At 39.9% G+C, this 126,058-nt stretch overlaps 3 protein-coding genes across 10 annotated transcripts; 1 reads left to right on the top strand and 2 right to left on the bottom strand.

Annotated features, from left to right (window-relative positions):
• Positions 1-10,546: 10,546 nt before the first annotated feature.
• CUNH12orf75 (chromosome unknown C12orf75 homolog) lies at positions 10,547-29,509 on the bottom strand. 4 transcript variants are annotated; one of them, XM_039721593.1, is made up of 7 exons: positions 29,435-29,509; positions 21,908-21,932; positions 16,311-16,346; positions 15,251-15,330; positions 14,428-14,463; positions 12,656-13,057; positions 10,547-11,241 (listed from the first exon to the last, which is right to left on the bottom strand). In XM_039721593.1, the coding sequence occupies exons 1-5, from the start codon at positions 29,463-29,465 to the stop codon at positions 14,429-14,431; spliced, it is 207 nt and encodes a 68-aa protein (XP_039577527.1). In that variant the 5' UTR covers positions 29,466-29,509; the 3' UTR covers positions 10,547-11,241; positions 12,656-13,057; position 14,428. The 4 variants fall into 4 exon arrangements, with proteins under 4 accessions (XP_039577527.1, XP_039577536.1, XP_039577518.1 ...); XM_039721602.1 differs by lacking the exon at positions 10,547-11,241 and adding an exon at positions 14,895-15,057 and having other exon boundaries at positions 11,980-13,057; positions 14,428-14,468; XM_039721584.1 differs by lacking the exon at positions 10,547-11,241 and having other exon boundaries at positions 11,980-13,057.
• A 16,059-nt stretch (positions 29,510-45,568) lies between these two features.
• APPL2 (adaptor protein, phosphotyrosine interacting with PH domain and leucine zipper 2) lies at positions 45,569-80,766 on the top strand. Its single transcript, XM_039720021.1, has 21 exons — positions 45,569-45,814; positions 50,512-50,610; positions 60,793-60,852; positions 61,347-61,418; positions 63,273-63,360; positions 65,475-65,516; positions 65,634-65,692; positions 66,660-66,806; positions 68,939-69,021; positions 71,500-71,658; positions 72,685-72,873; positions 73,189-73,231; positions 73,309-73,365; positions 73,480-73,568; positions 73,998-74,150; positions 74,274-74,326; positions 75,127-75,301; positions 75,947-75,983; positions 76,202-76,342; positions 77,004-77,051; positions 77,831-80,766. Exons 1-21 carry the CDS (start codon positions 45,761-45,763, stop codon positions 77,957-77,959), a joined length of 1,977 nt encoding a protein of 658 aa, XP_039575955.1. The 5' UTR covers positions 45,569-45,760; the 3' UTR covers positions 77,960-80,766.
• WASHC4 (WASH complex subunit 4) lies at positions 60,905-118,403 on the bottom strand. Of its 5 annotated transcripts, XR_005628747.1 has the most exons (35): positions 118,249-118,403; positions 114,213-114,352; positions 113,086-113,139; positions 112,910-112,975; positions 112,699-112,744; positions 110,208-110,275; positions 107,883-107,965; positions 106,856-106,898; positions 106,246-106,349; positions 105,364-105,484; positions 103,775-103,898; positions 103,564-103,691; positions 102,768-102,928; positions 100,429-100,555; positions 98,972-99,097; positions 97,566-97,673; positions 96,164-96,310; positions 95,978-96,057; positions 94,999-95,104; positions 94,146-94,262; positions 92,937-93,105; positions 92,660-92,814; positions 91,052-91,126; positions 90,142-90,246; positions 88,669-88,803; positions 87,834-87,942; positions 87,071-87,137; positions 86,280-86,366; positions 85,624-85,771; positions 85,372-85,468; positions 84,705-84,901; positions 83,670-83,769; positions 82,372-82,447; positions 64,630-64,678; positions 60,905-61,020 (listed from the first exon to the last, which is right to left on the bottom strand). XR_005628747.1 is itself a non-coding variant. In XM_039720004.1 (34 exons), exons 1-33 carry the CDS (start codon positions 118,307-118,309, stop codon positions 82,380-82,382), a joined length of 3,522 nt encoding a protein of 1,173 aa, XP_039575938.1. In that variant the 5' UTR covers positions 118,310-118,403; the 3' UTR covers positions 79,363-79,963; positions 82,372-82,379. The 5 variants fall into 5 exon arrangements, 4 of the variants coding, with proteins under 4 accessions (XP_039575938.1, XP_039575928.1, XP_039575920.1 ...); XM_039720004.1 differs by lacking the exons at positions 60,905-61,020; positions 64,630-64,678 and adding an exon at positions 79,363-79,963; XM_039719994.1 differs by lacking the exons at positions 60,905-61,020; positions 64,630-64,678 and adding an exon at positions 79,363-80,993.
• Positions 118,404-126,058: the final 7,655 nt, after the last annotated feature.

Below are 126,058 nucleotides of genomic sequence, written 5' to 3' on the forward strand. Positions count from 1 at the left end.
TCCCTGACTTCCTCCCAGCTGGATTTCTGCTCCATTGAGCCCACCTCCTCCAACAGTTCCCACTACCTATTTGGGTTTCAATGTTTTGGTACTTCAGAAGTGTCCTGAGGCACGACAGGAGCCCCCAGTCCTTTCCCACTGTGCTGATCATCAGCCCTGAGCCTCAGGGGCTTTCAGGGGATCAACCTCACAGTTATAGCTGGGTCTGGTCACTGAATTACATCTTGTTGCCCTTTCAGGCACCTCAGGCCTTTCATAATTTCTATATATAATGGAAAAACTCTTTCATTCCTCCCTAATTGCTGAGTTAAGGAGATACCCCTGGGATTTCACTGTTTCTCATTGTTCCCAATCATTCCCTGGATGAGATACCACACAAGCCAAGTCCAGGAGAAGATAAGATTTCCATTTCCATGTGGAAAGAGTCTTGTGAGTCTTGCTCTTACCCTCACCTCTGCTGTTGCTGCACAGGGAACCTGCCTGCAGCCAGTCCCTGTGCACTGAGGGGCTTTGCAAGCACCAAGCCCCCACTTCCCTGTGTCTGGTTCCCTTTCCCTGGCCAAAAACTCGATTTGCCACTCTATTCTCAGTCAAGATGTCATTCCTTAAATCCCCTGCTCAATGCACCTGAAATGTGTTCCCTGCAGAAAAACAGTCCAAGATTTTTCTGGTAGTGGTCAATGTCAAAGGAAGGGCAGTGGCAAATTTAACACGAGTCAGAAGAGTCAGAAGAGACTTGTGCTAAGGCACATGAATCACTGGGAAGAGCATCTAATATGGGGGGAAATGACAATTTCAAGTGAGACAAAACCCAGCTGTTTACTCAGTCAGATCTTCAGCGGATGAAAATCTCAATTGGAGTCCTTGTAATGTTGGGATTTTTGCTAAAATCCATACAAAAAACATGCAAGCAGCTTCCAGGGCTTTCTGTACAGGTGCCCTGGCAGCTATTCAGCCCTGAGAGTGGGCACTGTTAGAATTAATGATGTCAAATGAAAAGAAGCACAGACACAGGCATCCCCCTAAAGCCAAAAAAGCACTGACCCACCACCTCAGCACCTCTGCATGTGCAGAGCTTGGGTCACATGGTTTGCTGTGCCTGCTGCTCCGTCACCAATGGAGCCACAAACGTGATTGAGAATTCACAAAAGGACCCATACTGCTTCATTTTAACAGGGAATGAAATCAGGGATTATTTGCTTTTCCTACTTAAAATAAATAAATAAATAAAATTTTCATTTCCAAGCTGTTCCTGGAAACAGTAACAGGTTCTGAGATTTTAAAGAGAAATAAACGACAGAACAAAAAACTGTTTTGCTAACATGAGTATTGTTTTTTGGCATTTGTAGTGAAGTCAAGCTGCTGGTTGCTTTTCCATCTAGAAAAGAGTAATTCCCACTGAAGAAGTGCAGGGACCAGCATTTCAACAATCAGCAACTCACCTACATCATTAACACTCTCTTGCTTTTCTGCTCACCTCCAAACCCCGCTCATTCACCTTTCTTTAGCACACACATAAGAGATGCTGAACTCTTGTTCTCCAGCTGATGTAAAACACATTGGGACTGTGTTTTTCTGACAGAGGAACTTCTTTGGGGCAACAGAAAGGAGGACGAGGGCAGAAAGGGAGACCCAGCCCTTTGCAAGCACTGGGAAAATCCACAAATTCCAGAGGTTTACATCCAAAAGGGAGACAGGAGAGTCCTGCAACTTCAATGGAATAAAGGGAGAGAGTCCACCAGGGCACACCCACAGGGTTTCTTTGCTCTCTCGAGGTTTCGGAGGGCGCAGCCTCCTTTTATCCTGAGCTCCCGGCCGCATGTTGCCTCTCCCTCTCCACACTGGCTGAGGTACAGGGAAGGTACAGCCTTCCAGAACCACCTACCACATATCCCCCCTTGAACCTGCTCTTTTACCCAAAGATCAGAAACTCAGGCTTGTGCAGACCCTTGTCTGTTCCAGGAGCCAAGGTGTCGGGCTCTGCAGCAAACCTGCCCTAAGTCAGGAGGGACATTAGGCCCCATTGCAAAGACGTGAACACCCATCCTTCACCCATCAAATTGTTTGAAAGGACATTAGCTTTCCTCTCCCAAGGCTGGTGATGTTTTTGTCGGTCCCAGGATGAGGAAAAAGATTAATCTGATTCCATATTTCTTAAAAGGCTCATATCATATCATATCATATCATATCATATCATATCATATCATATCATATCATATCATATCATATCATATCATATCATATCATATCATATCATATCATATCATATCATATCATATTTATTATATATTGTGCTATACTAAAGCTATACTAAAAAGACTAGAGAAAGGAATACATCAGAAGGCTAGGAAAGGAATGAATAGTAAAAACTCGTGACAGACTCTGAGAGTCCGACACAGCTAGCTGTGATGGGTCATTAAGTAAAAACAATTCACATGAACCAATCAAAGATGCACCTGTTGCATTCCAAAGCAGCAAAACACAGGCAGAAACTATCAGATAATTTTGTTTTTCTTTTCCTCTGAGGCTTCTCAGGAGAAAAATCCTGGCAAAGGGATTTTTCATAAAAATATCATGGTGACACAAGGCTGCCTGCTGGCCCTGTGTGGACTCCTAGCCTTGATGGTGGTCCCAAGATCCTCACAGACAACATCATGGGTACAAACTCTGCTCAGCTTTCCCTAGAGAAGGAGTATTGAGACATTATTCAAACAAAAGTCCTTTGCTTGAGCATTCAAGTTTAAAAACTGGTTTTGAAGGATTTCACCTAAGTGATTCAGCCAAGACTAACAAGCCTGTGGCATAAGGAAAGCTGGAGTTTCTGATTCCCAGCCCCTCATGTCTATTTTTAGCTCTAAAATCAGATAAACAATAAAAACCAAAATCAAACATGTAACCAACATAGAACCTGCTGGAAAATAGGAGTTGTGCACTTTGGGCTTTCCTCCAGGTAGCTACTTTTAAGTAATAATAGCAACAACAGGAAAAATAAAGACATGGAGAGAATTAATGAGTGATTAACTGTTTTTACAGGCTTGTTATCTGGGTGGTTAGGAAAACTGGACACTTTCACATCACACTGCCCAAGAGTGATTGTCAACCCAAAGGCAGGTGTTGGGCTCTCTTTTCAAATCTCTCTCTTGCTGTACCTACGCTCATTTTCATGAAGCAGAAAGGGTACCATCCTTCTTTTTCTCTTGAAGTTTATTTTAACCCATTCAGCAGCATGATGGAAGCTTTTGAGTTCCCAGTAAATATAGTAATGGCAAAACAAAATAATTTGAGATACAGCAATCTGAAGATTTGACATTTTCATTCTGCATTTTAGACAGCAACTGACAATTATTGTGAGATGTTGCCCTCATTAATTATCCATCTTTAGTTAATAAAGAACCAGCTTTCAGTAGTCCAAAAATAAGAAAGGACAAAAACAATTGCATTTTTATTATTCAACTTGCACACAGGCAAGCAAAGCATAATCCTAGGCAACAAATTGGCCCAAAGCAAGGATAAAACAATTATAAAGTGAATAAACAAGCATTTGCAAAATTTCAAGAGAAAATATACTTTTCCATAGATATCTAATTAGGTTAATCTATTGTAGCATAAAAATAATATTGCTCACATTGTCAAAAAAAGTATCCTAATAGAAATATATCAGGAAGCTTAATTTCAATATTCTTCAAAATTTCTGAGCATGAGAGAGTGAATCTTTTGATCTTAATTATATCTTATCTATAGTTTAGTGCCCAAAGTGCATTGGGGGTCAAAAGAACACAGCAGGATACAAACATTTATTTTAAGCTATCTTGCTTTCAAGATTTTACAGAGTGCCCAGAAATGGTTGCTTGCCTTTTTTCATTGCAGAATAATAGTAACATTTGTAGAGAGACTAGGCCAGAGCTCTAATGAATCACTGGACAACAGCAAGAGTTTTTCTATAGAAAAAATATATAAAGACATATTTTTATGGCTTAGAGGACAATCTGAAATAGCCCATATGCATAATTTTTATACACGCTAGTCTTTGTGACTTAACCTAAATGCTCCTTTAGAGGCAAAGTTATTTAAAATAATTTGATTTTTAAGTTATGTCCACAAACTATAACTTTGTCACAGGCAGTGCCAAAGTGAAAAGTAGTACTGCTAGCATTGTCGTTCCTAAATATTTTGTAAAATTTCATAATCCCTCATTTTAAAACCAGCACTTGAGTCTATGTATTAAAATGAAACTGTAAAGTGAAAAATAAATGAACACAAGCTTTGAAGTGATTGGTTAATTAATGTGAAAAATTTTGGAATTTGGATACATTTGGGAATCGAGATAGTAGACATAGAGCAACTTTTTTTAAAATTTGAAATAAGTGTTTTGAAAAAAGGTACATTTTTAGCTGCTAAAATTACATATATAGATATTATGTAAACAAAACTTCAGATATTGTCTGCTTTTAAGGAACGAGCAGTTGAATGTTACAGAAATGAGAATGCCAGAGGTGTATCAAGGTTCATTACAAAGGATTACTTACACATTTTTAGTTTGTTTTTGTTTAATCATAAATCCCCTGCTTTGGGATTCTCTCTTATCAGAACACCTTTTCTGTAAATGACTGGCAGAGGATCCAAGCTTCAGGGAGCTGTCATTGCCATCCACGTCTCTAAAGCTCTTTCCCATTTGAAAGGAAAGTATCACTTTTGAAGAAAATTCTTAAGAGCAATAGTGAGAAATTTGCTGTCCCTGATCAAAGTCGTTTCTTGAGGCAAGGCATGGTTTGCTGACCTACTTTGGTCAAGGATTTATTCAGCCTACAGCCTGGGATGAGACTCTGAGGCTGCTGGGAGAGCCTGGCAATGCGCAACTGATGATGGGATGATGATTAATTTGATTGTTACCAGCACAGCTCTGAACACGAGGCTTGTCCAGGAGGCACATAAAAGGAAACTCAGTGCAGTTTCTTGGGTTCTGCTGCTAAGAGAGCAAGGGGTGCAGAAAAACAAACCCCAGCATTGGATAAGGCTTTGGCCAGGCAAAGACCAGCCCAGCCTCCCCAGCACAGCAGTGCTTGTGCTGGCCTGCTGTCCCGGGTGGGGACAGCAGCTGGCCTGGGGACAATTGCCAGCGTGTGGTTGCTCCCTTGGTTGGTGTGAAGCTGCCATGCCTCGCTGAGAGCAACAAAGAGACAGTGGGATCAACAGAGAGAGAATGCCATGGATGTGTCCTTCTGTCTCAGCAGTCAACCAGCTCTTTCTGCAGGCCACTGTGGCTGTTCACATGGGCAGACAGCATGGAAGTGCACTGCAGAGCCACGGGACAAAACCAGCAGGCTGCAGAGTGGGGGTTCCAGATTATGAAGAGCTACACCCTGTGTACATCTGCCAGACCCCACGACCTAGGCAAGAAAACTGATCAGCCGCTCTGAGGAATTAATTTTTAGGGTAAAAATTCTGCCGGGAGTAATTTCCTTTACTATCTACAGGGGCATGCAGGTGAAATTTTCACAGGACAGAATACCAGATACTGCTAGCATTTGCAATGTTTCATACGGGTATTTGTGGTACTGATTCCTTGTTGCTCCTTTGTCATCATTTCAAGCCACTCCAAAGAGACTGAAGTGTGGCCAAGTCATCTGTCCAACTAATTTACCAGCAGAGCTTACTCTTGCTCAGCCCATCACTGCACAAACTGAAATGTGATGGAGACACTTTCCCACCATTTTGTGCCTTCCAACTTTGTAACACAAAATTTGAAGGAGATTGCTGCTGTTGACTGGGTTAAGAGTTTATTTTCTTCAGAGTAGCTCAGATGTGGCTGTGTTTTGGTGTTTTTTTGCTGAAAACAGTGTTAGTAGTTCAGAGATGTTTTCACTGTTGCTGAGCGGGGGCTTACACAGAATCAAGGCCATCTCTGCCTCCCACCATCCCACCAGCAAGTGGACTGAAGGCTTACAAGAAGCAGGGTGGGGACACAGCCAGGACAGCTGACCCCCAGTGATCCAAGGGATGTTCCATACCTGCATATAAAGCTGGGGAAAGATGAATGAAGGGGAGGACTTTCAGAGTGATGGGGTTTGTCTTCCCAAGTCAGTGTTAGATGTGTCAGAGCCCTGCTTTCCTTGAGATTTCTGAACATTTCCCTGCCCATGGGAAGTGGTGAATGAATTCCTTATTGGCTTTGGTTGTGTGTGAAGCTTTTGCTTTATCTCAGCCCATGAGTTATCTCACTTTTCCAGTTTTCTCTCCCATCCCACCTGGGAGGAGTGAAAGAGTGGCTGTGTGTGCCTTAGTTGCTGGCTGGGGCTAAACCATGTCAAGGAGGTGTCATGCAGGAGCCAAGATGAGGTTTCAATATCCTCATGGATAATGAGGACTCCTCAAACTGTGCCAGTACAAATCTCAAGATGACACAGTCACACATGCAGTAAATGCTCCTCCTGGAGAGCGATCAGACAACATTGTCCCTGTTTCAACTGAGGCTGAGAAAGACAGCTGAGTGTTCAGGATAAAGTCTCCAGCAGCACCTACTTGGAATGCTCAGCTGAGCACAGGTGTGAGCATAGCCCTTTGGGAAAACATAGTCTGTGACACAGGTTTTTTTATGCCAGAAGTTGTACTCTAGATAAAAATGAGAAATAGTGCAAGAAGTGCTGCAAATTATAAAGAATTACATATTCTTGCAACAAACATGGAAGAAATATTTTTGCTGGGGATTATTTCAACCAAGAAGAAAAAAAAAAAGAAGTATTATGTTTTAATGATAATATTTGAAAGGAAGAGCATGGAATCTAGTCTAATCTACAGCAATTTTTTAAAGATTTGGATTCATTTCAAATGTATGAACACATCTGTTCCTACTACCAGTTATCTTTTTCCTTGTACCTCTGAATGAGAATTATCTGTGATTGTTTGCAGGCAAGGAGAGGTAGATTGTTTATTCACTGGCGCCAATGAGAATTTGGCTTCCTCTTGAAATTCAAGGAGAAAAATATAATGCTGCTCTTGAGAAAATATTATCATAAATCAAAACTTATTTTTTAAGTAGTGATTTTCAGGGTTGTTTTCACTGGAAATCGTGGGTTTCTCAAGAAGCAATGCTTACACAAGCAATGATGTCTTAAACAAAGGCTTTTTAACAGTGCTGTGTAAATTCTCCAACTATTATTCATCCTATTAAAATAATTTGGAATTTATAAGCCCTCTGTCTCTCCTGGCTGGCACAGTTTCCTTATTAGAAATTAATTCCCTGCCAAAAAAGGTTTGTTTCCATCTGATGATCTGAAGCAGTTCCTTGTAAAGCCAAAAGAATTTAATTATATATTTATTCATTTATGTATTTATTTATTAAGGTAACTCATAATTTGGAAGAGGAAAAAGAAGCAGGCAGCTGATTTCATGTGAGACTTCAAATATGAAGTACATTGTTTTAATAACTAGATACTTGGAGTTTGATCAAGTTGATATTATTTATGCATTATGATCTGATTAAATCTTTTAATTTTAGAGAAAGTCTATTGGTTGATTTCCCATAAGCATGTGAGGCTCCTACAAACAAATCAGGTAGCGGGAGTCCTTCCAAGGCTTCCTCACAGCAATATCCTTTGGGGAATGCAAACCTTGCTGTAGGTAAGGTAAATATTCACAGCTCAAGGTTACAGTCAGACTCCAGTAATACATAACCATAAGCATGATATTAGATATAAGCTTGAAAGTGTGTGTTACCTCTCTGATTTTGTTTATTTATGTGTGTGGTTTTGTACTTGCATACTGCCAAGTCAAGTTTGACAGTGATGCAGTGTGGACTCTCCAAAGTTTGTATACCTCCCTAACTGCAGTGAAGTCTTGCATTTTCTAGCAGTCTGGTATCCCCCACAAAACTGGTATCCCCCACATATGTTATCAAATATGACTTGCTTCTAATTAACTGTCATTCTGAATCACAACCTCAGCCTTTATGGAGATGAAGCCATCCTGCAGACAACACTGAGATTCAGACAACACAAGAAGTGGGCAACAAAGGTGAAGTGTGGAATTTAGTTTTCACATTACTGCCATCTCCTGTACATAGGAATCAAAGACCAGAAACAAAATTCTGTGAGTGGACAGATAATTCTAGAGTACCAATAAGGTGCTGTGACCCACACAAATCACTTGCACAGTGATCCATTAGTTATATCAGAAATCTAAAATACATGGCATAACTAAACCAAATCTTAGGTTCTCTCTCTACACTGCTTTACATATGAAACATTGGCTTCCTTTTTGCATGTTCTGTAATCCCTATTCTTAGATTGTTTGTTAATTGTTTTTACATCTTAGGTATTTTCACAGTCTGCATAGAGATATAAACTAAGAATAATAATTAAAGAAATTTTGAAATTTTGAAAGAGACAGCAGGATATTTATATATCCTGGTAACACCCAAAAGGACCTTTAAGGTACATGGGCTTATTACACTGGACTTTAGGCACATAAAAATGAGACAAGTCTTTTCCTTAAAGGTTTGCAGTCTCAGACATCTGAGGGTTGGAATGACCAACTCCCATTTGGAGCTGGAAGCCAACTCCTATTTCTCTTCAGTCTTAAAACAATTTGGCAGCTGTCTACTTCTTGCTCTATTTACTAGAGAGTAGAATCACAGAGAAATGCAATGGATACTTAATTAAGGTATTTCCTTTTTTACATAATTTTCTGTTCCTAACCTCTTTCTACATCTGCTTTCACTGCATAATAATCCCCATTCTCCTGTTCTCCTTTGTGTTTTATCCTTTCTGGCACAAAAATCCCACTTTTACCCAGGCTTCATTCTGTGGTACTTTTCTCAGTACAGTTATGCTAATGAGAGTTTCACTGCACTTCACAGAAGGATCTGGTTCATGAGCTGAGTCCTATCTTCAGCTATAAGTATTTTAATAGTGACCAGATAGTGACCAGTACACAGAAGATCCCACAACAGGGTAACAGATTTCTGCTGTCTGGGAAATTCTTCTGTGTTTGAAAACCCCTGAGTTTCAGCAAAAGTTGTCAGATCAGGTAAAATGAAATAGCTCCTATTATGATAAACCTAAGTTCTGTTCCTGATTGTCTTTAAAGCAAGGGTTGAGTCATTTAGCCCAGCCTCAAAAGATTTCCTGCAATACTGGAACACCATTGCTCTACAGAAAGTTTACAGAGTTTTTATTTTCTTCATCTTGTTCTAAATACATTGCAAAACAAAAATACTCCCCAAATCCCCCTCCTCCAGCCTGTTCTATACAAAGCCAATTCACCTGAAGCATTTAAATTGCTGTCAATAGGAAGCAATGATGATGCACTGCAAAACACCCAGAGACTATAACCAGGTAAGAGCTTCTTTTAGTGGGCACACACAACTGAGAAACTGTAGTAGCAGCCCGTAATAATTGTCACTTCTGATCACCATGGGAACCAAACAGAGGTCTACTTTGCAGAAAACAGATCAGCAGTGACTCACTGACTGCTTGGGAAGCATGATTATTGAGAATTGCTAGACTTGTGTGGGTGACAGGGAATAGGGATGCCATTTCAACCATAGTTCCATACAGCAGAGTCTCCTCTGCCAGACATGCAGGATGAAAACAAGTAAATTAGTACTTTGTGTTATTAGAGACAAATTTCACCACTATGACTTTCTGCAGCTTCAGCCTTGTGTGGACTCTTTGCTAGGAAAGGATTTCATTTCTAGTGAATGAAGTTCTAATTAAGCTTACACTGGCTTTTACCAGGTCTTCTGCAATTCTCTTAGTGACAAGATTTAACCCTTGAGCAACACAGAGGCTTAGAGTTGTCACATCATCTGAAGTACACTAGGATGTGTATGGCACATAAAAGACAGGCAGTATTTGGACTACCCAGAAACTGAAAAGTTGGGCACTTACAACAAAGCACCTGCATTAAGTAGAAAGCAAAATAAATGCACTGTCTCATTAGCATAATTCAAAAGAGAAGCTTTGAGGTGATATAGTTTGTACAAGACCAAAATTTGCAATACAAGATATTTTGAGTGTTTTTCAGCTGGTCACTAACTGTCGTTTCAATCTTGTTTTCCTACTCCAGAATTTTTCAAGATTCATGAATTCGAGCATAATATTTCTGGGCTACCAAAGAATTTCAGATCAGAGATTCTGAGATTATAAAGCCCAAATCAATTCTTTGCTGAATTATTTCCACTGGCTCCTCAGCTCTGGCTGGAGAAAGAGAAACCACTGCAAGGAAAATAGTATTACAGCCCCAACATTTAAATGTTTATTTTTCACAAATGGTAATTCAAGATGTTTTGACAAAACCAAAGTATATTCCTTAATAATAACTCTGTCATTCTATGGCTCCTTGTGATCTGTTCTCATTTCTCCCACTAAACCATCTTTTGAGTGCCTAAATATTCTCCAAGGATGCCGTCACATGCACAGCTGGCAGCTGGCATATAGGGTTTCTTTTCTGTTCCTCCTCCTAACAGAAATATCCATAGATTGTAAGTTTTGAAAGAGCAGATACACTCATTTCTCCATGAAATGACATGTGCTTTATTAACAAAGGCTGCTCACCACAGAGAACTTTTCATGAGCAGAAAATCAGTTCCCTAAGTGGAATTTTGCCAGGACAGAATACAGCATCCTGTAACACAGTTTCTAGGTTCATGGATCTTTGGGAAAACAAAAGACAAGAATCTGCAAATTGAAGACAAGGGCATGGCCCTAGCTCTTTAGTTTGATGGCACAGATCTGCATAGCATAAATTAATGTATGTCCATTTTAGAGGTTCCAGTGTGTGATGCTGCACATTTGTCAGTTGGTCAGTAAACTTTTGAGATTAAATGATGCAGAGCAACAAAAATTTTAAGAAACCACTGTACCTCCCACACATTCAGATGATGAAACATTAAAAGACCAATTCTGAAAAGTGCTCCAAGCTTCTCTGTAGCTCTGCACAGGAAAAACAAGCGATGATGTGAACCAAGGAAAGTACCCTTTGCAACTGTCCCACCACCAGCTGCAAGGAGCTGTTCATCAGCAATCACCTCTTCCTTCCCTCTGCCCACACATGGGCTTCAGAACTCAGTAGCAGAGAACAAGTGATGCTCAAGTTTAGCCCTGTCCACCTTTTTGATGATTCTTCTCAGCAACTGAAGGATAGAAGTGGATAAAAAACCATGTTGATTACTGGCATCTGCTGTTGGCTTTTTGAGCACAAGCTGAACGCTGATGTTTCCTAGGATGACTGGTGCTTTTTCTGCTTTGGGAAAGACAATTGTGATCAGGTCAGGCATTGCTCTGTACTAAATAAACTTGTGTTATGAAAACCATTTTGGCCATTTGTGGAACACGTGAAGTGGAAACTATGGTAAGCAGGTAGGAGAAAAGCCTGCATGCTTATCACCCAGGGCTACTTGAGTCCTCACCAGTCTGGCTTGCAACAAGACACTGCAGCTATAATCTACAGACTTTCATTTATACTGAGAGATATTTTAACACCACATCTTAATCTTCAGGATTATTTCATACCAGTTTGAGGCTGATGGTCAAGAATGAGATGCAAGTTTGTCTTCAGGAGCTGGAAGCCTGAAATTTTTGATAACCCAAGTAGCAGATTTCTAAAGAATAGCAATAAATAATGTCACAAATAATTAAAAGAGGACAAGCAAGGAATAATTTTAAATATCTCTTTTTACAAGCCTCACATCAAGCTACCTCTATATAAAAGTGAAAGCTGAAAGTTACTGGAAATCATAGTCAATGGTAGTTGATTGGTAGTAATGGGTATCAGTGAAAAGGGGAGGAATTTCATGGTTCACAGTGCTTTATTTCTTCATGTCCAAATTTTCTGGTTTGCTGTTTTCTTTTAATTTTAAAAATGGTCATGAATGTACAGTAATATATTAACATGGTGCAGATTGGGTGGGGTTTTTTGTTTATTTGATTATTTAAAGTGTATGGCACATCAAGTCCCATTAAAAAGAGTTTGACTAAAGAATAATGCAAAAAGCTTTAATAGTTGAAATACTTATTCAGCCATTTGTAAATGTACAATCTGTTTTGTGTCCTATGTGAAACTTACAATTGCTATTAACTTAATGAATTTTAAAACCTGAACAATTTGCTATAGTAGTAATAATGCTCATTCTGTTTCAATTTGCCATACTGGAGATGCTTTCAGATGAGACAGGGATACAAAACTCTAACAGTGATCAAAAATCCTCTACAGGTCAGGAGGATGCAGCACTGGAGTTTAATCCCATTATCTCTGAAAATACCATCACTTCAGCCTTATGCAAGGACATATTATTATTACATTGAATGGAACACATAATAGTTTATTTTGCTAGTATTTTTTTACATGTAATGCTTTATAAAAGTAAAGTAAAATATAAACATACATGTAAATAATACAATGAAGTATATCATTCTTATTTGAATCAATTTCCTTGAGCAACATCATTTTACAAGGTGAAGATTAAACACTAATATTTGTCTCATGGTATAAAAGGGACAGTAATAATTATAAAGAACCTTAAGGTCTTAAGCTTGTTTCATCCTATTTTTAATATTTCACAGAAAAAATATTAAAATTTGCAATATTCCCCAAAAGATGCAAACTTGTCAAATATATTACTCTGAAGTAAAATAACAATTAATTTACAGGAACCTACCATAGAAACTATTGAGTGGAGAGTAGTGATGGTTTTCTATATAAAATCTATCAAACTTGTTCGAGGAAATATATGAAGCGTAGCTGATAGCTGATGGAATCTGCAATATGGCCACAGAGAAATAAGTTGCAGATCATCAAAGTTAGCTCTTGTGCAGAAACATCCACCATGAGTTCACTAATTTCATCTTTCAATGGAGAACAGCAGGAGGTTTCCATAATGCAACTATCATTGGAAACGCATTCAGCGCTGTACTTTAAGCTTTACCCGTAGTTGGAACTTGCAACAGTTTGGATTTTTTGGTGCTCTGATCTCTCTTGCTTTCCAGAAGGCTGTGTAAATATCAAAATCTTCAGCACAAAGACAGCTCTCTCCAAAGCACTGGCAACTGGTCTTAATAGCCTGTACTGTTTAAAAAAAAATAAAAGGATCAGATTTAGGTAGAGTGGTAAAGCAGTAGTGGAAAAGCAATACAGGAACGTTCTATACATAAGCCAAAGAACTAGGTCACCACTAGAAGCTGAGAGATTTGTAGTCCATGAACTGCAGACACACACACACACACACAAACTTGTGCAGCTGCTCTTCTGGGTAAGACTTGAGTCAGCAGCTAAGCTCTGATCTTGCATGAATGAAGGCAAAGCACACTTTCAGCTATTTTAAATAGCAAAAAAAAGGTCAAATGATTTGTTCTATGCAGCCTCAAGCATTCCACTAAAGCACCTAGACAAGGACCTAAGTTACTCAGACTCTATTCATAAACCACAGATGGAAAGCTGCAGTCTCAAGACGGTGCTCGAGCCTTGGCCTGGTCAAGGGTGATGGTGTTTCTAGCTTAGACATCTCAGCCAGATTACTGAAATTAGCCATGGAGACCACCTGAAGTTCTCCCTGTTTAGGACTGCTCCTACAAAAGTTCTGGGGTTTTAACCACTCATATAATAAAGGCACTTATGTGTTCTGCTCTACAAGGCCTGCATCCAGCACCAGGACCAGTCAAAACTGTTTCTGGCTTTTCACCTAAATTGGGAAAAGGCTCTGTTTCTTATGGAAATTGTTGGCAGCTTAATAATTTTCAGTTCCCCACTGGCTTGACATCAAAACAGTTCCCTATCAAAATTTGTCAATGTTTATTTAGTTCAAGTACTGAATGGAAACTTGGTTGGTTTTTATTTTTTCTGCAGACATGAACTTATAAAGCTTTTTTTTTTTTTAAACTTAGTTAGTCAAAACTCTTCACTCAGGAATAGAGCCTATAAATCTTCATTGTCCTATTATAGCTGGTGGAAAATTAAGCCCCCAAAGATACTCCCATAGCAAGGGGAAAGCTCGAATACATTACTTAGTGGGTGACACACTATGGTCTTTAAGGTCCTTCCACAAAAGGAGATGTTTTCTAACTGCAAAATCCTCATTCCTGGAAAAATCTTTGTCTCTGCAGATGCTGATCTAAGCACTGCTGATGTCTCTCACCTCTCATGGGAGGTCTGAGTACCACTTAGGACATTTGATTTTTATTTGCTCCCAAATGAAGTAATACAGAGTTTCCTTGCTTCTCAATTCTCACCAAGAAGACAACTTTACTACTGTCTAATTTATATCTGCACCCACTGAGAACTGGTCCCTGGTCCAGCCTTGAGAAGTTATGATGCAGCTGGAGATGTAACTTGGTGGTTCCCAGACCAACTTAGAGCATCACAGGGAGCATTGCTGCCTTGTTCTGTTCAGCAAATGCATGCCAAGCACATAATGTTAATCAAAACATACTGTACCTCAGGCTGTTTGCATGTTGATGTCTTTATTTCCTTCTAATCTTAATTAGAAAATGAAAGACAAAGATAGTTATAAATCTTAAAATAAACAACAAAACATGCATTTTGTTTAGTTAGTACTGTTCCAAAACCAGCTACTTTTATTTTGGTTAAAAGTCTTACTGGTTTTCATTTTCTTGTTTTGCAGCAAATTTTGAAAGCACCAGTCAGTGACTAAACTCTGTGCTGCACATATATGACAGCAGCATTTTTTGTGTTAAATCAAAAAATATTACATTATTTCATAATTACATGTTTATGACTTGTCAATTAAATAGCTATAAATCTAATGCTTTTTCCCACTGCTCAAAAATATAACATGGAAAAGAAACAGTTTCTGCTGGGTTTCATTTAAGAACAGAAATAAACCTGAAAGCAAGCACTTACTAACTGTTATTACTGGAATTCACCACAATGCAAGTAAATACCTTCAAAACTAAAAATAGCGCTGGGGCTCTGCAAGTGCATCTATCACAGCCTTTTAGTCCTAACAGGGTTTTGTTTTCTTTGAATTCACAGAGCAGTCAGAGAGTGGAGAAGATGTTCAGAAGACCATGTACCTACACTGTCAGCATCTGCTTTAGGATCCTTCTGCAAAAGAGTGTTAAATTTTAAATAAAAGGGAACAGTCCCTTTGACGAGTATAAATAGCCCCACAGCCTTAAGAGGATTCAAGGCTAGCCAGTCTGTCTGAAATAATAATTGATTTTTAAAGGACACTTATCCTACTAGATAAAATGATCCCTGGAAAGCAAGGGGAAATAAATCCAGAACGTGGCAGTACCTTTGGGTGCAGCTTTCGTCTGACTGGGAGCCATGGCAGCCGCGTCCGACGGCAGGCCTACGTACACCCCGCCGTAGTTCCTGGTGAGAAACAATTACACCAGAGCTCAGCTGGGACACTTCTCCCTGTGGAAGGAGCTAGCTTTTCACTCAAATTCCTGATGTTTATCATGAGATCCCAGCTGTCTTGCGACAATTAATAAACCCCACCTGCCCAGCTTCTTCTGAGTATATCCAGTTGAGGACAGAGCTAGTCTGACACTGATGCTTGACACTGGGACCACCAAAGCACCACACTTCAAACAATGCACACCAGTTCAATAGCACTTTGACCTCATTAATAAATGCAACCTGCCTGCCCCTGCTTAGGGTCACACTTGGAGAAAACTGTTAGTAAAAAGGAGCACAAGTGTCTTAGGTACTTTCATGGCCCAAACCTCTCCCCTTCATGGACTTGCAGAGGATACTTTTTGGCTCCAAAGAGCCCTGTATGAAAAGCAGGGATTGATGAAGGGAGGTAAAAACGATGAAGGGAGGTAAAAAAATGTGCCTGGAGTTACCTGCAGAGACTCCCTTTACACTGCTCTGCCCTGTTAGGTGCGGAATCAATCACACCTCCTCCAGTTCCTGGCGGTCTGAGCCAATTTCTAATTTGCTTGATAACAGACTCATACTTCCTTCAGCTTCCAGCCCAGCAGAGATCTCCCACAAGCACTAATGGCACCTTCTGTGGCAGTGCTGGTGTGAAGGCAGAGGCCAGCAGCCCTTACAGAGCACACCACCTACAGCTGTGAGATAATGTGCTCTTTTTGCCACAAAGTTCCCACCTCCCCAGCTCAATAACAGGCTGGGTGGACTCATCAATACTCGACTCTGTGTGAGATTTCCTCCTCTTTTTTTGTTTCTCTTCTGCTTTGTTGGTGTTGCTGGGAGTAAAGGAGGGAAGGAAGGATGGGAAGGAAGGATGAAGGAAGGGAAGGAAGGAAGGATGAAGAACTGGTGGCAGAACTCGCTGCAGCCTACTGCAAGTAAAGCCAACCCTGGTTGAGCAAAGCACCTACCTCCTTTTGTCATCATCTGATATGGATTCTTCTGCTCTGCAACATCAAAATATACAAAGCATGTTAGCAGACTGTTTCTTTCATGTCCATCTGGGTAAATTCAGAAGCAAGGGAAGAACTGTTACTGATCCCAGTTTAAATTAGGACGTTCACCATTCAACAAAGTACTCACACAGGTTTAAAAAGGTACAATTTTCTAATATACAGTACAGAAGAAATAAAGGATTGAGAAAAGATGCAGCTTAATTTTTATGACCCCACCAGTGAGATCTCAAAGTAGATTTGGGAGCAGAGCCACATGAATTAACACTACTCCTAAATAAGTCTCCACACTACTCCCCACATGAAAAGAACATTAAGGCTCAGCATATAACAGGAACAAGCCTGGACTGCTATTCCCCTAAAAGAGGAAATTCTCCTGAGAGGGACTGGGTGTCTGTGCTGGCATGTAAGTGAGGATGAGGAGAGAGAAGCATACACAGCAGCTATGACAGAAGCCATAAGCTGTTACAGGGCCTCTATAAATTGAGGCACTGCAATTCCTGTTGTTTGCAGACCAAAATGCTGTTATTAATCCCATATAAATGGGAAATTACTTCTCCTTTAACTTTAGGGCAAAATCACAGGTCAGTCTGCAGATCAATAGAGTCACTGAGTTTTGATTCCTCCCAGTTATGTACTGTTCAGTGTAGATGAAAGGGAGCAGGGATTAAAGTAACGTGAAGGCAAAGGTAATAAAAAAAGTACAAAGAATTTATTCCTGCAATGCCTGTGCTGCAGCCTCAGTCTGTGTCCCAACACCAGTCACCACACAAATCACTCACCCTCCTTTGATTAAAAATTCAGATTCTGAGCTCTACTTCCATGACTGGGTATGGATGGGGCAACAGTTTCACTTTAGCTGGGTCTCTGACCAATTTATTTACTCTAAAAGGTTGATGTGCCTGCTGTTTAATTATTGGGGCTCTATGCCCTTACAGAGCCCTGAGGTCAATGGGATTTTGGCCTGAAGAGCAGAGGGCTCATAGCAAGATGCATTCTTAAGTGCAAGAAAATGCCCTTAAACCTCCTGGGAGGGGAACAAATGCCTGAAAAATCTGCTACATCTTGGAAATTTTCTGATATCTACCTTCTTCCTAAGGGGCAGAACATTATCAACTATCCTTTCTGCATCACCACAGTGAGTAAGGGTACACAGGTCCTTTTAATAGTTGAGGCTTGGAGTAATTCTTATTATTCTGCAATTTTGTTAAATTATATTTATGCAGGACATAGCACTCCTTGTCTGCTGTCTTTGTCTACATCTTACCATTCAAGAAAGACTGATCAATAAACTCCTCATTCCCTGGCCTCCTGCCTCCCTTCCTGGAAGAACCAGAGACATTTCAGAAGGCATTTCCCATTTCCTGTGACCCCGTGTAGTCACCTAAGTCATATTACAGTCTTCACACACACTGACAGAGAATGCAGAGACATTTTTTCATGAGGACTGTGAAGCTGCTCTGTCACAGTGTGGGCCAGTTTCTCCTGAAGAAAATGGAAAGCCTGTGTATATCAGTGGGTGGAAATGAGGATGTATTTTTACGGGGGAAAACAAATTCTACTTAAGGAAAGGGACTTTGGGTCCCAAAAGATCACAAACAATCATTTCTGTTGAACCAACCAAAAGTGTCACAGGATTGATTTTCTCATACAATTGGGAACATTTTCTATAATCCAGATTAACCACTGTCCAGAGAAAAGGGTCCTTTAAAAGCGCCAACAACTTCAGGCACAGCTTGAAGCCTCTGAAATGGCATTGTAAGAATAATAATCAATATTGTCCAACAGGAAATTAATGTCAATGGGTTTTTTTTTAAAAAAAATATCCTGGTAGGAAACAGGGTCATTTTTTTCTGTTCCAGAAATGTTTTGTAATATGGCATCACAGACCATTACTATAATTCTCTCACCAAAACAAATTATCCAGGTCTATGATTAAGCAGACAAGAGGGTTTTAAAACATTGTGCTTTCTTCTTTTCCTCTTACTAGCTATAAATCAAAGTAGTAATTTTGCAATACCTTTTTCTTCAAATGCATGAAAGCAAAAATAATCTGGGATTGCACAGATGACAACTCTTGGGCTGGGCACTGACTGGGGGCAAACTGTTGTAGCCCTGCCAGAAAAGAGGGAGTGAGCAAAGATAGCAGTAACATGGGAGTGTGAGAGGGAAAAGAAAGAAAAATTTGGATGATGGCACTTAAGGAATAAGCCATTTTACACACCTTCCTGGGGGCTCAGGAAGGAATGCTGCCCCAGTTTATTTACTACACACATTCACACATCTCTTGCCTTCACACACGATGGCTCACCCTTTTGCAGGGTGCCCACTAATTTTGCATGTTTAGTGTCTGCTGAGCCACTGAGGCAGGTGCTGCTCCTGTGCCCAGGCTGGCTGAACACGGGTGGCTCCAGGGAGCAAAGCCACAACAGCAACGTTCGACCACGTGGGAGTGAGACTGGAGAGAAGCTCCTTTGGTTTCGGCAGTGCTCCCATTGCCACATCTCCTGGGCTCACATGGACAAAGGAGTCCAGCAGTTCTCCAGGGACAGCAAGCTAGGATAAGCTTTTCTGCATCAGGAATAGACAGCAAAAGGAACTTAAGAGTTCAAGGAGCTTCGTGCTGACTGGCTGCTGTGTCGTTGCCTCAGACGCTGTTGACATCGGCAGAGGAGCCAAGAGCACGGTTTTCAGCAGGTAGCATGGATAGAGTCCTGGAGCTAATGGGCAGATTTAACAGCAAATCCACAAAATGGCATTCTATTTACAGCTGAATAATAAACCTTCTTTTGGTAAGGTTTTGTCTGTCCCAAGAGACTTTCTGTCACCCAAAGTCTGAAAAGCACACTTTGTTCATTGGTCAGCTTTTACATCCATCAGTCCTATGTCTGTTTGATGGTAAAAGAAGCTACCATTCCTCACATATTTTAAATGTCAGATGACAGGCATTCACACCAATTCTTTCCATCCACATTTTTCTTACCTCAGCTTTTATGGCTGTGTTTGTGCTGAGCATTATAGAGACTCTTTCTAGCTGTGCTCAGTAGTCCCACCAGAAATGATTCATTGAACTTTGAACAAGTGACAGACAACTACTCCTCAGATTCTTGGTGTTTCTTGTGAACAAGGGCCTTTAATTTGTATTTGATGCATTTCCTCTCAATATTTTGAAACAGGCTTGAACTGCTGTATCCTTTCCTTCCTACTGTAACGAATCCTCACACAGACTCAGCTACACACTGATACCACAGGCATTGCCTTACTTTCTAGCATATCCTTTACTTTTCCTACAGCTAGGCTTTCCCAATTGGCAGTGATGAATGTTTCTTTATTAGTGGGGCAGGAGCATGGGCTGAAGCTGTCTGGCAGATTCTGGGTTGGAGCAGAGAGGGCACACACGTTCTCAGAGCAGGTGTCCTTGTCACCACACAGCCCTCAGAGAGGAAGAGCCCTTTCAGAGGAAGATCATATTATCACCCCAATCTTATTGGTGGAGAAACTCCAGGCCCAGAGGGCAAAGAAGCTTCTCCACTGTCACCCAGGAAGGCTCAGAGCAGGATCCAGCCCTCTCCCCTTCCATTTGGCTGCTCACTCCAGGAGACATGATGCTTTGGCAATGAGTCACAGTCAAGAAATGAGAAACCTCACATTAGAATAACCAGATTTGGTACCAAAAAGCATGTAAGGATGGACACACCTAAATGTTTTTCTGGATCAAAACTGATATGACTGAAATTTGACAGCAAAAGAAAAAAAAAGGGTTATTTAAAGAGAAGCTTTAACTGATGAAAATTAAAAGGTGTAAAAAGGTTTTGTGGATCTATAATATTAGTTAATATAAATCTGCTTTTTTAATTTCTATGAAATGAAAATAATTTTTCTGATAATTTCCTTCCTTCATAAAAATCTTCTGTTAAGTTTTAGAATGCCTGATTCGGGCTTTTGGGTCATCACTGCCTTTACTTTAGTAGGTGTGTATTTCTAATATCTGATGAGAAGGTTCAACCTTGCTATTACTCATATGGGCTGTTTGGCTGCCTCCACTATCCTTAATCTGAATGAGTAATAGCTCCAGGACTGACCCTTTCACTTTGTTGAAGACTGCACTAGTAATTAATTTTTTTTCTAAGTTATCTTGATACTATTTTGAAGCATGACAGATGAACTCACACTAATAAGTAGGATGTTCCCATTTTAACTCCTGCAGTCAGGCTCTAAAAATGCTTACACACAGTTAAATACAGTTCTATATATACACACAGTTCTACACATTCCCATACCTTTAAGAACAGGAACATGCCTACAACATTCATAATTCAACAGTGCATGAGATTTTGAAATTTAAACCTACTTATGAGCAAAAAGAAAGATGCAGTTCTAAGTCAGTCCTTAAACCATCTAAACTGAACAATAAATAATGTCCTGCTGTAAATTAAACCAGTGGGTTTGTAAATACAGGAGTACTGAGGGCAGTGATGCTGCAGGCTGCATCAAGAAGAGGTTCCTTATAAGATTGCCTTCTGTAATTTATTTCTTGTCTGGCACTGCAAGCCCAGAAAACAGACTACAGAGGTAAGACAGATCTCAAGACTATCTGTGGCAACAGTGTTGATCAGCCAAGTGACACCTGTTGTTAGTTCTCTTGTCCTCGCTCTGTAATAGCAAGCACAAGCCTCTTGTTAAGCTCTTCCCTCCACTTGTTTATCTGACTTGACTGCCCTCATTTCTACACCAGGATTCCTCCATCTAATTAGAGGAGTTATTCTAGGTGAAGTAAATAAAACCAAAAGGTGTTCCTATTGCATAACATAACAATCTTTCCCAGGTCCCTCAGTAGCAAACTCTAGTGACAAATACCAGTTACATGAAATAGGAGAAGACAAGACCTCAGGAGGAGTTCTTTATGGTTTTCTTTGGTAGAAAAATACATTTATGGCTGAATTAAGCTGTTCCTGTACATTCCTGTATCAGCAAGTAAGTATAGCCCTAAAAAAGACCTTGCAGATTTAGAGAAAAACAGGATGGGTAGGGCTGCCCTCTGCTACCCCATGTCAAACAAATAGATACTATCTTTAATGTAGAGAATACCTAGAGAAGGTGGGTACTCTGAAAAGGAAGTTGGATGGGTTAGTGGGTCTCATGCAAAGAGGGGCAGTTTGTTTCAGTGGCTTTCTAAATCTTCAATGGGCCCGATGGAAATTTATGTGCTGGCTTCATACAACTACATGGCCTTTGGAAAAAGGTGCACTGGCATATGATGGGGAAAAGCAGTCTGAAGTAACATAACCAGCTCTTCTAGAAAACAGTCTCAACAGAAGGAGAGAAATTTCTATTAGAGAAATAACAAGCAAATAAATTTCTAGAAAAGTAAACAAGACAAGGAGTTGTTTTGTGGAGATGAAAGCTGTCACTAAGGACAGTAAACATCAGGTTGTGTTGATTATATGTTAGAAGCCAGATGAATCATGTATGACTAAATCCAGTATAAGGCTAGTATGACTGAAAATATGTCCAGGGTTATATATTTTAAGTAGTAGAGGAGAGTAAGTACTTACACGTCTTTAGTAGTCCCTGTAGCACCTAGAGAAAAAAAAAAAAAAAACAAAACACGTTTAGCAGATAATGGCATACCCCTCTAAACCAACCAAGAGTGCAGTAACTGTTTTTCTGTCTTTCTATCCTAAACAACACAGAAATAGCAACAAAAATTTGCTACTGTAAGAGAACACATTTCTCATGATTGTTCAGTTTATCCTTAATGACTATCCACTCAATCTCTTAAATCTACCACATCTGGGCCAGACTCTCATGTGTGAGAATGATGCTGCTGTGGACCAGTGCCCAGGTGCAGTCACTGAAGATGGGAGCAACATAAGAAAAAAATAATCTTTGTGAATTTTATATGGTTCCATTTGCTCAGAACTCTGGTGGTTTTGTCTGTCACAAAGTTGGCACAGCTAACCAAATGCCTGATTATTCTGCCATTTGATGCAGTTGTAGAGCTGGCACCACATGTGTAAAATGCTGCCTCGTTCTTCCTGACAGATAAACAAAGTTTTATAAAATGACTAGACAGAAATAATATAAACATTGGGACACAACACATCCAAAGCCCCAGACACCTAACGAGATCAACCACCCCTTAATTCATCTTGCTATTTAACAAAAAACCAAAGAGACAAAAGCTGCCACCTGGCTGCCTGGTATGAGTGACTGACTTTTTTGTTTTGGTGACTCAAATGTTTCTTGCTGGGAGACAAACATTTACCCAAATACAAACTCTTTCTTGCTCCTCCCAAGTTACTAATGTTATGTTGCTCTTGTTAGTATATAATTCAGCTGAGTAACCAGTAAATTATCCCTTCTCTTAATTACAGAAGTTAGGGCAGACATTAGAAAAACCTTTCACTTCTCCTTTCCTCTTAGTACTTAGCTGGAAAAAGTGATCTGAGCTCACTCTGAAGAAACGGAAGCAGCCAATCCCAGAGATTTTTTGAGTTTGGAGGTAGGTTGTGTTTTTTTTCTCCCATGGTACTTCATTTTTTGGAAAACTTTTATTTCTTCTGCTGGCAAAAAATGTATATAAACAGCAAATACCTTTCATCTCTCTTTGATGTGTAAGAATATGCCTTTTGCATTCTTATGTTAAACAAGAGGAAGAAATAGACCTTCAAGGCTTTCTGGCTGTCTAGCTGAATGGATTGCTTGAATGGCAGAAAACACCACCCTTTACAGCTAATTCCTGAACGCAAAGTTATTCCCATTTCCTACGCTGTGACTATCCCTCCTTTTGCCAGCAACAATACAGACTAGACTTGTATGAGACTGTACATTTTTCTTCTGTTAGTCTTGCTTCCAGAGTCAGCACAATCTCAGTATGGCTACATGTATCAGCAGAAAGCCTTATGGAAGTTGGAGGGAGCATCTCTAGTCACAATAAGCTCAGGCCTTTGTTTTAAAACTTTACTCCACCAGGCAGCCCTCTGAGACATTTTGGCTTTGTGGGCACATCTATAAAGCACTACATGTAAACCTCCCAAATTAATTGTGTCCAGGTGGAAGGCTGGCATTGCTGTGCGAGCTCAGTCTCTGTCAATGTAGGGAGACATCTGCTACCGAGGCCAGTTCATCCATTCAGCTCAGCCATGAGCCTTCAGGGCACCCCCTTGTACCCCTAGAGAGAGCCCAGGCATCAGCAACACTTCAGACAACATGTGTTTTGAAAAGCCTAGCTGGAGCTAGCAGGATTTTTATTTTTTCCAGAAGAAACTATTCCTTTGCCGTGCCTGCATGAGGGCCATAACTTTCTTATTTTTTAGTCTAAATTATCTGCAAACAAAATCAGTTTCTCTAAAAAGGTACATGGCCCATTTAGAGGCCTTTGCCAAGACTCTTCTGAGTCTAAGCACCTTGGATGCCCATCGGAAAAATGCGTCTTGCTTGCAGGAAGTACAGCAAAAGTACAGTGTTTAATACACAAACTGAAACCTCAAGCCAAGGGAAAAGAATTGTGTGCCAACAGCACTTCTACACTCCCCAGAGGTGATAATCAAGTTCCAGTCAGTCACTGGGTGCACCTCAGTGCCATGTTCATGTTCAGTGCCATGCCTGTCTTCAATGCATTATGGTACAAATCCATCTTCACTCTGGAGATGGGAGATGTCACTTAAACCCCTCAGCCTGGGCTCTGTGTAGAGCTATAAAAATCCGTGTTTGGAAATATGCCACTAATGTTCACACATGGCAGCACTTGTTTTCTTGGAATATTAGCAAGGGTACACTACTGAAAAATCACTGCAGTGTTTTGAAATGCATTTTGCACAAAAAACTTTGAGAACTGAGTATGATAAAAACAAATTCACTTTTTAAGAGATCTGTTTTACTTTTACAATAAATTTAAAAATACATATAAAAAGGAATACATTGTTTTCTACTTTTTTATAAGCACAGCAAACTAGTTTATCCTCACTTCCATTGATGGGATTCCATTAATTTCAGTGGGGTTATTTCTCTTTTTCACTAGCAAAAGTGAAACAAGTGTTTGGCTCAAATTCACTCAAGTGTCTCTAAGGTACCTGACAATAGATCTGAGAGTGTTTCCAGTTAACAAAGGAGTTTTCTTCCTTCAAGAGTTGTGAGCTTGCAAATGCACATAATTGTAACTAGGTGTACTATAAAAAAATCTCTGTGTAAAAACTTCTAAGTTTTTGTTCATTAGGGAGCCTGAACATTCCTTACACATAGATGTTATTTCTCAAGGAACCAAAAACATCTCAGTTCATACAGACAAGCTTATTTGTGAAGTCCAATCCATTCACCCTCACCCTGTAACTTCACTGACATATTTGTCTAACTCTTGCATGTTTAGTGAGCAACACAATTTTATTGCTGCTCTAGTTCCTTCTGCTGGAAGTTCAGCCAAAGAATCTTGTTTACTACCAATCCACAAACACTCTGCAGCTCGCTCCACAGCAGCAAGGCCTACTGCTCTCATAGATACGATGGTTTCCATAAATGACTTGAGAAAGGGCTCACATATATAAAGCTTGTCCATTTTTTCCCACTATAAGAGCTTGGCCCAAAAAAAGGCAGCACTTGACCCTACAAGCCTTATCTCGATAGGCTCTTGTTTGCTTGGTTTTTCTAACCTAACCTCAGCAAGACATTGAAGAGTAGCTACAAAGCCACATCCATAAAAAATAGGCAATACTGAACTGTCCTGAATGACCTCTCTGCTCACACCATTACACAATAGGATCACAGCTGCATTTTGGTATTTTGGAGCTGCAGAAGGAGAAGAAAGAGTAGAGCCTGCAAATAAATATGGCCCATTCAGCCACACATTACTCTGAGCCCCAGTGATTACAGAAGAAAAACATTCTGTCTAGAGCAGAATGAGGGATCTGTGATCCCTCAAAAAACCCCACAGCATTTAAACAGTGACAAGTCAAAAAGAAGACAAATTTATCCAGAGCATCTTCCACTAGGTGAGAGGAGGTTTTGCGCTTTCAGAACAACAGCAGCTTCTCTTGGCGACACTGCAGGATTTCAGTAAATGCAGGCCCAGTGCAAAAGATGGTTGAGAGACATTTATAGCCACTGAGGATACTCTTCTGTGCAGAGAAATGCACCATGAGTGAAGGTGAGAGGCAAAAGCTTCAGAAAAATATGAAAAGCATGAGAGGCAACCACTCACATGAATAAAATGGATACAAAAAATGCCAGGACCTGACTTTTGAGTAGATTATGAAACATTTTCCTAATATTTTTAAATGAACAATGCCCTACGACATTTTCTTGCACATCAAATTGTTACAAAAAGCAAATAAAACCCCTCCAAATTACACACACATACATGCAATTGTTAAGAACGACTTTTCTACTGCAGGCTCCTTTCTGATGTTCTCCAACAGTCAGCAGTAAGGAAGCGCATTCTAACATCAATTAATTTATTCTATTTATACCCCCATTGTAACTGAGGACAGAATATCATCAATTTGTTTCACATTGATTATTTCTTCAGCTCATCAGGTGGGAGTTCTGTACACAGATTAGACCCAATCAATAGAAGGGCATGATGGCTTTGTGGGCATTACACCAAACTTGAAGTTAATAAATCTATTAAAACTTGGTATGAAAGTTCTCCTTCATCATAACTTGGCTGTACTTGAAGCTTTTCACAGACTAACAGCTTCTCTATATATTTAAATTAAGGCTAGACTGACAGCCTCCAAAAAGTACTATAATTTAAGGTGCTGTCATTGCTACTATAATAGATACAGAAAGGAGGAGGCAGTTAAAAAATTTTATTGAAGAATCATTAGAATGAAGGGAAATGCCTTAACTCAGGATTTAAAAAAAAAAAATGTTTAAGAGCATATTTTTAAAAGACACAAAAAGGAGCTATTTTTGAGCTTCTAAAACTCTAGGAAATAACATGAAAGAAGTATATGTAAAATGAGACAACAAACCATAAGGAAAACAGCAAGTTGAGAGATAAATAACTATAAGCCATAATATATATATATATATAAAATAGCCAGGTAATTTAAGAAGGATGTATATACATCAGTTTATTGGATAACTGAAGTTGCCATTTCTCAGTTGAAGAGCTTTTTGCCACTGTCTGATACTCTGGAAAGAACATTTGAATGCTGTGAGTTATATTGGTGTTCTGGAGTACTGCACCACAGACTGAAATGTTATTCTAGATCATGTCTATTAGTTTAGACCTCACAGACCATAGAGCTGAAAGCTCTGATGTCATTCTAGCCATGCAACAGAAGATAATATCATTAGCTGAACTATCACCATATATACATCTGCTTAGGAAAAATCAAATTAGGCTACAATAGGAATTTTACTAGAGTAAGAAAATGGGGATTGGTGTAACACATTTAATGTGTTCTGTGAAGTATGCTACAGTATTATACTTAGTCCTGTGATATGACAGAGAGAGTTACAGGTTAATTACATGTTATGTACCTCTAGCTTTGACATTACTAACTACAGAATAGTCATAACTTTAGCATTAAAAATGTAGTCATGCTGTGCATGCCACAAAATTTATTTGTATTTACACAGTCGTCACATCTTTTTGTCAAATTATGAGTTGCATTTTCCTGAAAAGTTTGAGGATTCCAAACCAAAATGGTAAGTCTTCTCCTTCCCCTTTATAAAAGAATTTTATTTTTATTAGACACACTTTGTAAGGAATGTTAAATGAAGTAAATACATAGGAGACATCCAACATGTTGCTTTTATTACCAGCTGTTTGTTATTTTAAGACCATGGCCTGCACAGAGTAATTCCTGACTGACAGTGGTGAAAGTGAGAAGTGAACTGGACCTTTCAGAGCTGCACTGGATTTGGAGAGGTCTATCAGTGCAACAGTAATAATTCCATTACACTAATGATGGGTTTTATGTGGCATTGTTGGTTTTTACCTACACTAAGCCCTTAGAGATCTGTGGAATATTTCAAAAGAGCATGCCAAAGTTTACCAAAAAATGCAAGTTCAAATGTTTTATGTATAACATATAAATAAGTTTAATTATCAAAGAGGTCAGACCGTCAGTGAAAATACTTAATGTATCTATAAGCCAAAACCTGTTCAAGACAACTACCTCTAATGCAAAGGGACACATTTAAACAAACTTTGAGTTCAAAATAATACTGCTGTCAGAGTTAGCTATTTGACATTTACCCATTTGTACCCTGGTACAAGTTCCACAGGGCAGTCAAATCAACATCAACTTAGAAACTACCACAAATGGACTAATAATCGACTCAACATTCTTGTCTGAACTTCTCTGGTGCTTTTATCCGGCAAACAGAAATGGGATGTGAACAAGCATCACCTCAGTGGTATGAACCTAGACTGGTCATATATAGTAGGAACTTCCAGTCACAGCAATGTGGGAATCAAGTGAAGGGAGAGAATTCATGTATGCAAATGGGACAGCTCTAATAAGAGCACTGAATGTTCAAGCAAATTCACACAGTGTGTTCTTTATGGGTGAGAGAAGCCTCTGATGGATAGGCATAGTACCTAAAAGCTAAGTTATAATAATTTAACAGAAACTGAGTAAGGAATGGCAGAATCACATTCCCCTCCGAGTGTTAGTGCAGAGTTGAACAGCATCACCCCCCACAAGCATACACACCCCACAAGCATACACACATACGTACACCCCAGAGAAGGCATCATCACTCACACTCACAGGCAGGACCAAGTCAGGACCAGCACCACCCAAAACACCACTGAAACTCTGGTTAAATCAAAGCAAATCAAAACAGTAAGAGATGGGGACCCAGTAATTCTAGGTTGTCCAACCATTATTCTGCACATTTTCAAGAGCTGAAAGCTCACAAGTGCATCTGAAAGACTTGATAAAGGTACTGGAACAGGTGGCAATGTTTGCCACATGCAGCTAGCATGAAAAATGATTGAGAAATGCTCATATTATAATTACAGGGTGAAGGTCCACTTATCAGTTTCCATGTACTTTCCTGTTCTGCGTGGGCAGAGGGGAGGAAGAGCACAACAGCACCATCTTCCCAGATCTTATCTCTTTTGAAAATAGCAATGAACAAATAAGGGAGCCAGCTGGACACACCAGCCAGCAGTACACATTAACATGCACGAAACCTCAATCATGGAATATCCTCCAACTTCTCCAACAAGCAAAAGGCTAAGATGTGGCACAAATTCATTTCAGAAGTGACATTCGTGGCCTTATAGGGAAGCGAAGAGGAGGGAGCGGACACCCCCGGCGGGATCCTTACGTCCAGCTCCCGGCCTGGGCTCGCCGTGCCTCGGGCAGCTCCTGTCGGAGGTGGCGGTTCTGGCGGCAAGCGGGCACCAGAAAGCCGCCGGTGCCCGCGGCAGGCCACATCGCCCTCTCTGCCCTGAGCAAGCGGATCAGCCTCGGCAAAGGAAGATGCTCTTGCAAGAGGGCGGGCAGCGGTTCCCGCGGCTCGGACGGGCATCCCCCGCCCGGGGGCTGCACCCCCGCCGGCTGCGGTGNCGGCCGTGGAGTTGCCGCAGCCCATGGGCGCTGCCCTGGCCGGCGCTCGCCCGCCGGTGCCGCGCGGTCACGGGAGACAGCCGGCGGCGGGCGGAGCCGGGTGGGAGATAAAGCCGCGGGGACCCCTCCTCCTCCTCTTCCTCCTCCTCCTCCTCCTCCTCCTCTCCCCACCCATCGCCCGGGAAACCGCCGGCCCCGAGCGCCGCCGCCCGGCCCCGGCCCCGGTTCGTCCCCAGGGAGAGCCACAGCCCGGGCTGTCCCCTCGCCGGACGGGCTGGAGCTGCCAAGCCGGAGATATGGCTCCGTCCAGGCTCAAGCCTGCAGGACTACGAACGACCCCCACTCGCAGGCAACAAGCCCAGAGCCTCCCCGGGCAGTAGAGATGCTCCTTGGCTCACGCGTTTCACGGGAGCTTTGGGACACCCCTCATTCCCCAAGGGGAACATCGGCATAACCGCAGGACCAGGCTGCAAACTATATCTGCTATTAATAACATCCTCTTCGCTATTTTAAGCAAATCTTTATAATTGGTTTGGGTATTTCTCTACTTACAAGAAACATGATGGTGAAACTGAAGACCCATTGAGTTGAGAAGAGCTTCAGATTCACTTTCCCCAAGTAATATCAGCAGCACTGAGAAACATGAAAGATAAGTTTACAAATTCTTCAAGCAATCATTTTCATTCAACATTTGTGTCATTTGCCAAAAAGAATTTGACTTTCTGTTAACCCAAACCCGTCTTCCACAACAAAGGAGTAAAATACTCTGAAATCCTGATGGCTTGGTTTCTCTTCCTCCATTCTCAAATGAGCAGGAAGCTGACATCCAATGGATACATCTAGATACAACTGCAAATACGCAAGATAAATGGATAGATACTACTGCTACAACAAATTTGTTTAAGGGCTCAGAAAGAAGTTTTAGGGGTATCACAGAAACATCACATATACATCTGACTAATGAGCATCACATATACAGCTGACTAATAATTGTCTTCTACAAAAGGACCTGATATAAAGTGCTGCTGCCTGATCTTGCAGTGTGTTCAGAGAAGGGGGGGGAAAAAGAAATCACAATTCTCTTCCAGGTTTCCCAAGAAGTACACATTAAAACAAAGCAGCTCCATAAGCAGAAGAAGCAATAACATCCAGTCTGCTGTGGATTTTTCCCCTAGGGAGAAGCACCTACATGGGCTCACTGATGTCCACCTCAGGACAGGGTGTAAGATCTCCCTCCTCTGACTGGCCACCTATTTTCACATCAATTGCAGAAAGTCAGTATTTTCAGGGTCTTTGTCTATACCTTCCCAACAAATTGCCTGAACCTGAACAATCAGCTCAAAATTTAAATAGGACAGGGCTAATGGGCACATAGGTTTGGGCGCACAATTCCTTCACCATCACCGACCCTACAGCAGACAGTTCAAATGTGTGCATTTTTCTTCAGGAGAAAAAAATCTCACAAAGGTTCAAAACCACCTCTTTTTGATGGCCAATTTTCTGAAATTCACACATTGAAAAATGAACCCTCAGGCCAAGCTTTCAGCACCAAGCATCAGTCCAAAGCGAATTTTTAGTGGCAGAGGTAAGGAAGAAAGGGTCCTCTGAAAGCAATGCTGAAAGACACACTCCTTAAGGCCCCACATGGTTTTCTAATGTAAAAACAAACAAACAAAAAAACTCCGAGAAACCCACACTGACCATAGTCTTGGCACGTTTTGAAGTATCTATGAGCGTATTTTTAATATGCAATTTACCTTGGAGGAAGCAGTTGTGATGAGCACAGAAACCAAGTCATGTCCTCACATATTAGAAAATGCAGCTGGGAGGCAAAATTCCCCTGGAGTTGCCTTGACACCAAGCCACTGCCCTGGCCACAAGCAGAAGACATGAGGCTGGTTCGGAAACCTGCAGTGGTATTAAGGATGAGAGAATGGTGATGTAACTTCTAAACGCTCTCACTCCTCCTACAAGTTCAGTGTGTCACACACAAGCCAAGCACCCTGTGTGCACAAACGAAGGGCTGCACTAAGATCAATAAGACAAGAAACTTCCAGCACACCCATCCAAAGCTGGAGATAGTAGCACTTTCAGGGGACTTACGACAGGAAATGTGATGTATTCCTCTATACAGTGTCTGGGATTGTAATGAGTCAGCCCCTCTCTTGGCAGCTCTATTGTACTTGCCTCCTACTACAAATGGGAAGACGTACTTTAGTTTCAACTTTACTTGTGTTTTACACAAACAGAGAATTTCACTTTATTACTGAAAATAACTGGTAGCAAAATACAGTCACCTAAGCAAGTTAATTAAATGAACACTTGACATTAAGGGAAAGGAGCGATGTGTTCCCTGCATCAGCAAACTCCTGCCATCACACACCCTGTGCACATCATCTCCTCTGAGGAAGACTGGGAGATGTATGGATGTGAACTTCTATTGGATTTTACCATTATACTGAACGGGACTGCCTTGGCTTGCCTGGTCCCTGCTGCTGAACCACATAGTGACACCTGTGGTGCTTTGCACCCCAGAGATGCTCTGGCTCTCTGTGAGCACATGGGGACACGTCCGGGCACGTCCCGAGCTCCAGTGCTTGTGGCTGGAGCTTGCTGCCGAGGGGTCACTCCTCAGGCCTTCCTGAGCTGAGAAACCTTAAAGGCGATGGTGAAGGAAGGAGTGGGTCCTGGTGGAAGGTTTTTAATCCAGAGTTTTTATTCTGGGCCGCATGGCCTCTGAATCCTGCAACAACTCCAGCAGAACTCCTGTGTGTGTGGTGTGCCTGTCCTTTTACCTGGGAAGAGGGGGAGGGGACCCAGGGAGCACTAATCCAGGTGTGGGGGGAGGGGGTCTCAGGTGAGAGGGACACCTGGGTGGGCCAATGGCCCCCCAGGGGGTGGAGAGCATCCTTTGAACCTGCCAATCACTCAATGCTTCCCTGGAACTTCTGGGTTGATAGACAGTGCCAGCCGGGGTCAAGGGTGGGGGAAAGGAGAGGTGAGTGACACTGGGGAAGGACCGGGGTAACTGAGACAAGCCACGACATCACATCGCAACAAACTTCTGGAAGTATTTCAGAAGATGTAGTGAAAAATGATTTTGTTATTTTTTTCCTAAATTAACAGAAAATTTACCCAGCTGAGAAAACAGGTTGATTGATGGGATTATCTAAATCTGAAATTCCAGTGATTTTCCCTTTTTGGATATTTTTGTTGGTCTGAGTGCTTAAAATCCAAACCATCTGTCTGTCAAGCTGGTATGCAAGTCTGTGGAAAGGATCTATAAAACCCATTACTTCTGGGTCCTAGGGACATCCCTACTTGCACAATAATATATACTTTTCAAAATCCTATTTTTATGTAAGTATCCACACAGAAACATTATGCATCCATTATTTATTTCTAACAAAACATTTTTTTCCAAAGGGTTGCATCTCAGTTTATGCAAGTAGAAGAGCTAGACTTTGATGATCCTTGTGGGTCCCTTCCAACTCAGGATACTCTGTGACTTTATAGAAAAAAATACAGTGCTAATTAGCGTCTTCTGAGTATTTTCTTTTGAACAGTATTTCTTAGACATGGATGTTCTCAAAACTGCAAATGTCCTGAAAAAATTATCAGTTCTTCATCAGTAGTTAGCACCATGAGATAATTTTTTCCCTAATCAAATCTACAACAGGAATTCAGTTTAGACTAGACTTGCCCCGTTTAAGAGGGGCAAGTTGCACTGCAAATATGTGGTCAGAGTTTGCCTATGCAACCACCTTGTTTATGGTTGATTCTCAATTCCATTGTTTTCAGGTTCTACTTCCCATGTTTCCAGGCTACCTTGTATTATGTTTCTCTCCGTCCAGCTTTACAGTCTTGCTAGAGTGATGTTGTTTTATAGCTGGCATCAGACTAGAGTTGCCCCGTTTAAGAGGGGCAAGTTGCACTGCAAATATATGTGGTCAGAGTTTGCCTATGCAACCACCTTGTTTATGGTTGATTCTCAATTCCATTGTTTTCAGGTTCTACTTCCCATGTTTCCAGGCTACCTTGTATTATGTTTCTCCGTCCAGCTTTACAGTCTTGCTAGAGTAATGTTGTTTTATAGCTGGCAACCTGGACTTGTAGGTTTCATTGACTTCTTCAAATATTATGGTTCAGCATAGATGATGCTCGTGAACACTTAGCCAGTAAACCACAGAAAGTTATGACCCAATTTCCCAGTAAACCTGCAAGGATGATTCTTCTTGAAAAATTCAGTAGTCCAAGCCCCAGCCTAACAAAAAAAGAAAAGAAAAGGAAAGGAAAAAAAAACCCAACAAAAAAACCCCAAACAAACAAGAAAAAAGCACTCTTGTGTCAACTGGGGGTTGTTTGTTTTACACATCAATAAAGCAATACATCAAGATACTAAATTATTTACATTAATAGAAAGAGGGAGAAAAAAATCAAGAACTTCTTAGTAAAAGGTATCATGATTCCACCCACAGCCCTTGAAGTTGCTTACTACATGGCAAAGTGAGAATTGAGAAGATCTCTACATCGCTGGGAACATTTCATTCTTAACAAAATAGGTTAACTAATTTGATTTGGGTTACAGAAGCCAAATGATAGTCATAACAAAATCCAGAGGGCAACAAAAAGAAAAAAAAATACAATCCACCATGTTTCTATACTATTTCTTAATAATGGCTATATTGTGAAAGCACTTGGTCACACCAGGTGACCCCAACAGTGCAAGGTACTAGCTGGACACATTGAGAATGCTCATCTTTGCTGGCAGTCAGAAAGACAAGAAACAGCTGATGGATGAGATAATAGAGGAGCCAAAGCAGAGAGATAGCATCACCATCACAATTTATAAAATGCCTAACAAGAATAAAGAAAAGAAAAAAGCTATATCAGGTCAAAGGAAAGATCCACCTTATTCAGGATTCTGTCTGTGACAGCAGCTGAGAAGAACATAGGAAACTCATATGGTATGTGCTCCCCAAAGTCTCCCATCATCCAGCATTTGCAGGTCACAGTCTGCCTGAGGCAGATGTATTTAGCAATCCTTAACACATTTCTCTTCTATAAGCCTGTTCCACCAACCCTTGAACACATGTAAGACCCTGGCACTCAGAGCATCCTCTGTTCCACCTCCCAGCCACACTGAATTAAACTGAATTGAAGAACCTACTTTTGTGTGCTTTGAGCCTGGTCCCTGCCCACTTGAGCTGTTGGTGGTTTGCTCCTTGCATCAGGACAAGCATTGAAGAATCAATTCCCCACCTCACACACTTCTGATTTTTTGTTTTTCATAGCAGAATAAACACCAAAGAATCAATATGCCATGTCCCCTACCCTCACCTTTAGTTAGCAGTAGTGATAGCAAGTTGTCATTTTCTGGCAGTTGATCAATAGGTAGTTAAAACACTTTGAAAGAGATTTGCTGTGAAAGGGTTTAGAAACCCCATTCTAGAGACTAGGTTCTGCTAGTAATACCAAGTTTATATGACTTGTGCAGGGACCCTGCATGGAGGGAGCAGTCATATTTCTTTGCCCATCATAACCTTACTGCAATCCACTCAGTGTCCCCCCCTCCTTGCATTCCTTGCCAGCAATGGGAAAATGTGGTAGAGGGCTTTCTACATGCCCCTCTGTCCCTCTTCTGGCTGCCTGGCAGCCCCACACTCACCATGGGAATTTTTCAGCACCAGCCCTACACTCCTGTGAGCTCTGAGCTGGTCTTGCCTCACCTTGAGCTCACGCCACAGTGAGGGCCAGCTACCATCTAACCCTAAATGATCCACATGGCATTGTTTATCATGGCAGCACAGTGAGGAACAGAATCAAACTGCAAGAATGTAAGAGGAAAAGCAATTTGTCTTTCTCCTTGCAGTGACTGTGGAAAATTTGACTTGAATATTTCTTTTAAGTTAAAATGATGACTCCTTCTATTAAAAAAAAAACCCAACAAACACAAAATGGTAGAACATGTAGGTTTATAAGGGTCTGTGGAAACAGACTTTAAAAATATTATTTAAATACCTCACTTTAAAGCAAAAAAAAAGAGTATTTTCCCAGACCAAGGGTTTTCTTTCATCTTAAGTCAAGATTTTAATTTATCTATCTGTTCCTGCTCTCATGAAAGTCACTAATAAAATTCTCACTATTGGGCCAAATCAGACATGAATTGGGACAAAATCAATGATTTCTCCTAAAACATCAAGTAAGGAACCCACTGGCCAGTCAATAAGTGCCAAAGAAATATGAAAATTCTGTTAGTGGATATGCCAGCTTTACAGAAATTTTGCACCCCCCTCCTCCCCAGTCTGTGACAGAATAAATAGCAACTAATTTTGCAATAATTCTTTCTGAATGTGATTATTGTCCATAGTCATGGAACCCCCTTTGTTTTTAAAAGCTTATGGGGCATGTGATTCTTAGCTGATTCACAAGGTAGAAATGGAGTTCAAGACTAAAACTTTCAAAGGTAAGTTCACGGGGAAGAAATAAGACGTAATTCAATGCTACTCTGTTCATATCAGTGTTATATCTGTTCCTAAAAAGTCTGGATTTTAGCACACAGACCTGAAGAATTTGTTATTGAGTTCAGCTATTACCCTCTCCCTACAAAGATTTCTCTTTCAGAGTTATTTTCAGGTGCCCTTGAAAATAAAAAATGGCCAAATGCTTAAACTGGATACAAAGAAACAGTTTGGAATCCTTTCTGTGCCCAAGAGATATATATGATGTATAGGATATATGTGATGTATCAGATTCTTCTATTAGAGGTTTGAGAAAAATACAGGAGACGAGTAGGGATGCTTCTTACCTCTGATATCCCTCAAGCTTCATTTCACTGTCTCTACAAGCAGCCTCCCAAAGCTCTCTTCCAGAGGAGAAAAGCGTTTTACTCTCTTATTTTAATATACCGTGCAGACAGATTAATCTTTTTCCCTGTCTCTCACTTAATAAATTAATTTGCAAGATGCAGCTAAATCACCTTTTCCAATGACAGCATCAGAAAATGAAAAGATGAAAAACTGGCAAAATGCTAGAGAAAGGACCTTTATACTGTGCTGTCTTGAAGATGCCAGTGCAGCACTGCATCTTCTTGAAACAAAGTGTGTGCATCACTTCAGGCACACTTGCTCCATTTGAAAAGTCTAAATTAGTACTTGAGTAGTGTAAGACAACTGCATTTAGATCCATAAGAGGAAACTCTCTGCCTCAGAACTGTGTATGAAAAAGGCACATCTCTTGTTTGGAGTCCCACACTTTTATTTCAAGAGACTCCTCGGCACACATAGCTCTTATTTGCACAGTACTGTGGGAAGATGATTTCCCTGCTTTATTATGTTTTATTTTCATGCATTTTTTCAGATGCCAATTCTTCCTCTGTTGTTGATGCAAAACAGTTTTCCACACATAATAATTGCTTTTGCCCTATATTGTTAATGATGCCAACCAGCACAGTCGCTGCCTTGTTTTTGTATGCAGCGTGCCTGAAGACTATAGAAGCAGCAGACACATCTTCATGACAAAAAATGTCTTCATCAAAGCTGCATATTTATCCACTAATGCGCTTTTGGGGCTTTCATGGTCTCCCCGACCCCGGCTGCTGTGGGTGTCCAGGACAGAGAAGTTCAATTAAGCACGACCTGTCCGGGTCCCCAGGCAGGCTCCGGAGCTGCAGGCAGTCTTAGCAAGCTCAGCTCTCAAGTGAGATCAGCTCTTAGTGATTATCAGCTCATTGGTGATTTCAGCTCTTTGCTTGCTCAGTGCCTTTGGCAGATGCCGGGAGAGAGAGGAGAAGAGCTGTGTGAGGTTCCACAGATGTGTCTTTATTGGTGTCTTCTGCGAAGGTTCCCAGTGACAGCTCTTCTGCCGAGCTGGGCAGAAGTAGGGGTTTATATAGGGTAGAGGGGTTTTAGGAAACAGCCCAATAGTAAGGGTCGAGGCAAAAGTGACCTGTGGTCTTACAGAGAGAAAACAAGGGTTCAAAGGTGGAAGAGAGGGACTTCTTAGGTCCAGTCATCGTGGCTAGGCATTTCTTAGGCTGCTGAATGCCATGGAGGCATTGCAGGCCCTATGCCTGCTACAACCCACCTCTGCTTAATTAATACCTTAGCTTTTGAAAACCTAGGGAAGCTAAAATTTGCCAGTCTTTTTACAGTAGCTATATATAATTCACACGGACTGTGACTTTCAGAACTTGCATGTGCCGTTTTATTGAAATAATAGAATTCTGCTTCAGCAAATACCAGCCAGACTAAGAAAAGATAAATGTACCACAAAACAGCACCTCTCTATATAAATATGGGTTTAATACAAGAGGATGCTAACAATTTTGATTAATCAAAACTTCTATCATACTAGGCATACAGTAAACAGAAGTTCTTACCATTAGGAATAAGGAAGCTATGTGTGTTAGGTCATTAAAAAGAAAAGGGCACCCATAAATACCAAGTACATATTGTGCTTTGCTGGCTTTTAACACACAGTATGTCATTCTTGACAGATAAAGTGCTAGAAATTTTTAGGCATTTAAGGAAGGCTCTTGTATGCATAATTTCAAGTATTTGTAAGAGCAGAATATTTGTACCTGTGAAATAAAACCAACTGTATGCAATCAATAGTAGTTATCTGATGTGCTCACATGATGTTCTCACAGGAGATATCCTTTTAGCACCTATGTAAGGGTGATAAACTCCTCTAATCTATATTCATAAGGATTAAGGAATTCACCCTTGTTAAACACAGAATCAGCTTTTGGATCCACAAATAGAGGCAAATGGTAGAGACAGACAAATGGTAGAGACAGCAGTTTGGGAATTATTGCATTAAATACTTTATCTAGTTTCATTTATTCCAGGTTTAACAGCAAAGTGGAGGCAGCACACCCAAACCATCTGTTCCGTAACATATACCTGGAATTACTCCCAAAACACTGGTATTTTGTTTATTAGTATTCTCATGGCATTTCAAAATACATGACTTGGGCTCCTAAAATGCAAGGAATTATCTGAAAACAATGAACATAGCTTAAAATAATTGCTGCAGAGATTTAATTCTTTGATTTCTGACAGTGAGCATTTAGGATTCAAGGACTTGCTTTTCTCTTTCCTCCAGAATGAAAAGGGCCAGTCACTTTCCAGCCAATCCCAAATCCCTCCCATCTCATAATAAGAAGCACATGTCACTTGGGGAAGGTCTGATGGGGAGCTGACAGCCTGGAAGACCCTCACAGCAAATCTGCCCTAGAAGGCTGAGACATGGTGAAACCACAGGAGCTGGCAGCACCAGTCCAGATGTACAACAGCAAAAACAAGAAGAGATCTGGGCTCAAACCTAACAATGACCAGAGCACTTATTTGAAACAAAGCCACTCTTTTTTGATTTAGTTTTCAAAGTACAGAATATTGCTCCATTTGGCAACGCTACAACGCAATGTAAATCAAATCTAACAAAACTGAAATTCTGTATGCAGAAGCAGTTCTGTTCAGGGGAGGAATGAAAAACTCTGGCAACTTCTGTCACAGATTTCTTTCAAAGCTTTTAAGTTAGTTTAAACACTGATGAGAATATTTTCCATTGCATTATTATTCATGTTCTCACAGAAACAGATATGATACTGCTCTTTTTGGGGGGGCTTTTTTCTTTTTGCTGTTTCATAGAAGTGTGATTTGAGAGGGTGAAAAACTAATTAGAAACCATTGGTCCCTTCTAAGAAAAAAACTATGCACATTACTAGGTGCTGTTGAGTCTGACAGCAGTACATGCTGTCTGCATGCTTCATGCTTCAACTGAGAGATACTTGCTGACCTAGGATCTTGGAAGCACTTACGTGTACAGAGTATTTAAAGATAATGACTGTATGTGACCCTTGAACTAAATGTTCTGGTTTTAAAATGTGAAAGAAAAACAAGGAAAAGCAATGTGTTACCATAAATGAATTTGAAAGAACTGGGAAACTATTTACTGATCCAGCCAACATTTATATGCCTGATTAATCTCCAGGAATCTGACAGGCTAAACATAAGTTTCTAAGTTTGCAGGACTGGAGCTGGGCTGTCAAGTGCACAGGTAACATACGGCATTGCTGCAGGGTTACAAACCACCTGCCTGCATGGCAAATCACATGATGGAAAGCAAAAGGGTGGGGCAGCTTCTCGGCTGCAAGGCAAATTCTGCACAATTTCAGGTGCTTGAGCAGTCACATATGGTGGGCAGTTTATAGCCCAAAAAGCTGCCCACAGCCTGATGAGGTTCACCTTGCTTGTACCTTGCTCACAGTGACCTTTATCCTGGGAAAATACTGAGAGAGCTTTGCCAACTGGAAGAATTATTTTGCTAACAGCAGCAGTCGGGCCCTGCTGTCAGCCTCCATGGGGCTGTGCTCTGTCACCCATGCTGTAAGGGCAGCACACCTCTGAAAAGACACTCCAAGAGCCACAAAACGCAATGACAATGTGTGGCTTGCAACCTCTCTTATAATGACTCAACTCTGCTTCCCTCACACACCTCACTGGCCCCTACTAAAGCAAGCCACCAGCTCACCACAGCAACAACCCTGCTTCCAGCAGCAATGCTGGATGGAGTGCTCAGTGCACATGCTGCAGAATTCCAGCTGTCTGGCAAGCCCCTCATTTGCAGCAGTAGGTCCAGTCATATGACAGGAAAGGGTTCCCAGTATTTGGCTTTCTCCAGACAGCAGAAGAACTTCCAAGCAGCTGCCACAAGAAGAAAAATTGGAAACATCTGATCTTGCGACACTGGAAGCATCTGAGCACTGTGGAGGAACACAGAGCTCTGGGGTGAGAGGGTTCCTGCTGAGCTGGACTGGGGGTGCACAGATCTGCTTCCTGGGCAGCAATGCAGCACTGCATTTCCTTGTACGACTGCACTTGCTCGTGTACTGGCGCTCCTGACATTGTCTCAGCAGCCTGCTGGGAGGAGTCACTGCCCAGCAGGAAGCAAACAGATTGTGGTATCCGTCCTATCTGGATGCTGCCTAGAGTTTCCTTAATATTTTCTGTATCATCCTCTGAGGTTTTTGCTGTTTCTCTAAAAATACAAAATGACATCCTATTGCACCACCACATCCTGCTCTGCCTTTGCCCTGGGCAGCACAGACAGGCTCTGCTCAAGGGGGAAGCAGGCAGGAGAGCTGTTTGGGGCTCCTGTGGTCTGCAGCAGCCTCAGTTATGTACCCAGACCCCTCTGTGCTACACGGTGTACAGAGAACAAAAAGAGTCCAAACAGAAAACATGAAGACCAAAAAGGATATAATCACGCCGGCAAACTTTGGTGGACTTCTATAGGCCTTAAGGTATGTTCTGCTATATATAAATGTTAAGACATTATCATTCAGCTTTTTTTAGCCTAACCAGCCACAGAAAAATGAACAAAAGTGAATTAAAGGGAGTGACCAGAATTAAGACCACATGAATTTTTCAATTGTGTTGTTCAGAAAGAAACACGAAAGTACAGGGCCTGATTGGTTCATGTGATCTCGTGATAAAAAAATTAGACCAAGAGCTGGCTTCAGACACAGTAACATTAAGTGCATTTGCTTCTGATATTTGTATTGATGTTGCAAAGACTAAAAAAGCAGGTTCCCTCTGACACTAAATTGACAGTCTTGTTCTGCAGATCCAGCCTGCACTTGAATGTGTTTTTCTGACTTCTGGTACCCTTTATGTTATAAAGGTTATTTATTGGCACTTCATAATCATATGTCAGGCATTAGAGGTCTCATATTAATGTACAGAATCATATCAGATACGCATTTCTTTGATGAAGTACCTGTATTATTCTTTCTGTCACTTCTTGTATTTCACCCAAAGATTTTTCACCACTCCTCAGACAGCTCTGAACACCATTGGACCGTCACCTGAGTCAGGTTAGGGAGCAACATACATCACAAAAAGCACACCTAGAAGGAGGAAGAAGCCTGTGTATTGACATTTGCACTGCAAAAACATAAAGCTTTTAGCTTACAATATTCCACTAATTCTCCAACAAACTACCCACTATCTCATTGCTCCTGTTTCTTGCAAAGCAAATGCAAACAGTTAAATCAGATGTCCTCCATCAGACAGGCCCCCAAGCAAACACTATCCAAGCCCACACAGCGCAGGGCAGGGGCAGGTGTGGAGGAAGTGGTGGCAACATCTCTGGCTGGTACTGCCATCAGTGACTCCAGCATTTGAAACCATATTTTTATTCTGTATCTGGGTGGAGACTGCTGCTGTACTTGGTTATAGGAGGGGACTTAATTGTCCTTAAATTACATGAAATTAAAGATGGCAGTTATACCCTTCACCTTCAATGAGGTTTTAATTAGATCCATCCCACCAGCCAGTCCATCTGTGCATATCCATTTTGGCATATTACTAACGTGTTTAATGGAAATAAACAAAGCCATGTGTTTTATGTTAAAACAAAGAACACGACATCTTGGTCACATAGCAATTCATAATTTCAGTGGAATTTTATTTCAGCCCAGTATTATGTTATGGGTCATACACAAAATCACAAGACACTCGTTTGCTATGTGTCCAAGACATGTCCAGTACATCAGATGTCCTAGTATTAATTTAACCAGTAATTTATTCAGATACTATTAAAAAAATGTTTTGGGATGCTTCTGGTAGTGAAAGTGCATTTGAGACTCCTTTTCATATCTTTCACTTGTATTCATTTTAAGCAATTTATTACTACTATCATATAACATATAATTTATATTTATATATATATTTATACAAAGCAGCTGCACAACTTATGGTAAATGATTACATGTCTAAAAGTCATCTGTAGTTCAAAGATTTGTTACTGAGCACAAAGAACATGAGACACTTTGTTAAAAGCATAAGTATACTCAGCTGACTTAGCAAATAGCACACCACTGCTCAGAAATTTCTTGTAAAGTATAAGGTATGAAGCCAAAAAGGAAGCATAATGCAATACGTTCTTTAAAGTTATAATGAAACATATGAGAAAGAGAGCACAATGTAGTATGACTTACTCTGTAACTAGTCTAACCAGAAAAAAATAATTACAGTCAGTTCTCCATTAATACTGGGTGGATTATGAAATTTGGAAATAAATTAGGCTAAGGATGCACAACAGCTGCCTTGTTTCCAAACAGTCCAATTAAAGCTGGCAGGGCTTATTAACTGAGGCACAGCACCATCCAGGCTTGGCACTGCTGCTTCCAGCCCTGAGCTGCTGTTGGGCAGTTAGGGGGAAAGCACTTGGGCAAACCTGGAAGCATGGCATTGACACCTTCAGTCCTGCAGAAGGCACAGCTGCCACCTCACACCATGTCCTTCCTGTCCTGTCACAGGGCCAGGCTTGACTGGCTGGTTACCAAGGGATGTTCCTGGCCATCCTCAAACAGGAACAAGACTGTCCTGTGTAAAACCCCAATTTCAGGTTTGAAGATGCACCGGTTTCTGTGGACCTACAGCAATACTGGAAGATTTTATAGTATTTTGCCAAGAGATTTGTTTAGAAGACAAATCTTGAAATTCCAGATGAATTCAAACTTTCTTCTTTCCTTTAAAATTGATCACTCTCCCAGCTATGAGATTTTTTGGCTACTGTCAGGCTTTTGCTGGAAGGGAGCATCATCTTTTCTTAGAAGCAGGACAATTAGTTTATGTAATAAATTACTTCATACTCAACACTCAATTATTTATTGATTTTACTTGATGCTATGATCTCTTGCTAGTTTTATAAGCAGTATGGATCAGTTTAATTGCAGCCTTTCTGAGTTTGTTTCCCTAAAATCTGCACATTCTAGGAGCCATTTTTCTTAACATAATTGAGTCATCTGTAGGTTATGGAATACACACACACACTGCTTCCTGGCAGTGACCTCCAGCTCACTTCATGCTTCCATGGCAGGTCTTTGGAGTAGTCAGGTGACTGATTCTGGGTACTGTGCCTGCTGTTCTCTTTCCTTATGTTCAATGTTCCTAGAACGGCTGTAAGAGTGCTTTTCAGTCAGCATGACTTTTTGTAGTAGTGAGTATATTGCATTTAGTACTTGGATGTAGAACATGGAAACTCAGGAAACCCAGAAACTGTTTTCTTGTGTCAAAGAATGAGAGACCTCATCCCAAAGGACTGCGCATGGACAAGGTACCTAACTTATTTTTATAGTACTGCTAATGCTGCATAAATAAATTGTTTAAATGTTTGGTGGTAGTGCTGTGGGTTATTTTAATTCTTTTAGAAAAACATTATTTGGAGTTACCAAAACTGAAGAATAATTCTTGAGACCCAATAAAACCAAGTGACTGAGAAATTATTTTCAATTACTAATAGGCAACTTTTTAAAATTTAAAAACACCTGGACTGACTTGGTAAAGTTCAATACAAACATTTTGTTCACTATAAATAAGCAATTTGCCAAGTTTATAGCTGTGTAGGAAATGATGCAACAAAGACTGACAACTAGTAAAAAGCATCACCCTTCAGTAAGTTAATGAAGTGCTTTTTGTTTTATTTAAATAAAACTAGTAGAACCTGTTCTGGAAATAACTATTCTGAACTTTGGAATGACAACAGGCTTCCACTCTTGAACCTCATACTAAACAAAGACATCAAAAGGAAGAAGACAAAATCTTCCAGGTTATTGTAGTGGTGTGAAATAAAACCACAAACCACCTCAATGCTTTCCTGGTGAAGGAAATACTTCAACTCAATGGGTAAGAGCTGCTGCTGAACTATTTCACGACAAGAAGGGGAAAGAAAGAGGCAAGAGCTGTAACTAAAACTAAAACTAAGTGGGAAATATTAAAAAAATGCCCTGAACCTACTTTAACAGATACAGAAAATCTGATGCAGCATGGCTTTCTTGTTCTTCATTAATTTCAAGTAATGCTTTCAAAATCTCTGATGAAAGAAAAATAAGACTTAACACAGACTGACAAATTTGGCTCAGATGTGATCATGGATTCTTAACCCTAATGCCTAACTGGTGCCCTATTTCATGTTCTGTAGAAAAAAAAAAATCTCTGGCCTCTTTTCACCATTCTAAAATTCTCTGAAACATTATTATGATAAATCCATATATATATTTATCTTCTCTTTGTGTAAATACATACTGTCATCCATGGTATTTTTGGTACTAGCTAGAGATTTCTATTATGGTTCAGTATCTTTATTCAGACAGGAAAAAGAACTGAATGTGAGACCTCTGTTCTTACTCAAAGGCCTGGAACAGGGAGTCCAGTTTCAGGACTGGTGGAGCAGTCCCACTGTTACAGCTTGGCACATTGGGTTAAAGGTCCCATCACAAGCTTCAGAAGCAATACCAATCAATGTCAGACACACCGAAATACCTTAGCCAAAACTACAGGGTTCAGTGGTCTTTCTCATACATAATTAAGCAAACAATCATCCAGCCGATCTGCAAAAAGTCTTTTAATTGGAACCCCCCCCCCCTTAATCTTTGTTAGCAATCACTTTGTCATATAAAATGTTTGCTATTGCTTAAGAGTGACAGAAGTGGAAAAATCCACTGGGACTTAGATGCAAAAAGCTGCCTGCTATTAATAATTTGAGATTTTTTACAACACGATCTGCATTTTTTAGAATTATTTTTCTTCTTTTAAAAGAGGCCAGCAATATGAGTTATCTGAAGATTGTGAAATTTCTTCAAAGATGGTAGCATCTTACAGCCACTATAGTTGTTTGCGTATTCTGTTTAACTGGCAGGATTCTTCCTGAAGTCTTCAGAAGTGAAAGGTTTTGCTTGTTTGGGTTTTGTTTTGGGTTTTGTTGATGTTGTTGTTGTTATTTTGGCGGTTTTGTAGTTTGTTTGTTTGTTGGTTTTTGGGCTTTGGGTTTTGTTTTTTCCTTCAATGAGATTCTGGATTTGAGTATCTCCATTTTTATCTAAAGGCACACTGGAGCAACAAAAGCTACAAGAACGGAGCAACTTCCCTGCAAGATCTGTAACCCTGGACTTTTGGAGAAGCTAAGGCATCTAAAAGCAATGGACACCCTTCAAAGGCATGTACATAATCAAATACATATCAAGTTGTGCTTACTTTGGAAATATTTTGTTCAACTAAGAATCCAAGTTAATGTCCAAATGCTGAAGTTATCCAACACAATTAAGACAGCATCAAGACTCATAAAAACATAGCTCGGTACATGAAGGACTAGTAACTCAAAATGCATCCCTTCTAACCCCCCAGGTGTTATGGGGTTATGGTACTACGGGCTATGGCTGTGCGGGGATTTGCCTGTCTGGAGCACAACGAGGTCCCAGAGTTTCACTGGCACAGATGTCCATGGACAAGAACAAACGCAGATGCCGCAAAGCAGGGTCACTGATAAGCAAGCGGCTGTGCTGATGCCCTGTGTGTCCCTGCCGCGCTACCTGAGGAGAGCACAGCGAAGGGCTCGCCACAGCTACAGGTCCCAAAGCCCCACGAGCTCAGGCTGCAGGGGCTGATCTTCCCCTAGTTTTTATCACACCCTCACAGCCTCTCTCAGCTCAGGGGGCACCCAGGCCGCTGCCACATCCCTCCTCCCGCCGCCCAGCCCTCAGGGAGCGGAGCAGCGGGAGGCCGGAGCAGCGGGAGGCCGGCACGGCCGCCCTCCATCTGCGCCCTGGCTCCCGCCGCCCGTCGAGCTAATGGCGGCAGGAAGCCTCCCCCCACCGGCCCTCCCCGTGACTCGCTTCCTCCGGCGGACGGAAACTGGGCGGAGTGAGCGGCCCCGGCCCCGCCAGCGGAGCCGTCCAGCCGTGCTCGGTGCCTGCGAAGTGCCGCGGCCACCCCCGCGGGGACGGACGGACGCAGCCGAGCCCCGCCGCCGGGGCGTGCCAGCGCCGCGCACCCCGCTCCTGCCAGGGCTCCGCCGCTCCGCAGCGCCAACATGCCCGCCGTCGACAAGCTCCTCCTGGAAGAGGCTCTGCAGGACAGCCCGCAGGTAGCGGCAGCTACCGGGACAGCCCGTCCGTCGGTCGGTCGGTCGGTGTGACGCACCTGAGCGCTCGGTGCCGGCGGGCAGCCCGCGGGTCTGGCGGGCCGGGTTGAGAGCGGGCGAGGGCCGGGGAGCAGCGTCCCGTGGCGGGGAGAGGGGTGCCGGGGCGGTGCGGGGGGACGGCGCGGCGGGCGGGGAAGTGGTCGGGGCGAGCTCGGTGGTCGCAGCCGTCGGGGAGCGGGGACGCGCTGAGGCGGGCGGGCGGCAGCCGGGCGGCCGCCGGGGGGGGGGGCGGACGGCAGCCGTGCGGCCGCCGGGGAGGTCTGGTGTCCCGCGGGGCGTTCGTCGGGGAAAAGCAGGCAGAGTCTGCTCCTCGGCGTGCCCCGGGACGGGGACAGTGCGCCCGTTCTCCTCAGCACCCTTAGTGAAACTGCTGGGGCTTTTTCCTCGCACCGTGCCGTCCGGGTGCGCGCTCGGTGGCTGTAAGGGTTGCCCTGAACAGCCGAGGTGTGTCGGGGAAGGGCAGGAGCGCCGGCTTCCCCCGAAGGGAAAGGGACACCTGTGCGCGGTGAGTCACCTGGCCCCGGTGACAGAATGGGCTGGAGGAGTGTCACCACCGGGGTGCCTGCTCCTCAAGGGCCGCAGCTCCTGTACAGGAGCTTCCATGAGGATAAGTGAGGCGGATGCCACCGAAGATGACCTCCTGTGGAGGGGTGTGAGGAGCGGGGAGAGGCGGTCGCTGCCCTTCCCGAGCGCGGGCAGGGGAGGATGTTGCTCCTTTCGGCCCCGTGCCCGCCGCCGGGAGCTGCCCCGGCTGCACGGGGGATCCCTGGCACTGTGGAAGCCCCACAGAGAAGAACATGCCATGTCTCCATGTGTTCAGGGGCTGGTTGAGCGGAAGAGAGAAGTAATAGGAAGGGGAGGGAATGGAAATTCCACTGAGAGATGCGGAAGGTGTGCTTGGGGACAAGGCATGGTGCAGAGTGAGATACAGAAGTGGTTGGTGAAGCAGGGAATAAACAAATGAGGGCAGGGTGGATCACTATGGGTGCAGCTCCCAGGTAACCCTGTGTTGTAATCCTAACTCGTCTGCTGATGGATCAGGAGGAGGAATGAATAGGTGAGCAGTAGAGGAGATTACTGCAAGGTGTTACAGAGTCTGTCATGAGATGTTTTGAAGGAAAGTCTGTAAATGCACCTGTCAGGACGTAATGAGCCTTGGGTCTTATCTTAATTGCCTCATTTTATCCTGTTTTTTTGTAATTTCATGAAATCCCATTCTAGTAAGAAGGATTTCCCTCATCTCTTTGATGTGGCGCATTTGCAATCATCCTTAGGAATTTTAAGCTCTGGGCTGGAAGAAGTGTTCAGTAATGTGATGTTACACCAAAGTCAGCTCTGCTTGGAGCAGGTTTGGACAAGGTGACCTGCAGAGTTCCTTACCAGCCTGACCTTTTTTGTGTTCCACAGTTTACCAGAACGTACTAGATTCATTACGGGTAGTTAGTAATGTTTTTAGTGTTAAAATACCCACTGCCTCCTAAAGCTGAAGAAATTGACATGCAGGAGAAGTGAACTAATTTACCTCTTCAGTCAACACTTCTCTCAATGATTAAAAATGCAGCGCTGACTGAAAGCAGCTGAACAATGCACTGAACTGAATTTGGAGGTAGTTGTCTTTCTTGTGTCCTGAAATGAAGTCTGTCAAGGTGTCCTTTGCAATCACTGAAATACCAGGCAGTGCATAAACCTGAGTATTGCCAGGATGTTTTACCCTGATTTGGACATTGCTTTTTCTTCAAGCTCTACAGCTTTCAGAGGGAGGGACGTTGTTTAATTTTTATAATGGCCCGGTGTTGCTGAAATATATTATTTTTATGCAAGGAAGCAGGAGTGGGCTTTTTCAGTCTTTTATATTTTTATTACTTTTTTCCCTGGGGAGAGCTTTAGATTCACAAAATCAAAGCAAAAAGTTAGTCTCTGTTCCACAGAAATAAGCAGCAAAGGATCAGTTACTTCTGCAAGAAGGAGCATTATTCTCTCCTGCTCTGTGCAGTCACAGGAGTGCAAAGGGATGGTGAAATGAGGATGTAACCTCACTTTGTATAATCTGTGGGAAGTATGTGATTTACATGCAAGACCGAGGAGAATTAGGCCAAAGTTATTTCTTCATCAGGTTTCTGGAACTTGATTTATCTCTCCCCATCAGTACAGTACTTTTATCTTGATTTGTCTCCAGACAGTAGCTGAAAGAGGCCATAAGAAGTGTCTTAATTTTGACTACAAATTAAAGAAAAATTTGGCTACAAAATAGAGAAAAATTTATTTCAGCAGTCATGCTAAAATCAAGGGAAGTACTTACATGAAACTAGAAAATTGTTTCCTATCCTTCCAGAAGCTGAGATAATGTTGTGAATAATGGAGCCTCCTAAATGTTAGCTTAGTATTTGGATTACTAGTTTATTTCGGCAGAATTAGCTGCTATTCCAAAATTTGTCAAAACAGCACCAAAAAAAAGACATACATGTTGGTATTTTGTTACAGTGATTTCATATGGTGTTAAATGTAAAAGTTTCCAAGAATAACTTCCAAACTGTCTGAATAATTTATTGGTTTTATTATTTTTGAACAGTGTGCTAATAACAGAGGCCAAGACTTTCACAAGTTGGTTCCCGGAGCTGTTCTGCTTCAAACCATATTTAGACAAATGAAAAATCTGAGTCTGCAAAAATTCAGTAAAATTTACAAATGCAGCTTTCCCCTCTATTGGGGAACCTTTTCCAGCAGGCAGAAGTGTGTGATTTGTAGCCTACTTCAGGCAATTTCTTTATAACCTTTGAGATTTGGCTTGATAAACATTGTGTCAAGTTTTATAATTTTTTTCCCCAGATTTATTTTTTAACTATCTTTGTACCCTGTGCTTTTCGTGTGCCATTGTAACGCAAAACAGGTGCCATTGTAACACAAATTGAGCACTGCATAGATGTAAAATAGTTTGTTGACATTATTTTGCTTTATATTGTTGGAGATAAAACATTTGAAACCAGATATTTTTGAAAATCAGTATGTTTGCAGTTACTGAAATGATATGTTAATGTGGAAAACTCAAAATCATGCCACTGTCCTTACAGGGAAATCTGTACAAAGGTGCTTTAAACATTTGGGATCCTGGTATCAATTTCGTTGACTTGGACTTCTCTCCATTCTCTGGTTTTTATGTTCACCTTATTTGAGAATAATACTTTGTAATGCATATTCACTTACATGCTAGGATCTCAAACTAGCTTCCCAAACTGCCAGCATCTCTCAGGTAGGAGGTGTTGTAGCAGCTCAGCACATCAGCCAAGGGAACTGTTGAAAGCTTTTGAAGGTACTCAGAGGAGGAAGGTTCTGAAGAAAATCCAAAGACTGACTCCCAGGTCATGTATTTTAACCACTGAGCAGCACTAGTTTCTGGCTTGGATACTTCTCAGCAGAGATGAAATGATAATTAATCATAGGCCAGGATTTCTTGAAGGATGCTGGTGTTATGTTTTCCAGAACAAAGAAAGTCTGGGCAGAGAGTTTTGCAGAGAAGAAAAAATGCCTTGGAAAAATGCATGTGCCTTCTGTTAAAATAGTGGAGTATCTTAAAACTTTGAAAATAAATTTCCCAAATTCAAATCTGGATACTTCAGGTACATTAGAGATTCCTGTAAGAGGGGGATAAATAAAGGCCTTGCTCTTTTACAGGACTGACATGTCTATGAAAGTACTGGAGTTTATGTATGCCACTCATGTCAGCAGATGAAGCTCATTAATGTCATATGAGTTAGCTGTACAGATGGAGAGACATTTCCAGTTAGCCTCAAATAGATTGGATTTATCAAAGCTAAGACTAAGTATGGATCATGAGTTTGTTAAAGGGACAGTCTTTCCTCTTTAATTATTGTAAACATCTAGCAAATTCTGGAGCCCAGCATTATTTTGAAGTATCGTTTTTATCCCATCTCAGGAGCTGTGTCAGCAACATAATTCTTTATTCCTGACAATTCCGCCTGAAGAAACCAAGGGAATTTATTTGTGTCTTTAAGATAACACAAGTTCTTCCTTCCCCTTCCTGCTTGCTGGCTAGGATGAGTTAGCAGAGTGAAGAAAGTGCAGGGTATCTCTGAGTGGGTGTATCCTTGTGTGCCTCTTGGAGATGAACGCTCAGTTGTTTGGTCCAGTGACATCAGCTTGCTTTGGCCAGGGCCCCTTAAGAGTTGCTCAAGACAGTGGGGAGTGAATAACAGAGTGTAAATTATCTCAGTGGAAAGAGGTGCTTTCAATGCAGTCTGACACTGGAGAAGTAAAGTGAGCAAGCAGTGGTGTTTGACCCCCAGTCCTTAACATGGTTTGAATTACTGTCGTCAGCAGGAAGATATTCAGGATTTTTTACATTCCTAATTATGTTGGAAGGACTGTCTATTAGTAGGAGCAAGAGCCTGGGAGCTGGGATGTGGCTGTAGCATTTTATTAGTTTACATCCTTGTGCCTCAATTTACTATCCATAATAAAAGAACCTATTTCCACATGTTTAGAGATTCTGAATAAACAGAATCGTGCAAGTCAAGGGCATATTATTTCTGATTGCTTTTTACTACCATCTCTTTGTAGTTGTTTGATTGTTTTTGATATTTCTACTTAGGACTGAAAACTTTGCTTTTTTTCTTTTATTGAAGACTCGTTCTTTGCTCAGTGTCTTTGAAGAAGATGCAGGAACCCTTACAGAATATACAAACCAGTTGCTTCAGGCAATGCAACGAGTCTACGGTGCACAGGTAATTTTTTATTTGTATTTCTTTTGTTCAATGTGGATTAGAAGATAAATTGCTGTTATGGTGCTGTTATTTACATTAGAGTTACTAAGTACATGTTCTTTCTGTGGTTTAAGAGGAGTTGTGGGTGTTTTTCATCTGATAGCTCAACCTCTTCCTGCCTTGATGCTCAGAAAAGTAGTAGTTATTAAAAAGAAAAGTTATTTACTTTGTCTGCAAACAGTTAATCAGAGTAAAACTGTGCTGTGTCCTCACCTTATGGTACATTGGGAGACCAGCCTTGACAAAACCTCTGATAGCTCAACCTCTTCCTGCCTGATGCTCAGAAAAGTGGTAGTCATTAAAAAAAAAAGTTATTTACTTTGTTTGCAACCAATTAATCAGAGTAAAACTGTGCTGTGTCCTCACCTTATGGTACATTGGGAGGCCAGCCTTGACAAAATTGCTTGCCAAATGCAGACACGATTCCCAGGTCTGCACACTGACTTTAGGCACCTGACTTTGATGCTGTGACTCACCTCATGGAGGGAACTGCCCATGTCCATTGATTACAGAGCAGATGTGCACTTTGGTTCATACTAAAGTTAAGTGCCTAGAGTAGTTGTGAAAAAAAATGAGCAGGAGCAGAAAAAATAACATTTTCTAGAGTGTTTACGTGACCTAGATGACTAAATCCCTTTGAAGGTAAAATCTGTAAGAGAAATTATATCCAGTGCTTTGGAAAATGTAAATCTGAGTGATTTTCAGTGAAGCTGATTCCCATGTGCATAAAATTAGGTGTTTCAAAATGCCATATCTGGGTCTTTAAAGACATACACGATGTCTCATGGAAGTTTTGCAAATAGTTATGTAGGTTAAATTCCTGAGTTCACTAGAAACAACTTTTCTATTCTTAAACCAGTAAATCAGAGCCCACAGAGAGGTTAAGAGCTCAGGGGTATTTTGAATTTCCCTGGAGAGTGCCTGATCCCTACATTATTAGAAATCAGTTCAGCTGTAAGTCTTGCTATAAACAAGTATGCGTCCATGTGGTGGGATTGCTCTTTGGGTGACTGATAGTTTGACATGGAAGAACCATTTGCCCAGGATCTGGCTGCCTACATCTGGAAGATCCAGCTTTGGAGAGCTTCAAAGTCTTCACGTCTTGGATGTTGTGCAAATGAAGAGCAGCCAGAGGTTTGCAGCACAGCTTAGGTACATAGGAAATGATGCAGGGCATGGCCGAGGGCTTGAGAGATGGCATGAAATCAACACTGAAAGTCAGGGATAGGCATTTTGGCAGAGTCACTGTGCTTTAAGAGTAACAAAGAGTGTGGGCACCTTGTGTGGTAGGAATCTGACAGCAAAGACTGGATAGGATTGAAAAGGATGAAGAAGGGAATCAGGAGATAAATCTGATTTTTAATGTCCAGCTTGAGGGCTGCATGTCCCTTTCCGCTGCTGCTGACCTTTTAGGATGGGATTTTAGGAAGTGGTTGCTCTATGTGATTCAAGAAAAAGCACTGTTTTTGCTTTTCTTTGCCTCTTCCTTTTCATCTTGGTTTTTAGACTTCTCCATTTCTGTTTCGCCACAATTACATTTCCTTTTTCTTCTCATTGTCTCAGTACATTTACCCATCACTGTTTTGCAGTCCTACTGAGTCTACTTCATTTTTCCAGCACTTTTTCTCCACTTGTGTCCTGAACACTACTTTAGTTTGATGTAAATGTTCAGTAGCTTGTGAATATTTGATATATTCTTTAAAGTAGGTCTTTGGAGTTTGAAGCAGTTTTGAGATGTAGAACTAGAAGGGTAATACTGAATTGCCTACTAAACATAAAGTTAGTTATGGACAGTTAAGAAAAATATGTGTGGTATTTCTTGGCTGCCTAATCACTGTTTGGGAGAAAAAGCACTTTTGTTGATGTGTTATCTGGGCCTCAATAGCAGCATATTAGGAGGTGTTACCAATCCTGTTAAAGCTGAGAGTATTGAGAAGCCGAGTCCAAATTTGCCTGTTTATTTTCATGACTTCAATTTTGTCTCTGCAAAGTCAAATTTTCTTTTTGCAAAGTCATTGTCATCTCCTCCTCTGATTTCTGTGTCTGTAAGATAGGAATTACAGTTACTGACCTACTTTAAAGCAATGGCCATAAAATAACTGGGATCACAGTCAAGGCAGCCAGACAAAGCATCAGTGGGTTGTACTAGTCTCCAGTACTGAAAATTAAGGGTTTATGCCCCCTGAAAACACTTACAAAAGTTTAAAAAATGTTAATTTTGTTTTCTTCCATAATTTTTCTGAACTTTAACATTTCCCAGATGACTTAACCATGTTTTCAAGACTTTTTTTTTTGGCTAGCTTGCTAGAAATTTCGTGTTTCTTGTGATGAAAACTCAGATTTTTGTGTAATTCAAACCACTGTAGCTTGTGATCAAATAACAATAGTTAAAGGTTCTGAAGAGATTCAGTGCAGAGTCTCAGGGGAGTAGCAATTAGTACCAACTGCATGCTGTTAATTAACTGTGTGGATATATTCATATAGCTGTCTATAGCTGTGCCAAAACACTGCTCTGTGTGGAGCACCACACTAAATTTGTTAAGTGACAGCTTAAACTGCTTTAAGCACTTGGATCAGTGCATTTGAAAGGAGTGTGAAAAAGAAATACTTGCCCATATTTTTAAAAAACATTTAGGCAAATAGGAATCCTTTTAAGCATCTTTTCAGATTTACATGTGTTTGAGCAGGACTTTAAAAAGAGAGTAAGGAGGGATGTGCAGCATCCTGTGCAGCAGTGGCTCTGCTGCCTGGGCTGCAGCTGGGAGATGCATGGGTAGCAGATTGCCTTGGCTGCAAGGCTGTCAGTGCTTTACAAACCTCTGGTTGCCCTGCAGGATGAGGACAGTGTTCTCACCTCCTTGGACACCCACACCACATGGGATCAGGTGGTGACTCTTTAGTCTCTTTAGTGCAAAAGAGGCTGTGATGCTTCAAGGCAGATGCAGCGTGCGATGCCCTGATTAAGGAGAAGTCACAGGACCCGAAAGTGGCACTGGAGGAGTGAGGTTGCCCTGATGCCCTGATTAAGGAGAAGTCACAGAACCCAAAAGTGGCACTGGAGGAGTGAGGTTGCCCTGATGCCCTGATTAAGGACAAGTTACAGAACCCAAAAGTAGCACTGGAGGAGTGAGGCTTGGTTGATCTGGCAAACCAATGTGATTAAAGCACAGTGAAGCACAGTGAAGCATTTTTATATTCATCAAATAAACCACACCCGTGTGAGTACACATTATACTTCCTGCTGTAGATCTCCCAGCTGTGCTGTAGTACCCTGGAATAGTACCACAGCAGTGGTCTTATACAGGAGATCTTCCTTACAGAGTTTATTCTTGTAGCACTTCCTTCTTGTGTGCAAGCCCTGGTGTTGTATCTGGCATTACTGCTGATTTCTGTGAATGTTGTGTTTGTCAGGCTGGATGTTTTATTACCTGAGCAATATTATAATGCAGCAGCAAGCAACAACTGTTAGAAAATTTATTTTGCTTAATTTACAATGCTGAGGCTCTTGCAATAATGAATGAGCAAAATGTGCCCATTCCTGACCACTGTTTACCTTCCTGACCACTGTCATAGGAAATTGTTTTCAAAGCTTTGCTGTCATTTCCAGTTCTTCATCATGCTCTAGAAGTGGCTGAGCCGGGAATCTTCACTTGAAGCAAAATGCCTTTAGGAAACTCTTAGGAGACTCTTGTGTCTCTGCCGACTGTTAGAAGGGATGAACAGTTGCGCAGATCAGAGGAGAGTAAGATGCAGTATTTTGTAAAGTAAAGATATTTCATCTCATGAGTCCTGACAAACCTGTCTAGATAGAGGGGCAGTGATGTCAAAAGAGGAGTAGAAAGAAGCACTTGTTGTCTTTATCAATATATCTGGAGAGAGAACAGCATTGGAATTGTGAAGTATGATCTTGTTCAGCATCTCCCTCTCTGTGAGCATTTCTCTTGTGATTTCAGAGGCACACAGGCAAAGCAGCTACAGCCACCATGGCTCACTGCCTTTTTACATCCAGACTCTTAGAGAACCTTTTGACAGTTACGGAATAGTCTTGGTTTATAGGTACATTACATGGGTGTCAGGACAGCTTGAATCTGTCAAGCTATTTTTTAAGTAGTACAAGTGTTACTTCTCTGCAAATTCACGATTCCTCATGTCTGTATTTTTCAGCAGTGCTGCTTGTTTGATTTTCCTGTGTATTGCCTTCAGGAGGCTGTAACTCAGTAGTTGGGTGTCAGGCTCTTTAGGTTATGCATGGACTTTCATATTTATTATGTTGCATAGCTAACCCCAAGTGCTGAGAGTTCTTGCTTATTTAGCAAGCAAGCACTGATACACTTTTTCTTTTAATTGTTTTCATGTCTAAGGGAGCAATTGTATTGGCTTTTCAAATTATAAGAACATTTTTTCCCTAAAACATTTTGATGGAATAAAAATTAATTTACCATTTTATAAACTTCTAACTCAACATAGAGAAGTTTCAGCAGAGTGTTAGAATGGGAGAAACATTTGCAATAAACTACAATTGTCATCACTGACTTCTGTGAAATACTGTGTGTATTATTATTCCATACTTGCAAGTTTGCACCTTACCTTCTTGAGGCTTATTCACCATATATTGCTGACAGAGATAAGCAGAAGATTACCACATGAGAACTAATGTATCTATAAAGGCACGGGAGAGTTTTCACTGTGCCTGGAAACAGGTTAACATTGTGCTAAGGAGGATCTGGGAATCTGAGGCACCATAAATGTATGAATACCCTGCTGATAGTAATTGTTTTGACAGAAGAGATTCTTTCTGTACCATCCTGTTGTAGCTGCTGTTGGTGTTTTTCAGCAGAGCTTTGACTGGTGGCTTCTATTCCTTGAGGCTATTGGATGATCCTTTGCTGAGCTGTTCCCATTTGTTAGGATGGGATGCCATGCTGTGAATCAGCACCAGGGCAAGCCATGTTAGCCTGATCTTGTAAAGTGCTGTGCAGCCTGAGCACCCTGGTGAGGCTTAGCTTCTGCAACCCTGGGTTCATGTTTCCAAGCCATTTAGTATGCAAACCTAAGCCTGTAGGACTGTGCCATTTACTAGATTGCTGGATAATTCTGTTTTGTCAGAAGATAAGCATATGTAAATGGAGCTGCATAAAACTCTTGTATCAAGACCCAGTTCTTTTTGTGCTGTGCCTGATTTTAAAGGTAAATGTGTTGCCTGGTTCTGAAGGGATGGACAGGCTGCAACTACCTCCTGGGTCTTCTGCTTCAACCACATATCTGGGTCTTTTTTCTCTTTGATGAGGCATTAAGTTTTCCCAGATGTAAGCCAAAATTTATTATGTGTCATTCTGCACACACAGAGTGCATGGATAAATACCTTTACCAGTGTCTTGCTTGTTTATATGAAGCAGCCTTTGGCAGTTCTGTGTCATAGTTACTTGCAGTTTCAAAAAATGCCAGCTGTAGCTGGAGTAGGAAAGTTGCTTTGCAGAAAGCTTCATTAGAGTGGGATTTGAACTGGGTGTGCTGGAATAGTTCTGTGTCTTTAGAAGTTAATTTATAGCTGGACTAAATCCTTTACATGCCCTCAAATCTGTAGTCTATTAGACAACTGTCTACAGAAATATCTTTGGATTTCAGCAGATTAGTCCTCAGAGTTTATTTTGGAAAAATAGAGAGATCCTAAAAATGGATGGACTGCCTCACTGGGAAATTGTAAATGGCATGGATATTTTGTTACAGAAGAATCAGTATCTTCTGATGATAAGAATAGTGTAGTGAATAAAAGTGATAATAAAGAAGGTGGAATCAACCACATGTCTTTACTCTGGGCACTAGCTTAGAAAGTAAGACAGACTTTTTTTTTTTCCCCACTGACTTATTTGAAGGCTGGATCAAGTATTGAAGTAACTTGAAAATTAAACAGTATTTTTCAAACTAGCTGTTTTTAATTTCTGGTAGATTAATGCTAGAATCAAGGCCCACTTTCATTATCTTATCCATTTGAACTGGACTTACAGAAATTTATTCCTAGGGCTATCATGCAAGCCAGGGTTAGAGAAAAGGGGAAAAATAGTCAGCACATCTGTAATCACTACTGATTTAATTATACTTATTTACATATGTTTTTTTCTTCCCTCTGCTGTGCTTTTTTATATTAATGCTGCAGAGATTTCTTACCTGTTAAGCAAAACCATCTAGTGCAAATGAATTTATTTGCAAGGCCCACTGCTGGTTAAGTTTGCCTTCATTTAGAAAGCTTCACTTTCTGTTCAGGATTTTTTTTTTTTGAGTTTTTGCTTGATATATCATCTCATTAATAGGTGCCATACTCCATAAATGTGGGATGAATTCTGAAATGTCAGGATAATATGGAAGAGATGTAGAGTCAGGACATGTATTGTAGTTTTTCTTTTGCAATGGTGTATTGCATTGCAGTCACTTCAGGACAAAGGAAATCAATGTTGTTGTGTCCATGGGAAAATGCCTTGGAAATAGATTAAAACCTGTTAAAATAATTTGCCTGGATTTAGTGGATCTGTCAAATGAAGCAATGCAAATAACTTCTGAGTCTTGGAACTGAATGGCAGCAGGGCAGGGGGAGGGGGAAAGGCTGATTAGGAAGAAATGGGAGGAGGATTAAACCAAACTTTCCCAGATTAGTCTGCTTAGCAGTGCAGTATTACCACTAGGTCAGCAGAGCATTTTACTTGCTTCCTGTTCCTTATGCAATGGAATGTGTTTCAGCTTGCTAGCTTAATTTTTTTTTTTTTTCAGTTTTTGGATGTGTGTCTGTTTTGTTTTGATTTTTGTTTGGTTTTTTTTTCCCCAAACGATACAATGAATAATTTTGTACCTCTAATGGGAACTGAGTCTGGCAGGTGTTAGGAGGGAGGATGAAGGACCAAGGGTTAACTTTTCCACATGGGTAGAGATTGAGTAACAAGTTTGTGGTTCTGACACAAAGACCAAGCTTGGTCTGACACAAAGAACTGAGCCAATAAATGAAAAATGTGACCAGCTGGCAGCAGTGGTTTGTTAGTAATACATGAAACTGTTGTCCCCAAATCAGCCTAAAATCCCAAAGTAAGTTTTGTGTCAGGCACACCTCTCAATTTGTTCTGTATCTGGAGTAATAAACTACGAATGCCTGCTTGGGGTCTGTAATGAACTGTTGTCACCTGGTTGTGTACTTGGTAAGGTGTTGTTCATTTACACCCCTTTGAGATCCTCAGGGTTTCTGTGTTCTCCCATTATCCTGTCACATACTGGAGACCACTCCTGGGGAGTGGTGACCCCTGGAAGATGCTTATTCCACACACCTCTTTACACTGCCAATCTTCAAACTGCCCCATGCAGATGAGTAGTGATGCCCTTTGAATGTTAAGTGAAGAAATTGAGGATTGATTCTAAAAACCAAACTGGTATAAGCTTTGTGGATGGTGAACATAAAAGAACAGGGTGACTTTGGATATGGGGATTTTGTTTCTTTGTTTGTATCAACCCATTATTCTGAAGCTTCTTGTAGTGTTAGCAGACTTAGGCCAGAAGCATGTCTTTTCCAGATTCAGAGCAGATCACGAAACTGCAGACTTTGCAGGAATAAATAAATTGAAACAAATGGGGAAAAGAGGCATGTTTCTGATACTTGGTTTATTTCTAAAGATTTCTCTCATCCTGATCCAGCTGTACAGTTTATAGGTGGCATCACAGTTGTTGTGTGAGGACTTAGAGCTGGGTAGGAACTGCAAGAAGACTGTCTTTGAGATTGTGTTTATGAAAAAGATGCCAGGTCTGAGAACTTCTGCTTGTTTTTTGTAATATGAATTTCCTCCCACATTAATACAAACAAACCCTTTAAATATCTTCTGTATACTTGCAGGGAGTCCTGTCCTCCCTGTCATAAACTCATTGCTTGCTAGCTCCCACTTTGAAGGTGGCACAGTCTCTCTGGTGTTCTTACTGCTTGGGGACAGATAATTAAGCCTCATTCCTATCCATGTCTGACCCCTTAACAGGGTTTGTTTTTATTATAAGGCAGAACATCCTTTTCCATCCTCTAGCTTGGGAAATACTTAAATACCAAGTGTTTGTGTAAAGCTTTTTCATTGTAAAAACTACGAAATCTGTAAAACCTCCTGCAAATCTTACAGGAACCATTGGCATTACTGTTGTGTGAAAATGTGCTTATTAATAATTGGGCCGAGACAAGAAATAAGACTAATCCATCACTGTGAAGTGAGAATAGTCATGGGGTTTGCATGATCTGAGCATGGGCCCACATTATCTTAGCTCTGAACTCCTATTGGTACCTCAGGAGCCTCTGCTGTGCCATATCCTCCTGCCTGGGAGTGTTATCACCATGGTGTTTTCAGATGGTCAAAATTACCTCATTCAGCTTTTCCTGTCCTGTCTTAACATGCAGTGACTGGTTTGGTTTGGCTTTTTTATTTTTCCCCTGAGCACTTGAGCACCCTTTAACACTGGCTGAACGTTGGGCCCTTCTGCCCTGTGCACCCCCATTCCTGGCGTGCCGAGGCTGAGCAGAAGCACCAGGCTGTAATGCAGTATGTCACAGGTGACAGCAGGCCAAAGCAGAGGGTGTTTCAGGGTCTCTGGCCCACATAGTTCACTGTGCTGGGCTCTGCTTGCTCAGGATGACAAGGGACAATAAATCAGCACACAAGCTCTGTCCTAGTTTTAATGGTTTTCTGTATCAGCCCTAGTAAAAAGGGCTCTGTTGAAGCAGTTCAGAGATCTGCTCCTAGTTTTACAAACTCTCCATATATTTGAAGACAGGAATAGTTTGTTAAGTTTAAAATTAAATTTAAAGTTACTGGTTCTCTGCGTTTCTGAGGACAAGAAGGATCTGATAGGGGTTAAGACAGATGTCAGTTACCCCCTTCCCTTTTTTCTTTTATTCTTGTTTTAAGTCCTCATTAACAGATCAGGGACAGAGCAGTTGATCTAGTGTTAGGAATACCTTGATTAAAGATTGACATATCCAAGTGCTTGTCTGGTTTTTCCAGCTGTCAGGTAAAATTACACAACTGCTCTACAAATCTCACCTGGTGTAAGCACATCTTAAGTGTGTGTGTACTTTCAGGAAAAGAGAGATGTGCTGGTTTGTGCTCTTGTAGCCACTTAAAGTGCTGTAATTACATTGGTACATTCCCTAAGTGTGAGTGCATTATGAGGCACATCTTCTGGTTCACTTTATTGATGTAAGTTTTGGGGAGAGATTATTAACCTGTATGAAACATTCTTATGCTGATATGGCAGCTTACATCTTTGAGGTTGTTCTAGTTTTCTTATATTATTGTGATGGGGAGAAACCCAAGCCTAGAACCAAATGCCCAAATCTTAGCTCTATTCAAAGTAGTTAAACTGTAGATGTGAAGTATGTACCTCCTACTGCTGCTTCTCTGTTGTCATGGTTTAAGCCCAGCTGGAAATTCTGCCAGCCCTGTTTGTGGGGCTTGCTCAACCACATTTCTTTTCCCCTCACCCCAGTGGAATATGGAGGAGAATCAAAGTAAAACTTGTATTTTACGATAAAGGAAGTTTAATAATTGAAAATAAAGTAAAATAATAATGGTAAATTATAATAATGGTAATAAAAAGGAAAAAAAAAGGTGATGCACATTGCAGCTGTTCACCACCCACTAACTGATGCCAGAGCTCCCTTCCTGAACCCAGACTGGCCTCCCTTTAGGGTACTTGCCCCAGTTTATTTACTGGGCATGATGTTCCATGGTGTGGAATATCCCATTGGTCCTTTTGGGTTGTCTGTCCCAGCTGTGCTCCCTCCCAGTTTCTTTTGCGTGCTCTCTCACTGGCTGAGTGTAGGACAAGGAAAAAAATCATTTACTTAGGATAAACATGACTTCACAAAAAATCCAAAACATTAGTGTGTTTTCAGCACTATTCTTACTCTGAATCCCAAACACAGCGCTGTAACAGCTGCTGAGAAGAAATTAACTCTATCCTAACTGAAAGCAGGACGTCTGCAGGTATTTTGGAACTAGCTGTTTGCACACAACTGAATGTTTGTCAAAGCAGTTTCAGATTCAGTCAAGAAGTTGCTAACAAAGTAGTGGTAACAGCAGCACTGGGGACCTTTCATTATTTCTATTAACATGTCATTTTTGTTTGTAGAATGAAATGTGTCTTGCCACACAACAGCTTTCGAAGCAGCTCCTTGCCTATGAAAAGCAGGTATGTTCAACACATGACTTTGATTTCTTCTCTGCCTCAGCACTTGTGAAGAAGTCTCTAAACTGTGTTTTCTGGAAGTGCTCAGGGCATTTGCTTTACTTGGTTTCATGTGAAGGCAGTTGTGACTTTCCCCAGGATGTTCAAGGGAGTTGGGTCATTTCTGAGAATCTTAAAAAAATAAAAGAACCACATTAGAAAAAACCCAAAAAGGTACAAAATCTGAGTTAATAAATTTATGAAGATACAAGTCAGTTTGTTCCAGTTCTATGACTTGAAAATGAATATAATAAGAATTAAGTGTTGTTCAAAATCCATTCATTTAATACAAGAAGAGCAGCGTAAAAGAGTGTATATTAATGATCATCTGGTTTTACATTTATTTTAGCATTTGTTGCATTTTGTAGAAATATTCATTAGATTTGTAGTAAAACATGTATTGTATTTTATTTTCGTCTTTACTAATTTATGGACCAAATGTGTGTTTATATTTCCAGCATTTTGCCTTAGGTAAAGGAGATGAAGAAGTGATATCCACCCTCCATTATTTTTCAAAAGTTGTGGATGAGGTAATTTGAATTGCTAATATTCTCTTTTTACCATACAGAATATTAGTGTTTTTTCTTTGGGTCTCTCCTTTTGATTCAGAGCCTTCCCACTGAAGGCTAGATTGTGCCTGAGTTTTAGAGTAGTTTAATTTTGGATAAAGAAGTTTGATACCACCCTTCTGTAATGGTTGAAGGTGTTTCTGTGGCTTCATCCCATGTTCTGTCCTCAGAGCAAGGCTGAATTTCCTAGGGGAACTTAAAGAGGGACTAAAGCAGGATGTGTCATCTAGGCTAGGGCAATCTTTTACATAATTCCATATTAAAATGATACGTTTCTAAGCTTTAAACGCTGCAGTTTGAGCCAAAACTTGCTAGGTATGGATGCAGGGCAGCTGTGAATTGGTAAAGTTGCAGTTCAGTTGCTGTGAGATCATGCAGAATCCAGAGATGTCTGGGGAAGGCTGCAGTACTGTGAGGTGAAGACAGTGAATCTGTGTGCAGTGAATACCCCCATGCCCTCCAGGTTTCTACTAAGTACTGAAGTGTTTGTAAATGCTTTTGGTAGACCTGCCCATATAAAATTTCAGTATGGTCTTGATATCTAGGTCCTTCTTGCTTAGGTTTCATCATATCACTCTCTGCTGTGAGCAGTGCTGTGCCATCAGAAAATCTGTTCTTGTTTGTCTACTTCCAACTTTGATTAAGGCGGCAAAAGGTTGTACTGTTTGGTCTGCTCTTTGGGAGAGGGGAGAGGGTTGTGGGACAAAAAGTAAGTAAAAAATTTTAGAGCCCATGGATAACTCTGAGGATGTAGTAAGAGGAATCCCAAAGGTTTGCTTCTTTTTTAGGCTTTTCTTGTTGCATGTGTGTTCTCAGGATGCTTGAAAGGAGCATTTTTTATCACAAGTCTTGCAATTGCTTATGTGAGCTCCAAATAGATCAAAACAAGAGCTTTCCCCTTCCCAGGTTCAAGAGAATGGTGCTGTTTGGGGGCAGAAAGCTGAAAGTAGCTGCTCAGTTTTGTCAGTCACATTTTCCCTGAGGAGAACTTGCTCCATTCCTTGGCCTCCTTTTCTGTGTGTTAGCTTCCCTTGTTCCTGTTTTAGTTGTCTGTTCTGTCAGCATTGAATTGTATTGTCTCGTGGGAAATCCTCAGTTCACCCTTACCTGCTTGAGGCTGCCTGGAGGTATCCAGGACACTGAGCAAACAGGCAGGAGGTCACCTCAATGTGTGGCACCTTCCTGGTGCTCCTGCAGTGGGATTGATAGCTGTCCTACCTGCACACATCTCGTATTCTTAGCAGGCCACTGTTGACATGAGAGCCTTGCCTGCCTTCATCCTAAATGGTCCACATGGGTGCTTTAAAACAGCTGTGTGCTGAGGTTTAGAAACACACAAACAGGAGTGAAGGTACTTCATACAAAATACAAACTACTATTAAGGAAAAATATTTGAATGGGACCTTTTGTTTTGCATGCCCCCTGTTGTGATTGTGTCCTGGTTGACCCTTGTTCATGGAAAGACACTGTAGTTGTGATGGTGGGGCTATAACTCCATGGCATTCAGACTTAACAAAAACAGGTTAATAAAGGATAATTTAAATCCCGTTAGGTTAAGCATTAGAATTAATGGTCAAGTGAATTGGCCTAATCCATTATGTGGGAACTGAGAAGTTCTTGGATCCTTGGGAAATACCAGGCCGGAATGAAGCATTTAGGGAGACATCCCCATCTGTCTCAGATACCATGAGAAGTGTATTTCAAGCATTGAAGTACATTATATCCACTGGACACAAGTGGCTGGTGTGTTTTGATGTTCTCTGTGGTTTGGGGTTTTTTATGTACATTGTGTCTTAGAACAGTTCTCTGTTTCAGCTCAATATTCTTCATTCTGAACTGGCAAAACAGCTTGCAGATACAATGGTTCTCCCAATAATACAATTTCGAGAAAAAGATCTCACAGGTAAATTATATTCTAAGTTTCAGATTTCCTTATATGCTCCTTCTTGTTTATTTCATCACAAACTGAGACATAATGCCATGTATTAATTTGTTCTTTGATGATTCACAGAAAAGTTTGTGGGGTTTTTTTTCTGCTATTTCAATTTCATTGACAGGTGCATGCTCTTACTCAGACAAAACCAGTTCAAGTTCACCACATAACATTTTATGTACCATATGGTGCAAGTTTAAAAATACACAGCTTTGTTCTTTGTTGGGTCACTGTGTTTTTATACTAGTGTAGTTTCACTGAAGTCACTGATGTAATTCCCAGAAGGGAAATTTAGCAGTGAATTGGGCTTGCAAACAGTATTTATTCCACTTCAGAAGTTTGGGGCTGTTTGACAAGCACAAGCAAGAATGTTCTTTTAACTTCAGAGAATAGTATATTCCCTCCTTTTTAAGGAATCAGTCCTCTTTAAATCCTTGCCGTGCAAGGGTAGTTCCATGCAAATTACCTGATTTCACAAATTTGGGATTTCATTACTTAAACAGCAAGGCAGTAACACAAAAATTTTATGTAATCACAAAATAAAAAAGCTTAAATTCAAGGTCAAGGACAGTCTTACCTACTTATGCCACAGAAATGTGAGTTTTTGCAGCAGCATTTCTTTCTTTCTCTTATTTTTTAAAGCCCACTGCTCATTTCACTTTCTGCAGTCCCACTTATGTCCTTCTTGCAGACTTCATTTTGATGTGAGACAAAATGACTACAGCAAAGCAGTGATGGTTTAAGTTCCTTATAGGATCTGATTGGAAATTATGAGGACATCCAGGTGTCTGTGTTAACACTACATTTTGTATCATATGCTGTCAAATATAAACCAGAATTTGGATGGTAAGATGTTGATGGTATAAACACTTCCTCACCTCTTTCATGTTGCCTCAGAGATAGTAATTATTTTTCCATATTTATGGATTCTTCCCTCTTGTTCATTAAAAAATACATGAAAATGAACATGAAGCCTGCAACCACAGCTTTAGCTGCTGCATGACAAAAAAACTGAAGTTTGTTCAACTTCCTTGGATGTCAGTTTTTTAAAAATTCTATCTACTTTTTCTGATGCAGTCTGTAGAACAGCATTTTCAGTGGAGACCTGGCCACACTGGAATGTCATAGAGGGGTTCCACAAGGCAGCAAGGAAGAATAACTGTGTTACTGTTTTTACTTTTGATCCTGTTACATCTATACATTGAATATTTTAGAAACTTCTAAATACAAGTTACTTACAAATGGAAAAATCTTCTGTCTTTCTTCATCTGAGTCATAATGAAGCATTCTGGGGGAAAAAAAAGCAGAGTGAAACTGATTAATGAGTAGGATGTTAAAAATAATCAGAGACCATGATGGCATTCTACAGTTTCCCCTTGGTATTTTCACAGTTGCATAATGTCTGTTCTTGTAAATGTGCTTTCTTTGTAGCTTTTTGAGAGAGATTTTACCAGTTGCAGCATATATTGGTGGGGGTACTAAGAGTAGCTTGTGCCTGACACTTGTGAAGTTACCGTGCCTCTTCAGCCTGTCTTCTCTCTACCTGTATCAGAATTTCATGGCCAGTATTTGTAATGCAAGCATCATACCCAGCAGTCAGGTGTGTTGGATACAGATTTATTTTCACAGAGCAGCTTAGCAAAAATGTTCCACACTGAGGGACATTCATATACAGGAAGAAGGCTTTAGTTCATACATCCATGGGTCTTAAATTTCTCAGTATCACATAAGCACTGTCAGATTGTTCAGGACTGCTGATCTTGCATGATAGTGGCGGGCCTTTTGTCAGAATAAACGTACTGAAATGGGGTTTCTTTGGAGAAATGACACTGGCAGATAAGGCATCTTTCTTGGAGTGACAGCTTGCTCAATAAAATAAACTCACTCCACCCTTAATTAGCTATCTGCCTATTCATTTCTCTAGCAGCTCATCTGGTTTAGCATTTGCAAGACAGGCACAATGTATACATCTCTGCTGTGGAAGGGCTGGAGTGACTTCGGCAGTAAATATGCCATAAATGGTCTCAGTTGAACAAAGTGTTCACAGCTGGTTTTACTTTGAATATTTGATTTCTCTTTTCCAGAAGTAAGCACGCTGAAGGATCTCTTTGGCCTTGCTAGCAATGGTATGTGTCCCTGTTTTGTTTCTATTCATATGCAGCTGCTAGAGCAAAGAAGACATGTTTAATCTGTGCAGATACACATCACATTTCTAAAAAAAAATAAATATTCCTTGTCTACAGAACATGACGTGTCCATGGCAAAATATAGCAGGTTACCGAAAAGGAAAGAAAATGAAAAGGTAACAAATGTGAAAGAGAAAATAGAATGTTTTCATCAGCCATTCTGTCTACATCCTTGTTCACTGTGAACTTTGGAGAGTTCATTGCTTAAATTCACAGTAGCTCAGGAATACTTGTGATTTGTTTCCAAGCAGACACAAGGCTTTTAAACATCAACTCAGCACTTACACCCGTTTTCTCCAAGTTAGGCAAGTGATGAAATATTGTGCTCAACTAGAGCCCTTCAGATCCATGGGAGCTTTTCAGATAGAGGCAGTCCAAGTGACTATAAATAGCTTTGTATAGGCCTAGTGTTGTACAGCTGAGGTGGTGATGCAGTATCACTGAGCACAATTCATTGTGAACTGCCATGAAGCCTTGTGTCTGCTGTTCCTAAAGCATTGCATTTCTTTGCATGTACCTTCCTGTTCAATTACTCTGTATGGCCTGTCATTCCACTTAACAGTGCACATAACTCTCTTGGTGGGATTATTTTATATTCCTCCTTCTTTGCCCACTGGACTGCTATTCTAAAATACATCCCTTTGTCAAAAAGTGTATGGCTGGCCCTGTCCTGAGAGTGAATCTGTTCTACAGGATGGTTCTTGAAAGGAAATGCCTTACGGAGCACAGTGTGGTATAGCATACTGTGAATTACTCACCTCTGAATTCTGCACTTGCAGACTTGTGTTCTGATCTCAGCTGCAAATAAATTTCTTGCACAGAGATCTGATCCGTATTTTTAGTGGTGGTAGTTTTACATAGTTTGTAGTCACTACAAACTCCAAATGCTTTAGTATCATGACAGTTAAGGGCCTGAAGTACCTGCCTTGGGTTTTAGATTTGCTTTCTTTGTTTCTCATCCTTCATTTTAACCTGGAGAAGTTCTGTAAAGATGATGATTTAAAAATAATTTGAAGATGATCAGTAAATATATCCATATACACAGTAACACTTTGTTAACCTCTTTTATAATTTTTTGTTCAGCTTAAGGCAGAAGTGGCAAAAGAAGTGGCAAATGCAAGAAGAAAGCAGCACCTTTCATCCTTGCAATATTACTGTGCCCTGAATGCTCTGCAGTACAGGAAGAGAGTGGCTATGATGGAACCTATGCTAGGATATACACGGGGACAGGTATTGACAGTAAAGTGTCTGTATCACTTAGACATGTTCCTGGGAAAGGTAAAACATTGTAGTTCTGGATTTATTTTGGGACCTGACAAATTACAGTGAGTGTGGTGGGGAAACAATTTGCATTCAGCTTGCCTAGATTCTAACAACAGATTTTGTTTGTGGCAGATAGTTGAATGTTTAGATATTCAGGAAAGATACTAATGAAAATCCAATACACTTCAATGCAAAATCAGCCCAGCGTTAGTTTTTTCACAGCTGAGCTAAATGCAGTAGCATTTACTTCCACTGTTTACTCAGTCTGCACAATCTCTCCTGTGTAGCAGTTCCCTTCCTGGCACATAATGTTCAGCATACTAATGAGGAGTGTGCACGATGAGGAACAGAGCTCTGGAGAGCTGGAAGGACAGAACAGTAGAGAGGATTGAGCATAAGGCTGGAAAATCATTTTTCTAATTTTTATTCTAACAGCAATTTGATAGAGCATTTCTCAAGTCTGACCCTCCAGCATATCAGGGGGATCAACCAACCAGTATTACACAGCACTTGATTCTCACTATTACCCATTTTAAGGGTCTTTGATTTTGATGAAAGAAAGTGTTTGGAAAATGAGAACTGGGCTATGAAAAGAGGAAAAATGGATGTGGTGCTCTGTTTGATATTTTAGTGTGGCTCATCATCATCTGCATCATCTGTCATTTGCAGCCCATGTGCCTCATTTAAAATAGGTAGTAAATGAGGATTTAGTCACTTTCCCCACCACAGGAGTTCACACTGCTTCTCTGCTGTAATTATCCTAAGTGAAAGAACTGCATTGGTTTCTTTACTGGAAACCAAACAGAACTTTCTTTCCCCATACTTCAGCTGGCAAAACTGCTTTATCTCAGTGCTTTATACAGGGAAGTCTCAGGTTGTCATGGGAATGACTGAATAACCAGAAGCCAGCTGATGCTTAAATATTGTGAACTGCCTTTCAGTATAAATATGTATTTTCTTAGTTAATTACTCAAGCATGTGTCTCCAGTTTCACATTTCCAACAAATGAGTAGGTCATATGGAAATTTTGGAAGAAGCAGTGGCTAATAGAGGGTTCATTTGACTGAAAACTGGCATCAACATATATCATCAGTGGAATTTAGAGCTCTTTCCTCTTGAAACAGGCTTCAGAAATAGAATAGGCAAATCATTCTTTAGGAGGCCATTCTTTCTGTCCTTTGTAAAGGGAGGCTGTGGTCTATAACATGGTTTCAGAAATCTGAATCTTGGGAATCCTAGGTCCCAAGGTTAGAGAAAGGGAGTGAAATCACAAGTAAAAGTGGATGAAATAGCTAATAAATTGCTTAACATCCAAGAATTTGCTTTTACATCTCTTCCCAGAGTAGGTCACTGATTTTTATGTGTTTATCCTAATTAATTGCACACACATCCTATCTGTTTCCATGTTTCATGCAGTTTCCAGTAGGCTCTAATGATGGCTGTGCCCTGCAGCAGACAATACAAGGTCAAGTCTACACCAAGTGTTTTGCTTTATTGTGTGCCTGCTGAGCCAGCTAAGAGAATTAATTTTCTATCACATAATGTGCACTTTGGCCATAGTAGCTTTTTTTTAGCTCCTTCAGTAGAACAAAACCCATGGTAAAACTGTAGTTGATACAACTAATTGCCCTGGAGGCTTCTGCAAGCACAGCTACACTTTGCTGATGGACTTTGCTACAGCACTTTGAAAACTGTCATCGTGGAGTTGGTAGTTCAGGTTGGCCTGCTAAATCTAATGGATGATTTGTGTCCCGTTCCCTTTGATAGGGTGACATTGCACACAGCAGTTCCTAACACCACGGGCCCCAGCCCTGCCCAGGGCTAGTGTGGGAGAAGCTACCTGTGCCCTTATTTGAGTCATTTAGCAAGTTCTTTGGAAACATACCTGTCAGCAGCCAGTAGCTTATCTGTGTGTGCAAGGGTGGAGAGTTGCAAAAGTGGGAAGTAGCAAGAAAGGCAACGCAGCTGTTTTGCCCATGTGTTTGATCACCTGCCAAAAGTTCAGTCATAATGGAAGCACTGTTAACACTCCCACAATCTGCTACTTGTCTGCCAAAGCCAAGAGAATCTTCAGTGCCCTTTTTCTTGGTATTTTTCAGATCAACTTCTTTAAGAAAGGAGCAGAGATGTTTTCCAAAAGGATGGACAGCTTTTTGTCATCTGTTTCAGACATGGTTCAGAGGTAACCTCCTGCTTTTGTTTGCTTTTGTCATTCCATTGGAGTCCGAGCAATAGCGCTCTAACCTTCAGCACGTACCAGAGAGTGCCTCTTTTTCTTTCTAATGAGATTCCTTCCATGCTTACATGGCATTGTTGGACATATTTTGTTGAAGTAACAGGTAGAAAGGAAGTGTTTGTACATGGAAAAGAAAATGCTGTCTGTACACTGAAGAGAGTATTTTTACAGTATAGTCAGAAACTATATACTGTAAAGTGTTCACATGCTTTCTTACATCCCTGTGTCTCTTCATGAACAGAAAAGCATGGAATTTGGGCTAGAAACAGGTTAACAGTATTAATATAATAGACTTAAGGTCTCTGAATTATAGGTATTTATATTTAGGGCCTAAAGTGTTTGATGGTGTAGCTACACAAGGCAAACTAAACTCCTTACCCTTGGGAACATATTTATTGCATCCAGTGTAGGCTGTATTAGTCCAGTGAGTTCAACCTACTTTGACTAAGTTTTAAATTTCAGTAAACTGCTTTTGTACTCCTAATTTTGTGATAATTTTTCTTACACCTCCCCTCCACATCCTCCACTTGTAGTGGAGAGTTTCTGTATAATTAAGTCCCTGTAAATATAAACTTTACACTTGAAATGTAAGCATAATAGAGAGGATATTATTCATAGAATGATAAAATGTTAAGGGGTTGGAATGGCTCATAAAGATAATATAGTCCCAACTGAGTTCTTGACTTTAATCCTTCATTCCTTTCATATCAAGCTGTAGCCAAATCATTACTTATTCTCACTCTGGTGGCACTTTAAATAATGGATACCTGTTAACTTGAGAACCATTCTACAAACAAGTACAGTAGATTATTTCACTAAATCATTCTTTACTTTTTGTACTTTTATACTTATATATCTTTGCACACTCACTTGTGAAATAAATCCCTCTACACTGTTTACACAGCATTTGTACAGACTGGAGGACAGATTTTAAATGCCATTGAAATCCTGACTTTTGTTTAAAAAGTCTGGAGCATCTTACTTGTGTCTTACAGGCACAGGGAGGGTCCTGCCATTGGATCCTCACCATAGAATAAGCCCTTGTTTTCCACAGTCAGATGAATTTGGGTTCTGGACAGTGTACAGTAGTAAATGGAAACAAAAATAGGCTGCTCAGTTATTTTGCTGAGCCTGGTTTTTGTGTTTAAAGTCTGTCAGACAGTAAAGCTTGAAAGTACAACTCAAATGTAACTAGTAAAGGAGTGTGATGTCTGTGGAAAAACCAAAAGAGAAGCTTGTAAAATTCTGAATGGCACTGTGCATCACAGAATGACTGACACAGGACAGGGTTTCATGACTTCAGTTTGCACAACCACTGAAAACTGTGCTGCCCATTCCTCTCCTTCCTTGGTGCTGGGCATCACAAGGCCTCAGTGAGTCAGGTCTGCTTGTTAGTCAAGCTGAAAGCTTTTCACTTGCATATTTGTTCTTTTGGAACAACAAGCTGATGTGACCCATTGTGCAGCTACAGAATTTTAGTGGCATTTAAAAGCATTTTCATTTATACAGTGAATATTGCTAATGCTGTAAAAACACAAGAGATATCTACACTAACACTAGCACATTCTCAGTGACCACTTGGCCTAATTGCCACAAATGCATATAACTTCAGAGCTGAAGTTTACTTCACTTTTCTTCCTGCCTTGGAGATGGGAGAAGCACATCTTAGGAAAAGGAATACAGCCTCAGAAACCACAAAGGTGCCAGGGATGTTTTATCAAAAGCATTCTGTGGTGCAACAAAAATGACAGATCAAAAAATTGATTGAAATAACACTGAAGTAAAAACTGACAGCGTAGTTCCATTGTATTTAAAAATGGAATTTAAATAATTCTTATTCTGACATTCAGTGATGGAGTGGAAAGGCATTAGCTTGCAAAATATGGTCTAATTTACTTCAGACCTGATGTTCTCTGCATCACACCAAAGCAGAACACAGTATTATAAACAAAGAATTAAAGCTAAAGTGAGACTTGAACTATAGATTTTGTTACTGTATTGTTCTGAATTCATGAAAATCCATGACCAGTTAGTAGGTGGTGTCAAAGCAGGAATTCCTGTGTGTTACAGCCTTGGAGGCATTAGACAGTTCTGAGAAAGCCAAGAGATCCTCTAGTACACCCTGTTTTGAACTATGCCATTATAGTAGGGCAATGTCTGTATGTGTTCATCAGTATAAATTCTTAGAAGCATTACTTTTAGAAGCTGTCTCTCAAAAAATAACTCTCTCAACATTTCTCAGTATCACAAAACAGTATTTCCTATAACATCTATTAGAAAAATAAATTCCATCTTTGCACTACCCTCCAAGGTAATCTCAGATGGTGTTTTTGTTCATTTTGGCTTACAGATGTTACCTGTATCCTGGTATAAATGGGTAATGATGGCTTTGGGTTTCTTTTTGTGTTGTGGTTTTTTTTCCAGTATACAAGGAGAGCTGGATGCCGAAGCTGAAAAAATGAGAATATCCCAGCAGGACTTAATTGCAGTTAATGAATCTGTTTACACCCCAGATTCTGATGTAACTTCACCTGCCATCAATAGAAATCTCATCCAGAAGGCTGGCTATCTAAATCTTAGAAAGTAAGAAGATTGTTGTTATCTCCTGATTTTGTTTAGTAGCTACATTTTTGGGGGAAAGGTCATAAAGACTCCTCAGGTATTGATGTTTGAGGGTCCTAAATCAGTTTGGTAGCTCTACTTTTCATCCTCTGAGTACCTCTGTCATCTTTGGAAATGTATTTTTGAAGCTTTAACCAAATTAGAGGCATTTGAGACTATTTTTCTGAAAACAGAATTTTGCTTCTGATTGAATGTACCTACAGGAAAAATTTCCTGCATTCAAGTGGCTAAAAATTAGAAGCTGATGAGACTGGGTTCAGATTGTTCCCAAATCTTAAATGAGATATGGTGTTTACAAAAGTAGCTATATTTTGTAGTTAACATATGTTTTCATAAGTGACCTCTTTTACATAAATAAAAGCCTTATGGACAATGCAAGTTTGTAACTTTGAATGTGTATCATATGTAGAATTATGTCTGCAGATTTTACATATAAAATTTTCCATAAACTTCCACACAAGTTGGGTATATTGGTGGCATATAATAACCCTATTTATGTGATTGATTAAATATCAGTTTATTATTTTGTTTATCCAGTAATTTTTTTCTTTGTGAGTGTACATCTAGTAATTTCTCTTAGTATTCCAAAAGCTGGATTACGCTATAATAGGACTCTATAGCTAAGCAAGAGATGGACTCTGAGATACTACTGCAGTAGATAATTTTTTATATTATGATTCTTTGTGCTGAAACTACATAGTATTTCATGTCAGTTACTCAGTACTCTTTTATTCCTTAGCTAGAAGATACGATTTTTAACTTGGATGTTTGGAATTAATTTATTTCTTCAGCTTTCATTACGGATTAGTTTCGTCTAGGAACAGGTGCTTCTTTTTCTTCTTAACAGAGATCACTAAAAAAATGCCAGGGTGAACATGAAATTGTTTAGTATCAGGCCATGTTTGCAGTTTCATACCTGTTACTTCTAAACAGTACTTCTAAAGTTCTAAACAGTAATGAGTCTTTATCACTGCACCTTCTTATCAGTAAAACAGGTCTGGTGACTACAACTTGGGAAAGACTCTATTTCTTCACTCAAGGTGGCAACTTGATGTGTCAGCCAAGGGGAGCAGTAGCTGGAGGATTGATTCAGGACCTGGATAACTGCTCTGTTATGGCTGTGGACTGTGAAGACAGAAGATACTGCTTTCAGATCACTACTCCTACAGGCAAAGCGTATGAGACGGGTTTTGTTTGAGGACAGTCAGTCACACCTACCCCTTCAGATACTCTTTCCTGTAAAACTTGCTTGGTGTAGTAGTAAGCTTTTCTGGGTTTCCAGAAGGGTGTTTCCAAATTAAAAGCATACCTTCCATCCTCCCCCACAAGTGCCTGAATGGACCTTGTGGTGTCTTTTAGCTGCAGCTTATTCCTGATTCTTGTTCCTTTGGTAGTTAATAGATGTAAAGCTTGGTGAAATTACTATAAGCACTGCAGTCAAACAGTCCTGGTGTCCACTGTTAGCACTTACACACTGTGTTTATATTTTAGGGGTATAACTCTTCAAGCAGAAAGCAAGAAAGAATATGAGGAGGTAAAAATATTTTCTTAATATTATTATTCTTGCATACAAGTGAGCTTGAAGACTTCAGTTTCATTTTTCCCTTCCAGTGGATATGTGCCATCAACAACATCTCCAGACAGATCTACCTTACTGACAATCCAGAGGTGGGAGCTTGTTTTGATCTTTCAGTCCATTCCTTCTACTTGCTCTCCCATTATTCTTCAACATGGTAAGGTAAGCTACATGTCTAAAAGAGCTGTTCTGTCTTGTTTTCATAGGCAGCTGCAATCAAATTAAATCAGACAGCCCTGCAAGCAGTGACTCCCATTACCAGCTTGGGAAAAAAACATGAAGTTCAGCACCCCAGGTAACGTTCTCCCTTGCATGGAGCAGGGACCGTGTGCAGTTGTATTGAGCCCAGGGCTGAGGGTTAGGAAGATGTTGGGCTTGTCACTGAGAAGTGTAGACACAAGTCCAGGACTCTGCTGGTAATGCAGCTGGGAATATAGACAGGGCAGGGAGACAAATGGCCACCTGTTGCTGAAAGTCAGCCCACACTCAGAGCTGATCTGTATTCAGGTTTAATATACCAATGTTTATTTTTGTCCTAAATAAGGTTTAAAAAAAGATTTTATTAGGGTCCTCAGTAACAGGTAAATAGGAAGATATCTTACATGTCTGCATAGTGGTTCAGTCCTGCTTTGTATTTTTGAATAATCTTGTTTCTCTTCCAGAGCAAAAGGTAGGGTGTCACTGATGGATAGAAACATAATTTTTTTCTACATTTGCATTTCAGCCAGACTGTAAAGAATATGGAAAATGACAAAATAATTCCCAGTGGATCAGCTGGCATTCAAGACTCCACACAACTCATTGCTCCCGGAACACCAATTCAATTTGATATTGTACTGCCTGCTATGGAATTTCTGGACCAGAACAGAGGTGGCAGGTATGGCCAGAGACAGTGATCCATCACTGTAACAGTTTGATTTCGGGCGAGATTAAGTATTGCAGCATCTGTTAGTGGTGAGGACCAGAATCTGTAATTCAAGTTTTAATTCTTATTTCACAGGCGTGCAAACCCATTTGGGGAATCTGAAGACAGCAGCAGAGATGAGGAGGAAGGTCAGTGCTTCTTTCATCCAGATAAAATCAGCCATGATTTTACCTACCCAGAGTCTCTTAAGAAAAGCACCTGACACCATGGAGCAGAAGTAACAGATCCAATAATAAAGTGACCTTCCTGTACTAGCATGTGTAGGACTTGGCCCTGGCTGTTCTCCTCTTCACCAGTGCCTGGAACCCACAGCCTTGTCAGAAAGCTGTTCTCAGAACCAAAGCAGTACCTACTGCTCTGAACTTCACCCTGCTTTCCCTTGCTCACCACCAGCCATAAAGGGAGCTTGATCAAGTGATGACTTTGCTGCATAATGGCTGCTTAGTTGTCATTAAATCTTCTAGTCACAGTCAAGGAGCAGGGAAGGATTTGGTGAAAACCTCACTGGGCCCAGCTGCATGGAAGGTCAGAAGGATATAGAAGAAAGGGAAGAATGTAAAGGCTTAATGGAAGCCAAGGCTTGTGCCTAGTCATAAATTCACCACAGTTTATATGCACCCAATAGCTAAACAGGCAAGGGAATTTTACTAGCTGATCAAATGAAGCATAAAGACTTTGACACTTCTAAAGCTTCCAACTGCAACTGCAGTAACTTCCTTCCCCACCTCCACACTGCTGCCTGTTCACACAGTTTGAAACTGGGTCAGGGCACTGTGTGACTCATGGCAGAAAGCCACCACTCATGACGGTCACCAACCACAGGCTTACTGTTGAATTTCCAAAGTGAATAAAATAATTCCATTGATACTTTGAGCTACTGGAAAATTGAAATAGCACAGTGAAGGAAGTCGTGGCTTTTCTCTTGCAGATTCCCTGCTGCAGCAGATGTTCGTGGTTCGGTTTTTAGGGTCCATGGCCGTGCAGTCCGACGAGACGTGCGAGGTGATTTACGAAGCCATGAGACAAGTGCTGGCTGCTCGGGCCATTCACAACATCTTCCGCATGACTGAATCCCACCTCATGGTCACCAGCAAGAACCTGAGGTACTGTAAAAGCCTTAACTTGTCAATAGTCTGTTCTCTTCATACAGTTTGTGATTTATTATGTATTGTTTGCTTCGTTTTTCTAAGACACACAACCTTTGAGGAAGCAAGATCCCAAGAGTCACCTTACCTAGAAAGAAATGTCTCTTTCCTTATTCTGTGGTACCTAGAAATGATCATCCAGACCAATTGTAAGAATGTCCTATCAAAATCTAAAGGATGTATTGGGGCTACAAGACCCTGCAAAGATAAAAAAGAAAGATGCAAAACAATGACTGTTTTGATGTAAAATCTCTTTCCTAACGCTGTCCTTTGACAGTAGTGTCACTGTAGAATATGCTGATGTCAGACATTCCCTTTAGGTGGGGTGTGTTTGTGTCCCTCTGCATTTTGTGTTAGCTCATGCACTCAGGATCCTTTCCAAGTGACTCAGAAAGGTGCTCTGACCTTTTCCTGTCAGGCAGGTGAGAGTCAAGGCTGAGATTTGAATCTTGCCAGTCACAGCTACAGCACCTGATTCTGTGCATATGTTTCCTCATCTATAAAACTGCTGGAGTTACTGCTTTTCTATTATAAAGGCCCTTGAAATTACCAGAAATCACTCTAAAATAATTTTCTTCTTTTTTTCCTTACATGTAATTGCAGGTTAATAGATCCTCAAACCCAAGTTACACGAGCAAGCGTAAGTAACTTTTTCTATCATAGCAGTGACTACTCAGTTAGATGAACCTGAGCTAACCTAACTTGAGCTGGTTAAAACAAATAAATAATTTATTTTACTTTTCCAGTTTGAACTCACCACTGTGACACACAGCAGTGACTACTCAGTTACATGAACCTGAGCTAACCTGCTAACTTGAGCTGGTTAAAACAAATAAATCATTTATTTTACTTTTCCAGTTTGAACTCACCACTGTGACACAGTTTGCTGCCCATCAGGAGAACAGGAGACTGATTGGCTTTGTGATCCGCCTCAGTGAGACTCTGGGAGAAGAATCCATGAGCGCATATGTTTTTGAGAGCAACACAGAAGGGGAAAAGGTTTGTGTAATGTTTAATAAAATAATTTGTTTAGAAAACAGGTCTGTGGGTTCTTGGCTTACACATCTGGGAAACAGTGCTCTAGAAGCAAGAGCAGCTCAATTTCTGGCCAAGAAAACATGTGTTAACATGCAAGCCTTTACTGGCTTATGTCTAAAAGGGACCAAATGAACAGATAATGCAGCAGCAAGTATAAGGAGGAAAGGAAGGGATTGCTAATCCCAGCATTTAGAGGTGGGAAAGTGCTGTGCAGGAGCAGCATGAACAAAAGGAATGTCACTATGTTGAGACAGGTACAGCTGTGAAGCTTTCACAGACAAGGCAGCCATATGTGCCAACACCACTGACTGCTGCCTGTTGTAACAGAAATAAGTGGGATGGAGAACTTTCGTTCCTACAAACACTTACATGCACTCCCTCAAGTGTGGAAATAAAGTCTGGTGACTAAAACTGGCCAAGCTGAGTACAAAGATTTACCATCCCCTGTGAGCTTTGAAGCTGAACCCGAGATAGTTTTCTTTACCAGTAGTTAATTTGCATAGCAAATTAGTATTCCACCTCTGCTTTTTAGGCCTGGTTTGAACACTAAGTCTGCACTGAAGTTGTGTGGTTTACTCTTAATCAAGGGAATGGAACTTTACATGTATTTTTTTCTTTGTAGATTTGCTATGCCATTAGCTTGGGAAAAGAAATTATTGAGGCACAGAAGGTAGGTTTGTTTCATCCCCCACATCTGTATGATACATCATGTTCTGGTTTCTAGCTGCACTGTCCAGGTGCATAAGAAAAATGAACTGCTACTCCTAAGGGCAAAGTTTTGCAGGCATTATTTAACATAGCAAAAATAAACTGTTTGATTTCTCAGTAATGTGATTTGAGAGAAAATGTGCCACCCCGGTCCAAATTCAAAATTACACAAATCCAAATGTTCATGTCTGAAAGAAAGGTGTGAGCAAAGTTTTCAAAAAACCAAACACACTCTTTGGGGATGATGTGTAAATCACACACACTGCTGTTTCACTTTTAGAAACTTAAATTCTTTCCTCACCTAGGCAGGAAAATCAGTGTTTTTCCACTTAAAATAAATGGCAGTTACCCTGTCCCTTGTAGATACATTTTATCTGTATAGATGTGACATTATTATTTGCAGTATGTTTTTGCTGCTAAGGTTTCAGAACCAGTTGGGGAATGAGCTTTTAGTCACAACCACTAAGCACATGTATAATAAATTCTTCAGACAGTTACTTTTCTCCTTGTTCCGTAACTAAAGAACAGCAAAATAAAGTCTCAAAAGAATTACTTTTTTTTTCTTCTTAAATATTCAAGGGTTATCTTTACTTACCCAAAAAGGTATTATTTATGTTTCAAATCTTTATTCTACAGCTTGTTAAAAAAACCCAAAGTTGCAAAAGCTTAGCAAGAAGTACTGAGAAATGTGTGTTCCTCAAAGGCTGCTGCAGCTTGCTGACCTCTCTTCTTTTTCTTCAGGATCCAGAAGCATTAGCTCAGCTAATGAAGTCTGTGCCATTAACAAATGATGGGAAGTTCATGCTTCTGAATGACTTGTCAGAAGAGGATGGAACCATGCATGAAGGAGGGGAGGAATCAGAAGTATAAGCAGCTCCTGTCACTTCCTGCAGCCTGTGTGGGAGCAGAAAAGCAGGGAGTCTCTTTGCAAGAATCTCTGGTTTTCAGTCACCTGCGGCCAGCTGCCCTTTCCTGCTGCAGCAGAGTCCCTCTGGATTTACAGTGAAAGCACAGCAGGACTCGAGGCATTTAGCATTTGTGAATGTGTAGGGTGGAACTGTGTCTGGGGAGCTGACAGTCCTGAGCAGGAGGCCAGTGCTGCTGGTGGGCAGGAGAGCACAGCTGTCAGCCACCGAGGGTTAATGGTATTTCTTACATTTACAGACCCTGCAGCCTCTCATTCCCCTGAAATTTGTGTGAGCTGCCAGCTCCTCTTACAAATATCAGGCCTCAAACTTCCCACCATAGTCAATTTTCATAGTTTGCATGATTATGTGCATCTGAATGAAGGTTAAAAATGCACTATCTACTTTATTTCAGATAAAGTTATTTTTAGTCTAGTTTATGTGTAACAAGATTTACCTTTTGTGTTAGCCTATTTACAAAACAATTTGTTAAACACTAAATTTTTCCTATTAATATAAACTATTTTTATATTGCATCTAGAATAAGCTTACAAAACAAATTTAAGTGCCTACTCTTACCTTTCAGGGGACTGCACTCTCACATTCTGTAATTAAATAATGGAAAAATTGTACCTTCTTGATTTATTATTCTAAATACCACTGACATGCAAACCTCAGAAGTAGGCAATGAATGTGGCATGTTAGCTGTGTGCAGTTTTTCTATGGTTAGGTTTGTTACCAGAGATGGTAATAGTAGGACAAATAAGTACTTTTATAGTAAAAATTCTTTGTATATTTAACATTGTGGTGACATGCAACAGCTAAGTCTATCACAACCCTTGGTTTTAAGAAACTGAGCAATAAAATGTTAGATTACAAGTCTACAATGTATTGACAAGTCTCATAGTACATTCCTGAGACTGGACACTAGAGAGATTTGGCTGATAAGTTTACATTTTTTTCCATCCTGAAAACATCAGCAACATCACTTTGCAAGAGCAAACAAAATAGACAAAATGAAGACCTGTTAGTGGGGGGAGGGTGTAATCTGTAGTATAGTTTATATTAATCAAGATAAGGTACCTAGAAAAAATGGCTGGAATTCCTCAAACTTAATTTAACTCTTCTCAGTCATCAAGAAACTAGATTTTCCATAAGCAGAATCTATGCAACAGTATCTGAAAGATCCCAGATTGGAAGTGTTTGACGTGGAATAAATCTAACTGAACTGGTTATTTAATGTTTAAAAGTACTGTGGAAGAAAACTGTTAGTAACTGACACAAAAACTTCTTTGTAAATAAAAGCTGAAGCTGTCTTATTAAGAAAATTATCACCCACTGAACTGGTGTTACTGAAAACACTGGGAATGAGGTTCTCAAAATCGCATTTATTAACACAGTTTTATATACATAATGTTCTCTACTCACAAACCAAAGAGACTGGAGTAACAAAATACCCTTTTGTACAATGAGTTAGGAAACATTAAGTATTACATTTGGTCCTTTGTACCTGAGAAGCTGAAAACAGCTGTTGATGGACGTCTGATGCAACTCACATGTTTTCCTGGTTCCAGGCTGCATTAGGACCTGCAGAAGGTGCCCTTCAGCACCAGGAGTTTGAGTACTGGGGCCATGCAAACCCTTGGTGGCAGGGCTGAAGGGAGCTGGGTGTCCACAACCCCTCCGAGAGCAGCTGCTGCACTTCCAGCAGCCTTGGCACAAGGCTGAACACCTGAGGGCAGTGGTGACAGCTGCCTGCTGGGGGGACAGCCTGGCCTTCAGCCTGTTCCTGCCCTGCCCCGAAGGAAAAAGCCCCTAGACATGTTTTATGTCCCTGCAGAAAATTCATCATCCTCACTTCTGTCACTCCTGGGAATTTCTGAGTTAGCATGTTTGGCTTAGTGTAGGGATTTTTTGTTTTAGCTCCATTGTCTCCTCTCCAGACAACCGGTTAGGGTCCATTTGGTTCCTGTAATTGTAACAGGAGGCCAAAAGCAACAGAAATAGTAGCACCACAGCGTGAATTTTGCCCCCCCTTCCATATCCTTGTTGGGAGAAAAAAAGGACTTAATGCAACTCAGTCACGTGACATCCAAACCCAGGACCCACCTTGGATTTCAGATGAGAAAAATCTTTCTGCATGTCTATGCTGCTACATGACAAAGAGAAAGAAGGAAATACAAACTACAGTCCTGTATTAGCAAGAATAGCTCTATTAGCACTGTACATGTTTGTGTATGTATATATTTTTGCCACACAGAGTATACATTCAGTTCTCCCAGATAAAACAGGCATCTATAAAAATAGGCTATGTCTTTCCTCTAGAATTTCCATCACCAGAACCACGTGAATTTGCTAACCACTGTGCATGAAGGCAGTGCTCAGTTCACGTTATGTTCAACTGCAAAGTCTTACCTTAGCAAGGCAATGTCTTTCAAAATTAAAAATGGAGAAGGGAAAATACAAGTACAGACTAGAGTGTGGGTTGTGTCTTGACTCCACACAGCTCCCTAGCAAGGCCATCCTGGGGAAAGGAACACCATCTGTGGGTGCTTCTGCCATTGCTGTGGAAGAAGGAAATGCAGCACTTGGCCATTCCACTCCACAAACTTGGGTGACTCCAGCAGAGATGGGAATGCAGAAGGATGTGCACAGCAACTGCAGCAGGATGGGAAGCAGCAGCAAGAATGCTGATCTCAGCAATGCTGCTGAGCATTCAGTGCGGGCACAGTTTGGTCAAAAAAAATGCACACTAATTAAAAAAAAAAAAAATCCAGTATCAAAGTAAAGAAGCAAAAATATAAATCAAGTAATGCAGCATTCTTTAGGGCAGTTATAAAATAAACTAAAAATAAAAACTTTAATGAGCCCAGCTGATTTTAACAGTCCTTGAAGCTTGTGTGTCATGTTCTCAGAACCAACAAATGGAACGTTCGTATCAGTCTGGTCTTTCCAGTTGCAACAAAACATTCATCCTTGCTGTCTGAATGTTGAAGTGACTGGCAGGAAAGGGTGAATCAGAAGCACGTCAGGAATTGCTTGAACCAATGACCCAAGAGTGGGTGGAACAATTTGAACCATTAAAACTAATATTAAAGAAAGTTTGGTCTAAAAATACAGTTTAAGAGTGCCAAAAAACCCCCCACCAAGGGTAGTTCTCTCAGCTGGACTGACTGAGTAGTTAGTTCTGGTTGGTAAGAACTAGAAGGGTGTTAATGTTCTGGGAGATTAAAACACACCTGTATATTTTAATAAAGGTGGTGTTTTCTTTTAAGTCTAGCTACTTAAGTTAGGAATCCGAGTAATTCTTGCACAATTCTTGCTCTAGAACCTCTACTTGCAGGCATGGACAGATGTTAAATAGAGTTCTCACAGTGTTCAGCAGCTTCTGAGCCTGCAGTGCAATTATTGTTAATAATCAGGCATGTACGACTGTATGAACAACACACGGTACAACAGACCTACAAAGGCTAGGAAATACAGAATTGAGGCTGAAACTTGCAATTAGGCACAACATGTTCATGAACTGTAAGATCACTTAATAGTTACAGACACCTCTCACAGTGTCTGGTCATGAAAGAAAGAGCTGATTGTGGTTTTATCTTGGCTCTGGATTTCCTTGCTTCTGCGGATGCAAATCAGACCTTCAGTATGAAATGAGAAGTAATTTGTTATGTTCACTTTTCTTGTTTTCCCATTCTTTGATAAGGGGGCAAAACCAGAGGGAAATAAATGTTCGATGGGATCCTAAGTTCCCACAGTACAAATACTGTCTGTAGTAATAACAAGGGGGTTTGGAATAGAACAGTAAAAAGCACTTGCATTTTGTGTAACAGATTTAACATACATTCACAACATACACTGTTACCCCCACAGTGTAATCTGTGACTGCATTAAATGCAACATGACTGCACAATGACATGTCTCAATCATTTTTTGGACAACAGATAGAGCCAATATCTGGATTCAGGGTTTTTTTGTGAAGAGATGCCAGTTCGAACCTTGGACCAACAGCCTATGAGTTTGGGATTTTAAAATTATATGATAGAGATGCGAGAATGCATCTAGAAATTAATAAGGATTTTTTTATCTGCACATCTGTACTTTAAAATAACTACCTCCAAGGTCAACATTTTATTAAATTATTTTCAGTCTAGAGAAAGTGCTGTAAATAATGCAAACTCCTGAAAAATAGGAGTTTCTACAGAAAATATAGACAAACATAGACCTAGCCCCAGTGGATGCTAGTATGCTACTGTACATTTTGTCTTGGATTTAACAAAGCAAGTAAATCAAATCTAGAGCTTTAACCCCCACAGAGTGTTACTGATGAAGACAAGGACATGAGTTATTTGAGTAAGTAATCATCACCCATACCAGCCATGTCATTTCACAACAGGCTCTGCAGGTGTAGAGTTGGAAAGATCTCCATTGCTTGCTTTACCAGATTCTTCTACAAAGATAAAAAAAAAAAGGGATGGATCATGTTTAACACTCTATTTGAAACAAAACCCCTCGAATTCTAGCATATATATATATATGAGATGCTGATGTCACAGGAACACCTCATGCTGTATTTCATGGTCAGCATATGCAACCTGACCTTGCAGCACAAGAAGTCCTGGCCCTATGAAGAAATTCATATTTGGGGTGAAAAGCTCTTCAATCAGCAGTACTTGTCTAAAAATTACATATACAATGCTCACACATTTTTCAGACTCCAAGTCCAAAGATCATGGCAGAGGGCATAGATATTATTACCATGTTCAAAACTTTCCACTCTGATATGCATTTCCAGCTTTTCTCCCTGCAAAACACATTGCCTGGGGAACTGAACAGGTACCACAACAGAGAATATTTGCCTAAAACACAATTAGCTGATGTTCTCCAGAATGGTCTCCTACAAAGTCCAGAGCAGCATGTCTATTCTTCCTACAGTGCTTGGAGTTCTTTGAATTTGGGTTTGTTTTTTTTCTTGCACTGAATATTTATCTGAGCAACTTCAGTGATTATGATAAAATATAAACTAATGTTAAAAGAATTTTTCTTTACAAACTGTTTTTCTAGTGCAGAAGAAAATTAATCTTTTTCTCCAGTGACTATAATATCACAGGTCACCTGTGCCTTTGTCAGAAGTACAGTGGAGAATTATTTACCAATTCAGTTTTTAACATACTACTATTCCCTGAGTTTCTAAGTAACTAGTGCCCAAACTGCATTTCTGTATCAAACATCGTTAATATCTACAGTAATTGCATAATCTGCTATGTAAGTTGAAAGCCACCTGGTACAACAGGTGAAAACCACTTTAGCACCACCTAAGGTTGTCATTCTCAACACTGGTAACTGAAGAGGTAAGCATGATGCTGAAGTTACTGAACTTAATGTTACTGCAAGTATGCAATTTTCCCTGTCCCAGGCTGTTTTCATCAGTTGGGTCTTCTGTGGTGTTGTTTCGGTTTTTTTTTCCACACCCCAAAAGCCCAGCTTGAAATTCACCTATTCCAAAGGACTTCTTGAGCTGTTCTTGCTGAGTCTAAATCACCCATGACCTCATAAACCTCTCTCTGGAATACTCAGTCAACCTATGAGCAAGAAAGCAGCTACAAAAAAACCCCTCTATTAAGGCACACAATCTCATTAACCAAAATGTTCTACATATAGGATTCACTCACCTTCTTTTTCTTTCTTTTCCTGACTTTCTTCTGCTGCAGTTTTATCTGCTCTGAAAAAAATTCTTGCACTACTTAGTGAGAAATATAGGAGTTCAAATTCCTAAGGGAAAAGAAAAGAGGCACATCAGTGTATCACAAATTTGTAGACAAATATCAATGGGATTTTTTATGAGCATCTTAGGCTCCTAGATTTCAGTATCTAAATCACTTAAATGCTCTTGAAAATCTTCCCCCTTTCATTCCTTATTCACATTCATTTTACAAAGCAAATGTCAAATTACATTAAAGGGCAACCTAAGGAAAGCAGCATCACTGCAATAAATCTGTCACTGATCTACTAAGGCTGAAAATGAGGTTTGTAGCAGCAGTGACAACAGAGCAACTAGCCCATGGAAAATCATGCAGCCAGTAGTTTAAACAACCACAAGCCTGATCAGTATCTGAACAAGGTTCAGTGATACAGAGGCATACAGGGCCTTATCTATTCCAATAAGACATTACAGAATGTAATCACGGGCTGCAAAAGTAGCCATCGATGGATTTGTCCCATAGGCTTCTCCAATCAAGAGAGAGAAAGCAGCACACCACAGATGAAACCTGAGCTGCTGTGCTCCAAAATTCAAATGCACCTTTCCTCTATTTGATAGCTAATGCACCATTCAATTTATCAGCTCAGAATTAACACACGGGCAGCTCTAAGGGTTCACAGTTATGTGCAATCCTTGTTATAAGAAGTTCAACCAGAAGATATTCTCTCCTATTTAAGCATGTATGGTTTAGTTGCATTAGATTTCAAATTCCATGGGACAATGAATTCCAATGAAACAGGTCTTCAAATATCACAAAAACCAATGATATTCTCCTCAGGTCATACACCAAGTCTTTATGCTCTTTTTGCACTGTTGCTGCAGTCAGTGCTCAGGATATTGCGCTCTCAATGAGCTCCATCAGAACAGTCACATGATTTGTGATGAATAAGTGCTGAACCCAGAACAGAAATTGTTACCAGGACACATAACCAGGCCCATGTTGTACCTGTAAACAAACTTCCAGTCGCTTCTGGGTAAGGTTCATAGTCTGTAGTAGTTTTTCATCTTGATTAGTGGACTGCACGTTCTGTTGCTTAGCTACTGCTCTTATTTCCTTCACATACTTCTCTCTAACAGACTGGAACCAGTGCAGAGAATCAAACTCCTGGTACTGATCCAAAAGCTTCAGAATGTAAGCCACACCTAGTCATTAACAAACCATGTACTGAAGTCAACATGCAATTAGCAAAATATTTTGTGAATGTTTTCAATGGATGAGCCTAAGTTAATAATTCCATGCAAATATAACTTAAATTGTTATTAACTTACAATTAATCTATCAGGAAAAGTCACAATAAAGAACACACTTAAATTTTTTAAAAACATCACTTCTCCAAATACTTGCATTCCTTGTCATATGGATGAGAACCACAAGCTTGGAAAGCAATTTGGAAGCATCAATATATGTTTAAACTGACTGCTCCCATACACATCTATTCCATGTTTAGGAAATTCTGAACACAACCATAACCCTGAAATCCATTGTGCTGAAACAAAGATAAATCCAAATAAATTATGGAATTTTAAGTTCTGGGCACAGACAAAATATAAACAAAACTTTTCTTGCAAATGTCCATTATGTTGGCTTACCCAAAGGTTAGTGAGAAACTTACCCATGGCAAACCCATCATCAGTGAAAGCTGCTCCACTTTTGTTCTTCTTATTCAACTTCTCCTTGCAACTGATTGAATGCTCCACAAAATTGAGGGTCTGAAAGAACAAAAGGTTGTCTTGGAATCACAAACTCACAAACGTCACAAAGCACTGTCACACATGCTACTGCAGTCTAACACAAACCATTTAAACACAGCCCTGATCTGACAGGAGCGTTTTGAAGCAAGCCCCAGTGCAATGCAGACACTGACCAGGGGCGGAACGATGACGTAGAAGTTCCGCAGGTGCATGTTCTTGGTGCTGCGGAACTCGGGGGCGAACACATCCACCAGCATTTTGAAGTACTCTGTTCCCTCCGCAAAGTTCCGGGTCAGGTCACCGAGCACAGAGTCCAGCTGCCTGCAAGGGATGAGCAATGAGTTCCCTGCTTCTGCTGAAAATCCTTCTGTTTACACACCTCTTGGGATAACAACCCTCTCTTTGCCCTTTGCCAACGTCCACAATCCAGGATTTGGGAGAGAACCCTCCCTCTACAGCCCATGTGAATAGTGGGTTTTGATTTCACTGTCTCAAAAGAAGGCCTATGAATAGAACACTTGCATCTTTTTTATCTAAGACACTGAAAATTTTAAAAGTAGAGCTCAGGCACACAGTGAGGAAAGCTTGTCAGCCTTTGAACAAGGATTTCTTCAAGAAATCAGGTTCTAGGTCTATTACTATCAATGCTACTTCACATTTTCAAAACAACTGCTTCTATTTTCTTTGCTTTGAAACAAATATTTCTGCATAAAGGCAGCAGAACTTTTAACACATACACAAATAACTAATAGCTGCATTTATAAACATAAAATGACAATTTTCTCATCCCACCCCTGCCCCAGACCTCAAAAGCATGATATTAGTGTACCTTGCTGCTTTTTGTGTTTCTTCTGAGAGTCCTTCTTCTTTCACCAGCTCTTCAAAGTTAACAATATCTTCCAGATCAGGAACAAACCTGAAAACTTACTCTTTGTGAGGATTATGCTCAACTGTCTGTTGAGCTAATCTACCCTGATTTATAATTTACTTAATTTAATCTTCTGGGCTTGAACTTAGTTCAAGTTATGTCATATCTGTCATACATTCTCATCCAGGCATTATTAACCTCATTTCACAGACACATGATTAGCTGTACTTCTGTTTTTACAGGGCTATCATCTCCTCTCTCTAGCACTTCATACTCGTGATGACTCTGTGTTTGCTATTATTTGCAGGAAAACCAACTATTTCTTATTATGTAAAAGTTACTATGTTTTAATGACCTTTCATAAACACAGACAAAATCTGTACAGAAAAAGGTATGAAAGGAATGTGTTTTCCAAATTCCTCAAGGTTTGTATTATTTTTCCTTAATGCATCCTTGAAATTATTTAACATTACAAATTGCTGGCTTAGGGACTGTGTTACTAATGTGTACATTCTATTAACTCTTTTGCCATGTTTTTCCATAGAAATTGTTTAATTTTTAGTGATTTATGTCCATGACTGTACAGTGTTGAATCCCAGCACTGTCTTCAATAATTACACTTAAATGGAAGCATATGAATGGAGCTTTTCAAAACTGATGGGGAATAGGTAAGAGATAGGGAATAACAGTAAGAATAGAGAGCAAGGGGAAGAGAAGGAGCTAAGAGAAAAATGAAATATTTGTACAAATACCTAATGGCACTACTGCAGCAGTGAAGTCCACCAGATCTTATCATTCGTACATAACCCATAGCATTGCCTTTAAAAACAAGAAAAAACAAGGAAACCATTTATAATTACTTAAAAACACACACACTCTGCATAGCTCCTATAGGCTCTGAAATGCAATTTAATGTTGCCATGTAGTTCTGGTGCAGAACTTGGCTCTGAAAGCTAAGTTATAGAAGTCAAATTGAACCCTGCTATCAAAAGTCTCTGTAGATAAATAAAACAAAAATGCATCATCAAGCAAGGTACAAACTTTGGTTTGTACTTTAGTACAAACTCTTTCCACTGGGCACATTAAACACTTGTAAGTTCACATCAGTTCTGTACATTTAAAACACCAGTGGCTGAAAATATCATTGTCAAATTGTGCATTACTCAAGGATAGTTCAGCTAGATATATATCCCATTTCTGAAATACATTAACTAAGCATTAATAGGTTTTTACTAGGAAATACACTCACCATGGGTAAAGGTCCATAACAAAGAAAAGAACTGAAAAGGGAACAGGAACCTATGCAAGCTATAACTGTATTTTAGATTAAGACATGTAAAGGCCATTTCTGTGTAATTAGATGAGAGCATATACTTAACATGGGCAACAAGTGAACTACCTTCCATCTGACTGGAAATAAATAAAGCTTTAGCATCAGCTAAAAGGTCAGTTACTAGGTGATGAAGACCTCTTCCATTTAATAACATTTATAACATGTTAGATAGCATTTCATACCAATTTGACTTATGAGTTGTCTGAACTGGTCAAGATAGCTCTGGCCGTCTGGAGTTATTCCAAGTTTTCTGATGCCACGGTTGAATTTATCTGCTCTTTCAAAGGGATACTAGAAAAAAATTTTTAAATTATTTGCAATAATTACCCACCTTTAGAAAACAAAACAACTTTTCATCACATCAATAAAATTCTATTTGAAGTGTAGTTCTACGTCACATTTACAGCTTTGGTTTTTTATAAATTATAGACCTGCTTGTCTGTATTAGTTCACAAGAGTCATTTTACTAAGTCACTTCTGCAAGTTGATAAGTGAAATAGTTTTACTGTGAAAAAAGAAGCATTCCTAAAACAAATAAGGACTTGACAAGCAAGGAAGCTAGCAGTCTATTTTACTAAATACAATGTCTCTCCTCTTCTTAAGACAATTTTCTAGGATGGAAAACCAGACCCTCATTCCCAAATCCTGACATACTAGAATGAGTGCTGCATGATCACATAATTTTGGATTCCATTCAAGCAAGCTTATTATTCAAAACTGAAAACTGTTATGCATGAGTTGAACAAGAAGTTTAGAACCTCCAACAAACCACAACTCCATCAAATCATCCTTAAGTCACTGAGAGAATTATTTTAGCCAACTCTGTATTTACAGAGCAGATGGAATGAAACAAAGCCCTCCTGAACACAGACATTGGTAACACTGCATTTTGCCAGGAGAAAAGCTGTCCTTTTGTCTGGGGTTACCCATTTAAATAATAGGAGTGTTATGGTTTGGTCACATTAAAGTAGCACTTCTCTTAGAAAATTATTCTTGAGCCTTCAAAAACAACTATACCTTGTGATCATTTTGATCCTTGACTTCCCTGAAGAATCTGATGTCTTTGATAAGTCTGGATTTGATATGTTCATCATACATGAACTGGCTAAAAATGTAAAACTTTTTTCTCAAGAACTGGTAAGTGAAATTTACCTAGAAGGCAAAAAGAAAAAAATAAGTCAAATCAAGAAAGTTAAAAAGTAACAAAGGCATCTAATACCCTGTTTTCACTACACGCCTGAGTAACTTCTAATGCAAGTTCTCAACTTACTTTAATTTCACTGTTTTCAAAGAATAAGGAAAAATGAATAAACATTCTCATGGAAGGCCTACTCTCTTCCAGGAAAGGACCAAGGACCAATTTCAGTTGATCACCTGCCCTACACAGCCATTAGTTTATCTGGAATATGCTGTAACTGTCCTTTTGAAACAATACGAAGATCAAGTGGAAACAGGCAGACATGATCAACTTCCTCAGTCTGTAGAATCTGCATAACCTCCTTCTTTTTCACTTCTTCAAAAAGTTTCCTAAAGTACTCTCTCATCTCAATACTTCTCATGTCTGTAAAAACAACTTAACTCACCATCAGAAGTGAGTAAATCTACATCACCAAAAAATGTGTGCAGCAGCATTTTTTGAGACAGTCCCCACTCTCCCACTCTCAGAAGAAAAGTGAAACAAATCATCAAAACTTTATTTTTAGTAATTTCCACTTCTAAAATAATGACTTGAGAGTGGGTTCAACATTTCAGCAAATTCCTTTTCTTTTCTTTTTTGATAGAGCCAGAAGAACAGAAAAAAGGAAACAGCAACAAGGTAGAACTTAAGCAGCAGACTGGAAAGCACTAACCTGAAAACACCTTTGTAACTGTATCCAAACTTGAGAATCCCAATGATAAATTCCTGCTGTAGCAGACACAATGCACCTCTTTGCATTTACCTTGCAAAGAGGCAAATACCTTTGGCTGGTTAAAATGGCCACCTGCACCTCAGACATCATTAAAAGCTTTGTAATAAGAACTCATTTTTCCAACAAGTGAGAAGAGGTCTTTAGCTCTGTTTTGCAAATTGAAAAGCTGGTATTTCTTAAGCATAACAATTACAAGAAGAACTTGAAAAAAACCAACACTGCATTCTTTCAAGACTTGCTTTAACTGCAGCAAAAGCATCTGCCTACTAAGTGTTGATAAGGAGAAAATCAGGGCATACTGTCTAGAGCAGTCCAACCAGAACACCTGTTTCTTCTTTGATGTGATTTTAGATCTCTTCCTTAACATTTAGGTAACTGGAAGCAATAACACTCTCAAAACATTGTGATATTGATTTGTGCCACATCCAAGAACTCATTTGTTTTATTAATTCACACAGAACATTATTACTGCATTATTAAAACTGCATAACCAAATAAACTATTAGGAGATGCAAAGAGGAGGTTTTTGTGCACAATCACAAACAAATAACCCAACAGCAGCAGTGCAAAAGACACTCACTGTTGTGTTCATGATTCCTGTTCCGTGAGTTCGAATTGAGTTAGCAATGTGTCGGATATTGATGGTGTTCAAGTGTTTGTTATTACTTGTTCTTTCAATGAAGATCTGGGAGGCAGGGAGGAAAATAAAGTTAAGTACCCAAAACTGGTTCTGTGATAAATTATTCATCTAAATAGCCTGTATCCTGACAGCAGCTGATAACTGATGATTAGGGATAGAAGCAAGAAAATCCAGCATGGATACAATTAACTTTATCTAGTAAATTCTTCTAATTTCTAAACAGCAGCAATTCAACAATTCTAAGACAGATGCTGCATTAGAGTCTCCCATATTTGAGATTATATCCTACATTAAGCAGTCTAAACTCTTTTGGCACCTGTTTGCACTTTTGACCCCACATATACCACAGCAATGAGATCCACTATTGAATTAGAAGCTTTGAAAAATACTTCTTTTCTTTCAGGAAGACGATCATTTTTGTAATGGGCACCTCATTTTCACATTGTGAGAAACCCCAAAGGTCTGCTCCCTGTCCATGTTCTCCATGTCATTCACCGCTTCATCTCTCCAATAACCCATTTTCAGATACACATTTTTCAAGCTCAAAAATCACATCATACTTATCATGTTCTTACAGAGCAGCTAATTATCCTTGCTGCCTTCCAGCTTCCCTGGAAAACTGACATGCAGTGATCCTACTGGCAAAACATTTCCAAAATATGCTACACAACATTCTCCAAGACCAAGCCACAGCATCCCCCAAGATGTTTTTCCAGAGCACCAGTACTGTTTTATAGCCCCTCACTATGCATGTTCAGCCTGAGCTTTCCTTACACGTAACTCCACTCAGCATTATGCAATCCCTTCAAACTGGAGCCAAATGCCAGGAAAAGTGTGGGATATACCTTACCTGATTATTCAGATTGTAGAGGTAGCGGGATACAAAAACATGAATATTTCTCATGATTTCCAAAACATCCAGACCCTGAAACAATATTATTTATTGAGAATTACTACAATAAAACTTCTCAAGAAATCCTGACACACCTAACCACTAAGGTGCAGAAATACTGTTTCTGCAGTTATTTGAGGGTATTTTAGAAAGCAGTGTTTTTCTTTGCAAAATGAAGAACCTCTTTAAAATTTTTGTTCAGTGTCTGTAAGATAATGCTTAGAGGAGAAAAAAAGCAGCTTAGCCCATGTTTTAACATTTGCACTCCTGCCTTTTTTTTCCCAGCTTCCTCTGCAAGAAAGGAACTCTCCAGCGTATTCCACAAGGTGTAATTAAACAATAAAAAAATAAAAAATTGAGATGTATCTGTTTTCACATTCTAAAATATAGAATCTTGCCTTAGAGATTCCTACAGACAAATAGATGTCTACAGAGAAATAAGCAACTAGCTAATTTTCAATACTGTTAACCCAACCTGTATAAAAGACTGAGGTTTGCTATTTACAGTATAAATTTTACAATTGTTTACATCATTTCCCCTAAGGAGTCCCTTAATTATCATTGTGTCTAGAGATGAAGCTATTTAATTTATGTACCTTATTTCCAGTTGTGCCAGGGATTTCATCAGCCTTTTGAGGCTGGGGGGTTATGAAATGTGAGGTGTCTTTGTTTTGAAGTAAAGCTCATACCAGAATCAATGTTATGAAACCAATGTTGTGAAATTGTTTTAATTCTTTGTAACAATATGCTGATCAAATATGGCCAAGAGAAAACCAAAGCTGGAAACAGAAACTGATTTACAGCACTTCTGTGTCAAAAATACAGCTGAAGTATTAGTTCTATGCACTCTTTCAACTTAGGAAGACACAGCCATCATGCCCATTAAGAAAAAAGGGGCTGTATTTCTAAGAGCTTTCACCAATGTGTTAACTCAAATGAGGGAATGAAGCAAACTGCCAAAAATATCCAAGATATTAAAACTCCTGAAGGAAAGTCTCCAGAACTCTGCAGTCTGTAGACCCTGTAGAAGTGAATATCTTCACCATTAACTTGATGACTCTACAACTCAGTCTGAACGTCACCATGTTTAGCAGCTTTTAGGAGGCTCTAAGTCACTCTCCTGACTTAGACAGGAGAGTGACTCCAAAGTCCTCCGTCTCAGCCTGTGGAATGGTTTCTCTTGATGATCACTAAGCAGATTTGCTAAAGAGCTAGCAATAAACCAGGGAAAAAGACCCACCACTCAAAGGTCATTCCAGACTGTAACAGCTGTCTTGGCATCTTGCCAAACAGCTGACACTGAATTTTCAAGAAAACTGCCTCTGACTTTGCATACTCAATTCATTTCATTATGTTAAAAAAATAAACAATTCAAGTCCAACATTACATTAACGAATATCAGTGTGATCTCCAAAGGCAGATAAAGATCCTGCCTCACAATTCAACCAGAAATTAAAGGTCGCTTTTCCCAAACAGTTCTCTGCTCTTGGATACTTTCATTTCACTTACTCAGTCCTATGACAGTGGAATGATTTAAATGCTATTCCTGCCCTGTGGGCACGATACCTGCTCCAGAGTCTGGCTGGGAAGGTGAGCCTCAGTCATGCTTAAACCATAGCGCTGGGTTGCCACGTTTCTCATCTCGCTGTAGGTGGCCCAGTCGTGAAGGGCTACGGTTGTTAAGTTGTAGAAGGTCTTGTCCAAATAATGAGTTACATAAGCTGTGAACATGAAGGATGAACTAAAATAATGCTACCTATTTAGTTAGGAAAGTGTGGAAAGATGTCAAAAGATATACAAAGTATAAGAGATGAAAATAACAGAACCAAGCAAATGTCCTCACCTTTTATGTCAATGAACCGGTTGAAAAAACGTATTGGGTTCAGAAAGAAGAAGTGAGCCAGGTCCTTCATGCCAACTCTGAAGGGGTTTCTGTCATCCAGCTTCAGGTGAGTGTGAACTGACAAGCGCAGGTCCTTTTCTATCTCTTTACACAATTTGTCCAGCAAGTGCTATTCAAGAAAGTTAAAAAAAAGGAAAAAAAAAAAAAAGGAAAATCCACCAAAACACCAGACAAACACACAAACAAACAAACCACAGACAAAAAAAAGTCATATTCAGTGTCCACTTAGCATGCTCTGTTAGAAGAATCAACATTTCTCTCCACACATATGTGTAAGACTGATTAAACTAGTGAAGAAAGCTGTGCCTGGACAGGGCCACACAAGTCAAAGTGAATAAATACATGGGAACCAGAAAGATACTGACTTCCTGTGTTCTTGCTCTAGTACAAATGGCAAGAAAAAGCTACGCAACTCAGAAAACGTAAAGGTTTACCTACCTAATGCCATTTTTTACATGCCTAAAACGTCCACATGCGAGTTTAACACAACTCAAGTATTCTCACTTCTCATTTTAAGGGGAACTAAGCTTAGGGCTACCTATCTAAATAGTAAGAACAAATTCAGCGAGGAAGAATCTTGCAATAAGAAATTTGGTCTGATTTTCTGAATAATATGTAATGTTTTGTCTTGAACTAGGCAAATTAAAAGCATATTTCAAAGGTTAAAAACTAAGACTCAGGAAATCCAAATTTGCATTTTCTTTGTCAAACCTCCTTCATAATTCTAGACAATAATTCAGTCAAGAGGCCATCTGTATTTGCAGACCCTTCACTACTAAAAGCCATGCATGGAAACTAAGAACAGTAGCATTTATTTTAGGCATTCATCCAAACATAAGCTAATCTAACAAAAAGCACCCCTCTGTCTGCACAGTCAAATCTGTAACTGAGGTTTTGTTAATTTACATAATTTAAAGTGCAGTATTTTCATGTTCCCAGCCACCATGGATACCATTAAACATGAGTCAAAGCTGTCAGTCAAACCAAACATTTATTTGGTTTATTAAAACCAAATTTATTAAACTCTTCACACCGAAGTTCTCTGTGCTATTTTACAGATCATATCAGATTTGCTACAATAGATGCTAATCTGGGCTGAAGATATTTCAAGCACAGTGGTGTGTTTAATTCCCAACCACAACAAATTACCTCATTGAGCACTTCCATGATTTCTTTGTCATAGCATTCCAGAAGCACCTCATAAGATTCCAAGTGTCTTGCATGCATCATAGGAGGTACACAGTCCCGTAGTGCACTAAACATATACTTATTAAAAAACACATATTATTAACAGACAGATATGCCACCAGCACCTCCAACAGTGTTCAAAGCTAACAAAAATCAGAATCACTAGTCTTCCCATTTCCATTAAAAACTGACTTCATAAACCCTACTGAAGTGTCCTGTCCTTTATCTGAGCTATTATTCACCACTGACTGGAAGATCCTAATTATTAGCTATTTCATCAGAAATTATTTCCACTTTATTCATTTCAGTACTGTACAACCCTGGAACAGACATTTGATTTTTATTAGGATTGTCATGCCAAAGCCTGATTCACATTTGCAGCAAGTACACATTACTTCAATGTGGGGAGAAGATGAGGGGTGGAAAAAACTACAGGACAGCTATCTAACATAGAATCAGTGAACACAGTGGAATCTGCTTTAGATATATGTAACCACAAAGAGGAACAAAGGTTTTTAATGTTCAAGCCTAGCAGGTGTTCATTTCAAATTAGAATGAAGAGAGAAACAAAGAGACAGACACAAAGTTAACAATAGCAACCCAAGATTTTTTAAAGAAATCTAACAGATAGATTTAGATAGATTTAGAACAGATATTGCTTTTATATCCTCCAGAATGAGAAGAAATGTCTGACCCAGTAGTAGTCAGGGATTTTACTTTCTGAGCTTTTCTTTTAAGAGCTTCAGACTGAGGTTTATCATCTCTTTATCTGTATCTGTCACAACAGTCAGTAAGTTGTAACATTATTACTTACATGTAGTCTAGCAGAATCCACTGCATTTTCATAGACATCATCTAAATAGATTGGAAAGACAGCTCGATGCCAGTATAAGAAACAACAGTCGCATTGTGCTCGAACTCTGGAATAAAAGATTCATTGTTAGACACTGATTTGGAAGAAACCATTCTTCTAACACAGTGAATGTGTTTAAACTAAAGACAAGTGCATTTCAAGCCTAAGTTTTACACCATTACTTTAATGCTCCACGTGCACTGACCATCAAAAGAAAGTTCTTTATTAAAAACTTTTTTTTCCTCTAGCCTGTTTACAAATAAAAGGTACTTGCTTTTGAGGAAAAGTTAACTCAGTCTCTGAAGGACTTAAATCTTACATTACAGTAAATTCCTAAATAACTGTTTTCTTATTACATGCAATTGGTAGCCTAGAGATCAAACATATATTCTAAATTTCTCCTGTAAGTCAAAGGAGAAACAGGCCTCTCCTGATGAATTCCTGGGATAAATGCAGACAGGTTGTATCTCATGAGTCAACCACTAAAGGTGTTTGCCTCTCTCCTAAAAACTGCAATGAACCCAGATATTCACCTGGCTTACAAACGGCCAGCATGATGTAACTTGAGTGTGCACAAAAACTACAGCAGCAGTAAAACATGGTTCACATGTAAACTAGCAGCCCAGTCTCCCAAACAGACTGGTACTAACTGAGAAATGTTGGGGTTGGGTTAAGGAGAACACTTCAGATTATCATAAAACAAAGTCATCCAAGAAAGTCACAGAACTTCTAAACAATCAACAGCCAGGTGAAATATGACTTGTGCAAAGACAAGCAAGCTTCTGGCTTAACTCTGGAATTCTTTCTGTCCATTCCTGGTCTATAAAGCATGCAAACATCACCACCAGCATGCAGAGACCAGATTTTGCCATTCACACAGCGAGGATGCAGCTCCCCCAGGAGACTATGTTACCTCCTTTACACCGCTGTCACCGCTTACCTCTCCGTAAGTTCACTGATCAAGTCCAGTTTTTTCAGAACTAACTGAAGGGGAATAAGTTCTTCATCTTTAAATGTTTTCTGGAGAAATGAAGAAAAAAAAAACAAGCATAAGATCACAAGCTGATATTTTTTCATAAGACATTCCCCCAAACAAAGGAAGGGCTGGAACCATGATGGCACTTACCATCTGTGTTCCCACACTCAGTGCAAGGGACACGATCAGTCGCCTCTGCTTTGTGCTTGGCCCATTGAGGGTGTTCTCAGCCAACACCAAAGCAGAGAGGACATCCAGGCGCTGCTCACTGTACTTTTTATCAGAAATCACCCTTTTCTTGATGACAAAAAGACAGAAATTCAGAGAAAAGTTACCTAAGCTCAAAGGCAACAGCTTACTCAGCTTACTACTTCTTCAAAGCTTGTGGACTTGTCATAAATTGAGTATTTCTGCAAACATGTTTTGTGAACAGAGTTAACTGAATCCAAATTCACTTACTCTGCCAATTGATATTACCTGTCTATACTCTTGGAATATGTGCAGCCAACATGAACACATGCACTAATGGATCCTTCTATTTACCAACATTTGCCTTTTTACATATTTTCTGATAAGTTGTCAAAATATCAAGAACTGTTCACACAAGCGTTCTTTTCAATATTCTTCAATGAAAAAGTTTTAACCTATTTTTATTCATTTAAAATAATTGCAATGTAATTACAGATATAATTTGAAAAGTTTATGAAAGTTATCTATATATATATATCTATGAAGTGTTTGAAGATATACAATTTTTCGTAGTGACTTTGAAATTTGGAAACTCTTCAGTTCATGCTACTCCTGCTACATATATATCTGTATATAAATTTTATAGTTACAGCTATTTTTTTTCCTTACCATAGAAAACAAAGAGATGCCAGATACATAAATTGAGATTACAGCCAAACAAAAAGGAAATTTCATAGCTGCACCAGTAACAACAGCATACATCCTTTGCAACTCTGCTACTGAATGTGATGAAATAATACAACCAATCAGTAATACATCAGAACAGGCATACTAAAGTCTCATTTTTCCCTTTGACCTGAATGCTGAAATTCAAGGTTTGACAAGCAAAAGAAACTATGTTTCTCACAGTGAAACAGAGAATTTATGCCCACAGTAGGCTTCTGTACGCCATCATGTACTGCTGTTTTGCCAAGAAGCCAGAGATTTAAATAACAGCCTGTTTGCTTAGACCTGCAACAGATTGCTTTATGAATGTGCATCAGAAAAGATGGAAGCAAAGGTCAATTTGTGAAAATTCACTAGAAATAAAATCTAAAAAGAACACAAGAAGAAGATAACAAGAGATGCAGCAGTTTAGAGGAAGAGGGGAACCATTCTTGGCCAAAAACCAGGTAACCATCTATGCTATACAGTTTTCTAGGAAAAAGCTTGGAATGACTGGAAAGCTTATATATCTCTGGATTATGATAGAGCATTACACTACAGATGTTGGAAAAATACAAAAACTACTTTCATTTAAATTTTTTAAAAATATTTTTAAAAATACTCAGGGAGATTAATCATTAGAACTTTGATTACATACCTTGGCCACAGAGATAGAGTGAAGAGCCTGATACTGCAGATGCTGAGTGATGTGTGTCACAGAGTCTGCCACAACCATGCTTCTTCGGTAAAACATATGTTCTATTGCCTGAAGTCAATCCCAAAACACATTAGCTCATGCAGTTACCAAAACTGCTGCCTTAGGAATCTGGCTTTATGCTGTGTGACTCATCCACACTGCAAATACAGAGTCTTTCCATTTTGTAATATGCTGTTAACTAGCAGTTACAACTAACCCTTAGAAACCAAGAAAATAAAACTATTCAGGAGCATAAAAAAGTTTCAGGACTGATCTAAATTTTGTTTTTTGGTTTGGGATTTTTTTTTCAGTTTTGTTCACCACTGTTTTCTGAAGTTATCCTGAAAAAGAGTATCTTCCTTTTGGAAAAACTACCAGGAGAAATGTGAATTGCCACATCTAGAGAGGAACAATCTCCCATACACCAGTATATACCAGGAATCACCCAACTGGAAAGTAGCCTGGAAGGAAAGGACCTGCCTGGTGAACAGCAGGTTGAGTGCAAGGCAGCTATGTGCACTTGTCCCAAAGAAGGCCAACAGTAGCTGTGTCCCCACTGTAGAACACTTTGCTGGCAGCTCAAGGGAGGTGACCCTTCCCCCTTTCAGCACTGGTGAGGCCAAATCTGGAGTCCTCGGTCCAGTTCTGGGCTCCTCAGTACAAGAGAGACATGGACACACTGGAGAGAGTCCAGCCAAGGGTCATGAAGGTGATTCACAGACTGGGGCACCTCAGATGAGAGGAAAGGCTGGGAGAGCTGGGACTGCTCAGCCAAAGAAAAGACTTGGAAGGGGATCTTGTCATTGTACATAAATACCTGGAGGGAAGGTACAAAGAAGATGGAGCCAGGCTCTTGTCAGATGTGTCCAGTGACAGAAAAAGGGGCAATGAGCACAAACTGAAGCACAGGAGTTTCCCTCTGAACATCAGGAAACACTTTGTTGCTATGAGGGTAACCAAGCACTGTCACAGCCTGATTGCCCAGAAAGGTTGTGGAGTCTCCACACTTGTAGATATTCAAAAGTCACCTGGACACAGTTCTGACAACCAGTTCTAGGGGTCTCTGCTTGAGCAGGGATAGGTTGGACCAATGATCTCCAGAGATCCCCTCCAACCTCAAACATTCTGTGACATCAACTAAGGAAGCCAGTTAGAAGCTACGAAAAAAAACCAGCCAAACAAACAAACCAACCAACAAACCCAGTCCTAGGCTCCCTAATCTATTCTCTAACCAAACCACTCTCAAACAAGATGCCATGCATGCAAAAACACTTCCCATCACAGTTTCTTTTTTTTAATACAGGATGTTTGGTCAATGTTCTCTGTAATGCCTGCATGAAATAAATAATTTTCATCCAGTGACCTACCTTCAGAAGCTCCACAAGTCTGCACAAGGCTTTTACTGAGGTTTTGGTCATAGGTTTTTGCATTGACATGTAAAGATTCATTGTCATTTTAATGATGGTGCTAAGACTGTATGCATAAAGAAAACCCTAAAATAAAATGAATACAAGGGGAAGAAAAATTAAAAATCAGTATTTCCACATATCAATAAAATAAGTGCTTTGTGTTCTGTTCCATACATGACAGACAGATAATCTTTGCCTCTGCACAACAGAGAGCCTATCACTCCACTAGGCAAGCCTGGGATCCCAAAGCTGAATGAGACCCTTTCATTAGCAGGCACCATGAAACTGCCTATGACTCATTAGATCATCTGATTAACCTCTTCTAAAGCCATTCAAATTAAATACAGGCTAGTGAGTCAAATAATCACAGAGCCTCAAAGGTCTAATAGTTTCAGTCTATTGTAAACCAACCCATCAAACAATTTCCATCTCCCCAGGAAATATCCCATCACAAAAAACAATCTAAAACTTCCAGATTCTGTGGAACAAACACACTGACAGTATTTAGACAGTTTTACATTTTCTAAATAGAGATGTTCATTGCACAATAAAGATACTAATAATTTCTACATCAATATATGCTAAGCTTTAAGCTTTTAAACACAATGTTGATTATATATAACATGGCAAACAATTATTAAACTCACTTCAAAGAAAAAGTAGTAACAATAAAAAAAGGAAAAAGAGACTAAAAAATACAGTAAGTGGTGCAGTAAACTGAATTCAGTATAGAGCAAATTTTAAAGTCTACTGCAACTAATTCAAACGTAAAAAACACAGATCCTAGTACATGCCTATTTTTAGCTAAAGGAGACTCAGGATCATGCTTCTTTCACTCACCTATTCTCATCAAATTTCTGTCAGGTAGACAGATACTTATGAAAACCAGCAAAAAATAAATTCAGAAATAAGATGCATCTTATATTAAGAATGCATGCTGTTTGTAGGCAAAAACTCCCAGCTGTCTTGGAACATTCTTACAAATGTAAGTAAGATTCTTACAAAGTCCCATCACTAAGAAACAACACAAAACCTTTACTGGGAGTAGTACTGTCCTAGATAAAACTAAATAAACACAGGTTCAGTCCACTGTAAGTAGTTCATGACTCAAAAGGAAAGAAACTCAAAACCTTTACTACAGAGAAGATTAAGCTTTCTTGATTTCTCATGTCAAGAGAAAAATCCAAAATTCTAGCCACTGAATATTTAGTCAGATTCCCTTTCCTCACATTCTTTATCAAAAGACCTTTAACAGAGTTTCTTGGAAGAGTACTGGGCATTAAAAGCTTTATAAGAATTCCAAAACTGTGAAATTACACACCAATGATCACAGAACTCCTGTGATTTCTTTTTATGTTCAACAATTTGCACCAAAACATCAGTTTGCTGCATCACCACACTAAAAGACTGCACACCTGGATGAAGACATTGCAGCGGTTAGAAAGATCTTCAGAAAACTTTGTTGTGCGCTGCTCCTTGGACAAGATAGATTCCATTTTTGTCATCCATGAACTCACAAAAACATAGTATGACTGCATATCTCTGTGGAAGGAAACAGAGAATGTTGCTCACTTCAAGTAAGAGGATTGTGAAGATTTTCTTATTTCTTTCCAAAACTTTCCCTTGCAAGGGAAATATTTTAAACCTTCAGTCCCCAAAATAACTCACCTTCCCAAAAGTATCAGAACCCTATGCTCATTTACATTTTAATTCTCTACAGGTAAGGATTAGTTAGTCTGCCAATTATATCTGCTAATGAGTCAAAAATCATCTACTTTTCAAGAGAACACATGGCCCTCTTAGCAGTGCATATACCACACCTCCTTAAATTAAAAGGCTACATAAAATTGTTAGAAAATGCTTTTAAACACTAGACAGAAAAGTCCAACACTGGTGCTACTTTTTTTCATCCCAGTTTGACTTTTTGTTGCTTACACACACACTAACACACACTAACAAATATGACTTGTCATTACACCAATGCCAGACTGGATTGTTCTTAAGTAACATAATTCTACAGAAGTTTATCTGTGTGAATTACACTAGTTTTAATAAATGGTTAAGTAGAGTTAAATAGAGAATTGTGACACTGTAATAGAGCTTCTTCCAGCAGCTGTAGCAGGAAAGTATTTAGGTCATTGATGCTGTTACCAAAAATCACATTTTTAAAAAGAGTCCTCATATTTAGGGAACAGTCCAATTATTAAAGGCAGCATAAGGATTTGTAAACAAGCAAAAAAAGTTATTTGCACAATTCAAATCAGCAGATGCAAAACCTGATTTTGTTAAAATATCCTCAAATTTGTGTGTACAAAGTAGGGAAACAAAACTGGGGAAGGAGCATAAGGCCTGCAAGGGAGCTGAGGGTGTTCAGCCTGGAAAAAAGGAGGCCCAGGGAGACCTCACTGCTCATCACAACTCCCTGAAAGCAGATTTTTGTGAGGTGGGGTCTGGTCTCTGCTCCCAAGTAACAAGACACAGGCCAAGAGAAAACAGCCTCAAGTTGCACAAGAGGAGGTTTAGACTGAGGATTAGGAAAATTTCTTCACCAAACAGGGTGTCAAACACTAGAACAGTGGAGGGGTTGGGAAGGGGCTATCCAGGGAAGGGGTTGGGTCACCATTGCTGGAGGGATTTAAAAGATGTGCAGATGTGGGCCTGGGGACATGGTTTAGGGGTGAACTTGGCACTACTGAGTTATAACTGGTGATCCTTTAGGCGTTCTCAAAGTTAAATGATTCTATGTTTCTATGAAATGTATGTGAATACCAAGATTTTTTTCTGAACTTTTTCTTAATCTTAAGACTTGTACCACTGCCTGAGACCAGAATCAAAGCAGCAGTGCAATTATGCCCTACCTAGGAATTAAAGCCCAGGAAAGAATCAGGACGAGGAAAAAGTGGATTGAAAACAGGGCAGAAGTGAAAATAATCTGTCAGAGAATCAGGCACAGAGCTGCTTTTTCCCCCTTCCCTCCTGCCCTCCAACTCAGTTCTGCCAGCTTGCTTATTGGGTTGGAAGACAAAGTGCAAAACCTAAGTTTTTACTGCCATTCCACAGACCCCAGTTTCCACCTTCTTGTTTTGTTCTGAAACATACAAACCTTAGCCCTGTTATCTTCCTATGCAGGACACTTGCTCTTAAGACTAACAGCTAAAAATATTCCATCTCATCTTTAAGCATATTTTAGAAGACAAAGAAGTGAGCTGCACACTACATGCAGAACACAAAACAAAGGAGGCTTTCTTCAAATACAGATAATTTCAAAGACCATTAAACAAGCAATAAAAAAGTCACAAAGAAAGAAAACCTTGCAAAGAAAGTACCATCACCAAGCAGAGCAAAGCTCCACTATCAGCCTACTAGCAACTTACCTTCACAAACACATAGAAAGCAGAGAGCCCTAATAGAAAACAAAGCAGCCCAGGTTACTAGACACTAGTTTAAAAAAACAAAAGGGAATTTGAAAATATGGAAACATAAATAACTGAAACAAATATTTAGAATGCCAGGAATATGCTATTTTGGTGTAATAATACATATTTTTCTGAAAGCATGACATGAAAAGCAGCTTAGTTTTGACCAAAATTTTTCAACAACACTAACACACACACACACTGCTGCAGTAAAGTGGAACAAGTGACTAACACCACTGAGAGACACCACAGAACATGCTACTACACTGAATGAAAAAGCCCACATGCTTCAAAACAATTTGCCAAATAGCATCATGAGGCAGTATTAGGATGCATACTTGGTAAGTGACTGTGCCCTCTGCTGTAGAAAGTTCTCCCTTTGTGTTTTAACTGTATGAATACTTTTCTTGTCCAGTAGTTTGGCAGCAGCTGGAATCTTCTGAATCAGAAAATTGTCAGCAAACCAGATAATGTTAGCTGTTAATGTAATGGCTGGTACCTGGGAAGACAAAAAAAAAAAGGAGGAGGAAATACTACCAAGCAGCAATAAATGCAATTAACACAGTTCAGTTTATTTCTGTGTAACTGTTTTCTACAGACACTGCATTAACATCATATGGCACTGATGTTAAAAGTTTCCCTAGATGTTCACTAAGGACACCATGGGCAAAATTATAACCACTCTCAGTGATTCTAAACAATATTAGAGAATTTAATAATTTCTTCATGCCATCCAATATGAAAACAGCCCAGTCAATTTTGCACTTAGAGGTCTTCCAAAACAAATGTCAAAAGTCACAGTCAAAACCCACAGCATTTACTCAGCACTAGAGTATTTGTAACTCAAAGAGATTTTTGTTTTCAGTGCCATATTGATCTTGAGAATAAAGATTTTAATAAAAATGGTAAGTTGATTAAGTTTATTTTACCTTGCTGCTATGTGAGTGCACAAATTTTAGACCATCTTTAAAAGAAAATGGCAGGGGGAGTTATAAGAAGTAGAAAATTCTTAACTCTGACTTCAGACGTTTTTTGTGTTCTTTCTTTTCCCAAAAGAAAGAACTATGTGCTACACTATGCAACTCAGGAAATTATCTACTTCATTACTGAAAGACATAAGCATAAAGCACTTACCTTCTTACAGACATCCAACAATGACTTATAAAATTTCTTGTCTACAGTCCGAAAAATCTGAAAATGCAGTACAAAGAGGCCACAGATACCCACATATTTATCTCTCTGGTCAATTTCTGAAGGTTCACCTGAAAAAATACACCCATGTGAATTTTACTCCCACACAAATGATATAAACAATTCTGGCAGGAAAAACATGACCTTGCCTTACCAAGTTTGGCTTCGACGTTTGAGAAAGATGTACGAAGAGTATGAGCAAATTCTTCAGCAAACGTGCTGTTCTTTGACACAGACACTCCACCATTTAAGGAATCAAACTGTTGCTCTATACAGGCCTGAATAAAAAGGGGTGGGGGGGCAAATATCAATATAGCAAGACAATACCATGAGTTTTGGACCTTGAAAGAATACTGGTTTTCAAGAGAATACTGGAAGAGCACACTGATTTAAGACTAACCTAAAGTAGCCTTAACCTTTTATGACATACATGTTCGTAACTATGATTACATTTTAAAGTATAAAACCAGAAAATATTAAAATCCTTTTACATTTGACATTCCAACCCCCATATTATTTATTTTGCCATTTCCTTTAAGGAGCATTTTTAAAGAAGCCATTTGATGAGCTAGTGTTAAGAAACTAGATCCATATTTGTATTATCACATTATAACGTGTTATTAATTGTCCTTTAATCAATATTATTATACAAGTCGCTTGTAGGATGTGGCTCATGACCTTGCAGCATAAAACTACACACTACTGCTGGCAGTTTAAGAAAGGTCCCAAAACCCCATGACAGACAAAAAATTGAGACATATTCCATACTTTCTGAGGAGATTAGAAGTGTCTTTATTAGAACTGCATCTAATATTTTTAACAAGGTTTTTTTTTTTAGGAAGAGGCATTTGCAGGACAGGAGGGGAAATTTCTGGAATAAATTCCAGTCAAATTCTATTGATGTCTCAAACCTATAACAAAGTCTTTGTACTTATACAGCATTAGGGATTTACAACATGAAAAATGGATAGCTGATAGCAATGTCCTTTGAAAGAGTAAGCCAAACTGTGATTAATTATTTACCTACAATTTCCTTTTGAAGGCTTTTACAGAACAAGCACTTTTTCCCTAATACCGTTTAAGATGTAATGGCATGACCCGAGCAACTCACTCTGCTTTGAACAGGTTCAACAACATTATCATCTGCCCACTGTGCCAAAACATTTCAACATCTGTAATATACACTTTTCTAAAGAAATGGCTTCTTGTATGAATTTAATTAAATTTAACTGTACAGAAAATGTAACAAAATCCTTCTCATCCACCTGTGCCCCTGCATGATTCAGGGGTATATCTCACCGCAGTGGTCTCTAATGAACATGTCTTGTATGCAAGGAATGACAGGTCACACTTAACATATTTTAAAGATTATTGAGGAAACTAATTAATTTGCAGCTAAAATAAAGACCTATGCTATGTAAACCTGCTCACTACTATGTGGACAAAAGCAGAATTCTGATAATACACAGTCTTAATGCCAAGCTGTCTGTGTTTCTCTAGTTCAGCAAAACAGTCAGCATTTACTGCTACCATTCAAAGCTTGGCACAGTTCAAGCACACGAGAAGAGCAAGACAGGATCTTACAACAGAGCCTTTTTTCTCCCAGGCACAGATGCAAGAGCCAAATTCACACATCACTGTAACAGTAACAAAAACAAAATACAAACAAACCAATCATTCTGAAAAGAGTGTTGCTTTCGTGTAAGCTTCCTCTAACATACTGGGGAATATTAAGTTCATTACCTGAAATATCATTCCATCAAGTAACTGGCATTCCAGTTTTAACAGCAGTTTTTCAAATGGCTTTAGTTTATCTTCTTGAATCCCAAACTTAGAAGGGTTGTGATGGACAGATTTTAGCAGCCTGTAAGTTTACAGCACACATAAAAGATAGTCACAGTTTTATCATATCCTGCACTATTTTGTTAAGATGTTTTGATTTCCCCCTCCTGCCCTTAGCAGCAATGCCCAAAATAAAAAAATAAAAAAACCAACCAAACAACACAAAAAACCTACACAAAAACCAAACCAACAAACAGAAAAACCAATCAACCAACCAAAAAAACCCCAAAAAACAAAACAAAAAAACAAAACACAAAAACCCAAACCAAAACAAACAAACAAACAAAAAAAACCTCCAAAAAATAACACTAGGTCAGTATAAACAACTTGCATTTGAGTAACTTCCATTTATTTGCGTTTTCAAGGACAGAGTTAATATTCCACTAATTCAGCTACCTTTATAATTGTTGAATCCTCAGCTTTTACTTAAGGTTCCACCCCTTCTTAAACCTGTATGCCCATTCCCATGATCAATATGAACAGGCATAGTCTTAGCTCAGTTCTTTACACAACTTACTGAATATTCTTTAAATCCCACCAACTATTACACTGTTTGCCAAGATGCTTACCCTGCACTGAAAATGCAACATTCATACTCAAACACACAAAATATTTACTAGTGCCCTTAGAAGGACACTGTGGGAGCTTAGCCCAGCTCTTCACTGAAATTTCTGGAGAGACTACCAAAATCCATATTCTCACACTGACTTTCTTGGAAGACAGAGAGATGCATATGCTTTTAAGTCTTAGTTTGTGGGAGTATTTTTCACATCAGAGACACACCTCTTGTACATAGTCCAGTGATCTTTCAGCGTGGCGTGATTGTCAATTATTTCATCCAGAGTGATCAAGATTGTGAGCAACTCTCCTAGATGCTCATACATTGCCTGTTTGTGAATGGAAAAAAAAAAAGAAAAGGACTGTAATTAATAGAAAGTTTATTGCAGTCATATGAGGCACATAAAATTTCAGTTCCTTTCAACACGTTTTCAGCCAACAAGATATCAGCTAGAGAGTTAAACAGGAGAATTTGTGGTTTAGCAGCTTAGATTTTATTTGTAGTGACACAAGAAATATTAAAGGGATGTCTGCACATGAACTAAATTCCTTGATCTATCTTGACACTGAAGACACAATTTCTAAAATAGAGTATATGCCAAGGCACACATTGCAATAAGGGAGCATGCAAACACTTAGTTGCTAGGAAATTTAGAATATGACAGACATGGAGACACCAGGCCTTCCCATATAAAGGTCAGAAAAAGCTGATTAATAAAATAAAACCTTTCAATTGAAAGTTGTTCTCTAAAGTCACTTTCATGCTGTTTTTCTCAGGATTAATCATAAAGACCTATATATTCACATAAGCAAAAGAGTTCCATATCATTCCTACCTGAAAATGAACTCCAGATGTCTCTATAATTTTAGGTGCATTCCTGTAAATAAAATCAATATTTTAATGCCTTTTTAATCCTTAGAACAGATCATATTTATCAGTTCTGTATCATGGTGTGTTCTCTGTCTTCTGGGTACATTTTTCTTCGTTAACATAGTAACTTCAGGAAACAAAAGAACATCAAAACCTGATGAAAAGTATATACTGTGTGAAATCTGTATACTCTGATCAAATTTAAAACTGTATTTTTAAAGATGTGACTCGTTGAAACCACCAAGTGTATTCAGTGCACACATGTGTCAGCAATTCCCACTTCAGTTATGCAAATAGCCCTGACACACCCAGAGAATAAAATCACTTTGTATTTACTCAAGCCATGTCCAAGCTACACATCCAGCACCACACAGGAAGTCTGCCTTGTGGTGTGGTATAAGCCAAAAATAAAAGCAACAAATAAAACTGAGAAGATGGTGCTATCCTATTGGGGGATGGGGAAGCAATTGAGAGCAATTTGAATACCTGCAGAGGTATTCAAAGCTAAAGCTAACTCCAACAATCCTGTTCAGAACTAAACCTTCCTCACAGTTTTCAAAGGAGCTAAACCAAACAGCCCCTACCAAGCTAAACTTGAGATGTTAAAACCGTGGCTGTTCTGTAAAGAGTATATGCCAAGATTTACATTTTCAAATTAGACTGTAGAAGTGATTTGATTTTAAACTATGTATCAAGAAACAGGAGTGTCTCAAATAGAGCAAGGATGAAAAATCAGCAATATTTCTCAAACATAAAGACTAAAAATGACAAACACTAACATCCTTGCATCTCATTATATACAACCACTATTTTTTCTGAAAACAAAACAAAACCATTTCCATAATCATTTACGAAGCTCAAACTTGCACACCAAAGCACTCTATCTCTAGACAACAATATTCCAAAAATGACCATGTCCTTAAATAGAACATTCATGTTTTATACATTTAACTCTACATAGCAACAATACAGCATTTTAGGGAATAATTACTTGTTGCTGGTATACAGAACAGCCAGCTGATGCACTACATTCACCACCACCTCATAACATCGGGTAACAAAGCAAGACAGCTCCTGAAATACAAGAAAACAAAATGCATATAAATAAATGTATAGATCCTCCTCATAGACAAGTTGTCATTACACCAAAAAAGCTGAACATCAACTACAGAATATGCAGCCAAAGCTCCAATTATATCCCTAACCCAAGTCAGTGGACAGATCTACAGCAAAATGGAAAACATTCTACTAAGAGCTCTGAAAAAGGATCTGGGACTAAGCTAAGAAACTACCAAACACAAACTTCCATTACAACTCTGACCACCTATAGTATTGGTTCAATTTATCAAAGACAGAAAGAAGTGACTTGACAACAGAGATCAAGTACTTTCAAGGACAAAATCCAGCAGAGGCTGTGCTTTTTCCCCACTAGATTCAAGAGTCACACTCTGGATGCTGGTAAGAGCCAAAGTCAAACTGGAAATTACCACAGAAGCTCTTACTGTAAGAGTGATAAGCCACAGAATACTGCTTTAAAACAAAGAAAATCAATGTCTTTGAAAGGTTTGCCTGATGAAGGCAGAACTCAGGCTTGGTTACATAACACAAAATGAGTAAGAACATGTCAACTCCGACCATGTAAAGAGGTATCTTCATTTCTATAATGGATTTTAACACAGCATTCCTTGAACAACAGGATAAATTAATTTGAGTTTCCCTTAACTGCAGTAATATCTGCTCATTAATTTACCTTACAAATCCCATCAGGGAAATGTCAGTGTGTGATGAGTCTAGCCAGTCTGCACACAGATGGCTTTACAGCAGACAGTCCACACTGGCTGAACAGTCAGCCAGCCAGGAGACTGGTTAACAGCTGAATTCTGTCTTCCTCTCCATCAAAAATAGATCCTATTTGGGTTTCTGCCTTCTGTTAGTCACCAGTTTTCACAAACCATTACTTCTTAAAATTGTACTGCTCTAACAAATGCAGCTGAAATAAGCCAACAGATTCCAGAAGAGTGGATTAATAGACAGATGAGATCATGTTTCCTGGGGAGGCAGCACCAGCTGCCATTTTAAAATTTCTGGCAAGAAGTACAATTCAACAGCACATGCATATTAGCAGCTACATAATACAGACATTATTATAATTTTTAAACTAATATTTCAGAATATTGTTTTGATAATGCTTTAAAAAACCTTTTTGACTAGCAAATTTGAGGCTACTGCATCTAGCTAATCCAGAAAACCCAAAAGAGCCAAGAAACCAATACATGGTCATTAGCTCTATGAAAGCAACTTTTCACCTTCTGTATTTTCACACCACCTCTGCGAATATGCTTATAACACTGACCAGAACAGCATTTCCTAATCTAGGGATGTAGAACACTGAATGGATTTAGGAGAATCCAACTGCTGGAAAAGAACAAATTTCATAAGCAAAACAGAGAAGGAAGGATGAAACGTACAAAGCTGATAAAACAAGAGGTTGGAAAATGAGAAAGAAAACCCAAATGATCCTAGCAATTCACTGTACTTCAGCATGGTAAAGGAAGTTGAGAAATTACTTCCTACACAGCATTTGTCTCGTCATGACAATGATTAGTGCCAAGCTGCAGAAGCAGAACATAAATTTTAACTCCTGTAAAACCAGAATTTGTTTAAACATTCTGGAAGCTTCCTCTATATTCTCTACTTTACCACAGCTACTCCTTACAAGCAATATTGCATAAAAATAGAAATGTTTTTGGGAATGGGACAGTTGCTTAAGTTATATTAAGGACAAAAAACTCCACAATAGACTGAAACCCAAGAGCACAGGAAATCCTCAAAATAAAAACAGATCCTGTTTTCATGCAAAGGAGTGCTCTTCCAAAAATGTTTGAAAGAAACACAAGCAATTTTTTTTCAGGTACGTACTTTGATTTTGTTTTCTTCTACCAGCTAAAAAACCCCCAAACACATAAAACAATTAACCCATTTCCAATGTTCAATGAACACAAGAACTTGCTAACCAAAGTCATAAAAACAGCTATCTTTAACTACAGATGAAAGCAACCTCAACTTATCTTCTCCTACTGAAATATTTTAAAGTAATTTCTAATTTCTTCTCTCATTAGACTTCTAGAGAGAAGTATAAAAAAATCCCTAAACAATGTGTGACACAACAACTGGTCTGCAGGCAAAACATAGTAACATATTAAATGGCTGCTATGCCTTTCAGTAAAATGCAAACAGGATATGGCAGACTGTTAAATCCATTTTGCAAGTAAAATTAAGATTATAATTGTTGTCAAACAATCAAAACATACTCTACCTGCAAGAAAGAAACAAATCTTCCCATCTGTATTTGGCAATCTCCCTCCACCATACTGGAATCTGTGGCTTAAAAGAGAAACATTTGTCAACACTTTCTAAAGCCTGTGTTGTACCTGTTAAACTAATATTGAATCTTGCCCTCCAAGCTATTTATTAGTCCTACTAGTAGAGTGCACTATTACAAGTGTATTGATGGAGCCTCAAAACCTCCTAATTTTGCTTTCCTAAGGTGGACTTATTTTTGCAGTTTCTTCCTCATTAAAAATTACATGGTTTATAAACTAGATACAAAGCTGGGAAAAGTCTCCTTCATCTGAAAGAAAAAGAATAAACCTCACAATTTTTTAAGGGCATATGTATTACGTAACTTCATATAAAAGTTTCTACTTTTAAGAAATTTGCATGAAAATACTAGGTATTTATCTTGCAAGAAACATCCAGATTTTTTTTACGGAGAGAATATACTACACGATTAACCAGAAATAATTAAATTTCTTTTTCCTACATATCCTTCTGCACAAAAGAACAGGCTTACCACCATAGCTTCACAGCATTATCTGTATGACACAGAACACAGAAACACAATAATTACATCAGCCATGCCAAAGTGTTTCAGTCATCTGGAGCGGTTTGAACATCACCTGACAAAACATTGTCTTTTTAATCTGACAACAGACAGATGATCTAGACTTGAGATTTTTCTTCTGGGTCACTCTAAGCAAGAAAAGCTCACTTAAAATTACAAGTTTACCTGCCTAAGAAATGCAGGTCTTCTTGCTACATAAAATATATTCTTTTACAGCTGTCAGAGATTAAAGGAGTCTCCAATTTTCTCTAACATGGAGCTCTGGGACAGGATACTAAACATCGCTTTGCTTCCCATTTACACATTTTATGCAATCTTTAATCTCTTCAGTATGTCCCAAAAAAACCCTACCCAACCACCTGAAGTTTCTAGACTAGTCCTAGCCACTGCAACGACAAGATGGGGTAAAATGTTATCTCTATACCTTTAATCTCTTCAGTGTATGTCCCAAAAAACCCTACCCAACCACGTGAAGTTTCTAGACTAGTCCTAGCCACTGCAACGACAAGATGGGGTAAAATGTTATCTCTATATAAATGGAAAAAGCCAGCATAGTATTTGTTTAAATTTCAATCATCCTTGAGCCAGTAACTTTGTCAGTTGTTTAAAGAAAGCAAGCTTGCTGTTATCAAAGAAAATGCTACAAGTAGTGATATGGAAATAACATAATTTCTGCATTCCTACCTCACCCTCAGAAGGCTAACCTGTAAGTTCCTGCCATTCCCAAGCACTCTCTGCACAACACCCACCAGGAACAAATTGCTGTTGTAATATAATAATCTGCTATAATCTGGCTTTTTCACACTAGAGACATGGAAAATTCTGAGGGATCACCCAATATCATTTTGGCAACATATGACTTTAAAATATTTAAAACCATATCTGATAAGACATGCAAGTCTGTTAAAAAAAAAAAAAAAAAAAAAACAAAACACACACCCCCCAGAAAAACCTCCCACATAACAAGCTAACAAATCCCCCACATTTCCATGCTCCTTAAGCACAACAGTTATCTTGTATAGCACTTAGAAGTGTGATAAACAGTCCTGAGCTCAAAGTTTTCACATTCTCTGATATTTCTGTCTTATGACAAAGATCTGTGCTTATTCCCACAGTAGTATCCCTTAAGGTGGAAGCTTAAGGGCAGTCATTCAGGAGTCACCAGTTTAACTCCAAGGCAAAAAGCTATGTCACACCTGAAGCAGTGTCTCACAATTTGTGAACTGGCTTACAATGACTTGGGCCCCTCTTACCTTGTGCCATGGTCTAAACATGTAGTGTGAGTTACCTGCACTGCAAGGGGAGGTGATACCAACACACTCCAACGTGTCTTGGAACACCAATTGCATAAGTGAAGAGGGCAGGACTTGGGCCAAGTTATTAATGGTTTCATTGTTTCTACAGTTACATCACAGATTTATTGTTTTACTACAACCGATGTCAAATGGAGTTCCAAAAGGAAATAAGTTGGTTTAGGATGTGTTTACATGTGAAAAACATGTTTTCAGTGCTATACCTTGCAAACTAGCTGCTACAGCAGACAAGCTGTATGTAGGGAGCTCACACTCCCTACTTCCCGTGTAAATAAAGCTGCAACAAAATTTCCTGTTCATGTAACAATACTTACTGCAGGGCTTTACAGATAAACCTGATAAATCTTAAGATAAATCTTAAGCTAACTCAGGACAGCTACAAGACACTAACATTTATCCCTTTACCCTCAAAGTTCTCTATTTGGTGTGCATCACAGAGAAATTATTATATTAATTATTTAATGTATCCATAAAATAAAATTACAGTTGTAATGTATCCATAAAATAAAATTACAGTTATTGTAGCATTTAATGTAACTTGAAGCAATAATATAAAACTACATACTTTTACAATAAAAGGAGCTACTTACCTCCTTCTCCATAAAACAAGAGGCCATTATAAAATTTAGTTTCTGCCTAACAACGAAAGCAGAAATTTGTTTTTTAATAAATAGGATATATGTAATCAAGCTACAAAATTATTTAGATGTCTTGTTTCTTTATTGACAAAATTAAATGTATATATCAGCATGCCAAACTGAAACCTTTTCATATACGATAATAAAAGTCAGCTGAACTTACCTCATATTTTAACTTTTTGATTTCACAGCAAAGAGCAGCATACACTGTTATAACTTTGTTTAGAACCTAGACACAAAGTGAGGAAAAATCACCCAGATTACAAACAAGTTCACGTTTAGAGGGCTTGGATTGAGGTTGAATAACTTTTTTTTTTCCTTTAACCACAAAGTGCTTACCTTGTTTTCTGTCTTTATGAGCTCCAGTAGGGAGGACTGTTCATACGGCAAAAGCTAAAATTAAAATAAAAAGCAAACAAAAAAAACCACAAAACAACCAAACAGAAACAACAAATCAGCAACTTTAGAAAACATTAGTCAAAAATACATTCATCCAACTAGGCAAGTACTCCCCCCAGTTTAATCTGAAATAGGGTCAGTAATAAGAGAGCCACAGCTGCACATTACTGGCAGCCTGCACTGCAGGAACCCTTCACGTCCACATGGAAATACCTTTCCTTACACTTTAGGCACACAGACAAATAACCAGGTGTATTACATAGCATTTACAAAAATTTACTTACAAAACTTGTAAAGCAAAAGCATGATCATTATGGCATATGTAGGAGAAAAACAGCTCAGGAAAACTAAAACATGAATTAATAATTCCAAATGCCGGAAACAGGAAGCAGAAAATACATCTGTATGCAGGCAGTGACAATTTGTACTTAAGTCAGCCTGATTTTAACTAGTCCATAAACATGCAGTACTGTGGTGGCCCTACACATAATTTATCCAAATTATTCAGACAGATGATTGCTTGAGAGTGCATCTTCAGTACAGACAAGTTTCACAAGGCAACAAAAGCACTTCTAAATTATTTCTGCAAATTCAGTGAAGAGGAAAAGCTAATGCTCCACAAAGGACAGAGAATTTGTGACCAAGAAAACAGCCAATACTGTACCAAGGCCATTAGGTCAAAACACAACCTACAAATACACACACAGTTCACTGTGCAGTTTTACAACTATTAGTGAGCTCTCCTGGAACCCCAGTCCCCAGACAAAAACACTAACAGTCACAGGGGAGAAGTCTGCTGCAACCAGCCTTCCCAGCACATGGAGAATTAGAAATTCATTCAACTTCAGCCAGTATCCATAAGACTAGAAAATAATAATGTGAAAGCTTCTTCTCATATGATATGCACCAATTTATTAATTATTTAATAATTAAAATAGTACTGGATAGTTTTCTCAAACACACAAGTCAAAATTTTAAGAGCACAAATGTATCAAGCTTTTCCTGCAGAGGTTTTGAAGGAAAGGACAAACTAGGAAAGTAACAGAGTATATTAAAAATATGAAGACCTTTAAAGCAATGGGATCAAGACTGAAGTCCCAAACATCTCCAACAGAGTCATCCAAGGCGTCTTCAATTCTCTTCAGCTGAGATGTATATTCCTCAAGGAATTTTCCATAATTCTTCAGCTGCACTTCAGCATGAATTTCTGAGAATTGATAACATTAGTACAGTTTTACAGACAATTCAATAAACTGCAATATCAAAAAATGTTATTAAAACATTTAATAGCTTGCTATTTAGTTTTAGTCCTGTATTCCTCATTTTGCTGTGGCATTTTTCTTAATAAAATGCAGATTTAATACAAAGTTCTTATTTGTTTAAAAACAATCCTATAACTTAGTGTTGGTTTAACAGAAATTCAAATACTACTTGAAGAGTATCAAACATCTAAGCACTATGCAGATTTTTTTTTTCCAAGGTACATGTATTGTTAAACTAAGACCTTAACAATCACACAAGGTGCTGAGCAAAGAAATTACTGTGGAAACTGTAGCACAGCAGGTGACCCTACCCATCAGCTGAACCATACAAATGCATTTATATTAAGAACTTTGAGGCAATGGGTCTAATCATTTCAGCCTGAGCAGCAGCTGAATTCTCCAGCGTCCTCTTTCCACTTCTCCCCAGTACCTCTCAGTGAGTTATGTGAGCATTACATGGAAAGCTTATGGCTTTTAGTCATTCCCACCCACTTTCAAATTCACCCTTCTCAGGCAGAATTTTTGTTCTGCTGGGCACTGAAATGCACAGCTGTCCTGTTAGTGTCAGGGGCAAGCAGGTTCAAAGGGACAAATAGGTTCAAAGGCTAACATTCAGCTGGTCAAACACAAACCACAGTGGTCTTAAGTAGCAAAGTAAATCTAAAGACAATTGGTGCAAAACAGTTTCATGCTCTCTATCCTGATCTTTTTTATTTCTCATATTAAGATGCTCCCCACTCCTCCCCAAATTATACTCAGTTACTTAGCTGCCCAATCTGAACCACAGAGTAAACGATTACAGTTCAAGGCTCCTGCACTCAGGAAGTACAGTCCTTTTTCATGTGAAGACTAAAGTGTCTTTTCCATAATTAGATAAGAAATCTAACAGCTGGTGATCTTCTGCTATTTGTTGGAAATAGGATTATCTAAAAAAAGTTAGAGAATGAAGGTCAGCTGGACAACCGAACTTTTCTTACACAAGAATTCAGCTGTCACGTAGCTTTATATGTGCCCTTTTCACATTTCAGCAAGTAGACTGGCCTAGAAAGTTAAAAATTATATATTCTTTTATTCTGCTTGTTCAACCTCTTAGTCATTGTCATTGCAAACAACTGAACCAAATGGTAGCTGATGGCTACTTCAGTGGGAGAGCACTGCTGAATCAATCACCACTGAAACATCTTTTGCAGAAAGAAAATATCTGAGAAATTGCACCAGGTAGAAAAGGAAGAATGAATAAAGACAAATTGATAAGGAAAAGATGAAAAGGACTACGTGCAGGGAGGCTGAGAAGGAGAAATGACTGCAGAGAAGACCTGAATTAATTTTAAGATAGTACTTTGAAAGCAGCAGCAATGCAAACCACAAAGGCACGCAGACTGCAAAGCCTACCCAGGGAGCACAGCACACTCTCCCACAATAATGGCATTAGTGCCATTGAGCTCTAGTAGCACCTGCAGCCTAGACAGTCAAGATCAGGCATTGTCAAGATCAGGAGGCTGAATTTCACTCAGGAGAAGAAGTGAGTAAAACGCCCTCCATCAGCAGCACTCCAGGCACTGATGTGTAGCCCTTTAAGTTATGTCCTTGTCCTATTCTATTCCATCAAGTCCATCTCATCCTTCAGGTTCTTTCCAGGGCATCTTCTGTAAGCTCTGCTGCAGCAAACCAGTAAAACACTCATTATGCATAGCCCTGCTGAATGGATTTTAACCAGCCACCATGTCAGCTTCAGTGCTTTACTGCTACAAAATCCAGAGCAGGGGAGACATTGAAGAGGTATGCTCTGGTACTTCCCCATCACATCTCCTCCCTTCACACAAAAGACAAACTAAGAACAAAAAAACTGACAGACGCTGGGGGTTTATAGGAAGAACAGAAAAAACTTCAAAGTCATACAAGAGTAGGAAATTTGCATTGCTGCTCAAATCAGTTTCTATGAACCAAAACTACAGAGCATTTCTCAAACAAAACCTCACAACAGCACTCTGCTAGAGATTCACAGACTGTCACATTTCCAGCAGACAAATGATGGATTTGAGCAACACTACAGCTCATTAAATGCTTCCAAATACTTAATTATTGACAGCCATCAATCACCTTGTACTGCTCATCTATAAAATAAGAGACAGGAATAATTTCTCACTTTCTTAGTGAGACAAGAGAGTAGAAGCTCTTAGCTAGCCAGCAATAGGCAGAGTTGCAAAGATAAAATATTACTTGGGAGAGAAGCTTTCTAAGACGCAGAACATTTTTCCTAAATAAACTGACTCACACAGAGGAAGAAAATGAAATCATAGAAAGCAAATATCATCCATTTCTTCAGAGCAGCATACATACTTGATAAGGTATAATGTTACAAGAAAGTTTCTTCTCAGCTGATAAAACTAAAACTTTATAGTTGGAACAGTGCAAGAGATCAACTCAGCAGCACAGATCCCTCAACTTAATCTTAACTTCTTCCATAAAATCAGCAATATCAATATTCAATGAAGTCACTGGCAGCAAGATTTGCAAGTGCCATAGCCATACACATCCAGGACAGAGATGTAGTAAACTAGACTTACAAACTAGACTTATGTCCTCAGTTGAGAATCTTGTAATTGCTAAATGTTAGTGATACAAAGTGAAAGTAGACAACAAGAACAAAAAATGCCTTTCAAGTCACACGATTATTCTTTGGCTTTTCTATAGAAAAACTGTGTGCTGTTCTGGCTGGAAGATCAGCCTTGTTTCTTCACCCTTGAGATGGTGATAACGGGGCATATTAAGTCATGTAAATTTTCTGGAGTTTCATTTCATGTCCTGGTCAAACTAGCAGAGAGCTGGCATTTTGAGTCAAAGCTACATTTTCCTTTCTACAACTAGAGAACTGATGAAAAGCTCTGCTCAGGACAGCTTCAGTTTCCACTGAAATCCAGACTAAACGAACATGGCATCAACAGTATCATCCCCCGGGATAACATTATATGTGAAACAGTTGGTCCATGAGTGACATATTTTCACAGCAACACCTGGGATAATTAATTTGGCACAGTTCAATTTACAGCGTGTATTACAGTGTGACAACCATATAAGTTCCCTGTTTAGAAACTAGGTCACCTCCACAGGCTCAGTAAAACGTGTATTTTGACGGGCACACGAACCCACCGTGAAAGACTTCAGCGTCGCTGAATATCTTATTCGATTCTATTTTAAAGGTGAAACTGCAAGCGCCGGCCCGCCTCCCGTGACAGAGAGCCCTTACCAATGAAAGCTGAGTACAACTAACTGCTCACAACACATCTCGATGTGACTTCTCCGGATAACCAAGGAAGCCACTGCAAAAATTCGCGGGCCACGAGCAATGACCGGGCAGGAAGGGAGCGCCGCCCCCACGACGAGCCCGGTCAGTGCGAGAACAGACGGGGCGAACACTCAGCCTGGCCCTCCCCCGGCACGGGGGGCACCGCAGGCGACTCTCCCGAGGAGCAAACGATGAAGGGCTGGAAAAGCCACTCCCCACACCCCAAAACAGCCCCGACAGCTACGGAGAGGGTGTGAGAGCAAAGAAGGTCACGGCGGGCGCCCAGCCCCTCAGGCCTGGCCGCAGGGAACAAGCGCTGCGCTGGCGGGGGGGCGCGGGGCAGGGTCCGCGGGGAGGGCGACCCCGCTCAGCTCCCGCGACCGCTTCCTCCTCACTCCATTCCTCCCTCCCTCCTTCCCGTTCCCGGCGGGGATACAGCGCGGCGGTCCGGGGGAAGCAGGGTCTGCTCAGTCCGCGCCTCCCCCCGCTCCGAGGTGGCTCCCACCGCACCCCGCCGGCCCGGCCCCGCCCGGCCCGCCCTCCGCGGGCGCTCACTCTGCGAGCCGTCGTCAAGGCGGTCGAACTCCCAGTCCGGGGACAGGGTCTCCAGCGCCATCGCCGCCGACCCCGGCAGCGGCCGCCCGGCCGCCCCTGACTCAGGCGCACGGGACTTCCTGCCCCGCGCCCGCGCCGCACGCCGGGAAATGGAGGCGGAGGGGAGCCTGGCCTTGCGGGAGGAGGCGGGACAGCGCTGGCGCCGCTCCGCCGCCCCTCCCTGCTTCCCTCCTTCCGCCCGCCCCGCCCGGGGGTCGCCGCCAGGCAGTGCTGCTGCGGCTGAGGGAGCGCGGGGGAGGCCCCGCGGGGCGGGGAGTGCGCTGTCCGCTTTCCTCCGACCCCCGGCAGCTTGAGCCGGTCGTGCTGGGTGAGGCTGGGCTGGCCTCGGAGGCACCGGGGCTTTGGGAGTTTTCCTGCTTTTCGGCTCGGCACCCCAGGCTCTGGCAGGAGGGAAAGCTCTGCCGCCCACAGCGTGACCCTTTCCCGCAGCCGCCCCAGCGCTGCCCCTTTCTGGTGCTGGAGGAATTGTCCCTGCTCTGGGACGGTCTGCAGCTCAGGGAGAGTTGCAAAGCTCCCGCTCGTCATCCCCCTGTCGTTTGTGGTCACAAGGGCCGTGAGGTGCTTACCCACGTGCCGCTTTTTTTCTTTTTTTCCAGCACCCTAGGGGGGTGTAAAATCAGAATAAAAATAGAAGTACTTGGGAAAGGAAGAGAAGTAACTGTTCAGGGCCATTAGCAGCGACCACAGCAATTTCATTAGCTCAGCAGAATCTATCATCAGCAGAAAAGGAAATGGCTTTCAAAAGCAGTATCACCGGGAGCATCGGCAATGTCAGTGGGGAAAGAGCAACAAAAATAGCAACCCGCATGAGAGATGTGTCAGTAAGTGCAGGACCATCCATAAAAGCTGACTTGGTAGTGCAACAATTCTGAAAATAGCACCTACTAGATTCTGGTTGCTTCCAAAGGAAGCCATCCTTTGGAATCTATTGATTTCTAGGAATGAAAGATCTGATTGGTTGAATGATCACGTTTATTGATTAATTTTTCTTAATAAAGTGCATTCTAAGAGGCCACTCTGGGAAAGAAGAGATCAAATTCAGCTTTGTGTGAAACGAAATAAACAGTGTGTGGAATAAGTTGTTTGCTTTGTTGGGTTTTTTGGGTTTTTTTGTTTTTTTTACTGGAGAGAACTCTGATTTGGAACATGTTGTCAAATAATCATGATGCAAATATGTCAATACATCTCCTCCACTCATTGGCTCTTGTGCAAACTGAAGATGTTCACACTGAGTTTCAATGGAACCAGAAGTTTAACTGTGCAGGACATGGACAGCTGGCAGTGAACACAAGTGCCTCTAAGATGATGAGTATCACACAAAATGAAAACACAATTTATGCTAGACTTTAAGGATCTTGTTCTGTCTGTGCGGCTTTAATCGAGCTCAGTGTAGCTGCCATACATTTATTCAATGTATGTCTTCCAATTCTGAAAAATTAAACAAAAAATAGAGGAGTTTTCTTCACAAACCTTCTTTGAAACAAACACTGTTTCTTTCAGCTGTGTAAGACTGCACATGAACAGAGGCTTTCAGACTACTTAAAAAGCAGTTATCAGGCCTTTTGTTCTCTGTCCCAGAAAAACGTGTCCTTCAATTCTGCAGGAAGGTACAAGGGAGTAACTTGCAGAACTGGCACTTGGCAGGGCACTCACTTCCCACATCAAAACTGAATGTGTAAAATAAATATTGCAGGGTTGATTGTTGTAAGGTTGTGGGATCATCGAAACTGCATGCAAGGTAATCCAGCTAGGTGGTCTGTGCCACGCCAAAGGGTGCACTGTGATCCCCACAGCATAAATGATGTAGCCTTTGTTTTAAATATGGAAAAATAAAATTATTTCAAAAGAAAATGCCTTGAAATGGAATGGGTTTTTTTAAAAAAAAATGGAGCAGGAGGCTGTGTAACTGAAAAAAAAAAAAATCACAATTGTACTCAAGTACACCGGTTAAATTTATGCTGCCATTCATGGTCAGTTTATTTAAATGACTGATAATTGTCTTTTCTTTGGCTCCCTAGGTGGCAGTGTTTTGTTGCTCACACTGAAATTGTTTAGGTCATTTGGAAATTCTGCTAGAATTTCTGTCTTCTCTGAAAATCTGATTTAGACTTTGTCTTGAAGCTCACTGGCAGCGATACTGGCTTGGATTTGATTGATAAGTTTGCTGGGCTGTCTTATCAGTGGATGGCTTTATGCTGTTCACTCATGTGAAATTACTGACATTTTATAAACAGAATTTCTGAAAGTGGGCTGACACAGCTTCCATTGTACCAGGAAGATTTTATGTGGTACAAACTCCTAGGAATTGCTAAGATTGCTCAAATATCTGTTAGAATCTTCAGGAAATAGAGTAGTAAGAACATTCTTTAGACTTTGTTTGATAGACAGTGGTTTCTAAGCTGACCATTACTGAACACAGACATAATCGATGAAACAATAATTATTTTTTTTTTGTCAGGCCAAAATGGTCATGAAATGAAATTTCATAATGAACTTTCACAGGAACTTAAATGTGAACACAAATACGTTCCAGCTGAAATTACTTGTTACACCTGAGTACCAGAAAAAGTGGATGAGAGAATAAAGTCCAAAATACAGCAGAATTAATGTGGTACTATGACTGTTTCATTTATGAAGTGGTTAGGTCTCTATGGATTCATAAATCAACAGGAGCCTGATGCCATGAGATATTAAAAACCCTTTTTCCTTTGAAATTATTACAATTGGAAATACCATGCTACAATGGACAATTCAATTGCCTGGTATTTTAAACAGCATTTTTCTGATATTTGAAACCATCCATCAGATATTTTAACCACCCAAACAGAAACCATTTTTTTCAAAAAAAAAAAAAGAGGGGTCAGAAGAGCACCCAGATCAGATGTTGCTTCTTGTGCATACAGGCAAAGCTCCAACAAGACTGACAGTAATTTCTAGAATTGTAATTACTTACAGGAGAAAGAATTGGACTTGCTGTATCTGCAGAAACCCAACTATTCTCTATGTTCCTTGTCTGTGGAATGTTTGATGCTTACCTCTGAACATTTAAAATAAAATAAAGATTTTGCTCGAAGTTTTTGTGGCAGAATTCCCAGAAAGGATTTACCGTCTGAGATCTGCTCTTTGCGGCTCCACTCCACTAAGATAGCAACCACTTTTGCAGATGTAGTTCCTAATCTATTGTATGCAATCTGAGAGACTTACATTTATCCATATGAGTAAGGCATCTGCACATGATAGTTCTTGCCACTTGTTACATTGGTGAAATAATCTCCTTTTCTCAACAAATATATACCTCCTTTTTGTTAGTCTGGAAAAATCAAATGTCAAGTGTAAAGTTTTAAATGGTTACTGTCTAATTAAGACCCTGTGGGGGAAAAAAATAATACAAGTTTTAAATACAAATGTTGCAGAGATAACAGACAAAGTAACTTTCCCGTAAAATTTTGCTTCAGCAAGGGGAAAAACATGAAATGTTTTTATTGTGTAAAATTTTAGTTTAAACTTGTCATGCAATTAACATACTTAGTGAACCATACAAAGCCTTACTTTATTTTTTTTAATTACTCAGTCTTTAGAACTGGGTAAACTCTAAAGTATTCCCGAGGAATTTGAGTCTGAACTATGACCAAATCTTTAATCATCATGAAAAGCCCCATCAGGGATAATTTCCAACAACAAAAAGCCTATGCAGAGCTAATTTAGTTGATTACTGAGTCCCAGGGCATGATTTTCAAAAGAAAGCAAATCCTGGAAGATTCCAAGCAGTTTCCCAAGCACTTCAGTATGTGCACGCTGTGTGGAACAGTCTTTCCTAATGATCTTGCCAAGTCTTGATGATGTCTTCCAACACACTGAGTAGCTTCTGCTTCACAGAAATCAACAAGGATTTAAAATATTCAGCTACATTAGGTCTTATATTTGTTCTGTACATTTCTGCACATGCAAGCACATTTTGTACATTTTTGCTGTTGTACAAGCACGTTTAACTCCTGAATAGCTTTGGCGAACATATCCCCCTATCAGTTTTTGCCACGTGCAGACATACATCTCGTTTGGTGACACAAAGGAAAAACCCCATGCTGAAAAGCTTACTATGGGTAATTGCAGGTTTTTTCCCAAAGATAAACTTTGGCTTTATGAAAAGGGATCAGAACTGAAAGGAAAAAAAAATCCAAAATGAAGCTTAATGTATAAAATGTGCTCCAAACAAAGTAAGCACTGGTGTACTAGGATATTTTTTTCCCAAATGAACAAGAATTTAATAATTTGCAAGGTACTTCTCTGACTGGGGTACAAAAATTAATGGATAATACTTTGTGTCACTTTTTCCAACAACATAAATCCCAGAGGAATGCACTGTGTTACAATATTTAACACTGATGTTGGTGTTTACTAGGTCACACAAGACCCATCTCAAAGAGGTCAGCCTAATAATTTTCTGGATACCAGAAATCTTGATTGTAAGTATTTGCATATGAAATTCGACATAGGCAATTTGTTAAGTGGTTATTTAAACCCATTTGTATGAATACATAACTCTGATGATAATGTGAAGCTGATGGTATGAAGATACCATCTTTGTCTGTGTTTTAGCACACCTTCATGGCCATTCATGTCCCTGCCCCTCTTATTGCTATGAAATCTAAAATAAATCCCACCTCTTCCTTCCCAGCTCTTCTTTATATGGTGACAACAGACACGTCCTCTTAAGATTAAATGGAGGTCTATTATTTTCTCACTAGGTTAAGAATTGTGTGTGGAGATGAAGGCTGTCCTCTTGTGATTTTTCCCTTTTGTCACCTAACATTTTAGTAGTGTGTGAAGTAAATGGAAATCTATTATTTTCTCACTAGGTTAAGAATTGTGTGTGGAGGTGAAGGCGTGCCAATTAAGTAAACTTTGGTGCTTTACACTTGCATTGTTGAACTGTCTGTGTTGTGTGTGTACAGGGAATAGAGCCACAGGTTATTACAAGTTGCTTGCCCAGGAAAGCCAGGCATTTTGCCGTAAGCTCGTGTGTCAGTGGTTAAATGCCAAGTGTGCTGTTCGATTTGGAGAGGATTTTGGATCATGAACCAAGGTTTGAAGTTCCATGAACTTCAGCAATGCTTCAATCCAGTTCCAAACTTTGCATTATAGGACCATTTTGATGCCAGATATCATAGTAGGAGTTGCCTGCACCCTATTTATTGTATGGAATTTGTGCAGCTTCCATCAAGCCATGGGAATACTACCCACACATTCATTTCTCCTACTGTCAGAGGTAGTGTTATCATTCCTTTAGTGAGGACTGTCAATACCTCTTGTTTGTGGGTTTGCTCAGCTGCAAACCAGCTGCACATGAACCTGTAAAATCCTTGTATTGCTACATGACCTATCAAACTGGGCAGTTAATCTTTCTGAAAGAAACTGCCAATTCAAAAAGGAAGACAAGACATTAACAGGCATTTCAGAACAACAGCTCCTGCAATAGTTAAATGATGCATTTTAGTCCAACAAAATTATGAGGTTTAATTTTTTATTTTACAATTTAAAGAAGGAATATTTTAAAGAAATGTAGCAATGAAATTTTGTAGATTTTCTGTGAGATAACTGGAAGATATGAAGCTGCATACCCATGAAAGTAGGCAAGAACAATATTTTAAGAATAAGCCATAAAGCAAAAAATTTTAGCTTTCTTAATAAAATCTGGAATTACTGTATACCATTCTTTTAAAACCCACAGTACCACAGATACTAGAGAAGGAACTTCTTGTATAAACATACAGTACCACTTTGTTAATAGAACTTTTTGATGACTTTTTGGCTGATTATTCCATGATCTAATAAATCACCACACACTCCACATGATACCATCATGAGAAGAATTTTCACTGAAGCAGACAAGTACTCCTGTAGATTTTTCATCCCACAGAAAAGAAATTATAGGAACTGGCTAGTGATTTTTCTTTGTAGAACTTTCTTTGCAAAACAGAAGTGCAGTGGTTTATTTTGATTTAAAAGTTTTGGGTTTAATTTCTGTTTATTCTTCTCAGGGCCACCTACACTTACGGGACCACCAAGAGGCTTGAATAAAGGACAGGATATAATTGTGCTACACAGGACTAAATCAGAGAATGAGTAATGGTCTGAGAGACATAATGCAAGCCCTTGTGTAACTTTACTCTGTGAGGGGATTGTGTTGTGCCAACCCAGCTTCCTTGGGGACTGGCACAATTTACCTCTTGCAGCACCTCTTCTTCCTGCACCCCCTGAACAGGGATGGAACAGCAGGAGTGCAGCAGTCCTTGTCCTTAAGGTACTTTTCAGCATTTGAAATACCCTGAGGAAGATTCTGGGGACCTGGGAGTAGAACCCTGGTGATCACTGCTGCCGTTCTTTTGCAGGAAATCATAAAAAAGAGATATGATATATCACTGAGATATGGATATTTGCATGTCTGCTCTATTTTCAACTGGAGCAAGGTGACTGCACGCCATAACTTTTGCTTAATCATTACCTCTGACCTCTCTGACATAGCTCACAACTTGGCTATAAGAAATTTTTTCCATTTTTGTCTTCCTTGTTCTTCTGACAGAACATAATGTGTTTAAGTTTATTACACACCCATGTTCTTTGTGTGGCTGGGGTTTAAACCTGACCTAATTTGCAATGATGCAAATTATTACTGTCATGCTGTCTACTCTTGCTTTTGCTATTCCTGTCATTTTTGGGGTCATTTTCACTCGCTTTCTGGTCTTTTTTAGCACCCTGAAGTTGTGTTTTCAAGACCTTCTCCATATCTCTGACAATAAGATTTTGTTGTAGCTTCCAAATAATGTTGAAATTGAAACACTTTTAGTAATAGAGCTCAAGAGCAAGATTTTTAAGAAATGGCAAAGTAGAGTGAGCTGCTTTAATAATACTTGGCAAAGGTGGTGATATAGATTTCCAGTAAGTCACTAATGTTTTTTAACCCCATTACTAGCATTAAATAAACTAAAAATTAATGGTAATAATCCACACGATCTTTTACTCCTACAGTCAAGGGAATATCTTGCCAGCAGCCTCAGTAGAGATGGCAAAGGTGAAGGTGAGGGGTTCTGTCCCCTCAGGCTGTAAATGGCTGGAGCACTGCTGGGGACACTGCATGCATCTCAGACTGCAGAATGGCACCCGGGTGGCCTCGGTGGCCGTGACTACACAAAAGACAAGGTGTGACCTGAGAGGGTGCACTGGAGAGCCACAAAGATGATGAGGGATCTGGAGCAAGAGCTGTGGGAGCTGGGTCTGCTTCAGTCTAGAGAAGGCTGAGAAGGGATCTCATGTACCCCTACAAACACCTGGAAGATGGGTGCTTATAGGGTGGTGCCGGACTCTTTTCAGCGCCCAGCAGGTGCCCAGCAACGAGCAATGGCCACAAACTAAACCATGAGAAGTTTCACCTCAACATGAGGAAGGACTTCTATACATTGAGGGTGGCAGAGCACTCGAACTGCCCAGGGAGTCTCTCTCCATGGAGTCACCTGGACGCGTTCCTGTGTGACCTGCTCTAGGTGACCCTGCCTTGACAGGGGGGCTGGACTGGATGATCTCCAGAGGACCCTTCCAACCCTAAGGATTCTGTGATTCCGTGTCTCCCGTGCCCGCGGGCCGGGACCCCCGCGCCGCCCCGCAGCTCCGTGCCCCGCGGGAGGGCTCGGCCGCCGCGCCGGGATCGGGAGCAGCGGCTCCCCGCCCCTTCCCTCCCCTCCGCTCCCGGCCGAGG

The sequence above is a fragment of the Passer montanus genome, unplaced genomic scaffold, assembly GCF_014805655.1.
Source record: "Passer montanus isolate IOZ18808 unplaced genomic scaffold, ASM1480565v1 scaffold106, whole genome shotgun sequence".
Taxonomy (NCBI): Eukaryota; Metazoa; Chordata; class Aves; order Passeriformes; family Passeridae; genus Passer; species Passer montanus.

Excerpts from the sequence above, each read along its gene's own strand:
- CUNH12orf75 (XM_039721593.1), bottom strand. The coding sequence starts at position 29,465 with ATGGGTCTTCAGTTTCACCATCATGTTTCTT. Across the intron at positions 21,933-29,434 it reads GTTTCACCATCATGTTTCTT|GTGCTACAGGGACTACTAAA; the intron begins GTAAGTAGAGAA and ends TTTTTTCTCTAG. Across the intron at positions 15,331-16,310 it reads TCAGATGATGACAAAAGGAG|GAACTACGGCGGGGTGTACG; the intron begins GTAGGTGCTTTG and ends GTTTCTCACCAG.
- APPL2 (XM_039720021.1), top strand. The coding sequence starts at position 45,761 with ATGCCCGCCGTCGACAAGCTCCTCCTGGAAGAGGCTCTGCAGGACAGC. Across the intron at positions 60,853-61,346 it reads TCCTTGCCTATGAAAAGCAG|CATTTTGCCTTAGGTAAAGG; the intron begins GTATGTTCAACA and ends TTATATTTCCAG. Across the intron at positions 65,693-66,659 it reads AAAGGAAAGAAAATGAAAAG|CTTAAGGCAGAAGTGGCAAA; the intron begins GTAACAAATGTG and ends TTTTTTGTTCAG.
- WASHC4 (XM_039720004.1), bottom strand. The coding sequence starts at position 118,309 with ATGGCGCTGGAGACCCTGTCCCCGGACTGGGAGTTCGACCGCCTTGAC. Across the intron at positions 100,556-102,767 it reads AGGGCACAGTCACTTACCAA|AGATATGCAGTCATACTATG; the intron begins GTATGCATCCTA and ends TTCCTTCCACAG. Across the intron at positions 91,127-92,659 it reads CCAGCCAGACTCTGGAGCAG|GGTCTGGATGTTTTGGAAAT; the intron begins GTATCGTGCCCA and ends ATATTGTTTCAG.